Source organism: Lissotriton helveticus, chromosome 5_1 (assembly GCF_964261635.1).
Source record: "Lissotriton helveticus chromosome 5_1, aLisHel1.1, whole genome shotgun sequence".
In the NCBI taxonomy this organism is placed as follows: domain Eukaryota; kingdom Metazoa; phylum Chordata; class Amphibia; order Caudata; family Salamandridae; genus Lissotriton; species Lissotriton helveticus.
Window position 1 is genome coordinate 1309057427 of NC_136065.1, and position 144179 is coordinate 1309201605.

A 144179-nucleotide genomic window follows, 5' to 3' on the forward strand; every position below is an offset into this window, starting at 1 on the left:
GTCTCTGGAGCGTTGCAGTCAAGATCGGAAGCAAGGAAGTGCTGCAGTTAGGTAAGACAAATTAAATTTTTTAAACAGAGCTTGTGGGTGGATTACTTTATTGTAAGGAAAGAAAGCAGAAGGTAGTTAGATACATGTTAACACTAAGGGGTCGATTCCGATTTCGGCTGGAAAACATACCACCCGACATGGACCAGTCAATTTTTCCAACCGAACTGTACACACGCCTTATAAATAGCTGAGTACTCAGACGCGAACGATGCCACATAGCCAAGCCTCTACACGACCCGACCGACTCGGACGTGAATGATGCCACAGAACCAAGCCTCTACACGACCCGACAGACTCGGACGCTAACAATGCCACATAGCAAAGCTTCTGTACGACCCGACAGTCTCGGACTTGAACAATGCCATATAGCCAAGCCTCTACACGACCCGACAGACTCGGACGTGAACAATACCACATAGCCAAGCTTATACATGACCCAACAGACTCGGACGCGAACGATGCCACATAGCCAAGCTCCTAAACAACCTGACAGACTCGGACGTGAATGATGCCACATAGCCAAGCCTCTACACGACCCGCCAGACTCAGACGCGAACAATGCCACATAGCCAAGCTTCCATAGCCAAGCTTCTACACGACCTGACAGACTCGGACGCGAACTATGCCGCATAGCCAAACTTCTACACAACCCGACAAACTCAGACGTGAACGATGCCACATTGCCCAGTATGAATGGAACAGACTCATCCAAAACAATTTAAACAAGAACAAGCATCAGGTGCTGTCAAAACAACTTACAAAAAGTGTAAAAAAAATCATACAATGGAAACAGAAAAAAGACTACCAAAAAACGCACTGTCACCTCCAAAAAAAACCTATTTCAATTAATTAGACACACCCATAACCCAACCTATATAAAGGTAGCCAAAACTTACCAACACCATTTGCTACTACAACAGACATGCAAGCAAACCACACCACTAGACAGACAACTCATCTAGCCACCACAAACACACACATCTCATCCACCAAACAACCTCCACACAACTAGCACCAAAGAAACACAACTCCTCTCACCCTCACCTTCACACACACACACACACACAAACACACACGCACACATCTCCACCAACACCCATCACCATGCCCCCCAAGAAGAATCCACAGTTCTTAGCTGCTGAGTTGGAAGTGTTGATAGATGAAATCATCTGAGTAGAGCCACAGTTATTTGGCAGCTTGACCCAACAGACCTCCCAGTCCCAGAGAACCAAGATGTGGGAGAGGATTGTCAACAAGGTGAATGCCCATTCACCTACCTTGCGCACAAAGGAGGATATCCGGAACTGGTATTATGATGTTCACAGGAGGGTAAAGAGGCTCATTGCCAGAGAACATGCCCTGAGCAACCAGACTGGAAGTGGACATCATAAACCGGTGCATTTCACCACCTGGGAGGTGAAGGTGAGGGACCTCCTCCCACAGGAGGCCATAACTGGACTAGCTGGAATCCCAGAACTTGTTGAGTACATGTACAAATAGTTTAAATTCACCCCAAATACACAGCCACAGACACCACAGCAACACAACTTCAATGTAACATCGTACACACTGTCATGGAACCCTGGAACCTGCTGGCCCATTTGTCCTGGGTGGGAGGAGGAGGCGAAGTAATGACTACTGCCACCAGCATACACAAGTCCCCCTCGTCCCACAAGAACACACCTGTCACTATGCTGTCCCTGATTTTGGAATTGACAACTGGTTGGTCAATTCCAAAATGAATGCCCTTGTGAACCTGTATTTCATCATGCACTCACGCTCCACCATGGTTTCAAGATCCGGGAAGGGTGACACAGTGAAGTCAGATGTCTGAGGTTGACCTAATCCGAAAATTACAGCAATGTGAGCATGAACATACACACAATGTCATATTTTACCAAATAATACAGTGTTGTACTGTGACTAATCACAGTTCTCTGTCACTCCCCTTGTGATCAATTGTAACAAACACAACACACACACAATTAAGTATCAGCCATAGATTCTTAGGTCAACTAGCACATGCATTTAATGTACACAGACATGGACAAGGTATTACAACTTAGCAACAACACTACATACAGACAGCTTGTCACCAGGCACAACACTGTCACGGTGTGGACATTGTCAAGATGTGATGAATGACCTACATAACACAATGATCCCCTGGAACAGTGGAAAAGAATAGGAGGATGATGTGTGAGGTGGTCACTTATACTAGTCATGTCCCTCACATTCACTGCTATAGTTGCACTGTCAGCTAGGATCAGAATATGTGAAGTCTTGTCTTTTGTCTCTGTCCCATTTGACATGTGCTGAACTCCATCCACACAGGGCATACAGTATGCCACTATTCATACATACATTGTCTGAGTTGATGAGAGTGTATTTCATGTCCATGTGAGCCAACTCGTGATGAAGCAGGACTGACAGATTGCATGGCCAGAACAGTGTTGTACGACGTGGGTGACTATTGCATTCACGCGTCTGCCACATCCTGACCGAGCCGGACTGACAGATTGCATGCTTGATTCAATGCTGTTCGACGCGGGTGACTATTGCTTGGACGCGTCTGCCACATCCTGACCGAGCCGGACTGACAGATTGCATGCTTGATTCAATGCCGTTCGACGCAGATGAGTCTTCAAAATACGCGTCTGCTACATCCTGACCAAGCCGGTCACACTGAGTGCCTGCTGGTCATCATAGTGACAAACGCACATTTTGCATCGTGCATGATTCGCGTACGCTACGATTTGGTTTACTTTTTCACAAATGTATCAGATTCTAAACTGTCATGTTGCAGATATTTTGAACATTGCAGTAGGCGTGTCTGAGGCATCCTACCTCATGGATTGGACAAATTCATAGGATGCGAACGAGTCGGACCTATCGTTTTGGACGCATTGGACCGATTTTGCCTCTGCATCACAGATATAAGGCTGTCTCTTGCCCTGAGAGCTCACTTGCCTGCACTGATTGCACCATATAGACATCTCTGCTGCCACTGCTGCTGTGCCTATATCCTCTGGCTACAAGAATGGCAAGTATTGTGGAGAGGGCCACAGCCTTCACAGAGGAGGAGAACGAAGCCCTGCTGGACAGCCTCCTACCACGGTACAGCAAGCTGTATGGGAAACCAGGGGAGCAGGTGAGTGTGCAGTCCACATCCTCTCTCGTTGGACATCTTGTCTGACTAGCACTAATGGCATTGTGTGAAGCAGTGGCTAGCATGTTCATTCAGTAGTTTTCGCACCCAAAATGTGCAGGTACCTGCAGTGAGCAGGTACTGTGGTGTGAGAGTGCATTTTGAGACGGTCATACTACCCAGGCAATGTTTCCATATTGGTGATGCAGGACAAGTGTCCATCCACAAAGTTGAACTACTTGTGTACATCAGATGCCTTTGTGAAAGGCACATGTATATCCAACTGTGTGATGCACAAACATGTTGCGTGTCTGTAATTGGTTCTTTCATCTTGTCGTCCGTACAGGTTGATGCCCATCAGAAGCAGGACATCTGGCTGACTATTGCCCGGGCAGTAAGATCTGTGGGGGTCCACAGGCCTCGCATCCACAACTGCAAGAAGAGGTGGCAGGACCTATGTGGCTGGACCAGACGCATTGCTAGAGTCCAGCTGAAGCTGTCGCTTCCTTGCAGTAGGGGCGGACACCGGACCCTGACCTCCCACATGTGCCGGATTCTGCCAGTAGTCTTCCCTGACCTGGATGGGCTGTTGAAGGCCAGACAGCAGCAAGGAAGAGGTAAGTGCATGCCTTGTCTGTGAACTGTGTCTAACATGATCTTTGAATTCCTTCAGCCTGGTTACGCTACCGCAGTTTGTCTGTCTGCAAGAACTAGAATCATGTCCATTAATTCTGTAATGGCCCTTCCTCTTCTGATCCACTGGTGTGTCCCTTTCATTCAGTGACATGTCTCTACGGGGGGGGGCAGGCCTGCTGTTGTCCAAGGTTGTTGTGGGGGACCGCATCTGCTACCGGCAGAATGTATTTGCCTTCATGATTGGGGAATATTTTGACATGTGTATGCACATTGACAGATTTGTGACATGCACTATGTGTGGGCCATATGTATGTGTCCTAGTTGATGCTCTGCCTCACCATATGTGTCTGGGGTGTTTCCCAAACACACATGCAGCAGGTGTGACAAAATTGTGATCTCTGAAGTATGTCCATCATGTGTGTCACACATGTATGGACACATGCCTACTGTTCAGGCTAATCCCATGTTGCATAAGGCCCAGGTCAGTTATGCCCACCCCGGACATGGTGTACACTCAGTTCTCCTAATCATGTGTGTCCAAGTAAATGTTATGCATTGTGCAATGTGCAATCAGGTGTCAGCCTCTGTCTCATTGTGGAGTGGGCTAGCTTTTTAGACTCCTGAGGTGTCAAATATTTTTGGGTGGGCAGGCAGCTGACAAGTAGCTGTTGGATCTTCATGATGGGGTCAGACATCGGTGTGTAATTACTTGACTGTGCCTGATGGTGTGTCCAAAATTTAAGTGCAGGCAGCTATACTTAATTGTGATTAGACTGTGATGGGATCATGTTGACAGACTTGTGCTTGCTTTCACTCTACTGTGGCATTTGTATGACGTGGGGTCATCAGTAGCCTTAACATGTGGGTAGCAGTGGGCAACATGTGCACTTGACAGATGAAGGGCTTCTATTCCCCACAACTACATGATTGAGATACAGTTCAGACTGTTGGTTTTGTGATGCACTGTTCCAGTGACAGAAGGCAGGAATGATTGATTACCCAGACTGCCCTGTAGCATGTTGTTTCTTTCGCTAGTGTGTGACCTGCAGTGATGGAAGTTGTCCTGCATGCACTCAATTGTGGCATCGTTCAGCAAAACATGAGCACATAATGGTGTGTGGTGAAGGAAGCATATACATATGACTGACATTTACTTGGGCAATCCCTTTCCCTGACACATGTACAAAGTCAGTGGTAGGAGATGGTATATGTGTGCACTGACACATTTCCATCACAAATCCTGCAGTTCAGAGAACTGTGTATGTGGTGCATGTGTGCACAAATGAGTAGTGTCTGGCTACATGCACCAGACTGATGTCTCTATGGACATGTAGGATATGAGGGGCATGGTTTACTGGCAGACTGACATGTGTGTTTTACATATATGGGTCAGCACATTGGAGAGTTTACTGCAAATGATGCACAAATGTGCGCTGTAATGTGCTGTACTGACTGTGATGTGTATTGTCAGACAGATGTTTCTCTGTTTACCCTGTTACATTTTCAGTAATACATTTAGGTTCACTAGAGGAGACAGCTCCACAGACCATTAGGAACCATATCAACAGACTGGGTCCGCTGTTGAGGATTCGGAGGGACCCAGTGGCACGGAGGGTGAGGGGAGCCACACTGAGACCTCGGCTACATCCACCTTGGCTGAGGAACACCCAAGCTTATCAGTGATGAATCCCTTGTGGAGGCGGGTGCCAGCAGCCCACAGATAACACCTAGCATGTACGGCCCGGCCATCACCACCATCTTCACCCTCCGATCTGCTCCCATCACAGAAGTCCGTGGAGGTTCCCGTGTAAGGGAGCATGTCTCCTTTGTGCCCGGCCCGCACCCCCTGCCCCTATCTCCCCTTCTGCCCTGAGTATGGAGTCTGTGGACTTACTTACACAGATCCATGTAGGGCAAACATTAATGCTGAATGTCCTCCATTCTCACACCAATCTGCTGACCCAACTGGTGTCCTACATGGAGGGCATCTCAGCTAACATGTCTGCCCTACATCGGACCATTCAGTCCATGGCCTCCACGCAGACGGCAGCAGTGTCCCTCCTCCAACAGGTCCTTACCCCTGCTACCTCGCCACATCCACAGTCACCACTCCGCTGCCTGTCCAGCAGACACACACACCCGTACATGCACGCACACCCTCAGCCAGAAGCAGCACACAGAAACCCAAGCCAAAATCAAGATCTACAAGCACGCACACTCCAGGGACTGATGGCACACACACAAGGGATGGGTCACAGACACACATACAGGCATCCACAAGTACTCCGCATTGCTCAGATGCCTCTCCCTCCAACAGAGCTTCCCTTGCCTCACCTACTACCCCCACTTCCAAACAGCTCTTCCTCTGTGACCTTGGCCTCTTCCCCACAGACCCATCTGCTCCAACTTACAAGGGGAAGAGGAAGTCACCAAGCACAGGGGGGAGTACCCCTGCAAAATGGACACCCTCCCCCAGGCGCATGGACACTGAGGTCCCACCCGTAAGTCTCCCTGGACCAGGAAGGGAAAGACACCACCAAAGGTACAGACTTTCACCTCACACTCTCCATCCTGCAGCCCCCCGGATGCAAATACACAGGTTCGGATGCCAATCCTGATACCAGGTTCACCCAGACACCCATACCGCATCCCAAAGATTCTTAGGCCCTCGCCCCCTTCCACATGCACTTCCACCCCCACCTCACATGATCAGCCTGTTCCTGCCACTGGTGTGGAGGCCGTGTCTCCCCCCTCTGCCCTGCCCTGCCCACCTCATCTGAACCCCATTTCTCTACTCCTGATGTTGACACTGCAGTAAGATGCACATCACACCTGTCTGACCTGGGCCCTGCAGTTGGGGGCCCGTCCGCCACATCTGTCGTACACACTGCAGTGGTGCAGGAAGACACCACATCTGAGTTGTGCCCAGCTGTGGTAACAGCGCCCACTGTGTCAGACTCTTCCACTGCAGTTGCCGGTATCACTCCAGCACCCACTACACCTCCCCTGCCCCATTCTCCTGTCACCTGATCCTGTCCCTGCGGTGCCTGTGCTGCCACTAAGTAGGCCCCTCCAAGGTGCGAGATGTCCCTGGTCCACAGCAGTGCAGGCAATAAATGGGTGACAAGTTGTCACATGTCACCCATGTTGGACTCTTTGAAGGACTGGCCATTGGCCTTCTTGCATCGTGGCATGAACATTTAATAATATTTTTTAGTTGAATAAAGCCATTTTTTTATCCAGTGGTGTTGCATCTAAGGTACATGATGTTGATAATGTGGATCATGAACTTACTGTTGTAATGGTGTCTGTGCATCTGCACCACTGCACTGTTATGTTTTTTCCGGGCCATTGGCAGTATGTTTTTGGGAGGTTTTACCCTTGTGTCCCTCCGTCTCCTGGCTCATCAGCCTGCACATTCATCATGTTTGGAATGTCCCATTGCTGACATGGTATGGAACTTGATAACCTAACATCTACAGTCTCCACAGGATTCCTTAGTGGTGTGTCTGTTGGAGTAGACATGTGTGTATACATCATGACGCTCATTTTGCGCATTGTCTAACTGTACACTAGAGTCATTGTCAGGGATCATGGCCATTGCTTGTCTGCACATGGCAGAGGGTGTTCTTGTGATACGTGGATATATTTTCCTCACAAAAACAATGTTTGCATGTGACACAACCACTACATTGCCACAACATTGCTTGTGCAGTTTGGACTTAGAATCATTCATACTGTTTTGGAGATGCTGCAATTTCCATATACACAATGACCTTTTGGTCACTGTGGTGATGGGGGTTTAGACCCCATTGCCAGCCACAATGATCATAGGATGCTGGATTTGTAAACCCCACAATCACCTTCTGGTCACTGTACTGAAGGGGGGTTTAGACCCCATTGCCACAATGATCATAGGATGCTGGATTTGTGAACCCCCACAATCACCTTATGGTCACTGTAGTGATGGGGGTTTAGACCCATTACTACAATGATTATAGGATGCAGGATTTGTGATCCACACAATCACCTTCTGCTCACTGTAGTGAAGGGGGGTTTAGACCCCATTGCCACAATGATCATAGAATGCTGGATTTGTGAACCCCACAATCACCTTCTGGTCACTGTAGTGATGGGGGTTTTGACCCCATTACCACAATGATCATAGGATGCAGAATTTGTGAACCCCACAATCACCTTCTGGTCACTGTGGTGATGAGGGGTTTACACCCCATTGCCACAATGGCCATAGGAGGCTGGATTTGTGAACCCCACAATCACCTTCTGGTCACTGTAGTGAAGGGGGGTTTAGACCCCATTGCCACAGTGAGCAAAGGATGCTGGATTTGTGAACCCCACAATCACCTTTTGGTCACTGTAGTGATGGGGGGTTTAGACCCCATTACCACAATAATCATAGGATGCAGGATTTGTGAACCCCACAATCACCTCCTGGTCACTGCAGTGATATGGGGTTTAGACCCCATTGCCACAATGAACACGGGATGCAGGATTTTACTAGTGACACCCATTGACATTTTGGGCACACATGTGTTGTGAGTCACATTGTATGTTCACTGCCACAATCTGTGTTGTGATCATTTTTTATTTTTTTTGTCAAATCTTTTTATTTCATCCCCAGGACAGGGGGTTGCAGTGAATTGAGTCGTACACAGCGTTAAGCCTACAACCCAACAGGGCCGGCCGTGTTACTTCATGAAAAATGAAAACCGTTGCCAGTACATAAGCTCAAAGATATACACAGCGGTTTACCTACAACCCATAAGGGCCGGTCGCGTCACAGTTAATCAACAGAGTCTGTGAGGTCACTGCACAAGATAGTTAAAACTTCAGAACATCTGTAACCATTAAACCCAAGAGGTGGAACTAGAAGACCAAGAAGGTCAAAACTGGAGTGGAATAATAGAAAAGGGGACAGCAAGAGAAAGAAGACAGTAGGAGTAGAGGAAAGGTGTAGACGAAGGGAGAGAAGAGCCACTGGGTGTCCGGGGCGAGGGCCGAGAGGAGGGATGTAGGGGTACTGTGTCAGGCGCCAGGGCAATCGATGTCGCTACTAGTGCTCGGGCCTCACACATCCAAACCTCATGCCAGCAGCCTACCGGGGTCAGGAGGGACTACAGCATCTTCAACTAATCGCAGCGCCCGCAGCTTGGGGGGCATGTAACGCGCCTGCTCCGTGGTGCATAGATATTTCACCAGGGGTTGCCACACAGCTTTGTAGCGTACATCTCGGGCCTGCAGCCGGGCTGTGAGAAGTTCCACCGTCATGACATGCCAGAGACGTACAAACCACGCAGCAATGGGCGGAGCTTCTACCTTCTTCCAGTACAGTGCAATGAGCTGCCGAGCCGCACCCAGCATTTGAAGCGCCAACGCCCAGTCGCTCCGAGTAAGGGCCTTCAATCCTGCAGGTTTAATTCCCAGTAGTACCGTACAAGTGGCTTCAGGCAGAGGAAACCCCAGCACCCTCCTAATGTGGCTCAAGACCTCCTTCCAAAAGAGGGTCAGCAAGGGACATGTCCACCATATGTGCAGAAAATCCCCAGTCCCAGACCTACACCTCCAACACACAGGGGAAGAGTTTGGAAACATTCTATGTAGCCGCTGCGGCGTGTAATACCACTGGGTCATCATTTTGTAGGCATTCTCCTGTTGTGGAATACTACGATAAATCCGGGGTATGTCACGCCACAACCTGGACCACTGTCCTGGGGTGCTGCAGGATCCGATATAGTTTGGAGATCAGCCCCTTCGTCTCCGTAAAGGAGCGAGCCAATTGCTCAAACGGAGTAAAGGCGCGTGTGGCCGCGTGGTAGGTATCGTCTGTTAGCGCCCAGTGTTTCAGTTGAGCGTATTGCAATCTGGCTGCAATCGGCACCCCAAATTCCTCCCTGCAGTCCGCAAAAGTCTTAAGGGAGCCCCCGTCAAACAGATCCGTGAGCACCCTACAGTTGCCTTGTGGCCACTTATGAAAAGCCCCCGTTCGATGCGCTGGGGGGAAACTTGGGTTCCCTTCAATAGGGGTATGGGGCGAGGGGAAGGTTGTAAGGCCCTTACGGACTGCTATCCTGTCCCAAATCTCCAGCACTGTTTACATGGGCACCGCTAGGTATGCGCTCGGAGATCGCCCTGCCCTAGGTTTCCATGCCAGCTCCCATATGGTGCATCCAGTCACGGCCCTATCCATATGGAGCCACCCTTTCTCGCTTTCCGTGACACCCCACTCCACTACATACCGGAGGTGGGCGGCCCAGTAATATTCCACCAAGTTCGGGCAGGCCAACCCTCCCCTGTCCCTGGGCGCCAGCAGGAGGTCTTGCGAGAAGCAAGGTTTCTCCCCCCCCCCCAGATGAAGTTCGTCAGGTCTCGCTGAAGGCCTCTGATGCTCTGTAGCGGAATAGGAGTAGGCAGACATTGAAAGAGGTACAGGATTTTGGGCAGTATGGACATCTTGATGGCGTTAATTCTGCCCAGCCAGGATGGTACAAGCGGTCTCCAGCGCCCAGATCCTCTAGGATTGCGCGTCGAAGATCTTTCCAGTTGGCCGCCGTCCAGCCGTCCAACGAGGGGGTCAGCGTCAAGCCCAGATACCTGATGTGCTGGGTCGACCATCTATAGGGGGCTAATTGCTCCAAAGAGGGGATGTCCGGTTTCGGGATAGTGAGGCTGAGCACCCAGGACTTGCTATGATTGATTTTCAAGCCAGAGGCCCTCTCAAATAGGCACAACACAGCATGCACTGCCGGTAGGGATTCTCGGGGCCGTGTCAGCGCAAGGATAAGGTCCTCTGCAAAGAGCGCTACCTTGTTGTCCTGACCGCCCAGAGGAACAGGGTCCCTCCGTATCATATCCGCCAGGGGCTCAACTGCGAGGGCGAATAAGAGGGGCGAGAGCGGACAGCCTTGCCTGGTACCCCTTCCAATGTGGATCGGCTCCGAGAGCTGCCCGTTGACCCTTATCCTAGCCCGCGGGGCAACATACGGGCCATGATCCTGGCAATCATCTTCGGACCGAGCCCCACCCGGCGCAGCACCGCTCTGAGGAAGGACCAGTCTACGCGGTCAAACGCCTTCTCAGCGTCTAACGAGAGAAGGCAGGCAGGGATCTTCCAGTGATGAGCCTTCCCTACCAGGTGGGCGACCCTGCGGACGTTGTCCTCTCCCTGACGCCCGTCAATAAAGCCCACCTGATCAGGATCTATCAAGCCCGGCATGTGTGGGCCCATGCGCATCGCTAACAGCTTGGTGTAAATCTTAAAATCCGAGTTAAGAAGAGCAATCGGTCGGTATGACGCACACAGGGAGGGGTCTTTCCCAGGCTTCGGGATCAGGACAATTTCTGCCAGACCCATGTCATGGGACGTACCCAGCTCGTCGGTGAAGGAGTTAAACAGGCGCATGAGATAGGCGCCTAGCTGTGCCTGATACATGCGATAGAAGGAGAGTGGAAGCCCGTCAGGCCCCGGCGACTTCCCCAGGGGGAGCTTGCGGATTGCCACAGCTATCTCGTCCGGCAGGATCTGCCCCTCTAGTTCCTCAGCATGCTGCGGATGCAGTGTCGCACCCCCGTAGTGCCCTAGTACTTCCTCCACCAGTTCCAAAGGCGGTCGCTCTTCTGTGTACAATGCCGTATAGTAGTCCCGGAAAGCTCGACTATCAAGCCCACCCTGGTGTCATCACCTTTTGCCTCCCTACCGGGTATAAGGCTGAAGAAGTTTCCTTGGTTTCATCGTTCTCATCTTTGGAGAAGGATGTAGTTGGCATAAACTACATAGGAAAAAAGACCTTTCAGTTACCGTACCACGCTAGTATGGAGGTTGGCGTTCTAGTCTTTCTTATTGGAGCGGCCATTTCGTGCTCGCGCTTCTTGAGCGCTGCTCACTTCAACTGCCTTCGGTGAGGTAACGGTTGTATCCTGGAGAGTCTCCGCTGAGGCGTCTCCATTCTCGTAAGCGTCACCTTTTTTGGGTCTTCGTTTTGAAAGAAGAAGTGTTCTGAACTCGTCTCATCGTGCAAGGTAGCAGTGAGAGGTATTTTGGCGTTGTAGTGATACTCCTCCGGCATAACTATTTCCTCCGGAGTCGAGGTAAGACATTCCTGAGTCCGAATTCCCTTTCGGTCATTTCCTGTTTTCAGCGGCAGCAGCGGTCTTCAGTTCTGTATCCTTTTGAGCGCTTGAACTGTGAACATTGGTAGCGCTTAACATATCTTATTGTAATAGAAGTTTCATGTTGGGAACATTTTGCAGCAGTCCATGTTGCTTCCGTGTCAGTGCTGAATTTGTTGACACATTTCACCGCTGAGAATTGAAAGGCTTTTCAGTTCATTTGAAGTTTATCAAGCTGGGATTGCAATTGTCCTTTTCGAACTTAAAATATTGTTCAATAAAACTATGAACTCAGTAAATACGAGTCAGTTCTAATGAACAATTTGGAGAAGGCAAGCAGCGCAGTCTACAGTGACTACTAAACAATTTCCTGTGAGAAAATACCAGTTTGGAATGCAGCAAATCCAGGGTCCAGAGAAATAATACTTAAGAAGTTCCAGTTTCATCATCTATCTAATGACTGGCAGACCATTGTGGTAATGTCTAGGGGTATAATGTATGCGCATATAGTTTATATCCTTATTCATGATTAGTGGTTTGTGAATTGAACTTCTGCAGACCTACATCATCTTCTGGAATTGTGCTTCAACTATCTACATAGTCTGCATTTTACAATATCATACTACTGAGAGAGGCTAAATCCACACCCATTGCAGGTATTCCTGGTGTGGTATAAACTTGTGTTAAGAAACGCCAATGCTTGTGGGAATGTATTAATGTTGTGTTACTTCTTACAGGTTTCCAAAGCAGCAACAAAATCTTGGAAGGCACCAGGGTGTGGCAGTCTCTCTTGTTTGTTATCCACTTCCCCTTTCCCTTTCATTCCTGAGCTCAGAGTCTTCTGGGAGCAGGGGTGACGGGGAGTTGGGAAATTATCTTCTGAAGACCCTCTCCAGATCGTCCCCACAGAATACAGGAGTTCAGGTATAGTCCTCTTGACAGATTGAAGTGCCCACTAAGTGCCTTCTGTCTGGGCGAGATGGCTGAGGGTTGGGATGTCAAGGCTTTGACCTCCATTCTGGAAAGCATGCAAAAACAGCTGAGTGAGACTCAGGAAGAGATTAAGAAGTCCAATCTGGAGACTAGTTATTTACGTCAGAGATTGGATGAGATAGCCATTAGTCCCAATCCAAGTTTTGAAAGATCCAAGTTTCAGGGTTTTGCACCATCCTCGTCCTGATCAGAGTTAACAACTCAAGTGGTGCATGCTATGTCGCCCACTATTCCTTTGGCCCCACCTGAAAGATTTCAGGGAGATCCACATAAGGCCCAAATTTTCCTGACACAGTGCTCTTTTTGTGCAAACCAATTTTGTTTAAGGAGGATCAGTCCAAAGTGGCGTTTGGTCTGTCTTACCTGAGTGGGGATGATGCGGCATGGTCTTTACCCGTGGTATCAGCTGATGATCCGGTCCTCTACAAATTTGAAGACTTTAAAGCAGAATTTTTACGAATATTCGATAGAAGAACTATTTCGCAAACCACAAACAATGAATTGTTGGACTTAAAGCAGGGGAACAGAGAGCTGGTGGCATACATTGATCAGTTTAACAAACTCATTGTTGAAACTAATTGGCCCACGGCAAAGAGAGCAGCTATTTTCTATAGGGGACTGAAGGACGAGCTCAAGGATGGGCTGGCTCAAATTCCAAAGAGACCAACCGATGTGTCTGAATTAATTGACTTAGTGTTGCACATTGACCAACGACAATCAGAAAGGCGGAGCGAACGTCGCAAGGACTATCGGATGATTCCGCCCAGATTGGATCGTGCTCGGCCAGAAGCGAGTAAGAGCAATGAGGGGAGTCTTGTCGAGGAACCCATGCAGATAGGATCAGTACGGGGTCCACTCAGCAAGGAGGAGCGAGAAAAGAGGCGAGCTGGCAAGCTGTGTATGTATTGTGGTCAATCGGGCCATTTTGTTTGAGAATGTCCAAAGAAGCCAAAGCCGTCTGCGTGGGTAAAAGATCGGCTCCACCAGTAGACGGAGTTGCTCTGGTGGGAGCAGCACAAGAGTCAGCTACAAAATCACAGTCTCTAGCGAACACCTTACAATCTTCAGCTCCTCATCTCATTTTGTCCAGTAAAATTCAGTTTGGTGAGGCGGCTCATGAAAACATTTCCATCATGATTGATTCCGGAGCCACAGGCAATTTCTGCGACATCCAATTTGCTAAGTCGTTGGGAATTCATTTTGAAAAGAAGCTTAGACCAGAGCCAGTTCGGGCAGTGGATGGTACAAATCTGTCTTCTGGACCTATCGTGGCTGACACGGAAGTCATCACAGTATACGGTCCAGGAGATCATCAGAGTTTTGTCCGATTCAATTTAATTTAAGACTATGTCTTCTAGTTTAGCGGATAAAATTCAAATTATCTGCGCACTGGAAGTTCCTGAGATCCCTGAAGAATATCATGACTTGGCCGAGGTGTTTAATGAACAGGAGGCTCGAAAGTTGCCACCTCATCGGGCCTACGTTTGCCACATAGAATTGGAACCTGGTGCCTCTCTCCCATGCAGTCGCATTTATGCATTATCTGAACCGGATAATCTGCACTTAAAAGAGTACATTGAACAGAATTTAGCCAATGGTTTCATACGCCCATCTATGTCCCCAGTTTCTTCTCCTCTCTTTTTTATCCCTGAGAAGGATGGAACTTTAAGAACTTGTATTGATTATAGGGCGCTTAATCTGGTTACCAAGAAGAATCGCTATCCTTTGCCACTCATCTCAGAACTCTTGGACCAGGTGAAGGAGGCTCATATCTATACAAAACTAGACCTCAGAGGAGCTTATCATTTGGTTCGTATGGCTGAGGGGGAAGAATGGAAGACAGCGTTTCGCACCAGACTGGGATTATTTGAATATCAGGTGATGCCCTTTGGGCTCTATAATGCCCCTGCTGCGTTCCAGCACTTTGTGAATGATATTCTTCGCGAGTTCTTGGATCGCTTTGCAGTAGTCTACATAGACGATATTTAGATTTTTTACAACAGCCGGGAAGAACATGTGACCCATGTGCGAAACATTCTAGAAAGACTTCTTGAACATCACCTATATGTGAAGTTGGAAAAGTGTGTATTTCATTCATCCAAAGTAGAGTTTTTGGGTTTCATTCTATCTCCAGATGGGGTGTCAATGGATGACACCAAACTTCAAGCAATTAAGAATTGGCCAGCTCCCCGATCAGTAAAAGAGATACAAAGTTTTTTAGGATTTGCCAATTTCTACAGACGGTTCATTCATAATTTTTCAAGCAAAGTGAGTCCCATAACTAGGTTGCTGCAGAAGAATGAAAAGTTTATTTGGGAACCAGTTACTGAGGAAGCTTTTCAATCATTAAAAGAGGCGTTCACCACTGCACCCGTCCTTCAGCATCCGGATTTGAATGAACCCTTTTATGTGGAGGCCGACGCTTCAAATTTAGCTATTGGAGGAATTTTGTCTCAGAGACAAAAAGGCACTGGCCAGTTGCATCCGGTAGCCTATCATTCTCGTAAATTAACTCCAGCAGAGATAAATTATTCAATTGCCGACAAGGAACTATTGGCTGTGAAGGACACCTTCCAGGTCTGGCGGCATTATTTATTAGGTGCCAGGCATACTATTACGGTCTTCACAGATCATAGAAATCTGCAATTTCTGAAGTCTGCTCAAACTTTATCTCCTCGTCAATTAAGTTGGTCCCTCTTCTTTGCAGACTATGACTTTGTTCTCACTATAAGCCAGGAGCAGCAAATGCAAAAGCGGATGCCTTATCTCGGTTGGAGTTAGGAAGTGAAGCTGAGCACCAGGAGGAGCGTTATGTCATCCCAGAAGAAAAGATTGTGGCTATTTCTGTGGAGGATGACTTGGGCAACAGAATTTGTACAGAGTTTGCTCAACAGAAGTTTGAAAATTGGGATAAGGAAGGTCCAGATCGCGAGATAAAGGAAGGAAAACCTTACCAATCTGGAAAGATATTTGTTCCCAGTGAAGAACTCCGAGTCAAAGTTATACAGCAGTTTCATGATCATTTGTTGGCTGGTCACAAGGGAGTTGCTAAGACCTTGGAGTTGGTAAAGAGAGAATTCATTTGGCCGGGCATGGAAGCTCAGGTGAGGCAGTACATAGCCACTTGCGAGCAATGTGTCAAAGGAAAAATCATTAGACAGCTCCCACAGGGTTTACTTCAGCCGTTGCCGGTGGCCCCATCTCCTTGGCACACCATTTCAATGGATTTCATTGTAAAACTACCCTCCAGTCAGGGGAGCACAGTGATTTGGGTGGTGGTGGATCAGTTTACAAAGATGAGCCATTTCATTCCTTTAAAGTGCCTTCCTACTGCCCCTCAACTGGCCAATTTGTTTGTTCAGCATGTAGTAAGGCTTCATGGAATTCCCAAGATTGTGATCTCAGATCGTGGTCCACAATTTGTGTCTCGCTTTTGGAGATCCTTTTTGAAGGGGATGGGAGTTGATTCTCGTCTGTCCACCAGTTTTCATCCGGAAACGGATGGACAGACTGAGCGAGTAAACCAGGACCTGGAGCAATATCTCCGTCTGTATCTTATGGATCAGGAGGGCGAGTGGCCATCCTTACTTAGTACAGCGGAGTTTGCTTACAATAATTCCATTCACTCAGCCACTGGTTTCTCCCCCTTCTTTTTAAATTCTGGAAGGCATCCGAATATGATGGTGGGGAAGATTGAGGTTGAGGTTCCAGCTGCTCAAGAGGTTCTTTTAAGTTTACAACAATCCTATCAGTTGGCTTTTTCCAACCTTTCTAAGGCTAAGGCAAGTTATAAGAGGTCAGCTGATCGTAAGAGAAAGGAAAGTCCTCAGTTTGAATCTGGAGAGTTGGTTTGGATTTCCACTAAACACATGAGATTGCGTGGAAATAAAAAGTTCCAACCCAGGTTTGTGGGCCCTTTTCCCGTTGAAAAGATGGTGAACCCTGTTAGTGTGAGAGTCACTCTTCCAAGTTCCATGAAGATTCATCCTACTTTTCATGTTTCCTTGGTGAGAAAGAGTCCGCCGCATCTAAGGCAGGTTGCCCCTCCCGCTCCTGTTCTAGTTCAGTCCTCAGAAGAGTTTGAGGTCAAAAGAATTTTAGATTCTAAGTTGAAGAGAGGAAGATTGTTCTATTTGGTGGACTGGAAGGGTTACGGGCCTGAGGAGAGATCTTGGGAGCCTAGTAGTAATGTACATGCCCCCAGGCTAGTGGCAGCTTTTCACAAATCTTTCCCGCAGAAACCTGGAGAGGGGGCTTTGGTGGGGGGTACTGTCAAGCCCACCCTGGTGTCATCACCTTTTGCCTCCCTACCGGGTATAAGGCTGAAGAAGTTTCCTTGGTTTCATCGTTCTCATCTTTGGAGAAGGATGTAGTTGGCATAAACTACATAGGAAAAAAGACCTTTCAGTTACCGTGCCACGCTAGTATGGAGGTTGGCGTACTAGTCTTTCTTATTGGAGCGGCCATTCCGTGCTCGCGCTTCTTGAGCGCTGCGCACTTCAACTGCCTTCGGTGAGGTAACGGTTGTATCCTGGAGAGTCTCCGCTGAGGCGTCTCCATTCTCGTAAGCCGTCATCTTTTTTGGGTCTTCGTTTTGAAAGAAGAAGTGTTCTGAACTCGTCTCATCGTGCAAGGTAGCAGTGAGAGGTATTTTGGCGTTGTAGTGATACTCCTCCGGCATAACTATTTCCTCCGGAGTCGAGGTAAGACATTCCTGAGTCCAAATTCCCTTTCGGTCATTTCCTGTTTTCAGCGGCAGCAGCGGTCTTCAGTTCTGTATCCTTTTGAGCGCTTGAACTGTGAACATTGGTAGCGCTTAACATATCTTATCGTAATAGAAGTTTCATGTTGGGAACATTTTGCAGCAGTCCATGTTGGTTCCCGTGTCAGTGCTGAATTTGTTGACACATTTCACCGCTGAGAATTGAAAGGCTTTTCAGTTCATTTGAAGTTTATCAAGCTAGGATTGCAATTGTCCTTTTCGAACTTAAAATATTGTTCAATAAAACTATGAACTCAGTAAATACGAGTCAGTACTAATGAACAATTTGGAGAAGGCAAGCAGCGCAGTCTACAGTGACTACTAAACAATTTCCTGTGAGAAAATACCAGTTTGGAATGCAGCAAATCCAGGGTCCAGAGAAATAATACTTAAGAAGTTCCAGTTTCATCATCTATCTAATGACTGGCAGACCATTGTGGTAATGTCTAGGGGTATAATGTATGCGCATATAGTTTATATCCTTATTCATGATTAGTGGTTTGTGAATTGAACTTCTGCTGACCTACATCATCTTCTGGAATTGTGCTTCAACTATATACATAGTCTGCATTTTACAATATCATACTACTGAGAGAGGCTAAATCCACACCCATTGCAGGTATTCCTGGTGTGGTATAAACTTGTGTTAAGAAACGCCAATGCTTGTGGGAATGTATTAATGTTGTGTTACTTCTTACATGTTTCCAAAGCAGCAACAAAATCTTGGAAGGCACCAGGGTGTGGCAGTCTCTCTTGTTTGTTATCCACTTCCCATTTCCCTTTCATTCCTGAGCTCAGAGTCTTCTGGGAGCAGGGGTGACGGGGAGTTGGGAAATTATCTTCTGAAGACCCTCTCCAGATCATCCCCACAGAATACAGGAGTTCAGGTATAGTCCTCTTGACATCGATACTTATCCCCGGCTTTAACCACCCTGGTCCCGTCGGGCAATTGGACATTGGCTATATGGTCCTTCGCGCTCGGACCCTCAGCCTCCGCACCAGGAGCTTCCCCACTTTGTCCCCTCCCTCAAAATACCTCTGTTTCAGTGCCAAGAGGGAAGTCTCAGCCCTATTTGTGCGCATCAGCCTGAGCTGGCCACTAAGATTAGCCAAATGCCGTCTTGTGTGCCGAGTGGAATGGCCTTGATCCTGTGTTTCCGCCGTCCTCAAGTCTCCCACAAGTTTATCCTCCAGTGCGCGGACGTCCCGCGCCCACGCAATCGCAAGGGAGGTGATATGGCCCCGTATGGTAGCTTTGAAGGCGTCCCAAACCACCGGGAAGGGTGTTTCAGGAAGGTCGTTGTCCTCAAAGTAGGAGACAATCGCTCCCCTAATGTCCTCCACAGCTTCCGAGTCCCTCAGGATGCTCGGCGGTAGGTACCACCTCCGTTCCCGGGCAGGGCGCACCGCCGGATCCTGCAGCAATAACTCAACATGGGCGTGATCAGAGAGGGAGATATCGGACATGTCGACTTCCACCGTGTCGCAGAGGAGGTCCCTAGTGACAAACAGGTAGTCAATGCGAGAGTAGGATCTATGGACATGCGATTAGTACGAGTACCCTTGCCTATCCGGGGAAAAGTACCGCCAGGTGTCGAACAGCCCAAGGTCTGTCAACTGCTTGCACAGAGTCGCAGACATAGCCCCCGCGCCACTGGAGGAGTTCTCACTCCTGTCCACCTTAGGATTCCATACCAAGTTGAGGTCCCCGCCCACAATAAGGGATGAGCCGGTCTGCGGTACCTGCCCCCCTAGGAGGTCTCGAAGGTAACGGTCCTGCGCCTGATTAGGGGCATAGATATTGCACAGCGTGATGTGACGACGCCCAACGTCCACCTCCACACGTAGGAATCGTCCATCACCACCCCGGAAAGGCCTGCCACCCCCCTGCCTGATACCAGCCCTGCACAAAATTGCCACTCCCGCTGTCTTGGTGTCAGCTGCAGCCCAAAACTGAAGGGGATATTTAGGGTGAGCCATGCGCGCAGTATCAGCCTGCATGAGGTGCGTTTCTTGAAGAAAAATGATGTCAGGGTGTTGCCTTAAGAGATAATGCCAAAGCAGCTTACGCTTATTAGGTGAATTAAGGCCCTTTACGTTAAGCGTCAGGACCTTCAAAGGACTAGGAGCATTCACCGCCATATCTGATTCTGGGCGTCACCCAGCCACAATCGCACAGCACACATCCCATGCATCCCACGCGCACAATAGCTAGGTATCCGCAGCACCCCACCCCAGTCCAGCAATCGACGTTTCCACCCCGCACCCACCAGGAAGAAGAGAGAAACGAGAGCATAGGATAGTAGGAAATAGGAAAAGTAGAGGAGAGGAGAGAGATCAAAGAGCAGCCAGAAGGGCCACTCAGTTAGAGACAACAATGGCAGCCAACAGGGCCTTACTGTGCTGTCCCCGGTACAGAGCATCCTACACCCACAGGTTCGGACGCTCTCTGGGATGCAACTCCCTGAAGGACAGTCGGAGAAGGGGGGTCGTGACAGTCCTAGACAACCTGAATTCAGGGAGCTCCCACATGCACCCCGCCCCTCACCTCAGGAGCCAGGGCAGAATGTGAGACGGCACGATGCCCAGGAGCGGAGCCCCAGTATTAGAAAAAGGGAAGCGCTAGCGAGTCGCCAGTCAAGGTGTCAGGGAGCGCCCCACATGTCCCTCTTTGTCCCCCTCGAAGGACCGGATGTGAGCAATGATATCTTGTTTGGCCTGCGAGGGCGATCGCTCACCGTCAGACGGCAGGCGATGCTGTCGGCGTACAGTAGTCCATGAGGGTGCTGCGGCCTTCCTCTCTCGTCTATGAGATGGTGACGGGCTGGCCGGCGGAGTCGCCTGCAGTCGTATGAGTTGCGCCGCTTCTGTGTAGGTCCGTACGACCCTCCATTTGATTCCCACTGGAATATCAGAGCGAACGGGTGCCCCCATTGGTACGTGATGCCCATATTGAGCAACTTCTCAGTCACTGGTCGAAACGCTCGTCTCCTCTTCCGGGTGTTGGGCACCAGGTCTTGGAAGATCTGAATTTTGTGACCTCTGTATTGCAGGTCCGGATTATCTTGTGCGGCCTTCCAGATTGCCTCTTTCTCGGTGAAGAAATGGACCCGCACGATAATGTCCGGTAGGAGTCCCGATCTCCCCGGCGGAGCAGACACTCGGTGCGCCCGATCCAGCGCCGGTGGAGAAGCCTTCTCGTCCCCCCAGATCTCATGGAGGAGCTGCGTCACGTATCCCATGGCGTCCTCCCCCTCTTCCCCAAGAGGAATTCCCCGGATACGGAGGTTGTTGCGGCGGCTCCTATTCTCAAGGTCCTCCTGCTTCTCCTGAAGGTCAATATTCTGCTCTTCAAGGGCCGCCAGACGTTGCCAGAGATGTTCCTGATCCTCCGTGCGCGCATCCATCGTCCGCTCCAGCCCGTCCACACGGTCGCCAAACTCCGTGACCTCTTTCCGCATCTCCTTCACACACGTGTGCACTTCCGACCGCAGCGACCCAATCTCCATCTTCAATTCGGACATGAAGGTGGACATAAACGCCTGAGTGACCGGCTGAGACTCCTCCAGAGCTCGCGATGACCCATCACCGCCTGCGGCCGCCCCAGACTTACCCCACATCGCTACCACAGTGTTGTCCTTGGGGGCCGCAGACGATTCAGCCTTGTTGCCTTTGTTGTAGCGCGTCATTGCGAAGGACCACCGCCCGAGACCTAGGGCCACAGGCACTTCTCGCGGTTTCGTAGAAGCCCAATCTGGGCAGAGAGGGCCGCGTTGAGGACTACGCTGGGGTCTAGTTCAGCCCCACGCCTTCCACTGCTCACCAGTCCAGCAGTTCCTCCTCTCTATCAGCAAAGCCCCAACTGATTTCACAGGCACATTAGCGACACCTTCAGGGCCCGGAGGAGGCCCGGCCCCCAACCACCCCAGAGGAGAGAGCACCAGCCGCACCCCTCACAAGGGCAGCCGAGGCCCGCGTGCCAGCCACCAGATGGCCGTATTAAGCCAAAGTCACAAGCAATATCCCCTACAAGGGAGTCTTGGCAGTGGTTGTCACCCGCCTATGTCTGCCCCCGAGGCCCTGTCGCTACACCTCCAGGTGCTCCAGTGTCCAGCGCCCCAGGCTCCCCACCGGCCAGCCACCCACCTATAAGGCCAGAATCCTGCGAGCAGAGGGCAAGGGACAAGCAGGCGCTGAACACCTCCACTCAATCCCCGGTCCCACACCGCTCACCTCGCTGGTCGATGTCGCCTCAGGCCAAGCCCAGTGGTAAAGGCCTGGCCCCTCCGTAGTCGTCACTCGCCGCTGCAGGCCTCTCCACCGCAGTCTAGGGCCCCACGGAGCCACACACTCTGCAGGCCTCCCGGAAGTCCCTCGGCTTGCAGATCAACTGCCACTCCAGAGTCACCAGGCCCCACCAGCAGAGGCCCACTTCGCAGGGTAGCGAAACTGCGCCCTCAACAGCTGCCGCCAGCTCCCCAGATCACGCCACAGAATCGCCTCCGGCCTCCGCCAAAGTACAGGGGGGAGCGCCTTAATCACCACAGAGCCCCAGGTATGCAGGCTCGCACCACACGTGAGCAGGGTCGCGAAATGGCAGACCGCGATACTCGCTCCCGTTCCTGCACCACAGCAAAAGGTGCCAGACCTCAGGGCCAGGATCAGGCCACCGCCAGCTAGGAGGTTCCGCAGGCAGACGGTGCCGCAGGCAGTCCAGAGCCTCCGCTCCACTCGGCCGCTCAGAGGAGAGCTCCACTCCCCCCAGGCCTCCACTCCTCACCTGGTTCGTAAAATGGCGGGTCACGGCTCCGCCGACCCTCTCACTAGCCAGTCTCTCAGCTCCAGTCCGGAGGAACCGCCGCTCAGCCGAGTCACTCGGGGCAGTCTCACAGTCGCCACCTCCTCACCTCCACGACCTGCAGGGCGGGGAGGGAAGACGGACGGGCAGGCTCTCTCACCCCGGACCGACAGGGCAGGATCTCAGGCCGGAGCACCAGGCGCCGCTCCGCTCCGTATCGCAGGGCAAACGTCAGCAGAGACACTAGAGGCGCTGCAGCAGGAGTAACGCCTCTGCGATTAATCACTGGGCACACCACCCGCAGGAGGTCCCTCGAGTCGTCTCAACAGGCAGGGGCCAGCATAGTCTGGAGGCAGGAGAAATGGCGGGCTCCACTCCGAGCCTAGAGCAAACCCAGCCAGGCAGCTACCGCACCGCGGGGGGAGCTAGGACCTCTCCTCCCCGCCGCAGGGCCTCCACTCCGGGCCCCCACCTCCGGGTTGTACACCAGTGTCCGGCGGACCAGTCACTCGTCTCCTCGGCACTGGACAAGGCTCCGTTGCATAGGGCTCAAAATGGCGGCCGCGCCGTCCGGGCCGCCGCACCGTCTACGCTCGGAGATCTTAGGCGCTGCACAGAAGTCCGACCTCTCTGCCGATCACAGCCCAGGTATCGGCAAGGCACCGGCACCTCCTGCATGGCAGGTAACTGCCCTGGCTCCGCTTTAATGGCCTATGTATGCAGTGGGGCAGCGGGAGCTCCTCCGGAGCACGCCTCACCACATCGCTGGTCAAAACGTTGTGATCATTTTTAACATGCAAACATGCAATGTTCCGAAGATGGTTAAGGGGGTGGTTTGCGGAGTCACCTGATGTGTGTGTATCGTGGTGTTGATGGGCATCCTGCTGGGAGTGATAGGCATCCAACCCCCATGGGGTGGACAAGGCTGTGAGTAATAGGCATCCACCCCCCTATGGGGTGGACAAGGCTGGGAATGATAGGCATCCACCTCCCTGGCATCCACCCCCCTATGGAGTGTACATGGCTGGGAGTGATAGGCATCCACCTTCCTATGGGTGGGATATTGTTGTGTAGCATTTTAGAATCCAAGCGTAATTTACCGTTTCCTGCCCTTATGTAGCTATAATTCACATTGCCCTTATATGGGCATATAAATCATACCCATATTTAGACACAACCCTTCCAGTCCTAATACAGGCATGGCTACTTCCACTAGTTCCAAAAAGCCACAACGATTTCTTGGAAAACTCGGCTTCAGCTGTCAGGGACATCCCCTTGCTTGAATATTGATTTGTCCTAGAAATCATGGAGTTTTCAAAGAACTACCATTCCCTTGGGGTTCTTTGATGACGTTATTATGTCCGACTTTACGTCAAACTAGGCACCTTCAAGGTATAAATATGCCTACACTTGCCCTAGAAAACATGCGGTGGTTCGGAGCAGCTCGACTATCTACTTGCCCGACGCAGCTCGCTACAGCAAGTGCCGAAGGAAGCCGACCCTCCAGCTGACGCACTGACAGGGAGGTTGCCTTTCTCTCGCTGACAATCCAGCTCCAGTGTTTAAAAGCTCCCGTTGCGGGGTGTTGGGAAATCGAGTCCCGAGACAGAGATACCAGACCTCCTTCATTCTAAAACCAAGGTACGGAGCTGATTAGACCCTAAGAGAAATCTTAGTTAGATTCTTGGCAAAGAAAAACGAAACTTATGCTACACCTCACCTACTTCTTCCCTCGTACTAGACTTAGGTTAGATACATTGGGGTAGGCATATTTTAGAAGCACCAGTTGAGTACTTTTAGCCTTTGTAATTTATGTATGTATTTATCTATGGTCTAGGAACCATACAATGCTTTTACAGTATTATTTTATAATACTCTTCTTACTGTAAGCATTATACTTTGCAACAAGTATTACGATTATAACAGTTGACTTTACTTGCTTGAGAAAAAAGACTGTTCAATAAAACCCTTTTATTGAAAACGCCCGTCTCTCTATTTCTCTGCACCTCTGATGAAACGAAGCATGCACAATTGACTGAGTAAAAAATCTTTCTATTGTTTCCACGACTCTGACGATCAGTTCTATTCTTGGGGAAACAAAGTTGTCATGTTTATGCAGTTGTCAGAAACTAATCCCTTCTTGTGCATTCAAGAAAGTTTCTAGTGACTTCTGAGCTAGCTGGCACTCACAAGTAAGTTCAATATATTTGATAGAGACCCAGTCGAATCTATAGGATATATTATTCCAATGCGCAGAGCCTATTGGGAATATAGGAACTACACTACATGGCGCCCAATGTTTGGTAAGGCACTAATTTAACGCTAGATACTAGAGTAACTCAGTTGTGCTTTTCACAGAGACCCCTTTTTCCCATAGAATACTCCAATAGACCCCTGGAGTGGGTAAAAGGATAAAATATCCGCCATTACTGAGTAGGACGAAAATCCTATGTATTAGCTTTTGGTTTGATTCAACATTGAAGAATACAGTGTTCCAAATATTGTGCACCTTATCTTTGCTTCCTTGAAACTTGCTCTGCAAACTTTCAGTAAACAAAATGAGTGACCCCGAGAATGATGGAGCTGCAACTGCAAACTAACCAGGTTTAAACATTACAGGTTTCCAAGAAACCGACCCGGATGCTATAATCATCCCGGAAAACTTACGGAAAACCATTGCTATAAAGCTTATAACGAATGGCCTACCACCTAGAGGTGGTATGGTAATTTTTGTCATAGAGGCACACGAATATCGGCAGACAGAGGTATTCTATTCATGGATAATCTTCCCTGAAACAAATGCAGTATTGCATGGGTTTCACTTCTACAAAGTAGAGGATAATCCGACGGAATACATTCCTTTCTAGGACATTGGAATTCTACTAACTTACCAAGAGCATCAGCTCTGGTTTAAAGGCACCATACAACATCAAAATTACATTACCAGGCTCGGTCCACTAGGTAGACCAGGAGCAACATGGCCGGTACTAGCCAGCTATACACCACACCCTGACATTGAAGAAATGTCAGGTGCGGAACTATTAGTTCAACTAAAACAACTAATTAAAATACATGCACAATTGGTTCAATATGTCATGCGGACACTAACAGTTCAACCTCCTATAAGGATTCCACAACAAACCCCTCACCAGGGGAACACAATTAAAATAACACCACAGACTATACCATCAGTCATTGGTAAATTACCCGCAAAAAGGGAACAAATGCCATTCTGGATAGCTCAAAAAATTACTCAGATCGAGGCAGTATTTCCTGACAGTACACCTCATGAGAAACACTGAATCTTAACAATCTGTTTACCAATGGGGATCGCACCACACCTGGAGGACTGTGACACTTGGGGTACAGTCTTTGCTGCAATTAACACAAGAACACATGATGTTACGTCAATGGGGGTGAAACCAGACGTCCTGAAATAGATTTAAAATGAATACGGGGCAGAGCCTGCTTTAAATATGGGTATGAAATTACTGAAAGATTTCAAACAGGTCTCAGCTATAATATTAGCTAGTAATAACGGTGAAGCAGCATCCGTGGTGATCCGCCAAAAAATAAGGGAAATTGACATATCTGAGCAACCATATGAACTGGCCAGAATAATTGAAAAATCCTACGATGAACTAGGAAGAGATAGTTTGGGTGGAAAACCAGTTAAACCCCAACTAACAGAAAGTCCTGAAAATGTCTTTATTAAAAACACTCTCCCTACTCCTAAAAAGAAGTGGGAAAATACTAAACAAACTTCTAATGAGAAGCAATCTCAGCCCGAGGAAGGTCTCCTCAAAAGGAACCCTCTGAAAAGTGGTATAACCTCAGGAACGGGAATAATTTGAGAAAACCTGATAGATATCAAGATACTGATACACGTTCCTCTCGTACCTTTAAGACTTCCTCACATAAATTGGAAAGAAGAGGATGGTCAGAACACAAGGAAGAACGCGTGAAATCCAAAGACGATCAACACGTTCCAAAAAATAAGAAAAATCAATTCACCAAAAAGAAGGTAGCAGGTCTAAAAATCAGACATGCCAAGGATCTTGAGGACACGACTCAAGAACGGAATGTGGGCCCAGACAATGCTGCACAGCGCAGCAGGAGTCACCATAGCTCGCAAGACCTTGAAGGATCAGATGGTGACAGTAGACTTGAATGAGTACATTCAAGTTGAAACAGCCGACTCCAGGATTAGTGTACCCCATAAGTTATATGAAGTAACACTCCGAATGGAGGGGGACATAACTAGGAAAATAAGAGCACTCTTTTGGGAGAAGCTCTCTAAGGGTTATGACATTCTTCTAGCTGAAAAAGACTGGCCACCAAAATTTGTCAGGGAGTGCCCACACAGCGAAGATATCATTATGCCAGCCTTCTCCAATCATATTTCAATTCACTTAAAATACACCTATGCCAGGAAATGGGCTGTAGCCCAGGCTTCAGTATTATAAAAAAATCATGTGGGATGGGATGAGGATTCTCCTCACCACAAAATCTAGTTAAAATCCCAACCAACTGCCCAGAGGCAGTATCCAGTTCAGCAAGAAGCTGAAAAACAGGTCAAGGAGATCTTAGATCAACTTGAATACCAAGGGGTGATTAACACATTCACCTCATCAGTGAACAATCCTTTGTTTCCTGTCTCCAAACCAGACAATACATATCGTCTAGTTTTGGACTACAGACATTTAAATTCTTGTTGCAAAACCTTTGCAGTACAAAATGCACACAGTGCAGCACTAATGAATAACATTGTGCGTAAAAAATATAAAACTACATTAGATATTTCTAGCGGTTCTTCTGTCAAAACATTGCACCTGAAAGCAGGAACTTGAACGCTTTCTCAATCATGGGGACACAGCGTCACTTCTGTCGTCTCCCCCAGGGATTCAAGAACATTCCAGGGTTATTTTCAGTCAGAGTAACAGGGTTACTACAAACGGATGATGATGAGGCAGTATCTTATGTCGATGACATCTATCTAACAGACGATGATTTGGACAGGCACTTAAACAGAGTGAATATAATTATACTTGGATTCGCCTCTGAAGGGTATAAACTCAACTTTAAGAAATCAAGAATTGCCCACCTCAACGTTCTATTCTTGGGATACGAGTTATCAAGTGAAGGCAAACGCCTGGCAGCTAACTTTTTTATAAAAGTGTGCGCTGCTCCAACCTCTAAAAACGCTGAAAAACTTACAGTCAATTCTAGGTTTCCTGAATTTCGAAAGAACATACATTCTAAACTACGCAGAGAGGGTTAAACCTCTCTATGAACTAATCAAACCTGATTTTGAAACAACTAATTGGACTCAAAAACACACAGAAATTTTGTGTTCAGTGCAAACAGACATGTTAGCAACATCACATTTAATGACACGCGTAAACATACGCAACCTTGTAATCAGAATAATCCCAGGAAGATGCAGATTCATGTACTTAATCTTTAATGAAGGTGAAAAAGTACCAATTGCTTACAAATCACACTTGTACACACAAGCTGAAATGAAATTCACTTCAACAGAAAAAATTGTGACAGTGGTTCAAACTGCAGTAGCAAAAGAGAGAGCTCTCGCACAGTGTAAACGCATAATGGTTGTTACTCCTGTACCTGCCTTAGAAGTAGTGACAAAAGCAAGCATTCCTAATGCAAAGGCTTTATATCCAAGATGGATACAATGAGTTAACTCTATTGCTGCAACAGACGTTGAATACGTTTTTGACCCCTACTTGAAAACACAAGAATTTCTACAATACGAACAAGAATGTCCTCTGCCCACTGAGATTCTGCCTCTAGAACAATACGAATGTATAATTTATACAGACGGATCAGCACAGCCCACATTGGGGGTAAACAAGCTTGTAGTGCTGTGTGCACGATTGTTAAAGGTCGCTGGCGCGATGGTAAATTTCGACCTATGAAAACACAATCTCTCGGAGACTGTACAGCTCAGCGAGCTGAACTACAGGCTTTCAAGATGTGCGATTCGTATTACTGCGTTCAATCTTTCAATGAATACTTGCAGAACTGGGTTAAAAAAGGTTTCAACAATGCAAAAGGTGGCACAATCAAGCATAAGTTGATTTGGGAACAAGTAGTTCAATTACAGAATAGGCATGCACCCCCTATGGAGTGGACAAGGCTGGGAGTGATAGGCATCGACCCCCCTATGGGGTGGACAAGGCTGGGAGTGATAGGCATACACCTCCCTATGGGTGGGATGTGCTGGGAGTGATAGGCATCCACCCCCCTATGGAGTGGACAATACTCGGAGCGATAGGCATCCACCCCCCTATGGTGTGGACAAGGCTGGGAGTGATAGGCATACTTCCCCTATGGTGTGGACAATACTGGGAGCGATAGGCATCCACCCCCCTATGGGGTTGACAAGGCTGGGAGTGATAGGCATCCACCCCCCTATGGGGTGGGTGGACAATACTGGGTGTGATAGGAATCTACCCCCCTACGGTGTGGAGAAGGCTGGGGGTGGTAGGCATACACCCCCCTATGGGTGGGATATGCTGGGAGTGATAGTCATCCACCCCCTATGGTGTTTCCTTTCATATACTCATGACATTTGGGTGTGTGGTGGGTGTCTGATCTACCTTCAGCATCGCGCGCATCGGTAACAATGGGCGAACAGTATAGGGAAGACATGAGCGATTAGATACATGGCTGCTCCGTCTTGTACATGTTGATCCTGTTTTGGCACGACTCTGAGCTTTCATTCGCCTCATCGGAATTGTGATGCACTGGAGCCGGAGCCCTTTACGACGCGTATTGATTATGCATCATACTTGTGTATCCAGAAATTTTTCAGGATAAGCATACATACAACTCAATTTCTGTGTTTCCTGAGCCTGTTTGCTTCGGACATAGTGCACGAGTCGAAGCGGTGATTTGGTCGGATATTTGCCTGTTACACGCATCGTACTTGCCTGATCGTAGGAATGAAGCTATGGATACAAGTCGGTCGTAAGGTAAGCCTAAGGATATCATTGGGAAGGCATTTTTGGCGACATCGGAATCAACCCCTAAGATGTATATTTTTGTATGTTTTAGATTCTATTTTATTTCCCAAGTAGGTAGCTGTTGTAGGTCTATGTTGGAAGGATTGCTTTTTTTAAAATAATTTTGTGTGACGCTTTTTTTACATAAAGTATACTGTTTACATGGAAGTTTGGACAAGACAGATTACTTGAATCCTCTGTTGGATTCTGTGGACATGGTGGAATTTATTTTGTGGATTTTTTGTTTATGCAGAGTTTTTGGAGCATGAGAAACTTTTGTCTTTTGGATTTTGCTAATAGTTTTCAAGAATATGGATGGATTTAAATGTTATGGACAGTGGATTGCACCGATTAATTTGTTGTTGCGCTGTTTGCAAAAAAAACCTACAATTTCTGGACTTTTAGGGGTGATTACGTGTTTTTAGGTTACACAGTAAATTTTCCAGCAGTGATTTTGTTGGAAAATGTGGCCATGCCAATCTGTGTCTCCATTGATAATTTACAGGGATTATGGATTGCTTCATGGATTATGGAATTGGAACTTTGGATTTTTGAAGTGTAGAAGACTCTTGATAAAGGGTGGTTATTTACAAATCACCAAAAGTTGAGAAAGAAGACAGCCCCTTGAAAGGATCCTGACATTTCTTTAATTAAAAAATAATATTAAATATGGCAATCTAATTGTTTTTTTAAAGAATTGCAAAGCAGGCAAGTAAGATAGAACAGGTGTTAGTGTCAGTTAGAAATGTAGTATGTGTGCAATATTTTCTAGGTAGTCTGAAGCCACCATAAATGAACACTGTTGCATTTGTCCCAATAGTCACTCGGACATTTCTTTTGCTCTTTTGGAAATTTGTGTGTTCAGTCAATGATTCCTCTATTCTTATTTCTTGAACCTTTGCTCCTTCCTCAAAATTTCCAAGAAATTCTAAATGTTAGGGTGAGGTTTTCTGATTGATTTGTTGAAGGAATTGTGCCACCCTTCCATGGCATTATTAGTCTTTGCACCTCTCTCTAAGCAGGTCATATAACACTTCCACCATTTTACAAGAAACTGTGTATTCCTTCTGCAACCCAACCTGCTTAGATGGCCAATCCATGTGTCCTCAAAGTAAGGGTGCCAATTTTTCTTAGTTTTTTCCAAAATACTCTGATTCTGTAATTGATATGTAGTAGTCCTCTACACTTATGTACAAATCATACATCAGTTAGTTTCTGTAACTCATACTGCAGTTTACAACCTGAAATGTAATCCTCAACTAAGGATGTTTTTTTAATTTTCCTCCGATAGGCCTGTGAAAAGTGAAAAAAACATCCTTGACTTTGGGTATCGGGATACAATTTAGTTATGGTATTAAGCATGGGTAATTAAAAATAAAGTATTACTTTTCTAGGAAATTTTTTGAGTGTTTTAGATTTTATCATTGTTAAAATTCAGTGTATGTTGAGGTTTGCTTATTAGGGACTAACTGTACCCTAAAGGGACTACAGTGTTAGTAATAACCCTGGAAGGGTAACTACGCCCTGCCCGCGGAGTTTGCAGAGTTTTGCCTACTCTGCGGTCTGCTGCGAATGCGGAGTTGAGGCAAAACTACGGCCCCTCCACCCTCCGGAAGTTTAAAAATAATTAAAAAGCCACTTTCCTGCCGCGTCTTCCTCCTTGCAATGGCTGCTCTCTCCTGCCTCCTCCTCGCACTGAATAACCCCTACATGTACGTCTTGCAAATATGCCCAAGCAAGACGTACAACATAGGGGTTATTCAGTGCGAGGAGGAGGCAGGAGAAAGCAGCCATTGCCAGAAGGAGGCAGCCGAGGAAGACGCAGCAGGTAAGTGCCTTTTTAATTATTTTTAAATGCTTCGGGAGGGGGGGATGGTGCAGAGCAGGGCGTAGCTCCACTGAGTTTTTTTTAACTCTGTGAAACTACGCGGAGCACCACTCCGCAGACTCCACACAGGCTTAGTCATTAATGCTGGTGTGAATAGTGTATATTTGGGTGAATGGATGGGGTGTGGATTTAAAGGTCCCATCATTCATCTAAATATCACTAGTCTCCAATTTATCAAGGTTATGGGTGTGCTAAAGATTAGTATCCTTTTCTGAGGGTTTTTGTTGTCATGGAAATGATAGGTTTCATTAGTTAAAGGTTACATTCAGTTCAGGAGGAATGTTAATATCAGAGTACGATTGGGGTGTTACACGTTAGGGGAATTGTGGGCATATAACTTGTTACATGCATAGGAATGTCGTGGGATACCTCACTCAAAACTGTGCCAAAGGGTTCATTGGAGGTGGATGCAAGTACTTTCATTTGGTTTATGTTTTCTCTAACCTCGATCTCCATTGCAGAGGCTGAGTGGTTATGCTCTGTGGTCGTTTCAACAGTGTCTCCACGAGTAACCGCTCTGCCTGTGCAATGGGATGAGTAATACTGCACACAACTCTAATAACTCCTGGACTCCGTTAATCTCTTGTTACAATAAAGGTAGCCACGGTACTTTAGTAATCGATTGCCTCTGTTGGACTTGATGTTTGTTGCCTATCTTCCAGTTGTCAAATAGATTTTTTTCTGAAAAAATGAAGACAAAAGAAATAAAGGGACTTATTACAATATCGGGTGGAGTCGCCTCTTACCGACACCATCTCGGACTCAGGATCCGATGACCTCCGGTCGACGGTTCTGACCACCCGATTATGATATGGATACTCCCATTTCTCTATGGGAGTTTATGTAAGAGCCGTAAACTGGTCATAATACAGGCTCCTATAAAGAAATGGGTGTGAGTGTAAAACCCTGCACCCTATGGCAGGCACTGGGACGAGTAATACTGCACACAACTCTAATAACTCCTGGACTCCGTTAATCTCTTGTTACAATAAAGGTAGCCACTGTACTTTAGTAATCGATTGCCTCTGTTGGACTTGATGTTTGTTGCCTATCTTCCAGTTGTCAAATAGATTTTTTTCTGAAAAAATGAAGACAAAAGAAATAAAGGAACTTATTACGATATCGGGTGGAGTCGCCTCTTACCGACACCATCTCGGACTCAGGATCCGATGACCTCCGGTCGACGGTTCTGACCACCCGATTATGATATGGATACTCCCATTTTTCTATGGGAGTTTATGTAAGAGCCGTAAACTGGTCATAATACAGGCTCCTATAAAGAAATGGGTGTGAGTGTAAAACCCTGCACCCTATGGCAGGCACTCACAGTGCATGGATTTACAGAAGGTCATCCTAGTTACCCCCTCAGCCAACAACTGTAGACCGCAGACGCAAAAAGTCACTTTCCAACAGCCTTTTCATGTCAGAAGGGCCAGCGCGGAAAGGCTGTTGGAAACCGTCATTGTAATCCCAATGGCGGAAACGCCATCCATAGAGGATTACAGTGCTGTTCCGATCGGCTAGAAGACTCCGAGAGCCGGTCGGAATCACGTTGGAAGGACCGGCCTGTTCATACTCTGACCACCGACCTCGTAATTCGGCGGTCGGACCACAAACCGACCTTGCCAGTCCAAAAGGCTCCAACCGTGGTCAGAAAACTTTTGACTAACAGTCGGCGGCTTTCCGACCGACATCCTAATCGGCCCCTATGTGCTAGGGTGATTTGAAATTTTGTATTTGTTACAGCCTGTTAAAAATCTGGTTATTATTTCTTTGCCTATCTATTGACTCTTCTAAGAACATGTTGTTAATCTATTGCCCGACTCTGATTTTGCAAACTGTGATTGTGCACTGTGGTTTGTTGTTTATGCCTGTGAAAAGAAGGACAGGTATTTTTAATAGTTTATGTATTTGGCTTCAACTTAGTTAGGTTACTTTGTTTGATTGCTTGTCCATTTGGTGGTATAGGATTTACTCCAAGTGATATGGCTGACTTGTTTTTTTCTTTTCTGGGTGTTGTTGGGTAGGCCTGAAAGGTAAAGTTGACATTATCAGAGGTTACAAAATAATTGTTATGTTTAGAGCAGCCATTTTTTGCTAAATTTTATTTCCTTATTTTTTTAAAAATGATTGTTGATTGTCATTTTTTGGGACATTTTACCTCTGAAGGTCTTTTTTTTTGTTGAACAAGTGCTGGTGATTATGGATTGGTGTCCAGATGATGGTTTTGTTTGTAATGTTTGGATGTCTATTTTACTAGTCCAATGAAAAAAGTATAATAACTGTATTTTCTACTGTAAATGCATGACATTTCAAAAACCAACAACCGTCCAGCACCTGCCCCGAAGCAAGCACCCAGTGGAGTTAGAGTAGTTATTTTGGTCCCACAACTGATCAGCACCTTCCCTGAGGCAAGCACACGTTGGAGTTAGATTATTAATTTTTCCCCTTGCCACTGACCAGCACCTTCCTTAAGGCAAGCAACCGGTGGAGTTAGAATATTAATTTTGCCCCAACCACTGATCAGCACCTTTCCTGAGGTAAGCACGCGTCAGACATAGAAAAGTATTTTTACCCCGCAACACTAAAGAGCAGCCTATTTTTTTTGCCAAATGTGTGTTTCATTTTTAAAAATAATTGCTGTTTGTGATATTGTTTGGACATTTTACCTCTCAAGGTATTTTACTTGTTGAACACGTGCTGGTAATTATCATTTGCAGTCCAGAACATGGTTTTGATTGTAATTTGTGGATGGGTATTTTACTAGTCCTGTGGGAAAAAAAGTATAATTACTGTATGTTCAACTATAAATGCATTACATTTAAAAAATCAATAACTGTCCAGCACCTTCCGTTAGGCAAGCACCCGGTAGAGTTAGATGAGCAATTTTGCCCCACCCCTACACCACTGACCAGCACCTTCCCTGAGGCAAGCAGCCGGTGGAGTAAGAATAGTTATTTTGCCCACACCACTGGGCAGCACCTTCCTGTAGCAAGCACCCAGTGGACTCAGAATAGTAATTTTGCCCCCTACCACTGACCAGCTCCTTCCCTGAGGCTACCACCCAATGGAGTAAGAATAGTAATTTTGCCTCCACCACTGGCTGGCACCTTCCCTGAGGCAAGCACCGGCTGGAGTTACAATAGTGATTTTGACCCCAACCACTGACCACCACCTTCCCTGAGGCTACCACCCAATGGAGTAAGAATAGTAATTTTGCTTCCATCACTGGCTGGAACCTTCCCTGAGGCAAGCACCCAGTGGAGTTAGATCAGTATTTTTGCCCCCCACCATTGACTAGCACCTTTCCTGAGGCTACCACCCAGTGGAGTAAGAATAGTAATGTTGCCTCCACCACTGGCTGGCATCTTCCCTGAGGCAAGCACCCAGTGGAGTTGGATTAGTAATTTTGCCCCCCACCATTGACCAGCACCTTCCCTGAGACAAATTTTGGTGGAGTTAGTTTATTAATTTTGCCCACATCACTAACCAGCACCTTCCCTGAGGCAAGCACCCGGTAGAGTTAGAATATTAATTTTGCCCCCACCACTGACTAACACTTTACAAGAGGAAAACATTTGTAAAATATATTTTCAATTTTGTTTTTTGCCGGGGTATATTTTAGCATATACTCACAGACGTTTTCCTTCAGGTCATTTATTCCTATTCGAATACTGAATGTTTTAGTCCAAAATCTGTGTATTATTTATGTTACAATTAAATGTGTTTTGTGTTAAACTTTCACTTACTTCTGTCGATAGATGGCTGTGTTTGGAATCCAACCTGCCGGCTATCTCCTCCTACTCCAGCAGCGTGTGGTCACCTGGGAAGTCTGTGTACCACTGGGCACAAAATGGTGGTTGGCTTAATTTATACGTTTTTAGAGGTTATCGTTTTTTTAAAAGAAAATAATTTGAAATAGATTTTTCCATGTGATTCGGAACCTGACAGAATGTATTTTTATTATGTAGTGTGTAAAATGTGGGTATTTACGTTCCTTCTTAGGTCTCGTGCCTAGCGTTGCAGTGTGCAGCAATACTCGTTCAGCACGAGACCTCTTGTAAGGGGGTTTTGAAAGCTGACCACACGCACTTGCGTGTGATCAGGCTTTCGCCAGCAGGCATTGGCTTTTGCGTGTTTTTAAAAAAATAAAAGGCACGTGATTGGGCAAAGGGGAGTGCATGTCCCACCTTTGCAACGCTCATTCCTGTCTGTGTCCAGCACGTGCCGCAGCTCACGTTCGCCTCGCTGCCGCTTCCGTGCTCCCTCCCCCGCTCCTCTGTGGTGCGCGTGCACCACTAGTTTCCATTTGACATGGGAAGGTTCAGGGAAAGTTCAGCGCAGCTTCTCATTTCCAGGCCATCATGCACATCGTCTATTTCCTCCCTTCCTCCCCTCCTTTTCTAACGTGTTTGACCAGGCCCATCCACAGGGTGTGTGCAGTCTCATGACAATTTATCCCTCAATCTTCTCCTTTACTTGCCAGCAAGTGCTGGGAAATCGGCCCGTTGATGAGTTTAGCACCGGTGGATCAATGAGGCTCGGCAGCCTCAAAGCTCAGGCTCACGCGTGATCCTGGTCACCGCGGGGCCTGCGTAGTGTATGCCGAGCCACTGCCTAACCGCTGGAGATCGGTGCATCGCAAGCACACTGAGACACAAAGTGGTGCTCTTATACAAGGCACAGAAAGAGATGCGGTTGCGCTTATGCACAGAAAGATATGAACTCACACTGAGGCACAATAGTAGGTGGTCTCAAACCTGTACACAGAAATAGGTGCCTTCATACGTACACAGAAAGTGATGCTGTCACACGGCGATGCAGAAAGAGGTGCAGTCACACCTATACACCGATGGCCTGCACACATACCAACCCGGGAAGAGGACGCACCTACATACATGGACAGGAGCCCTTGCTAGTCTACACAAAGGCAATGCACTTAGGTAGGAGTGAAGTGCATATAGACTAATTCAGTCTGGGACTGGGTGCCTACATACGCACAAAGTCCTAAAAGGTAAGGTACGCACAGACGGCGACATTTGGTGAACACAGCCAAGGAGGGGTGAAAATACAGCCGGGGCGCTGCACAAAGGATGTTCTGTGCACACTGAAGTACGTTTACATTGGGTGTACTCAGACCTTCTAATAAAATGATGTAATTCAGACTTACACAGGCATGTTACACGCAGACATACACAGGCGGAAAGCAGACGGATATAAACAGGCAGGGGTCAGATGGACTTTCTTGGGTAGGGTGTACTTATACTACACCTATACAGACCGGTAAATAGCGAAATAGGGAGACATGATGGGCACAGATAAGCACGCATGTGTCTACCAGACTTACAAAGGCTAGGTTGCACAATACCCACTGTGTTAGGGTGCAACCATAGAATACTGATTCTAGCAAGGGTGCGGGCGCCTGCAGTGCTTAATTTGAGCCGGTGGCTTCTGGTGCTTGGCACCTGCACTTAATTATCAACACCAGTGCATGTGACAGCCTGACACGAGGGGGCGTTGTCTGGCTAAATTAGTGATGACAACAACAGGCAATTGTTAATTCAACATACATTAAACATGTGTATGAAGCCCCGCCCCGCGCCTGAACACAGACAGAGGCAGGGACGTGCTGCACCTCAGCACTGCTCGCAGACGGCCCTGGAATCTCATGCTCCTAGGGCATGCAGTCCTGCCGTCGCGCCCAGACGCGGCTCCACTTCTGTTCTCTGCAGTGACCCATACTAGAAGCCGAGCCCGCAGGGGAGTGTTCTCAGGCCTCATATCTGGCTCCGCTCTCCCGCCGCTGCTGCAGCTCTCAAGCAGTGTAATCATGTTGCACGCATGGGCCTCCCCCTTCTTGCTCCACCCAAGCAAACTCTCCCATTAGTCTCACCTTCACTGTAGATCCCCACCCATCTCTTCTCCTCCCTCTCTTTTCCACCTAGCACTCTCTCTCTCTCTACTGGTAACTTTTTTTACAACGTCCACCATTCTCCATTTTTCACTCAATAGTCTATGGGCCGCTATCTTTCTATTCATCTATGACAGACTGACTCTCTCTAATCGTCTCTGTTTCCCTTTTTCTGGTTCACGAAAGCCATCTCTGCCATTTTCTAAGTGCTTTTAGAAGCAAGCATTTGTAATGCAATAGGTCTCGCATTTACGCGAGTTTGAGCTATTGGCATTGTAAATGACAATGGCTTTTATTTATGTTTCAAAAACCAAAACATAAATAAAAGGCAACGTCATTTACAATAAAAATAGCTCAAACTCTCGCAAATGCGAGACCTATTGCATTGCAAATGCGTGTTAGAATGGCAGGTATTTTGTGTAGACCTTGGATGTACAGTCACAGTGGAAATAGAAGAAGGACACTAGTTTCTTTTGCATTGGAATGCTCCCTCCCGATGGTTTTGCCATTGACAGTGCAGTGTTTTTACAAAAATTGTCTTCATGTGTATTTCTATTAATCTACATCCCGAAATGTATTGCATTTTTTAAGTTTGCAATATATCAATATTTAGCAATTGAATTAATTTTTACAGTTTTGTTTTAGGGAGCATTAAAATTCATTTTACCTACGTTCAGTGATATGCATTGTGAAAGCATGTGTTGTATTGGCATGCGTGTTTATGTTATGCATTGTAATGAAACTTTTAATGTACCCTTATGGACCTGTGTTGTAATGGTTTGCATTCAAAAATTATGCATTGTAATGGTAGGTACATCATAAAGTATGTATTGTAAAGTCATATATTCTGTCATAAAGGCTCATCTCTGAAATATCAACTGACACAATATTTGTAATAATGTTTGTGCTGGTAAGTTGGCAGCCCAGCATTGTTTATTAGGTATATGATACAGAAAAACATCCAATATAGCTGAAGTAGTGCATTCAGTTTTACAATGATACAGATTTTAAGCAGTGGGATATGCTCCTTTTAAGGTTGACCCTAGTGCAGCGCGCATGCGCTGCACTAGGAAAACGACCTATTGGAATCACTCTGGATTTTTCACACACTTGTGAGTGTTTTTTTTTTAGCATTTTTTTATTGGGCTTTGTGTGCGTCTTTCTAAAAAGACAGCACACAATTGGGCACAGGCGGCTGCATGTCCCACCTTTCCCAGGAAATGTATCCGCCCTCGGCCTGCGGCTTGCGGTTACGAGCAGGGGCACCATCTGTTCGGGGTCATGTCACCATCTGTTTTTAATCACTGCGTTCACCGTGCTGCCGTGCTCACTCGCCCCTGCTTCTCTCTTGCACCATTCTCTCTTGCACCAATTACACACACACAGCCCTGCCAATGCTCTGTTATGCTGTTTCTCTGCGGGTTTCACTATACGTTATCTTTTGTTTTAGCCTTAAACAACAGTGACCTCACTAGGAACTATCATGTGTGAGTAGTTTACTTCTCGTTTTGTGCCAGAACCAGAAAACAGCAATATGCCTTTGCGAGCTCCTGGCTCCTTAGTTGCTTGAGCTCCATAAGCCTCTGAGGCCTCACTGCAGCAGCCGAGCCTCGGTGCTTGAGCACTCCCAGCCAAGCATGGGCCGTCAATGCCATTAGAGCGTGGAAGGCCAGTCCCATAGCATTGTGCGGATGACCCACAAAAACACTGGAATCAATATCTACTCACTACCGATACTGGTCTCCCTTACTCAGTTCTGCAATTATGAGACCCTTGACCGCGATCAGTTGTGCTCTGTATCCACACCCTGCCCCCCCTTCTCCAAATGTCACCCCCCCTTTTCATCTTGCCCACTCCAGCCCACTCGGGGACCTCCTCCACCCCATGCTCCTCACCATTACTATTTCTCTCCCCCATCTTGTGCCCTGGGTCTGAAAGCACTCTGACGTGAACTGCGGTCCAACACAGCAGCATTATTACAAATTTGAAAAAATAAGAACGTACAACTTGAGTTGCAATAGCCAAATTATCAGTTGTACATCTCATACAACTGTCTCGTGGTGCTTTTCGGATGCTGTTAATATTTTTAACCCATTCGCTGTCATGCTAGGTCCATTGCTGTTAATTTGTAGAAGGAGGAAGGCAGCAGATTCGTGTTTTGACAGTGGCGGCCGAGGCAGAGGTAGCTAGGCCTCTGCTTACACACACCATTCCCTTCTAACAGAGAAGAGCTTTTAAATGGCTCTTGGAGTCCTTCCTCGGCCCCCATCCCCAACTGCTCAGCAGGCACAGAGGAGGCTGCCCGTTCACACTTATTGCACATAAATACGCTGCAGTTGCCCATCTCACATGGCACATACAATAATATAGAACATAAATAAAAACTTATACCATCCCAAAAGCGAGACCTATTGGCTATGCCAATGCTTGTTTACATATAACATCCAACAAATAATACAGGATGATTATTAATAAATCACTATAAATGTATTGTACGCATGCAGCTTGCACACATTCTAGTATACACATACAAATGGGCTACTGCTGTGTGTTTGACAAATATTTACTCTATTTAAACTAGACATGCATCTGCTTTAGCAACTGTTGTGTATTTTATTAATCTTGCAATTATTTTAGGGTTATAAACTTTACTGATGTAATTCAGGTGATGTCATCAGGATCAAATATCATGTGAAATCACTTGCAGGGTAGACATCAGTCCCATTATCATGATGTCACTTCCTGTGATGTCATTAGGATTAAAAGGTGTTTGATGTACCTTTCTCTATCAATGCCGTTGTGATGAGTTGACGCCCATGCCTCCAATTCTTTGACTACCCAAGAAAGCACCCTGGCCGGATGGTAACACATGCGACTGCTCTCTTTTCTTGAAACACCAAAACAACACAAAACTATGGCCATACACCAAGTAGTAAAATAACACTTCTGAAGCTCAGTTTAATTGATATTGCCTCCGGTATTTAAGGGCCAAGATCCAAAGTGTGTGTCTGCAAAGTTAAACTTTTGAAAACCCACTACGAAAACAAACAAAAATAGAGGGCCCTACACATGATATGCAATACTCCTGTACAGCGAGATTAGATCGTTGTTACATCCTGAACGGTAGCTGGATTGCGCATACTACAGGCTTCTTTCTGAAATAAATAAAGGCGTCAGCAAATCATCGTTCCATATTCATCACCCCTCATCCGTGCCCTGCTCTAAGAATTAAAGAAACTGCTTTACTGCCAACGAAATTAAAAACCGCGGCGCAGTCATAACATTTATTTTTCAAGAGCAAGAAAGGCTTTTAGCAGTGCAAACAAATAAACACTTCTATTACTGAGTGGACAGTGACCACAAATAACACTTGCTACACGCTGATGCAGCATCTGATTACCCGTTTTTTCCTTTTCAAGATTACGTCAGAGCAGCTCTTACTTTGGGTAGTCATTACAATGATTTTTAAACACAGCCCTGTTCTGTAAATACGCATCTGTGGTAGTAATTTTGTTAGTGACAGCTGTAATGCATCTAAAGCTAGTAATAATATTTCAACAGGCATTAACCCAACAGGGTAGATTTGACCACTAGCTTTTTCTCCCTTTCTAATCTGTGTTATATAATTGTTCATTTTATGTGCCAAATACATCCCACGGAAGGAATTATTGAGGTGTGTCTGTGCACATGGTTTGGCACCCACTCATATCTCTTCCAGCATTAAGATTATTTTAATGCTTTTTATTTTTTTCACTAACCTTTAAAGTCAGGTTAACGCGCCCAACTGCATCATTCTGTGTCCTGAGTATTGCTTATATTAGAAGAGCATACAAAGACATTATGCACAACAGCGTGCTCAGAAATATGACCATTCATATTTTATCAGAATACCTGTGGTTTACCACAAAGCCCAGTGCGATTTTTCCCAGCAGTATTGCTTTTGTTTGCTTGAGTCTTTATCTGTCAGTTGTGTTCAGCGGTATGCAGTTAAGTGCATCCGTATAAAGTATGCGAGCTTTGGACTCTGTGGTTTAGTGCCGAGTCTGTCTGTGTTTGTTTTTTATGCCTGTGTGGTTTGGAGAGAGTACTTTTACTTGTCTTCTTGACATGGACGGATATATCGTAGGCAGTGATTGACTTGTTGTAATATGTAAAGTTCTCATGCTGGTGGGTAGTTCTAAAGTATTTATACCATTGTGTTCTGACTACGGCGTGGAATCCGAAGCTGATATGGGTGGGTAGTATGGCACCAGCACTAGGATACATATTTATTAAAGGTGCTGTCTACAGTTAGAGGGTAAACAATATTCATAAAGTACTTTTCGGAAACTGAGCTGTACTATAGCAAGGTACACAGTTTAAAAAACGGGTCAGAAACAATGAAAACACAATAAATATTGGTGATAGGCTTACTGTCTGATATAGTGAATTCATGGTTAATGCTCTGTCTGCCATTGTGTTTGGTTTTGCCCTCCAGTTAAGTGGCTGAAACATCCATCAAATTTGGAATTTTCCTCTAGGAAGTCAGAGCAGTGTTGTCTTTAGGATTTTTGGGGCCCCGGGCAGGAAATGTTTTGGGGCCCCTTGTTTGTAACAACTTTAAAATTTATTACGCAGGCTACTCGATGCCTCAAAGCAGCCAAATAAACTTTCGGAAACAGGGTTCACACAAAGCAGTTTCAATATGTATTTACAGTCCCCTCAAAATGCAACCAGGCAAAAAGAAATAGACTCAGAGGTAGCGGCAGACTTAAAGGAGAGAGGATGAGATATGGAAATACATAGAGGTGAGCTAGATAAAGTTAAATCTTACTTTCCTAGGGGCAGTCTTGGAAGGTCTTCCCCTAGCAAATTTCCAACTTTGGCCATGCCTTTAAACGTCTCTGAGTCAGAGGTTTCTCCATCAAAGTAGCTGTATAAAACAATGGGGAAGCCTCTTTGATGATGAAATAGTAGGCCAGTCAAGTGTTTCTCTGCTGATGCAATTTCCATCTAGGAAATAAAGGGACTTAAAAAGATCCCCCAAATTGGAGATACATTTTCTGGCCCCATATATCTTGCTTGCCTAACATGCAGGGAGGTATCCGAGTATGCTACGGGCACTCTACTTACCTTACAGTGAAAGTGTGCTCTTCTTCTTGTTGGTAACAATTCCAGAGATAGTGACGGATAAACCACTTCATTACAGGTAGGCATTCTGACATAACGTTTGATGCAGAACCAAAGTGGATTCCTAAAGAGGAAACTTAGCCAACATTTTACGATTTTTCTGTTGGCTCGTTTAAATCATGCTTTTAGTTTGTGATGTATTTGAGCTGGGTAGCAACAGAAAGTCCACCAATTTTTGAAGGGAGTGAAACATCTTCAATTAGACTGCTCTCATCTATATCTTTGCTATAGGACTTTGACTATCACACTACTCAAAGGTTACTATAAAGTACATAATTGATTGGGTAATTAGCTATAAAAAACAATGTCAACAGCTGTCAGTCTAGGGACTCTATATACTTAGTCACTGTTGACCACATCATGTTGACTACGCTGGGGTGTTGTGCTTTTATATACTCATTATGTCTTGCCTTCTATACAGCTTGTAGCTGTCTGTTTGGGAAGGACCTCTTGTGAACCACACCAAAACTAACAGTGGGATTGGAGCTCATCAACTCTGACTTGCACCTTAATTTTGGGGTATCATGTGATAAACATACCAACAGAATGGATCAGCAGCATAGTGATATACAGCAGGGGGACTCCTAGTTGCATGCCCAGCTGTTTCTGGGACATGCAGCAAGGTGTTTGTCCAGGTGTGTTAATATGTTGTTGCAAATTTCCAATTTCTCTTTGATTCCCTCCCACCCTGAATATGTTGGGCGCGTCTATTAACGAGCAGGAACAACTTGCCTTCATGGTGAGAACATGAATGGAATATCTGCACAATGGTGGTGGTGTAGGAAAAGGGAGTTCTCAGTTGAGAAACAGAGAGAAGGAAAACAAAAATGTACATTGAAACATAATTTTCCCACTGTAGAATTACACCCTGCCTATAACTCCCGAATGCAGAAATAGCAGATCTCACTTAATATTCCCAGTATGACATTTAGAAACTGTGATGTGCAGAGCCTTCTGGGTATTCCACTGAAAATGTTTGTGAATTTGGCAAACGTATACATTTACACCGTTTAGAGGGAGTATGTCTCTTCTTCGTGTTTGAATCAGGCCCTTGGTGACCTAATGGAGACCAGCCAATGATAGACATCTTTCTAATTAAAATCCAGAGAAACAACAGAGCAGCATATACACAATATCCAAACTGGCTTTACGAGTTAATTCACCAGTACACATGACTCTGTGATTTGATTCCATATGTTCAGGCATTATGGATGTGTGATTATGAATTGTTTTGTGCACAAAAAGGCAGACAGCATTGCTGCTGTCACATTTCTGTCACATCACAGGAACTGCTTTTGTACTTTGACAGCTTCTCTATTCACGTCCCTGTTATCGATGGATTTATCACACTGCTCTAAGACAGTGTTTGGATTTCTTTACAAAGTAGTGACAGCGAGGCATATAAGCAAGGGCAGAATTGCCGCTTTAGCAGCACTTTTTGCCACTAGAGTGGCAATATTTCTATCGCCCAATCAGCAAGCTGTCGTTAACAGTAGTTAGCGACAGCTTCCAGGCGATAGCGACCGGTTTGGGGCCCGCTTTGCATGTCAGCGATATTTATCGCTAATGACATGCAAAGTGGAAATCAGTCGCTAACACATATCGCCTATTAGCAACGCAGGCAAAGCAATAAAGAAAGTCGCGCTAAGCGTGATTATCACTAGAAATAACACTTGTTTAAAACCTGATGTACCCGATAAATATTGCAAGTTCTTTCTAATATGCCCCAACGTTCGGAATATTCTTGACCCGTAATGTAACTGTAATCATGGGAGAGGATGTAGCCTAACGGCTAGGGCGGTCAACCTAAAATCTGAGGAACCAGGTTAGAGTATCGGCAACGACGCTCAACATCCTGTGATTCTGGGTAAATCACTTAATCACCCTGTGCCTAACAAAAATGAATGTGCCCTTATGCAATGCAACTGGTGCTCATGTAAAACGCTCTGATACTCGATACCTTCGGGTTAAGTTTGTGCTATATGAAACTAAAACAATAAAAAATTACTATTGGATGACTTTATTGCAACTCTCATTTTACTGCTTCATTTTAAACGTTTTGCCTTCCTCTTGTTGTGTTTGTACCTTTCCTGAAGCATAGCTTCTTCACACTATCAGCGGTCTACATCCTTGAGCAGTCTTCTAGATTGTAAGTTTGCAGGCAACATCAAAATATCCATGGAGGCGCATTCTGACTACATCCGATTCATTTCCAACCACCATTCTGTCTCGAGGCTCCTCAGTTGCTTCTGCTGTCATACCCTTTGACCCAGTTGAAACCCATGGTACTCTTAGTATATTCTCAAGGCAGACCTTTCAGTAAACTGTTTCCACACCATTGCCTCAAAATACAATGCATACGGGTAGGGATTGGCATGGGGAAATGTTGCTCTCTAAGAAGATCTGTTCTTTGAATGAGAGTACTCAGTGAAATGTGAAATGCACAGATTGAGGGGGACCATGTGTAACTTTGCCACCCATCTTTAAGAGCTCTCAATATTGTTGGATAGACAGACCTGGGCATTGGAGAACATAGAATAAAGTATACAAGATTTCAAGATGATGCACCGGAACATTTCTGTTTGTTGTGTCTGATGATTGCAAGGCTTCATGCCATGGCTATGCAGGTCATACAGGCCTCTTTGCACAGTGATTTAATTTAATTTAATTTAATTGTGGGTTTATATAGCGCTAGAATCAACTCCCGGAGGAGTATCTCCGCGCTTCGACCGCTGGGGAACCCGTCCTGGCTCACCCTGAGAGATGGTCCCTAATGGGTATCTCTAAGGTGCGACCAAGCATCCCCGGCGGTCTGGGGGGCCGTTGTGAAGATGAGGCAAGCTAATGCCCAGAGTTGCCGAGTTTGGTCCCTGACTGGAGTAGGCACCGAGGCGAGAATTATCGAGCCCGCTGACCCTGGTCCACGACCCATTTGGCTCAAGGTGCAGGGCAACCGAGGCTCTTTTACCAAACTGGGGTTCAAAAACACTGCCAGGTCCCTCAACTACCCTTCTACTTTCAGTGCCAACCTGATCCTCTATCCAATGTGAGTCCACTGTTGCATTGCCAGAGATGCATGCAACTCCACCAACTCCGCCTTAGGGTGTGGACAGCAACTACCACCACCAAACAGATTTCACCCAGTCACTGCCGAATCCTCACACAAAACCCCTACCTTTTTGTTCATCCATAACACCAGAAAAAGTATAAGTAAAAATATAATTAATTTAGAATTTTGTGATGCCATTCTGTGGATTTAAATGCAATCCAAGCACGAGTTAGTTAATAGTACAAGTCAAATTTATTGTTTTATTTTGATAAATAATCCATAAAACCATTAAAATACAATGATGCTTAGCGCAAAAAACAACATAAGATGGCTGTAAGGCACAGAGAAGAATTTAAATTAATAAAAACATGTAATTTCTATTTCTGTAATTTGTTTAATCTAATCTACCAAACAGAATTTAAGAACTTCAAGACTGCAGAGGAACAAAAAGATAATTCAGTGCAGAATCACAATGCACAGGCATCCATTAACAATATTATATAGAGTGGTCTGAAGAAGAGGTCTGAGCTTCATCTCCTTATCCTGGCAGAAACAAACTCTGGAGTGGGGTAAGACATTGTTTCATTTCCTCAACACATTATTAAGTGGGAATACATTTGGTATTAATTTAGCAGGAAGTGCGTAAATGCAAGGAGAATACATGATCTCAAGAAAAGACTCGAGGCCCATACCTTGCGCCATGGTGTAAGGGTATCTACATTGTTGGCAGAATTGTTTTTGTGCAGGAAGGGAAACATACATCCACAAAACAATCCATGGAGGAGGGTTCCTCTTGATGTGCAGCACAAACATAAATAGAAAAAAACAAGAAGAAATAATTATATTTCTCCTCGTTATGCCTACCCTAGGGAGGCGTACAGTTTTGACCCATTCCCAGGTTTACAAATCCTTGTAAATCTGGGAATGCGCCAAAACCCATGGGTGTTGCGTGGGTACACCTACCACAACAAACATGTAACGTCTCCCTAATACAGTGTAAGGCAACACAGTGACATGCACTGCGGTGCCTTATACCGCAACTAAAAGGCTATGAAAAGTCAAGCAAAATGGCTTTGCAAGGCCTTGTAGACAAATGTGTGTGCAATCTGCGCCGTTAGAGTGTTATAAAAAGTGACACACCGGCAGCACAAGGAGCTTTTAAATAAGCCTCTGAATTTGTAAGGAATTGGATTATTAATTGTGGTGGATTGTAGACCACCACAAGCAATACAGTCACTAATCTCATAGGTCAAGTCAAAGGTTTCTGTAATTTATAACTAAGCTCAGTCCTAGGTAGCGGTGGCACAGTGGATTGAAAGAAAATGTGTAAAGCATTTAGACTACCAAAATAGTTTAAAAGTGAACTACACAACGAATGAAAAAATCCACTCCAAATCATAAAAAGAGAGAACAATGTAATAAGTAAAATGACATCAAAAGAACAAAAAACAAAATCCAGTAAGGGGAACTAGAGATACTTAATATTTAAAGATTTATCAAGGCAAAAGCACCAACATAAACAAAGAGGCCAGTGTAAGTTAATGGTTGCAGTAGAGCTGAACCAGAGTGCAATATCAGGCTGACCACGATGGAGCCCAGGTCGGATATAACAAGTGGATTTGACCCGGTGAAAGTTTTGAAATCAAAAGAATGAAAAAGTTTTGAACTTGCTTTTGAAAAAGGAACGTTGGCACTTTTTTTGAAGAAAAGTATTCACATTTTTTCTAATTCCCAGTGCAGAATCGTATTTTGTCACTTTTTGAGAAGAAAAGTCCTACCTTATCAGTCCGCAGATGAAATTGTAGCCGCCGCAGTGAAACTGAAAACCAGATACTTTAAGCAGGTTGGTCTTTAGTCTTTGATTAGGATAAAGCTGAAATCCATTCTGATGTAGTGGAACTGCCTCTTGCATAGTTTTTCTGGTGGGTCCTGCTGACGCTCTAGAGGAAAAGATTCAAAAGTTTCTAAACATTTTTCTGGTTAACCAACAACCTCAGACATGCACGTCTATTGCCCATAGGACCCCAAAGAAGGCACTTAGAGACTCTCATTGTGTCAGCCAAAGGCCAAAAGCGAGGTCCATTCAAGGTGCAGTTGCTGCTAGGTAAATTGGCAATTCAGAAAAAGACCTCTTCCATTTTGTTGTTTACATGAAGCCATAAGTGTGGTCAGCCAACTGTCCCTTGGAGTCCGCATCTTTGTCTTGGGTACAAGTAGGAGGAGGTCTGACCCTTCAGCTCTCCACTTTCTCAAACAATAAATGCAGTCCTTCCATTATTCCACAGTTCTAGAAAGTGTTCTGAGGATTGGGTTGCCATATTTATGCCTGTCACCATTTAGTGGTTGGGGGGACTCCTTTCCAGACCAATGGGGTAAACGTTTCAAGGGCAACTCTACCCACTTTTCTAGCAGTTTACTTATTCATAAAATCTAAGATGGCAAAACACTTCTTCACTTGTGCCATGTTTGTGTGACTACCCAGAGGCATGGCCAAAGTAATGAGCAGTCCCTTCCACTGTGGTCACTCGAAACCCAATCTGGGGTAGCTTTCTTCCCACTGGGTTTGGTGCTAGTCTCATTATAAGGACAAAGTGTCAGGCTTTCCAGCTGTGTATTAACATTTACTTGTGACAATGCAGGTCAATTTTAAGTTAATTAAGTTTGTGGGCCAGCTCCAACTGGTCTTCCAGCCAGGGGAAGAAAACACTTTCCATTTCTCAGGCCATTGTCCCTGTTATGGCAACTGTTTTCACACCTCATTATGGTCAAGTACCTATTTGACATCTGTTGGAGGGCTCATGCAGATTAGCCTCCAGTAGCTTGGGGCTGGGAAAGACACATTTCTGAAGGATACATTTCCTAAATATATAATAAAAATCCAACTTGACCATTGAAAAGGGCTTTTAATAAACATTAAAAAGAATGGTTGAATTATTTTTCAAGCTGGTCCCAAATTCAAGATACAGCTTTGGTTTTTAAACTGTACTCGAGTTATCTGAGAGGATAGCCAGGACCCTGCACAGTGAAAATAGCTGTTCGGGACTTGACACTTCAGGGACATGGTAACATTATATTTTTAGATGTCGCTCTTTTAAATACCATGCACCATAGTTGGTTGGCTACAAGGCCTGCAAAAGAGTGACTCATTACTTTTTACAAGCAAGGGGTTACCCCTGTTATTTTGACACGTAGGGTTGCAGGTTTAAACTACAGTAGTCAGGCTACAGTGGTAGGCCTGAAGCCATGTTTTCCTTATCACACTAGTGGATGGCACAATAAGTGTGGCATTTACTTTTCTATGCTATACGTGTATTTTCTGTACCTTAAAGTAAGGGCTTAAAAGAATGTTAAATAAGCACAGTAGCATTAGTCCAAAGAAATTAAAGTGACCCCACAAAATAGAGTTAATTCTCAGACCATTTGTTACAATAACCTTCTCAAGGCAACATATCTGTCTCAAGTATATGAAGTATCAAGGGAGAGCAGAATCCGAGAGCAGTCTAGATTGTAGCATTGTCTTTTTATGTGTTTAAACCCCGGGCAAAACCAATACCCTCTATTGAAAGAAGACCTGTCCAGGTATCTATGAATACTACTCCATCAGGTGCAGTCCAATGGTACATCAATAACAATAGAGGTTTTAGTTGTGCATGATAAGAAGCATCTACAATACCCAGCTCATTTTGCAGCTGCAGGGTAACAGTAGGTGGAGGGAGAGACAATAAAGACTTAAAAAACTTATTTTCAGTTGTGGTCAACATGTTGCTTCTCAGAGACCTCATAGTTTAGCCACTTATACTAAACTGCTAAGACACCTAGCATTATAAACTGTTAAGGTGGTTGAGAAAACACTGATTTTGTTCTGGTTATTAACAGTTCAGACCTACAGCAGTTGGATTTAATACACTTGTATATTTTTATCTGCTTAGCCCATTTGTCAAATGCAGCAAACCAACGCCCCAAATAGTTGATTTCTCCCAACTTGAGTGACAGCACCTCCTTTAAAACAGCATCTCTCTCTCTCTCAGTTTTTGCTTGGATCCTACATGCAATATTTTGCACTTAAAAACGCTCTGCCAGCAGAGTTTACGGAGTTTTACTTACCCCGCATTTCGTTGCAAACGCGGCGTTTAGGCAAAACTCCGACACCGTGGCGGAGCGAAGTTAGCTGGCCCCTCCACCCTCCCAAAGTAATTAGAACGTAAATAAAAATGCACTAACCTGCCGTAGTTGCCTCCTCCTTACCATTGCTGCTCTTCTTCCTCGTCACCCTTCTTCTTTGATAACCCCTAGGTTGTACGTCTTGCACAAAAGTGCCTTTTTATTTACATTATAATTACCTTGGGAGGGGGAAGGGAGCGGAGCAGAGTTCCACAGAGTTTTTTTTCCAAATCCGTGGCTCTCCGTGTAGAGGCACTACGCCTGCTCCGCCCGGGGTTAATCTAAATTTACTAAAAAAAAAATGTTATTCAGCTAGGAGCAACACATGTCAATTTTCTGTGCAGGCACAGAAAACTGCATTGTTCTCATATAAAAGGAGAGAAACCTTTATCTCTTCCTAATCTAGGCATACCAAACCTATGGCCGCATATACAAAGCCTTTTTGAAGTCTCAAAAGGGCCAATTCACAATATCGGCACGTTTGCAAATGCAAAAAGGAAGTTTGACATGTACCAAATCCAAACAGCAATTCGGTAACATGCTAAAAAGAAAAGGGGCAAGAATTCGGCATTCGCAAACTACTTTCACTATGCAAAAATCCTTGGTGAAGCTCCTATTCTGACCATGGGGGGCACATGTCAAAGAATATCAATGTAATAGTCTAACAAACCCAGTCAAGCATGATCAAACTTCAATGCTTTCATAACATTAGTCAACTCGGTCTGTTCATAAAAGCAAAGGCGATTTTTAGGTTGAGAAATGAAATTGGAATGGTCTCATGTTCAAGGTAAATTTATTTCATAAAATTGGAGTGCAGCTAAAATGCTTTATCTATAGTTTACAAACTCTTGCAACGTCCAGGCTTTGTATTAGTAAATATCATGTGCTCAGCAGCAGTCTTGAAGTCTCTGCAAGACTCCTCTTCTTAAAAAAACTAGCAAGTCAGTCCAGGAGAGATATGGGGTGATACAGTATCTGTGTCACACCACATATATATGGGAATTATTTTCACTCTCCTTCATGACTCTGGTACACTGCCAGATCACAGATAACCGTAGAGTATTCCAGAATTTCACTGTTGATTTTACCCTCCCCAGTACCCTACTTATACTTGAAGCCTCAAACTCTGCCACTCCATGTGCAATTTTGATCCCAAATTACCAGACACCCTTTGTCTCCCAGAGAAGGCACAGCTGAGGTATATCCTGTACCTGCTTTTCACCCATTTCTCCTACTAGGAACAGCTTAGACTTGGTACAATTAACATTTAACCCAGATATTTCACCAAATGTTGTGAGTACAGCCAGCTTAATGGGGACTGAGTACATTGGCAGGAGCAGATAAACCAAGGTGTAATCAGCATATAAGGAGACCATGTGGGTGGTCTTCCCTATCTGTATTCCCCACCTTTGCAACACAGAGAGCAGCCCCCATGCGAGGGGCTCAATTTCCAGTGTGAAAAGCAGGGGCAATAATGGACAACCCTGCCTGGTCCAGTGATACAAGGAAATGCGCAGTGACACCATCCACCTACTCTCACTCTCACAACTGGGGGGCTACATAACCGCTGCACCCATTTAATGTACCTCTCACCTATACCCACTTTCCGCAAGACCTGCCACAAAAATTCCTATGACAAAGAGTCAAATGCTTGTTCAATATCAAGCAGCGCTAGTGTGTACGGGCCATCCTCCAGAATGTGGGTGTGCATGACCAAAGACAGCATCCTTAAGTTACATAGAGGGCCTGATTCACAAAAGTAATCTGAGACAAAATCCTAACTTTATGACTTTTGGTATTCACAAAAGGCATTTAGTAGTAGTAAAGTTAGGATTCCTAACTTTACTACTAATAAACTGAGAATAATTTTAACTTTATGACTTTCGGTATTCAAAAAAGGCATTTAGTAGTAGTAAAGTTAGGAATCTAAACTTTACTACTACTTTGGTAAGAACTGAGCCCTTTTTAGGGCTTGCCTACTTAGGGCGCGTGCACTGCATAGGCAAAAAGATCTTTAGCAATCGCTTCGACTTTTCAGCCAAAAATATGCACGCGTTCCATTGCCTTCAATGGCAACGCATGCACGTTTGGCGATTCACTTGCAGGAGCATGCGGCGCCATATGGTAGCAATTATCGCTCCTGGTGCTGCTCGCACTCGCACGTGAAACGCTTTTACTTTCGCCGACACTTTTTTAAAATTTACTTTTAGTGCGCGCGAGCTTCCCTCGCTCAATTCCTTGATGCGTTGTGAAAATGCTTCTTCGGTTTTTTAAAACAATTAGATTTGATTTGAGTTCTCCCGATGCGGTGTGCAAATACTGAACAATAAACTTCACGTAGAAAAGCGGTTTGTAAATGCTATTGCACTAACTCCCGATGCGGTCTTGAAATTCTTTGTTGCACTGCCTAACTATAGTAAACATTCTACTATTGGCATGGAGAATGGCAAACTGAATAATGTCATGGTTAGAAACGTCCTATTAGTGTTTAATTTGTAAACAAATTAAGGGCCCCATTAGTCCGCCCGCCATCCCGACGTAAAACGAGACCGCCCACCATAAGGGTGGCGGGCCCGTGGGGGCCATTAGGATGCGCCCGCTATACTGGTGGGCGCATTCCGCATTTTTAACATTACATCGCACCGCCCGTCGCTATGCTAAAAATGCACATTGCGCACTTCACTGCACAACGTGACAGGCACCGTGTGGTGCCTGCCACGTTGTACAGTGAAGTGCAGGGGGGTACCATAGGTACCCCCATGTGCACCCCCCACTCCCCTGGAGTCCCTGGGGGCCCGCAACGGGCCCCCACAAGACATTCCAGCATGCCTTTTTGTGGCAGAAACGCCGCCACGGTAAAGCATGTTCTCACCCACATCCTAATATGGATGGCGGTGTCTAGCAGACAACGAATAACTGTGGGTCTAATAATCAACTCAGGACATGATATGTATGGCTGGCTATGTGTCTGCTAATACTATTTGAATAGGAGACAGACTGGACAGTTAACCACTGTGAAAAATGTCCATCAGTTACTCGTTTCTAGTCGCCCAGTACATCATCTGGTCTACTCCACAGTAGTTTGACCACCACTCTATCCCCACAGGTATATAGGAGATAAGTAGTGTAAGAGATGTCTGGTAGGTGTTTTTTGTTCGTAACTGAGAGCAGTGCATAAATAATAAGTGAAAGAGAAATATATAAAGTGTAAGATTGGATAGTGCATACTATATTCACTTTATTCTGGGGTCATGCACCTCCAATATTAAAAACAACAATAGTGCAAGAAAGTCAGGTGGTTCAAACAAATACCTTCTGACTGGGTGATCTGGTCGACATGTTTCTGCGGACTGCGGTCATTTACTATACCTGCCGCTTCCTCAGGACCCATAAACTTAATTGCTACTGCTTATGTGATTTAAATAATAAGTGAAAAGGACATTCGTGAACAGAAAAAAGTGTCACCTGTACACTTCCATTTTCCTCCTTTAAGTGTCCGGTTGTAATTAGGCCAGCATATCCACATGAGATGAGATATAGAAAAATAATAATAATAACACCTTCGTTAGTAAGGGCTACACAAGAGACATTACTGAAATCAAATTAGTACCACATCATGGTCAAATGACCCTGTTTTTAAATTTCATTGTATGCGTAATCAATGCCTCACCTTAATTTGCAAGGGGAATAGCCTCACCTCACCTGGCAAACAGCTCAGGAAAATGAAGCACCGCTCTGTGGTACAGAGAATATACAAAAGTCAAAGTTAAAAAACCCGTGTCAGGTAAAGCCAGTGCAGAGTCACAGCCTGTGGGATGCTAAACAGCACATCCACAGGGGTCAAGTTTCTTAACATTCTTAATGGTTTAGCAAATATAATTCGATGGCGTCAGGTATGACATTTATATCAAAACGTCTGCTCGATAGCCAAGTTGTGTATTTATGGCCATCATGATGCATCATATATATTGCAAAATATATATTGCCATTAATCCTGAACGATCTACTCATGAATTAAAGTTATCGCCTTCAGGCTTCTGTTTTGAATTTTAGTATCAAAGGCTTAGCTCGTAGGTGTTGAAACCAAGCCAACAATGAACCAACTATCTTAACACATGCCCGCGCGCGCTCACTCTGTTAGAAGACCCTTCGTTTTCAACTGCAATCATCGCATCATGTAAGTAAGGAGTTAATCAGGATTTCTCCTGCACCCTTACCTCTCCGTCGGTACTTCAGACAGCCGGCCGGGCTGTTTGGGGAGGTGCCGCGGGGGAGGACAAACACTTCCTTATTGTTTTCTGCGCGCTCATGATTGGTCAGACGCGCGACTACTGGAACTACACAAGCCTCTGGGAAAGGTAGTCTCAACCGCGCGGTCAACCGCGCGACTGTTAAAACTACACCCGTCTCTGGGAAATGTAGTATAAAACACGCTTAGCATCTTCGCAAGAGTCAAGAATGTTTGGACTACACTCGCTCATGGGAATGGTAGTCCATGGTGTACCGAGCGTGTCTATTCTAAAATTTGGGCCTGATAGAAATCGTACGTGCTCTTAAGGAAACTGTTACTCCGGTATAAGTATTGATAGGGTACTATTGGTGAAAGCTTAACAGATGTTGAGGAATATGTTCAAGGACATTTCATATGCCTCTTTACAAATATCGCCGCGGACATTATTAAGACACAGAAAGGTTCATGGCATTGTAAAATTAAAGTAGCTGTTATTACAGATCTTAATCAATATGGTTAGTTATTCTTGGAATCATTTAGTGGGATTACTCCACTTAATCGTCAGGATACTAACAGGTTGGCCGTTCAAATGTACGCCAGATCAAATTCAAGCCATTTCACCGTTCATGAAATCTTTATGAGAAATCGTAAGGTGATACTTCTACAGTGTCATCCATGGGATGTCTTCGTTCAGCCCCAATTTGTCACAATTAAGTTTATACACTCATTTCTGCTCAATTTTAAACAGGTGTTTGGATATGTCTGTGATGTGCATGGGGATGTTAGGTTGTTCTAATACAGTCCATTCGAACTCCGTAGGTTTGTGCCCTACTTGGATGTAGTGATTCGTCAACCTTGTTGCTTGTTTTTTGCACCTTATTGTGCTCTTATGTTCCGAAATCCTCGTTCTGATCTTTCGGGTGGTCATTCCGACATATCTCAGTGAGCACGGACAGGTGATGAGATAAATCAGATTGCTACTATTGCAGTTTGTGAACCGCTTCTGTTCCCAGGGACGGTTAGTTCCTATATCGATTGATGTGGTATGTTTAGTCTGCGGACACGCGGCGCAGTTGCCACATGGATGATGTCCTGTCACTGGGGGCATGTTCCATATTGTGCCCACTTGATGGATCTCCTTAGGTGGGGGTCTGGTGTGTATCAACTTATCTCTTAAGCTAGTTGCTCTTTTGAAAGCAAAAAGCGGTTGTGCCAGAGAATCTTTACCGGTGTTCAAGATCCTCCAGTGCTTCCGGACTATGCGTTGGATTGCATTAGATCTTGTGCTGAAAGTGTTCACGAATGTCAGCCTTTCGTTCTTTTCTTTAGAGACCGGTGGTTCCAGTAGAGCTTCCCTGTTATTGTTCGCTGCTCTCTTCATTGAGCGCTTGATAAGTTTCTTAGGATAGCTCCGTTCAGCAAGTTTCGAAGCCAGATCTTCGGAATGTTTTATCGAATCTTCTTTGGTGGTACAATTCCGCTGTACACGCAGAAACTGTCCATACGGTAAGTTGTCGCGTAAGGACTTGGGATGGCAACTGGTGTACTGTAATAAGGAATTGCGGGCCATGGGCTTTCTATATAGTTCCGATTTGAGGCCCTGTGGTGTCGCAGTGATCAACAAGTCCAGGAATGCCAAAGAGTGTTTACTGCTTTCCAGTGTAAAGCGTAGGAAACTATTCCGATTATTCAGCCAACCGTGGAACGCGCGGAGAGAAGATTCATCTCCACGCCAAATCACCAAGATGTCATCGATGTATCTTTTCCATGAGCGTATCGATGTTAGAAACGGATTTTCAATATTCAGAACATGGTCTTGTTCGAACTTGTGCATATAAAGGTTCGCCAGGCTCGGCGCGAAAACGCTGCCCATGCTCGTCCCAGATATCTGTAGGTAGCACTGGCCCTCAAATTCGAAAACATTTTCTTTCATAGCTATAGTAGCCAGATTCATGATCAGTGAAATCGGTGTTATTGAATCCAAAGTTTGTTCACTTAACAGAGTTTCAATCGTCTCTAGAGTTTCATTCTGAGGGATGGAGGTATAAAGTGACTCAACGTCAAAGGATACCAAATGATCTGTCAAAATATTGAAATCAAGATCAGGAAGAAGTCGGAGTAAATCCTTCGTGTCCTGAAGATAAGTGGGCATCAATTTGACCATTGGTCTCAAGAAGACGTCAACGAACGTCGATAGGGGTTCTAGTATCGACCCGATCCCTGAGATTATTGGCCTGCCAGGCGGCGGTCTAATTGCCTTGTGGATCTTTGGCAGGACATAGAAGTACGGTTTGACCGGATGTGGAGTAGTCAGGTAGGCTGCTTCTTTGGTAGTAATCCAGCCCTCTGCCAGTGCCTCTTCTACGATGTGCCCAATAGTTGTTGTTAGTCTTGGCGTGGGGTCTTCTGTCAAGGGTTGGTAAGAACGTGTGTCTCCCAGTTGGCGTAGACACTCCTCTCTGTAGGTAGTAGTATCCATTAGTACCGTAGCTCCACCTTTATCGGCTGATTTAATCGTGATCGAACGATCATTTGCCAGTTCTTTCAGAGCCTCTTGTTCAGGTTTGGAAATATTCACATAAGGATTGTGCGGCTGTTTAAATAGTTCTTGCACATCATATTGTACAGCTTCCTCGAAGGTAACTACCTTCGCAGGGACCATTGCCGTTAAAGGGCTGAACGTTGAAGGTTTTTTAAGGCCCGTGTTCTGGGGGTAGGTATCGGCTTGGTCAGCTTTGGAGAAAAAGAAGTGGAGTCTCACTTTCCGAAAAAATTTGGACATCTCGATCTGTGTCGAAAAGGGATCGCCTGCATTCGTCCCCACAAAACCGAGGCCTCTGTTCAGTACCTTCTTTTCTAGTGGTGTTAGACTCCGCGAGCTAAGATTCACTACGAGGCTGGTCCGGTGCTCTGACCTGCTTGTTCCTGCGGGATCTGCCTGCCGCTCCGGAGACCCATTCCCTGTTGTGGGACATTCCATTGTACTTGTCCTTGTCCTTGTGCGGTCCGGCGTCTTCCGCGCGACCTCCCTCTGCCATACCCTAAAAAAGGCATGTTCTGGCCTGGATAATACGGTCCGGGTCCAAAAGGTCCCATCTGTTGCGGGAACTGTGGTGGTCCTTGCATCCATGGATTGGGGGGCCACCAAGGATTGAACTGGCCCTGGTTGTAATTCTGTGCTCCTCTTTGTTTCCACTGGCCTCTTCCTCTCTTATTCATTGTTGGATTGCTTTGATTGGAAGAGTCAGAATCAGTCGAGTTATCAGATGAGGATGTCCCATTGGTGGAACCTCCTGTTCTTCCACTACGATTGAATGGCGTTGGGACGTAGTTTGCACTTGTATAAAGATAGACTTTCTCTTTAGAGAATTTTTCTAAGTCCTTTTTGCATTTTTCAAGTTTGGAAAATAGGATATTATTTTTAAAATCCTTATCTGTTTTGTTGTTTTCATCCTGTTGTTTGGTAAATAGTTTACCAGATATGGTAGTTTTTATTTGGCCTTCTAGTATTTGGATCTCTATCATCATTTTGTCTGCAGCTTTCTTCGCAGTCTTTATTATTAAGACCAACCAGTCTCTCGTGCATTTCCATGCAATGAGGTACCAATCTCTTATAAAATCAGGATCATCAAGGAAAAGCCTCGGCGAATTAATGACAATTAGCCACGTTGGTGCACCGTTCCCTCTGAGGTATTCAGCCATGGTAATTCCATGGATACATGTGCGAGAGTGACTTTTTTTCAGAGACAGAATCTTAGGCCAACCATCCTGACTAGTATCCTGAGGCTTGGATAGATTATCCAGCATGCTAGGGTTATCGTCTAGTATTGACTGTATTTCAGCTTCGTCAAAAGCTAGGCCTAGGTTAGATGCCATTGTTGTCAGAGAGAGTAAAGACAACTCAGAAGACAAGAAAAACAAGGTGCTCTGCTTGTACACCCGACACAGATAATCAAAAAAAGGCTAAGTATCCACGACCCCACTTTGGAGGTGGACAGTGATAGTTTTATCACTTATTAGAAAATACGAACCCGCAGCCTCAGCTGCACTGGAACTACAATGAACAAACAATTATTTGAGGGTTCGAGGGAAGTTTTTTAAGACCAAGCACAGTTATAACCCCCCACGCAAGTTATAAAAACAACGAATAACTGTGGGTCTAATAATCAACTCAGGACATGATATGTATGGCTGGCTATGTGTCTGCTAATACTATTTGAATAGGAGACAGACTGGACAGTTAACCACTGTGAAAAATGTCCATCAGTTACTCGTTTCTAGTCGCCCAGTACATCATCTGGTCTACTCCACAGTAGTTTGACCACCACTCTATCCCCACAGGTATATAGGAGATAAGTAGTGTAAGAGATGTCTGGTAGGTGTTTTTTGTTCGTAACTGAGAGCAGTGCATAAATAATAAGTGAAAGAGAAATATATAAAGTGTAAGATTGGATAGTGCATACTATATTCACTTTATTCTGGGGTCATGCACCTCCAATATTAAAAGCAACAATAGTGCAAGAAAGTCAGGTGGTTCAAACAAATACCTTCTGACTGGGTGATCTGGTCGACATGTTTCTGCGGACTGCGGTCATTTACTATACCTGCCGCTTCCTCAGGACCCATAAACTTAATTGCTACTGCTTATGTGATTTAAATAATAAGTGAAAAGGACATTCGTGAACAGAAAAAAGTGTCACCTGTACACTTCCATTTTCCTCCTTTAAGTGTCCGGTTGTAATTAGGCCAGCATATCCACATGAGATGAGATATAGAAAAATAATAATAATAACACCTTCGTTAGTAAGGGCTACACAAGAGACATTACTGAAATCAAATTAGTACCACATCATGGTCAAATGACCCTGTTTTTAAATTTCATTGTATGCGTAATCAATGCCTCACCTTAATTTGCAAGGGGAATAGCCTCACCTCACCTGGCAAACAGCTCAGGAAAATGAAGCACCGCTCTGTGGTACAGAGAATATACAAAAGTCAAAGTTAAAAAACCCGTGTCAGGTAAAGCCAGTGCAGAGTCACAGCCTGTAGAATGCTAAACAGCACATCCACAGGGGTCAAGTTTCTTAACATTCTTAATGGTTTAGCAAATATAATTCTATGGCGTCAGGTATGACATTTATATCAAAACGTCTGCTCGATAGCCAAGTTGTGTATTTATGGCCATCATGATGCATCATATATATTGCAAAATATATATTGCCATTAATCCTGAACGATCTACTCATGAATTAAAGTTATCGCCTTCAGGCTTCTGTTTTGAATTTTAGTATCAAAGGCTTAGCTCGTAGGTGTTGAAACCAAGCCAACAATGAACCAACTATCTTAATACATGCCCGCGCGCGCTCACTCTGTTAGAAGACCCTTCGTTTTCAACTGCAATCATCGCATCATGTAAGTAAGGAGTTAATCAGGATTTCTCCTGCACCCTTACCTCTCCGTCGGTACTTCAGACAGCCGGCCGGGCTGTTTGGGGAGGTGCCGCGGAGGAGGACAAACACTTCCTTATTGTTTTCTGCGCGCTCATGATTGGTCAGACGCGCGACTACTGGAACTACACAAGCCTCTGGGAAAGGTAGTCTCAACCGCGCGGTCAACCGCGCGACTGTTAAAACTACACCCGTCTCTGGGAAATGTAGTATAAAACACACTTAGCATCTTCGCAAGAGTCAAGAATGTTTGGACTACACTCGCTCATGGGAATGGTAGTCCATGGTGTACCGAGCGTGTCTATTCTAAAATTTGGGCCTGATAGAAATCGTACGTGCTCTTAAGGAAACTGTTACTCCGGTATAAGTATTGATAGGGTACTATTGGTGAAAGCTTAACAGATGTTGAGGAATATGTTCAAGGACATTTCATATGCCTCTTTACAAATATCGCCGCGGACATTATTAAGAGACAGAAAGGTTCATGGCATTGTAAAATTAAAGTAGCTGTTATTACAGATCTTAATCAATATGGTTAGTTATTCTTGGAATCATTTAGTGGGATTACTCCACTTAATCGTCAGGATACTAACAGGTTGGCCGGTCAAATGTACGCCAGATCATATTCAAGCCATTTCACCGTTCATGAAATCTTTATGAGAAATCGTAAGGTGATACTTCTACAGTGTCATCCATGGGATGTCTTCGTTCAGCCCCAATTTGTCACAATTAAGTTTATACACCCATTTCTGCTCAATTTTAAACAGGTGTTTGGATATGTCTGTGATGTGCATGGGGATGTTAGGTTGTTCTAATACAGTCCATTCGAACTCCGTAGGTTTGTGCCCTACTTGGATGTAGTGATTCGTCAACCTTGTTGCTTGTTTTTTGCACCTTATTGTGCTCTTATGTTCCGAAATCCTCGTTCTGATCTTTCGGGTGGTCATTCCGACATATCTCAGTGAGCACGGACAGGTGATGAGATGAATTAGATTGCTACTATTGCAGTTTGTGAACCGCTTCTGTTCCCAGGGACGGTTAGTTCCTATATCGATTGATGTGGTATGTTTAGTCTGCGGACACGCGGCGCAGTTGCCACATGGATGATGTCCTGTCACTGGTGGCATGTTCCATATTGTGCCCACTTGATGGATCTCCTTAGGTGGGGGTCTGGTGTGTATCAACTTATCTCTTAAGCTAGTTGCTCTTTTGAAAGCAAAAAGCGGTTGTGCCAGAGAATCTTTACCGGTGTTCAAGATCCTCCAGTGCTTCCGGACTATGCGTTGGATTGCATTAGATCGTGTGCTGAAAGTGTTCACGAATGTCAGCCTTTCATTCTTTTCTTTAGAGACAGGTGGTTCCAGTAGAGCTTCCCTGTTATTCTTCGAGGAAGCTGTACAATATGATGTGCAAGAACTATTTAAACAGCCGCACAATCCTTATGTGAATATTTCCAAACCTGAACAAGAGGCTCTGAAAGAACTGGCAAATGATCGTTCGATCACGATTAAATCAGCCGATAAAGGTGGAGCTACGGTACTAATGGATACTACTACCTACAGAGAGGAGTGTCTACACCAACTGGGAGACACACGTTCTTACCAACCCTTGACAGAAGACCCCACGCCAAGACTAACAACAACTATTGGGCACATCGTAGAAGAGGCACTGGCAGAGGGCTGGATTACTACCAAAGAAGCAGCCTACCTGACTACTCCACATCCGGTCAAACCGTACTTCTATGTCCTGCCAAAGATCCACAAGGCAATTAGACCGCCGCCTGGCAGGCCAATAATCTCAGGGATCGGGTCGATACTAGAACCCCTATCGACGTTCGTTGACGTCTTCTTGAGACCAATGGTCAAATTGATGCCCACTTATCTTCAGGACACGAAGGATTTACTCCGACTTCTTCCTGATCTTGATTTCAATATTTTGACAGTTCATTTGGTATCCTTTGACGTTGAGTCACTTTATACCTCCATCCCTCTGAATGAAACTCTAGAGACGATTGAAACTCTGTTAAGTGAACAAACTTTGGATTCAATAACACCGATTTCACTGATCATGAATCTGGCTACTATAGCTATGAAAGAATTTTTTTTCGAATTTGAGGGCCAGTGCTACCTACAGATATCTGGGACGAGCATGGGCAGCGTTTTCGCGCCGAGCCTGGCGAACCTTTATATGCACAAGTTCGAACAAGACCATGTTCTGAATATTGAAAATCCGTTTCTAACATCGATACGCTCATGGAAAAGATACATCGATGACATCTTGATGATTTGGCTGTGGAGATGAATCTTCTCTCCGCGCGTTCCACGGTTGGCTGAATAATCGGAATAGTTTCCTACGCTTTACACTGGAAAGCAGTAAACACTCTTTGGCATTCCTGGACTTGTTGATCACTGCGACACCACAGGGCCTCAAATCGGAACTATATAGAAAGCCCATGGCCCGCAATTCCTTATTACAGTACACCAGTTGCCATCCCAAGTCCTTCCGCGACAACTTACCGTATGGACAGTTTCTGCGTGTACAGCGGAATTGTACCACCAAAGAAGATTCGATAAAACATTCCGAAGATCTGGCTTCGAAACTTGCTGAACGGAGCTATCCTAAGAAACTTATCAAGCGCTCAATGAAGAGAGCAGCGAACAATAACAGGGAAGCTCTACTGGAACCACCGGTCTCTAAAGAAAAGAACGAAAGGCTGACATTCGTGAACACTTTCAGCACAAGATCTAATGCAATCCAACGCATAGTCCGGAAGCACTGGAGGATCTTGAACACCGGTAAAGATTCTCTGGCACAACCGCTTTTTGCTTTCAAAAGAGCAACTAGCTTAAGAGATAAGTTGATACACACCAGACCCCCACCTAAGGAGATCCATCAAGTGGGCACAATATGGAACATGCCACCAGTGACAGGACATCATCCATGTGGCAACTTCGCCGCGTGTCCGCAGACTAAACATACCACATCAATCGATATAGGAACTAACCGTCCCTGGGAACAGAAGCGGTTCACAAACTGCAATAGTAGCAATCTGATTTATCTCATCACCTGTCCGTGCTCACTGAGATATGTCGGAATGACCACCCGAAAGATCAGAACGAGGATTTCGGAACATAAGAGCACAATAAGGTGCAAAAAACAAGCAACAAGGTTGACGAATCACTACATCCAAGTAGGGCACAAACCTACGGAGTTCGAATGGACTGTATTAGAACAACCTAACATCCCCATGCACATCACAGACATATCCAAACACCTGTTTAAAATTGAGCAGAAATGGGTGTATAAACTTAATTGTGACAAATTGGGGCTGAACGAAGACATCCCATGGATGACACTGTAGAAGTATCACCTTACGATTTCTCATAAAGATTTCATGAACGGTGAAATGGCTTGAATATGATCTGGCGTACATTTGACCGGCCAACCTGTTAGTATCCTGACGATTAAGTGGAGTAATCCCACTAAATGATTCCAAGAATAACTAACCATATTGATTAAGATCTGTAATAACAGCTACTTTAATTTTACAATGCCATGAACCTTTCTGTCTCTTAATAATGTCCGCGGCGATATTTGTAAAGAGGCATATGAAATGTCCTTGAACATATTCCTCAACATCTGTTAAGCTTTCACCAATAGTACCCTATCAATACTTATACCGGAGTAACAGTTTCCTTAAGAGCACCTACGATTTCTATCAGGCCCAAATTTTAGAATAGACACGCTCGGTACACCATGGACTACCATTCCCATGAGCGAGTGTAGTCCAAACATTCTTGACTCTTGCGAAGATGCTAAGCGTGTTTTATGCTACATTTCCCAGAGACGGGTGTAGTTTTAACAGTCGCGCGGTTGACCGCGCGGTTGAGACTACCTTTCCCAGAGGCTTGTGTAATTCCAGTAGTCGCGCGTCTGACCAATCATGAGCGCGCAGAAAACAATAAGGAAGTGTTTGTCCTCCCCCGCGGCACCTCCCCAAACAGCCCGGCCGGCTGTCTGAAGTACCGACGGAGAGGTAAGGGTGCAGGAGAAATCCTGATTAACTCCTTACTTACATGATGCGATGATTGCAGTTGAAAACGAAGGGTCTTCTAACAGAGTGAGCACGCGCGGGCATGTATTAAGATAGTTGGTTCATTGTTGGCTTGGTTTCAACACCTACGAGCTAAGCCTTTGATACTAAAATTCAAAACAGAAGCCTGAAGGCGATAACTTTAATTCATGAGTAGATCGTTCAGGATTAATGGCAATATATATTTTGCAATATATATGATGCATCATGATGGCCATAAATACACAACTTGGCTATCGAGCAGACGTTTTGATATAAATGTCATACCTGATGCCATAGAATTATATTTGCTAAACCATTAAGAATGTTAAGAAACTTGACCCCTGTGGATGTGCTGTTTAGCATCCCACAGGCTGTGACTCTGCACTGGCTTTACCTGACACGGGTTTTTTAACTTTGACTTTTGTATATTCTCTGTACCACAGAGCGGTGCTTCATTTTCCTGAGCTGTTTGCCAGGTGAGGTGAGGCTATTCCCCTTGCAAATTAAGGTGAGGCATTGATTACGCATACAATGAAATTTAAAAACAGGGTCATTTGACCATGATGTGGTACTAATTTGATTTCAGTAATGTCTCTTGTGTAGCCCTTACTAACGAAGGTGTTATTATTATTATTTTTCTATATCTCATCTCATGTGGATATGCTGGCCTAATTACAACCGGACACTTAAAGGAGGAAAATGGAAGTGTACAGGTGACACTTTTTTCTGTTCACGAATGTCCTTTTCACTTATTATTTAAATCACATAAGCAGTAGCAATTAAGTTTATGGGTCCTGAGGAAGCGGCAGGTATAGTAAATGACCGCAGTCCTCAGAAACATGTCGACCAGATCACCCAGTCAGAAGGTATTTGTTTGAACCACCTGACTTTCTTGCACTATTGTTGTTTTTAATATTGGAGGTGCATGACCCCAGAATAAAGTGAATATAGTATGCACTATCCAATCTTACACTTTATATATTTCTCTTTCACTTATTATTTATGCACTGCTCTCAGTTACGAACAAAAAACACCTACCAGACATCTCTTACACTACTTATCTCCTATATACCTGTGGGGATAGAGTGGTGGTCAAACTACTGTGGAGTAGACCAGATGATGTACTGGGCGACTAGAAACGAGTAACTGATGGACATTTTTCACAGTGGTTAACTGTCCAGTCTGTCTCCTATTCAAATAGTATTAGCAGACACATAGCCAGCCATACATATCATGTCCTGAGTTGATTATTAGACCCACAGTTATTCGTTGTTTTTATAACTTGCGTGGGGGGTTATAACTATGCTTGGTCTTAAAAAACTTCCCTCGAACCCTCAAATAATTGTTTGTTCATTGTGGTGTCTAGCAGACACCACCACCATATGAAAGTTCACCAGGCTGAAAAGCGGCGGATAGTCATAGTAATATGGCGGGGGAAATGGGTGGCGGGCGGCGAAGGATGTAGGGCGGATCGCCACCGCCTGCATAGCGGTGGCGATCCGCCAGTCATCCTAATGGGGCCTTAAGTGCGGTGGATCATATTATTTTGCAGTTTTAAGGTGCACTTTTATTTCCTTCTTCTAACAAACAGCATGAAATTTGTGTAAACAAAAAGCGGGTGTGGTTTTAAAAAGAAAAGGCTAACGTACCATCTTGGAACCCACATTGCTGTATCTTATTTTGCTTATATTTTCCCAACTACATGTGTACCTGCGCACAAAGCACACTTAATCACCAATTGCCATTTATAAACATTTTGGCACGTTTTTAAACGCGAATGTTTCACTCAGATATTTCACGGTCTATGTGAGATTTATAAAATCTTCAGTAAATGTTGAAAAACGTGTAACAGTGTGTTTAAATTCTGATTTTACTTTCTAGATGCAACCTACAGTTGGTTTCGGTACTTGGGCATCCTGCTGTTTCTTTTTCTAAAGTTACCGATTTGCATTTCACACATGTTGCTGACGGAAAGATTTCGATCCCAGACAATTAACTCTTCTTGGTTTCCTTGAGTCCTTGGTTTCTGTGATTTTTAACACTATGGCAGGCTTTCAGGCTCCGTTACTTTCTAGAAAACCAATGTCAATAATGAAGGATTTATTAATTCAGCTACATAAGCGAGCGTTAAAACTATGGTTTTTGGTAACAAAGTGCAAACCGTATTGCAATTTTCAATGTTTATGGGTAAATTTAACATTTTGCACAAATGTGCCTTCAGCGGCCTTCTTACTGCTTTTTTTGTATCCAAATTGCTTTTGGAGCTCTTTTTTGGCTTAATCTTTAAACAGCATTTATTTTCTGTGGCTACTGCTTCAAAAGTTCTGGCTTCTTTTAGATTTCATTGGTTTTCTCCCGAGGTGGTGTGCAAATAGTGAACAACAAACCTCACATGGAAATGCGCTTTGCAAATGCATTTTTCGTTTTTATTTCTCTTCTCATGTTGCGGTGTAAAAATTCTGAACAATTAACTACAATTAACTTTCCATGACAAAAATGCTAACCCTCCATGCGGTCTGAAAATGCTTTGTTGCTAATAAAGTTTTTAGGCCAATTAGATTGCTAGTTACTTTATCGAACAATAAACCGTATTAAAGGATTCTGGGGCAGATTTATGAAGGCCTTGCGCCGCCGGTGCGTCAAATGCTTGTGCGTTACTTTTGTTTATAAATGCTCCTTGATGTCTGGTGTACTCTGGGGCTTTATGCTTTATCTTTCGGTAGGTTCAAATGCTCTATAAATCATTAGAATGCATTTTCTTCTTTTATGCCTCAAGGCACAGGAGTAGGGTGGCCTATGGCTTTGCGCAGCAACACATTCGAGTTATGCTGGCATACAACATCCAGTGTATTATTGAAAATAAGCTCAAAAATCTCCTGTGATTCTGGGCAAATCACTTAATCTCCCCGTGCCTAAAAATGAAAGTGTGTGTCCTCATGTGAAAAAAACGTAACTTGTGCTATGTAAAGCGCTCTGATACCTGATTCGGTTCGGGTCTAGTTCGCGCCAAAAAAAAAAAAAGGCAAAACCAGTGCCTGGAATTTTTTCCAACATAGCTTAGCTTTAATTGAGGAAATATATCAAGTAGATTTTATTGTACATCAAAGTATCGTCCCGTAAGGAACTATTTTCCGTGGTCTGGTAATAGGCAAGATTTTCCACGTATTTTCATCCCCTCAGTTAGCTAATGTAGCGTTAAAACGATGTGTTTTTCGTTGCTTCTAAATATCTACTTTTTGACACTTGGTTCCATTTTCTTAAATGCCTAACAAACAAACATTAGCATAGCCAATAGGTCTCACCTTTGGGACCTTATAAGTGCTTAGCCATGCAACAGTTGATGTTGTTGCACCAAGGACATTGTGCTGCATTACTAAATACTTATAAGGTCCCAAAAGTGAGACCTATTGGCTATGCTAATGCTTGTTTTATTTAGTCCTGATGAACGCTTCGGACCCATTGGGCCATGAAGGCAAAAACATGGCAATCACTACGGTGAGGGGACAATATTTTCCACAATTTCACAGTGTTTGTAAATTTAGCACCATATAGCTACCTCCCCCTACTAAATGTAATTTGGTAACTGTACTGGTTTTTAACTCCACTCACTTTCAAGGGCCCCCTTTAGCTTTAGAAGTGCCTCCCTATCTCCAGGTGACTGCCCGCCCACTCCCAAACGGAGTGTCTAGAGGGCGAGGACTGCTGATGATGAAGCATGGCACCTGGTGGTTTGTGAGGACAGTCCTTCACTTTTTGTGAGATGCCAGCACTCTCACTTAATACTTAAAAGAGCTTTTCGGTCATAATCTTATGAGCAGCTTCTGTTGTGTACTCATATTAGGTTGGAGGCTAGCTCGCTCCAAGTGCCCCGCGCCTCTAGTTCCCTCCCCTAGGACTCTCCTGGGTTAGTGTGTTTCATGCCTCCCATTACCTCCCTCAGTGTGCTTGTCATTGGGGGTTTGGTGTCAACCCTTGAGGGGAGACAGTCCAAGTTACCATCCAGCACAGTTCATATCACCAGCCAACTTTACCTCGGGCCAACGTGTTCAGTGGCCTCACCCAACACTGATCCAAAGAAGTCAGAATTATCCACATTAGGGGCATACACTTTCACCAAACATATGTCTCTACCATTCATACACCATCCTCCCCCACTCATGTAGTGTACCAGTCACTTCATCCATGTATTATAGAACCAACTTCATACAACAATATACCCCAAATCCCTCAACAATAACAGCTTGTAAATCCCCCCACCCATAGGCAGTGATGCCGCAAAACACTGGTCCCGAACATCCAGGCCAACACTTAACTCCCACCGCCCCATCCCCCCTTTGAAGCTGAGACCTCAACTATCTCTAACCACATCAAACTGAGGGTCTAGGGGTGGCAAGGCCAGAGGCACTCAAACCACCCCTAGGAGACTACAGCCCTCTGTGACCTCTCTCCAGTGAAATTCTGTCAACCACATGTATCAAGCAAAGGAAGAAATAGGAAATCAGTGAACAGCAACCAATACCCCCCATTTCAGAATACTTTCAAAAGTAAGTCGGATTAGCACTGCCCAACACAGTCTCCATCAACACAGGAAACAGAATTGCAAAGGAAATATTCACTCCAGTCCAGATTTGTACAATCGCGCTGATAAACACGGACCTCCCTGTGGGCCCTAAACGATTCACAAGTATCTGGCACACAGTTGGAGTTCTCTAAAGTGCCATTGGGGCAGACCGGGATTTTCCCAGTTTGTCAGGCATCTTACTGTGCATAGGAATTCACTGTATGTCTGTGTGATCTTGTTGTCCATCAGCTGCCACAGCTACCAACTGTTCTGCTCTTTGAGGATGGCTTCCATGGAACTCCGCCCAGCATATCAAGCCAATCATTTACCTCCTCAAGGGTGACATAAAATACACTTTACCCTCATATTGTACCCTCAGCTTCACAGAGAACATATTGCTTGCTTACTTTGCCACTGGGTTCAAGATAGCCTAGCTGATACGGTATAATACCCAGAAACCGGTCCCAGGATGCTGGTTTCAGGTCCAGGGAGGGCCTGGCCTGGCAGTTCGGGCTCGACTGTTCCCATGAGGAGCATGGTCATGACTGATTTGCATATGTCTGGGTATGAACCAGGTGGTGAATTGAGCTAAAGAACGATGATGTATTAAACCCAGATCTGTGACGGGGGTGAATGTCTGAAAAGTTTCCGAGCTATGTCCATCATCTCTTTGTGTATACCGTAATCTTTAGCCAGGTTTGATTTTGGAAACAATCTAAACTACTGGTACTTATATTATGCTAACTCATTTGACAACTTGACTATGTTGGCCAAGCAAAATTGAGCATACTCTTCCAACTATTAAAAGCTTATTTAGCATACAAAAGTATTTTTTTTATTGTGTCCACATAACTGAAAATGACTATGTCCGTGACCTTTTAGGCCACATTTACATGTAGGAATGCTCTATTTACTAGCATTGTCAGCTGGACCATATAACTGAGTATGCCTGGCCACAATGGCCAGGGTACCCTCTTCATGATCTCCTGCTCTTCTGGGGTGTAGCTAGGTGCTCTGTCACTAGATCTCTCAGGTCTGATAACCTACCAGTATAACAATATGGCAACAGCAATGGAGATGTTGTTGGCAAGCCAGTTATGGCATGGTAAGAGGAGCTTTCAAAAATCTTAGTTGAATAAACCAACATGAACTATTTTCAAGACTGAATGCTGCATGGCAGACAATTTACATCTGGCAATCTAAAAGTTAATTACTGACGAGGCTCATCCATGGAATGGGGATTGTACTTCATAAATGAAGACCATCTACCACCTTTAGTGAGCAAGTAGGTCAATCATTATGGTGCTTCTACCATGTTTTTGATTTATTGTACAAATACATCCGGCATCCACCATGTTTGTCCATCATATTTGGTGGTCTTGTACGAGATGATGCCATTCATTTACATCATAAACAGAAAACACAAAAAAGTAGTGGACCCACCATGGCATATGATGGAAGACTACACAACGGATTACACAATGGACGGCATATGACATGATCAAAGACAGACAGGAACACTGCTCATAATGTATTCTGTCACCGACACATATATAATCTGAGAGGGATACATTAGGTTGTCCTCAATGGTGTGTAAATGAATAAATGTGATACAAAAGAAATTATAATTACCCATTTAATAATATGTCAATGTTTATACATTTTAATTATTAAAATGAAAGTAAAAATGTTTTAATAAATATTGTTTAAACTACCTAAAAATTGAAATAAAGTCACAGACATATTAACAGGTGGAATTAAATAGATTTTTTTAAATTTAAAAATATATTAATAAATGTTTTATCATATATATATCATGCTTTAAATGTGTGGTACATTCCTATTTTGAAAGTATTTTTATATAAATGTAATTATAATGGAGATATATAGCATCCTCCTCAGCAACGGAGAAGGAATACATAGGATATCTCAAGGAACATCATTAGGAAATACAGATTAGAGTTACAACACATTAGTAGCTTTGGAAACATTTTTTAAACCTGATCTTATTTCAGATATTATTTTTCAACCATAATCTCACCGCTAGTTAAGATCCCTGCAGTGATACACTTTTTTGCAACTAGTTTATTTCAAGATACTATTGCTGAGCTATGCTTCTGCATTTGGAAAAAAATGTTGACTTCCCTATTGATGCCACAATTATTATTGACATCAAGACTAAGTTCTATGTTTTAGGAGACATTATGCATGTGGTTAGAGCTAATTACGGTACACATGTAGCCTTGGCTCCACCTCAAGACTGGGAGCAGGTATATACAACCAACAGCATTTTCATTTAGTCCATGTAGAGAAGGTATGATCTGCAGACAGCCTCATTATAAACATCTGTGAAAGGTTTCCCGGAACATACAACGCAGTGGTCCTTCACAACAGCAGTGTACCTTGACAGGTGGAATCCCTAGCACAAAGAAGAGCATAGATTATTAGTAAGATGACACACAATATTTTTTTTAATATGCTTTGAATGAGTTTTGCTAATCTAATGATTGATACATTTATTGATTTCAGTGTATCAAGCCTATTCATGTTGAACATTAAGAATCTAACACCAGGGGCGGTCCATTATAATGAAACAAATGTCTATACCAGAAGGCTAGTGCAACAAACTTTTGGCCGCCTAAATGTCCACATCAGATGTCTAGATAAGGCTAGTGGTATTTCTGGGCAAGGTCTATAAAAATGTGGTGCTTGCTTTATGCTGCAAAACATTACCCTATGGAGAAACACTAACCACCAATGTTCTCTCTACTTATTCTTCCCCATGTGCTGCAGTGTAATGTTTACATGCACACTTCTCTTAGCCGGGAGCGCAACTGAGTGATGTGATGTCCAACTAGGCAGGTGAACCAGCTACTGCATAAAAGTAGGTATAGATGAAGGGAGCACCCCCCTTTGCAGACTTCTCCTTTCCATTCACCTAAGATATCAGTTTTTTAAAGTGTGCATTTTAAAGCACATTTTCCCACTGATATTGACTTTAATGTCAAAAGTTTAGAAACTGTTGAGATGGATAGCTCACAAAATCATCCAGTAATTCAGTCATATTCTCTGCACACAAAACATCACTCCTCAAGCACAAAGTAAAAGCCAGGTAATAGTCTAAAGTATTACCCCTAGAAACAAAAATAAATGTGCAAGAGGAAAGATTCCATTTGAGAAGGTATCACAGCAAAAATATCAATATCAATGATCAAATGTATATGCCAGGTGTTAGACCTGTCTGGCCTTTTGCGTAGTCCCTCCAATTTATTATTTATTTTGTCCCCTTTTTGCCCCTCATACCTTTAATAATTTTTGTGTCCACTAACTTTTTCTAGGTGTTGGTCGGGGGATAGGTGTTCTTTTCCCCCCTCATAGTTTTTCACCTCAGGCCTAGAGGCCTGTTCTGACAGGAAAATAGTTGGAGCCACAAAATGGTGGCTACCAACTGCCCTAACTGCCAAACCCAGAACCTGCCCCATAGAGTAGAATAGGGCGTTCCAGAACCTTCTGGTCCCTTCTGGACTTCTGAGGGTCAGCCTATAAAAGGCGGAATGCAGCCATTTTGTCTAACCAGAGAGAGTCAGCTGGAGGACAGGCTATCTTGGAAGGTGGGGGGAGGCTAGTGAAAGGGTTGACCTCCTGGACTTGGAAGCAGCCTAATTGATTCACTTCTCTACTCCTCCTTTGGGATCCTTGTCTTGTCCCCGCTGTGTATGGTTAAGGGAGACCCTGGGCGCCTGACTAACCCCTAGCTTTAAGGAATATTGGGGTGTAAAAAGGAGAAGGAGACTGCAGCGCTGCGGAGCGCAGTCCTCTGCCCAGTTGGAGAGACTTTGGAGGAGCGTGCCCCCCCCTGTCCCCAGCCTTTGTCCTGTGACTGGTAACTGCTCAAGAACTGTTAGCAGCTCCCCAGGGGCTGGTGTGTGCCAGAGGGTTCTGGTCACCCCTCCTTTCTCTTTGTCCTTCCCATTTAGCTACCTGCCCTCTCACCTGCGATTGCTGTCAGGCGTTCGCCTCATCCTCTTGAGGCGCGGGAGGAAGGTGACGTGGACGTCGCGAGAGAGCTGCCGGACTCGCAGCCCTCACCCTGGTAGTGTGTTCAATCCTTCCTGCTGAGGAGGGAAGACGGCGCCCGGAGGCTGCAGTGACTCTGGGGCGGAAGAGCTACAGAGCCGCTAATCCCCGCGCAGGCCCCGTGAGCAGACCGCAGTGTGTAGAGAGGGGCGGCGCTTCGACGGTACCGCTTATCTCTGTGCATGCCCCGGGGTGCAGTCGCCCTACAAACTACAGAGGCTACTCCTGAGTGGCCTGGCTGGCGAGGAAGGGAGGCGACGCTGGTGTGCAAGAGATCGGCGGTGAGCTCCAGCTACCTTCGACTTCCCACAACTGCAGAAGCTAATACCCACAACGAGTCACAAGTAAGGTGGGAATCTGGGTTGGTGAAGGACCGGATCATAGTACTGGAAGATCCAACAGTTAGGAGTTCCCCACACAAGTCTCTAGTGTGGACCCGAGGGGCAGAGTTGACTAATTGAGGACATTGAGACTGGGAATTCACCCAATGTACTCAAGCACTGCACAGGAAAGCCTCATTGGTCATTAGGGCAGGGCGAGTTGTCAAGTCAGTAACCCTAGCAATACTGTGGAGTGTGATGCCTGATTTCCTTTGCAGGGGGGGTCAAGGAAAGAAACAAGTGAAGTAACCATTCAACAATTGTTATTAGAAGAGGCATCTACTAATGTGGTGTTGAAGTACCTTTGGTTTGACGGAAGTAATAAGTCACTCATACAGCACACGGGTGGTAACATACAGCTTGTGTAATTCTTATACTTCTCGCTGGGTGTGCGCTCTTGTTGTGATTAAAGGTTTAGACACTGTGATGAAGCTAAAACCAGTAAAGTGGAGTTTAATGTAAAAGAATGTGCTGTTGAAGCTGAGTATTGATATGATTTAACAATTTCGATAGTAATGTGATTTATGTCCTGACAAGCTGTAATGAATTAAGTTGTGATTCTGAAAACAAAAGAGCAGAGATATTATTATTTTTTTATAAACCAGCTCATATTTTCCCATATTTTGGTGTAGTGTCATTTTTGTGTGTTATTGCGTGGATTTACTGCTGGGTGGTTTGCAACCTTCACACTTGTGCTTCTGGAATTTATGTCTTACCCTAGGCCAGGCTACCCTAGGTGACCTGACATCCCAGGTTCCAACAGATTGGTGTCTAGCGGTGGGATCCTGACTGTGGTTGCAGCTATTCAGTAGTAATTGAACGTAATACACTAGCCTACACCAGGAGTTTTCTCCTAGCGGCCCTCCTAATTTGTCCTTTTGTTTTTCCAAATTTGTTCCTGGTGGTGGGGTGGAGGTGGCTTTAGGTTGCCCTTGCAACTCTAATTTCCTTGTGTGTATAACTTGGTATTTCCTGTTGTAAAATGGAGTTTGCACTAGAAAACTTAGATACCTATTCTGTGGCTCAGCTGAAAGATTTCTGCCAGAAAATGGGGGTATTTTTTAAGCATGGTGCCAAGAAGGGGGAACTCCAGACCAGTCTCAGGGCTTGGGTGGAGGCACACAAAGAAGGGAAGGAGGAGGATGAAGGGGCAGACCGGGACACGGTTGTGGAGATAGAGGGATTATTCCACTCTGAGGGGGAAAACCTACTCCCAGGACCAGTGTCCTACTCCAGCAAGGGCAGTAGCGCCTCTGGGGGAAGCTTAACTGAAGCCGAGCTTACTGACAGGAGGGAAAAAAGGCAATTGAGATAGGAGTTGGCTAAGCTGGAGCAGGAGAAAGAGGAGCGGAGGATGGCTCACGAGTTCAGGTTGAAAGAGTTGGAACTCCAGGCCCTGCAACGGGGGCCCTCTCCTGTAATAAATGGTGGCAGCGAATCCAAAGAGACAGCCAGGGAGTCCAGACCCTATTTGCCAAAAGACCGTATTGCTAGCTTTAGTCAGGGAGATGACATAGCCAAATGGTTGGCTGCCTATGAGGTCTCCTTAAGAGCCCCTGGGGTGCAGGAGAAGCACTGGGGGGTGGTTTGTATAAGTACATGCCTCCTACTGGTCGGGACACCTTGCTGGCCCTGGAACCAGGGGAGCAAACCAACTACCCCACCATGAAGCTAGCATTAGTAAGGAAGTTTGGGCTTACCCCAGAAAGGTATCGCCAGAAGTTCAGGGGGAGCCACAAGTTAAGCACCCAGAACTGGGTGGACTTCCTTGATTACGCACGTAAGGCATTGGAGGGCTGGGTCAAGGGCAGTGAGGTGAAGGATTATGAGGGGTTGTATGATCTATTTTTGAAAGAGCACCTCCTCGAGAAATGTTTTCCCGAGCTGCGCCAACACCTGGTGGACAGCAAGCTGACCAATCCCCGGAAGCTTGCAGAGGAGGCGGACATCTGGGCAAGTACCCGGGTGTCCTCAAAGGGGACTGGAGGGGATTCCCAAAAGGCCGGACAGGGTGCCCCCCAGAAGAAGGAGGGGGGAGATAAAAAGAGGGAGTTCACTAAAGGTCCCCAAAACAATTTCCAAGGGAAGGGAACAGGTTTCACCCCTAGTGCAAACCCGCCCAGAAACCCTAATCCTGGCCAAAGCCAGCAGCCAAGGGTTCTCCACTGCTTTGAGTGTGGTGGTGTTGGACATTATAAGGGAGATGTCAGATGCCCAAAGAGACCACCCCCTCCCACCGGAGGAAAACCACCGGGAGTAGCTAGTGTAGCGCTCGGGGAGGGGTTGCCCTTAGATAAGGGGGGTGAGTGGGCGGGTGTCACCTTAGTGTCCCTGGGAGAATGGGAGATGGTCCCAAAGATCCAGGTGCCCCCAAATACTGTTAAGTATGGGCAATGGGTCACCATCAATGGCCAGAGAGGGGAGGCTCTGAGAGATACAGGAGCCAGTATGACTATGGTAAGAAGTCAACTGGTATCTCCAGAGCAGGTGGTTCCCCATGTACTCCACCCCGCCGCGATGGCTGACGGCAGAATGGGCCACTATCCAGTGGCTGAGGTTCCCTTTGAGTGGGAAGGGGTTGCAGGTTCACTTCGAGTTGCCGTAAGCCCTGCCGTGCCAGTTGATTGTCTGCTGGGGAATGACATGGAGCACAACACTTGGAGAGAGGTGGAACACCGGACGCACTCCGCGATGCTGGGTACACCTGACTGGGCCTGTGTGAGCACAAGGTCTGCGACTGCCCGGAGAGGGAGTTCACCTGGGTTGGAGCCTGGAACAATGGCCCAACCCGCTGCCAAAAAGGGACAGATCCGAAGACAGGAAGAGCCTGCTTCGGCTTCCGCACCCCATGTGACGGATCGGCCACCTGCAGTGGTGGACCAGGAGTCTGTGAAGGGGGAAGTAGACTCTCTGGAGGATTTACCCATCCCTGCTGAGTGGCATGTGGAGGGAGGACCTACCAGAGAGGAATTCTGTAAGGGGCAGAGGGAGTGCCCTACCCTTGAGGGACTGAGGCGTCAGGCTGAAGCCCAGGCAGCAGGTGATGTTACGGGATACTACCATATTTACTGGGAGGATAGACTCCTCTACAGTGAACCCAAGGTACCCTTACCTGGCTCATCAAGGGCCTTGGTAGTCCCGCAACAATACCAAGCCTTTCTGCTGGAATTGGCTCATGCTATACCCTTGGCAGGACACTTAGGTCAGGACAAGACCTTTGCTCGGCTTGTCCTCCACTTTTATTGGCCTCAGATGAAAGTGGCGTCCAACACTTACTGTCGGACATGTGTATCCTGCCAGGCCAGTGGGAAAACAGGGGTGAAGCTGAAAGCTCCCCTGGAACCACTTCCAGTCGTTAGCACCCCCTTTGAAAAGGTGGGCATCGACATTGTAGGGCCATTGGATCCACCAACAACAGCTGGTCACAGGTTTATCCTGGTTCTGGTGGATCATGCCACACGGTATCCAGAGGCCATTCCTCTGAGGACTGTTACTGCACCTGTGGTGGCTAGGGCCCTGATGGGGATCTTTACCCGAGTGGGATTCCCCAAGGAAGTTGTGTCCGACAGGGGCACCAACTTTCTGTCAGCTTACATGCGGGCGATGTGGAAGGAGTGTGGAGTGACTTACCGGTTCACCACTCCTTATCACCCCCAGTTGAATGGACTGGTAGAGAGGTTCAATAAGACCCTGAAGGGCATGATAAGAAGTCTGCCTGAGAGCCTACGGAGGAAATGGGACGTCCTCCTGCCCTGTTTGCTGTTTTCTTACCGAGAAGTGCCGCAGAAGGGAGTGGGCTTCAGCCCTTTTGAACTGTTGTACGGGCACCCTGTGCGTGGACCTCTCAGCCTGGTGAAGGATGGATGGGAAAAGTCTCCCAGAAAGCCTCCTCAGGATGTGGTGAGCTACATGCTGGCCTTCCGGAGCCAAATGGCCAAGTTGTGGAAGCAAGCTTCTGACAACTTGGAGGCCAGCCAGGCAGTAATGAAGGAATGGTACGATCACAATGCTCACCCGGTGGAATTGGAGCCTGGCCAGAAAGTGTGGGTGATGGAACCTGGAGAGCTAAGTGCCCTTCAGGATCGTTGGACAGGCCCATTTGAGGTGTTGGAAAAGAAGGGTAAGGCCACTTACTTGGTGGATCTTAAGACCCCTCGACAGCCCCTACGGGTGCTGCATGCCAATCGCCTCAAACCCTACCATGAGAGGCCAGAGGTCATCCTGATGATGGTGACTGATGGTGCAGAGGAAGCAGAAAGCGAGCCCCTCCCTGATCTCTTCTTGTCTCAAGAGAAGGATGGGTCGGTGGAGGGAGTGATTCTCTCCCCATCCCTAACTCCTGAGCAGCGAGAGGATTGCCGCCAGGTATTGGAGCAGTACTCTTCGTTGTTCTCCCTTGTCCCGGGAAGAACCCACCTGTGTACCCATGATGTGGACACAGGAGACAGCCCACCAGGGAAATCAAAGACCTACCGGCTGTCAGACAAGGTGAAGGCTAGCATCCATGGAGAGGTTGCCAAGATGCTAGAGCTAGGAGTGATAGAACCTTCCAACAGCCCTTGGTCCAGTCCGGTGGTGATAGTGCCAAAAGCCGCTCCACCGGGCACCACGCCAGAACTGAGGTTCTGTGTGGATTACCGGGGACTGAACTCAGTTACAAAGACTGATGCTCATCCGATCCCTAGGGCGGATGAATTAATTGACCGGCTAGGAGCTGCCCAATATCTAAGTACCTTTGACCTCACTTCAGGGTACTGGCAGATCACCTTGACAGATGGAGCAAAGGAAAGGTCAGCCTTCTCCACGCCTGAGGGACACTTCCAATTTTGTGTGATGCCTTTTGGGCTCAAAAATGCCCCTGCCACATTTCAGCGGCTGGTGAACCAGGTCCTCTCTGGAATGGAGAGTTTCTCTGCTGCTTACCTGGATGACATTGCTGTCTTCAGTAGCAGTTGGGAGGACCATTTGCAACATTTGCAAGCAGTTCTCCAGACCCTGAAACAAGCTGGATTGACCATCAAAGCCAGCAAATGCCAGATTGGGCAGGGGTCGGTTGTGTACCTTGGACACTTGGTGGGTAGGGGGTCAGTGCAGCCCCTGCAGGCAAAGATTGAGGCAATCATGGCCTGGAAACCCCCCAAGACCCAGACTGAGGTCCGAGCTTTCCTGGGCCTCACAGGCTACTACCGTCGCTTTGTGAAGGGATATGGCACTATCGTAGCACCCCTCACAGAGCTCACCTCAAAGAAACAACCTCGACGGGTAGTTTGGACGAAAGCTTGTCAGCAAGCTTTTGAGAAACTGAAGCAGGCAATGTGTGCAGCACCGGTCCTGAGGGCCCCAGATTTTTCCAAGGAGTTCATTGTCCAGACAGATGCATCAGAACATGGCATTGGGGCAGTGTTATCGCAACTAAATGAAGAGGGCCTGGATCAGCCTGTGGTCTTCTTATCCAGGAGACTGCTTCCCCGGGAACAGAAGTGGAGTGCAATTGAGAGGGAAGCTTTTGCGGTGGTGTGGGCTCTGAAGAAGCTGCGGCCATACCTGTTTGGCTCGCACTTCCTGGTTCAGACTGACCACCGACCTCTTCGTTGGCTAATGCAGATGAAGGGGGAGAATCCCAAGCTGTTGAGGTGGTCCATCTCCCTACAGGGAATGGACTTCCGGGTGGAACATCGGCCCGGAGTGGACCACGCCAATGCAGACGGTCTCTCCAGGTATTTCCGCCTTAGTGATGAGGACTCCCAAGGGGTTGGGTAGTTCTCCCCACTTTCAGCTGGGGGGGACGTGTGTTAGACCTGTCTGGCCTTTTGCGTAGTCCCTCCAATTTATTATTTATTTTGTCCCCTTTTTGCCCCTCATACCTTTAATAGTTTTTGTTTCCACTAACTTTTTCTAGGTGTTGGTCAAGGGGATAGGTGTTCTTTTCCCCCCTCATAGTTTTTCACCTCAGGCCTAGAGGCCTGTTCTGACAGGAAAATAGTTGGAGCCACAAAATGGTGGCTACCAACTGCCCTAACTGCCAAACCCAGAACCTGCCCCATAGAGTAGAATAGGGCGTTCCAGAACCTTCTGGTCCCTTCTGGACTTCTGAGGGTCAGCCTATAAAAGGCGGAATGCTGGTCAGCCATTTTGTCTAACCAGAGAGAGTCAGCTGGAGGACAGGCTATCTTGGAAGGTGGGGGGAGGCTAGTGAAAGGGTTGTCCTCCTGGACTTGGAAGCAGCCTAATTGATTCACTTCTCTACTCCTCCTTTGGGATCCTTGTCTTGTCCCCGCTGTGTATGGTTAAGGGAGACCCTGGGCGCCTGACTAACCCCTAGCTTTAAGGAATATTGGGGTGTAAAAAGGAGAAGGAGACTGCAGCGCTGCGGAGCGCAGTCCTCTGCCCAGTTGGAGAGACTTTGGAGGAGCGTGCCCCCCCTGTCCCCAGCCTTTGTCCTGTGACTGGTAACTGCTCAAGAACTGTTAGCAGCTCCCCAGGGGCTGGTGTGTGCCAGAGGGTTCTGGTCACCCCTCCTTTCTCTTTGTCCTTCCCATTTAGCTACCTGCCCTCTCACCTGCGATTGCTGTCAGGCGTTCGCCTCATCCTCTTGAGGCGCGGGAGGAAGGTGACGTGGACGTCGCGAGAGAGCTGCCGGACTCGCAGCCCTCACCCTGGTAGTGTAACCGGGGGTGTTCAATCCTTCCTGCTGAGGAGGGAAGAGGGCGCCCGGAGGCTGCAGTGACTCTGGGGCGGAAGAGCTACAGAGCCGACAAACCCCGCGCAGGCCCCGTGAGGAGACCGCAGTGTGTAGAGAGGGGCGGCGCTTCGACGGTACCGCTTATCTCTGCGCATGCCTCGGGGTGCAGTCGCCCTACAAACTACAGAGGCTTCCTGACGAGGGATCGGCGGGACCAGAAAGCTCCCAACGACGAGATCAGGCCAGCGCGACCTCTCCCCAGCACGGGCCCTACTCCTGAGTGGCCTGGCTGGCGAGGAAGGGAGGCGGCGCTGGTGTGCAAGAGATCGGCGGTGAGCTCCAGCTACCTTCGACTTCCCACAACTGCAGAAGCTAATACCCACAACGAGTCACAAGTAAGGTGGGAATCTGGGTTGGTGAAGGACCGGATCATAGTACTGGAAGATCCAACAGTTAGGAGTTCCCCACACAAGTCTCTAGTGTGGACCCGAGGGGCAGAGTTGACTAATTGAGGACATTGAGACTGGGAATTCACCCAATGTACTCAAGCACTGCACAGGAAAGCCTCATTGGTCATTAGGGCAGGGCGAGTTGTCAAGTCAGTAACCCTAGCAATACTGTGGAGTGTGATGCCTGATTTCCTTTGCAGGGGGGTCAAGGAAAGAAACAAGTGAAGTAACCATTCAACAATTGTTATTAGAATAGGCATCTACTAATGTGGTGTTGAAGTACCTTTGGTTTGACGGAAGTAATAAGTCACTCATACAGCACACGGGTGGTAACATACAGCTTGTGTAATTCTTATACTTCTCGCTGGGTGTGCGCTCTTGTTGTGATTAAAGGTTTAGACACTGTGATGAAGCCAAAACCAGTAAAGTGGAGTTTAATGTAAAAGAATGTGCTGTTGAAGCTGAGTATTGATATGATTTAACAATTTCGATAGTAATGTGATTTATGTCCTGACAAGCTGTAATGAATTAAGTTGTGATTCTGAAAACAAAAGAGCAGAGATATTATTTTTTTTTATAAACCAGCTCATATTTTCCCATATTTTGGTGTAGTGTCATTTTTGTGTGTTATTGCGTGGATTTACTGCTGGGTGGTTTGCAACCTTCACACTTGTGCCTCTGGAATTTATGTCTTACCCTAGGCCAGGCTACCCTAGGTGACCTGACATCCCAGGTTCCAACACCAGGCAAACATTTAACCTCTCATATCTAGTGTCAGGATATGTAATACTATCAAAATATGCCCCTCAATAATCTCTAACACCGAAAAAGGCAACCAAAGGTCTCGGCCGACAGAGCATACAGCTGTCGTATATTGGCACATTACAAACAATACCTGGATCACCACAGACTATTCTTATTTTCTTTAAGTGTTATTTAAGTAAAGTGCATAATGAGGTAAATTGGGATCAATTGGGTATATATATATATTCACAGAAAAACCACAGGTTTCCCTGATGTTATTGTTAGAAATTGGCATTTAAAAAACATTAGAAATTCCTTGAAAAAAACATAGGTGAGTGATGTAATATGTGACATCATCAGCAGTGCATTGCGGGGGCGCGAGTTATAGTTAGCGCAACTAGCTATAACGGCCGAATTTCTCTGGTTTTGTACCAGTGAAATGTCCAACTAACTATAACGTCCCAGAAACCTATGGTGTTTTCAGTGAATTTCTAAGGTTTTTTAGATGCTAATTTCTAACTATAATGTCCCGGAAACCAATGTTTTTTTAAGTGAATTTCAAAGGTTTTTTAAATGATAATTTCTAACTATAACATCCCTGAAACCTATGTTTTTTTAGTGAATTTCAAAGGTTTTTAAATGCTAATTTCTAACTATAACGCCCCTGTAACCTATGGTTTTTTCAGTGAATTTCTAAGGGTTTTTAAATGCTAATTTCTAACTATGCCTACATAGGCAGGGCATGTGCAGAAAGAAGAAGAAAGGTGCAGGAAGAAGCAAGAGATATGCAGAAAGAACCATCAATCATCAAAGAGGCCTTGTTGCAAAGTCATCCTGTGCCAAGGGCACCACCAGCTTTTTGCTGACTGGTACTGGATGAGTGTGTGGGTAATGCCTGGTTCTTTGCATGAGTGCATGGTTAGTGCCTGAGTGATTGCATGAGTGCATGGGTAATGCCTGGGTAATTTTATAACTGCATGAGTAGTGCCTGCATGATTGCATGAGTATAAATGTGGTCTGTGGTGATTTTTTAAGTGCTTGGATATTGGTGGAAGGTTTGCATGAGTGCATGGGTAGTGCCAGGGGATTGGAGGAATGCATGGGTAATACCTGGGTGATTGCATGAGTGCATGGGTACTGCCTGAGTGATTGGAAGAGTGCATGGGTAGTGCCTGAGTGATTTAAAAAATGCTTAGTTACTGCTTGGGTGATTGCATGAGTGCAGAAGTAATGTATGTGTGATTGGAAGACTGCATGGGTAATGCTTGATTGATTGTATTAGTTTATGACTGGGTGATTGTGCCTGGGTGATTGCATGAGTGCATGAGTAGTGCCTGGAAGATTGGAGGAGTACAAGCATAGTGCATGGTGAATTTTGTAAGTGCATCCTAGTGACTGAGTGATTACAGGTGTGCACGGGTAGTACATGGGTGATTGGAGCAGTGAATGAATAGTGCCTGGGTTACTCCATGAGTCGATGAGTATTGCCTGGATGATTGCAAGAGTGCATGGGTAGTGCCTGGGTGATCTAAAAATGCTTAGTTACTGCTTAGGTGATTGCATGAGTGCAGAGGTAATGGATGTGTGATTGGGAGACTGCATGGGTAATGCTTGATTGAGTGTATGAGTTTATGAGTATTGCCTGGATGACTGCATGAGTGGATGGGTTGGGTAGCTCCTGGATAATTGTATGAGTGCAAGGGTAGTGTATGGTGATTTTATACATGTTTCAGTATTGGTAGAGTGTTTGGATAACTGTATGGCTAGTAGTTGGGTGATTGGAGGAGAGCATGGGTAGTGCACAGGTGAATAGAGCACTGTATCAGTAGTCCCTGAGATATTACATCAGTGCATGAATAGTGCCTGTCTGAGTTATTTTGTAATGCCTGGGTGTTTTTGTAAGTGCATGGGTATAGCTTGAGTGATTTTGTAAGTACATGGGTAATACCTGGGTGATTGATTGAGTTCATGGGTAATACTTGGATGATTGCATGAGTGTATGAGTAGTGCCTGAGTGATTGCATTAATGCATGGGTAGTGCCTGAATGATTGCATGAGTGCATAGGTAATGCCTGGGTGATTGCATAAGTGCATGACTAATGCCAGGGTGATTGGAGAAGTGCATATTTACTGGCTGGTTAATTGAGGAGTGAATGAGCAGTGTCTGGGTGATTAGAAGAATACATGGGTAGTGCCTGGTTGATTGGAGCAGTGCATGAGTAGTCCCTGGGTGATTGCATGAGTTCATGGGTAATACCTGGATGATTGCATGGGTAGATGAGTAGTGCCTGAGTGTTCAGAGGAGTGCATGGGTAGTGTTTGGGTGATTTTGTAACTGCTTGGTTATTGTCTCGGTGATTGAATGAGTATGGAGGCAATGTATAGAAGATTGGACGAATCCATGAGTAATACTTGACTGATTGCATTAATTTATGGGTAATGTCTGGAAGTTTGGATGAGTGCATGGGTTGTGTCAAGGTGATTGCAAGAGTGGAAGAGTAGTGTGTGATGATTGTATAAGTGCTTGGGTATTGGTGGAATGCTTGGATAAGTCTATGGTTATTAGCTGGTTGATTTCAGGAGTGCATGGGTTAATGCAGCAGTGCATAGGTAGTGCCTGTGTAATTGTATCAGTGGATGAGTAGTGCCTGAGTGATTAGAAGAGTGCTTTCGTAGTGCCTTGTTAATGTTGTAAGTGCATGTGTAATGCTTGGGTGATTGCATGAGTTTATGGGTAATACCTGGGTGATTGCATGAGTGTATAAGTAGTATCTGGGTATTTGCATGAATGCATGGGTACTGCCTGGGTGATTGGAGGAGTGCATGGGTACTGCCTTGGTGATTTTAAAAGTGCTTGGGTAGTTGCAAAGTGATTGCATGAGTGCTTGGATAGTAACTGGGTGATTGGAGGATTGCATGGGTACTGCATGGGTGATTGCATGAGTGCATGGGTAATGTCTGGGTGATTGGAAGACTACATTGCTAAAGCTTGACTGATTGCATTAGTTTATGCGTAATGCCTGGATTATTGTATGAGTGCATGGTTAGTATCTGGGTGATTGCAGGAGTGCATGATTACTGCCTGGGTCATTAGAGGAGTGCAAGGATAGTGCATGGAGATTTTATAACTGCATGAGTATTCACAGAGTGATTGGATAAATGCATAGCTGTTGATTGGTAGTTGAGCGCTAGAACAAATGGTCTCTGCAGCAAGCTCTATTCACACTCAGCTGTCCGTCCATGTGGGCTTGTGCCTTAGCATCATTACACTTGCTGGTTTGTGTGTTGTGTGTTATAAAACAGAAACAGCATATTCCCTAACAAATCTGTTTCACAGCACGCCCAAAGAACAAGTGGTAATGATTAAGTGCCCATGTGCGCACTGGTAGGCCCATGCGCAAAATTAAGAGTAGTTTAAAGTCTAAAATTGTCAAACTGATGGAGCAGCATGGTTGTCTGTTCATAAAAGATGAAAGGCTGAGCACTGGAACATGTGGTCTCTGCAGCAGGCTCTCTTCACACTGAGCTGTCCGTCCATGTGGACTTGGGCCTTAGCATCATTACACTCGCTGCTTTGTGTGTTGTGTGTTATAAAAGAGAAACAGCATATTATTATTATTATTATTTTTGACATTTGTTGAGCGCACGGCTACCCCCAATGGGGGTGTCCCGGCACTGAGGATTGCGAGCAGATGGGGGGAAAATTAGCAGCCAGAGAATAGGAAGGTCTTTAATTTGCCCCTGAATTGAGATTCGATATTCCCTAACGAGTCTGTTACACAGCACCCCCAAAGAGCAAGTGCTAATAATTAAGTGCCCATGTGCACACTGGTAGAACCTGGCGCAAATTAAGCAGTAGTTTAAAGTCTAAAATTGCCAAACTGATGTAGCGGCATGGTTGCCTGATCCTAAAAGATGAAAGGCTGAGCGGTAGAACACATGGTCTCTGCAGCAGGCCCTCTTCACACTGAGCTGTTCGTCCATGTGGGCTTGTGCCTTAGCATTATCACACTCACCGGTTTGTGTGTTGTGTGTTATAAAGCAGAAACTGCACATTCCCAAACAAGTCTGTTTTTTTTTTGTCCTCATTTACCTCAGAAAATTATAATGTCAATTTTTTCAGCCCTTTTACTCAAAAGAGATGCTGACCACTGACGGGTTTCCTGCAATGGGCATATTCCTTCCTGTAGTTATCTCTTGCAGTGTGAACATATACCAGCAGCTGCTTAAAATTCGTAGTGTGGGGGAGGAAAACCTTTAGCAGTCCAAAGTAAATTGCCGGTGTAATCATTGGACATAGTAAAGATCTTATAGCCCCAGAACCCTTCAAATCTTACGCCAGCCCATCCGTGTTATCCATCCGTGCTAACAACAGATTCCAGAAATCTTTCTTGTTAGATTCTTTTCCTAATATATCCATCTCGGACATATACACAAGGGATTCCATCCATTCAGAGTGCTGTGGCGGTGTACTGCTCACCCATTTACAACAAATCTCTCTTCTTGCGAGCAGGATTGCATAGAACAGCAAATTTCTGATGGAACCCATAAAATCGTCCACCACTCCAAAGATAACCAATGAAAGGCTTACCTTTATTTGCTGTCCCAAAATACCTGACATTGAAGTTTCCACTTTATCACAGAATCCTCTGATTGCGGGGCATTGATTAAACATGTTCACATCCGTTGCTTTATCCAATCCACATTTACCACAGCTGGTTCGGGTCCCGTTCCCCATCTTTGATAGCTTTTCGGGTGATATTTATGCCCTGTGAAGCGACGAAAAAAGGTGGTTCCTTTTTAAAAAAGCAGGTTTGACAGTGAGGGAAAGTGTGCACATAGACACTTGCCAAATATTCTGCAAATGCTCCCTCTGCAAGTACTTTCCCCACAGTTCCTAAGCCAGCGTAAACTCTCCGTCCATACTATCCAGAAGGTGCCAGTACCAGATTGCTTCTTCCTTGTTTCCAGAAGGTTTTGTTACCAGTTGCTCTTCTAAAATGTTACCATCACCGAGTGTCCATTTTCTACTTTGTTCCCAGCTTTTTAATTGTAGATATTTGAACTTTGAGAGGGTGCCCTTGGTCAGGCCATTAAGATCTTGCCAGGGTAGCATATTTCTTTACCTGGTCAGATCCCCCCCAATCCAAATGAGTCTGTTAAACAGCATGTCCAAAGAGCAAGTGCTAATGATTAAGTGCCCATGTGCTCACTGGTAGACCCCGGTGCAAATTAAGCAGTAGTTTAAAGTCTAAAATTGCCAAACTGATGTAGCAGCATGGTTGCCTGCTCCTAAATGATGAAAGGCTGAGCGCTAGAACATGTGGTATCTGCAGCAGGCTCTCTTCACACTGGGCTGTCCGCCCATGTGGGCTTGTACCTTAGCATCATTACACTCACCGGTTTGTGCGTTATAAAGAAAACAGCATATTCCCTAACAAGCCTGTTACACAGCACCCCCATAGAGCCAATGATTAAGTGCCCATGTGCCCACTTGTAGGCCCCGGCACAAATTAAGCAGTAGTTTAAATCTTAAAATTTTAAACTGATGTAGCAGCATCTTTGATTTTAGAGGTGGGCCGCGTGGCCCCCCTTCTCAGGCCACTATTGGTCCCGGTGACCCCATCCCCCGGGGCCCAGCCATTTAAAAAAAAAAGGGGGGAGAAGGGTCATGTGGCCCCCTCCTAGGCCACTTCTGGCCCCAGGGGTCCTATCCGCGGGGGGAGCTCCAATGCCCCCACGGTCCCAGCCGGCTCCCTGCCTCCTGCGGGAGCCAGCATTGCTTTTGCAAAAGGGGAGCTGCTAACATGCAGCTCCCCTTGTGCAAAAGCAATTCTGCATCGGTTTTTTGGAAGCAAGAACAGGTTTCCTGCTCTCGATTCCAAAAACCGATGCAGAGTTTGCTATGAAAGGGCGGGAGCCATGTTCCTACCATGTCAAAGCACGCGGCAATATCCCGGGTGTGGGCACCCTGGGACATTGCAGGTACTGGCCCTGGGTATGGCGGTCTCAGGGCCATCAAGGGCTCCTGGAGGGGCCACATGTTTCTCAAGCCCTGGATCCCTGTCTTTAAATATAGAGTGCCGGGGGCTGCGTGCTCTCGTGAATAAACTAGAAAGCCCCGCCCCGGGGAGGTGGTGGTTCCCGGGGCTGCGGGCACCCCTCCTACATAAATCAAATTACCCCCGGGACCTGGCCACCCAGGCTCTTTTAAAAACAAAGCACGGGAGTCCGCGCTTCGTTTTTAAAATATTCTGATGGATTTGCGCACTGGCGCGACCCCGCCTGAATTTAAAAAATATATATTTTTGTGGCCTGGGGGTCCCATGTGGGCGCTGCAAAGTGTGTAGCAACAGCTGTAATGTGAAAAAATATTCTGTCCCAACAGGCAAAACTAAAACCATACGCAAGTTTAGAACATGCACCACAGACTTTGTTATTCATGTGTTGATCTGTATATGTGGTCTGCGCTATGTGGGGAGCACCATCTTCCTGGTCAAAAAGCGTATTTTGGAACATCTGCCCGCTGTTAGGAACAAAGATTTGACTTATGCAGTGGCCAATCATTGCGAGATAGAGCATAAAAATGTCCCTGACATCAGTTCTAAATTGTCTTATTTTGGCATTGACAGGATCCCAGTCCCAGCTCGTGGAGGAGATCGGGAGCATAGTTTACGACGCCTGGAATCTGAGTACATTATTCGCCCACAAAGCAAGATCGCAGGCAGCCTTAACCATGAGGAGGACCTCCATATACACCTAGGATAGAGAAGATCCCTGACGACTCCGTTGCCCTACCATGTTTTGGGACACAGTGAGATTATGACAAATTTTTCTTATTCCCTACTTGCTTCTGAGATTTTCAGTAATTGCCATGTTCTGTATCTCCTCAGTTTCCACTACTGGTCTTCTCCCCCGTTTACGAACTGAAACCTAGATTATAACTGTCAGATATCCACACACTGTCCACCTTTTTGTTTTTAACATGACCCAGAAAAAGTCCACGGTTCCCTGTGTTTTTTTTTTTCATTTTGCAAGAACCCTCTTTACCCTTGGCAGTTTTAGGAGGTTGTTTTTGCATGCACCGCAACAGATGTCACTTCACACGCACTGCATAGAAGTAGCCTTTAAGGCTGTAGTTCAGTTCACGCTCTGTACCTGGCCTTTATTCATTATTATTTTATATTCTCGTTTGGCCCATTTTAAGTGTCGCATCACTGAGACTTAGGCACTCGCCACGTAACCATCGTAGCGACAGGCTTGACTTGTGGCCATACTGTGACTTAGGCAGGTGCTTTCCTCTATTTAATAGGTACACCTTAAGGACACTTGTCTTGGTTCCTATCCCATAGGTGCTAGCTGGGTACAAAGGGTTAAACAGCATTAACTAGCAGATGCTATGAACTTCATTTGCTGTGCATCCATTTAGAATCCCAGCTGACTCGGGGTGGCAGCGCGAGCAAGGGCGTGCAATTATTTGCTTTACTGATGTATACACCATGTTATTTTACATTGTATATTGTATTATAATGCGTGTCAACATGAATTGAGCTGACTTTAATGGCTTTCTGCTTTGCAATATAATTGAAGTCTGTGTTCTAAAGCACCTAGGGTCCGATTCACAGAACTAATCTGAGACAAAATCCTAAACTTACTACTTTTGGTATTCAGAGAAGGCATTTAGTAGTAGTAAAGTTAGTAGTTTGTCTCAAGTTAGTATTTTGTCTTAAGTTAGTATTTTGTCTTAAATTAGTATTTTGTCTTAAATTAGGATTTTGTCTTAATCTAGGATTTTGTCTTAAGACCAAAACTTAAGACACAATCCTAAAGACAAAATCCTAATTTAAGACAACATTCTAACTTGAGACAAAATCCTAACTTGAGACAAAATGCTAACGTAAGACAAAATCCGAACTATGACTATGCCATTGATGTTTTCATACCTTACATAGTGCAGCAGCTTGATGGCTTGAGAAGAGTGTACATTGTCTGGGGCAGGTATGGCTAAAGGCAGCATCAAATACTCTGTCAGAGAGAAAAGAAGAAAAGGAAAGCGAAGATTCCAGGACAGTGGCAAACTTCTTGTGTGATGAAGACAACAAACAGAACTTGTTCACGGTCCTGGCCCAGAAGATTGAGAGCAGTAATCTTCCCACTGGCAAGGAAGTAGTGACAACATATGGAGACAGCATTCTGGTAAGAGGCAGCAGCCTATCCATGCCAGCCTGTAACCAAGAAGAGGCAAATACAAGACAGGTCTTTTTATGTACAACATACCTGGCAAAAAGGCTCTGTATCTGGTTTAGGCTGCACTGTGGACACCGATGTCATAGTATTTCTGACAAGAAAAGTTCACCAGCAACAAGACTTGTGTCACAAGGCCAATATCTGGGTAGCATTTGGGAAAGAATACCCTAGCCTTGCTGGTGTTTCACAACTTCACTGGCGGTGACACTGGCTCAGCATTCCTTGGAAATGGGAAGAAATCAGGATGAATGGTCTGGAAATCTTACCCGGAAGGTACAGCAGCCTTCACCAACATTGTCAGGAACCATTCATAGTAGTGGACATTCAGAGTGACAGCTTTCGAATTGTTGAACGCTTCACCATAATCTTGTATCAGAGAACAAGCCAACTTGAGTCAGTAAATGAAGTCGCAGAGAAATGTTTTGCAAAACAAGGCAATGGAAGCCATCCCACCAACACCAACTGTTCTTGAACAAGTCCTATCTTTTATTTTGGTTCTACTGATTCCAACTACACTGGGGGAAATTGGTGTAATCAGTGATTACATGCCGTCAAAAGGCAAAAATCAGACAAGAGCTACCCAACCAGCAAAACCCAGAGGATGTTAAGGCAGCACGAAATGTCATCCCTTACAGGAATGGGAGGAGATGGTAGCTTTATATGCACATGGAACTTCTCTCGCAAGCAGCACATAATGTACTAAAAACAAACCCAGGGCATCCCTGTTAAAAACCATGCAGCTATCAGTGGATGCCTTATGGTACCAATCAAACCAAATAGATATACAGATCTCCCTACTCTATACACTAGCAGCCTTTGTTGCTGGCATTGATGAAAAATTGGGTGACCTCAACAACCTCATCAAGTGAGCCCTGCTTGACTCAATATCCACAAACAAATTTCTCTTGTGCTCCAGTCCTGGAGAAGTTAACCTCCCTTCCTGCAATGCCTGGTGACCTACTCAGGGACATCAAACAAACCACCAAGTCGGCACCAGCGGGACAGTTATTATTCCCTGATTTTATTCTGGAATCTCAAGAGTCAATAGAAACGACTACATCCAACTATCTCAATGAGGGAGGAATCAACACCAAAACCCTCAATTCAATTACCCAAAATACCCAATCCCTAAGGAGAGACCAAAGTCTCAACTTAATCAATCAATCAATAAAGAGACCGCCGAAATTAGACCCGGAATTAACTCTTCAAGCATCTTCAATGCTGTAGGGCAACACATTGAGGCTCAAATGCGACACACGCAATGGAGGAAAGATCGGAATGAAAATATCTGCCTTCATAACCAGGTCATTGACTATCCTATCTTTTGCACAGCAAAAAGGATGTACAATGATAAAGATCAGGTAACATCATCACACCCTCATGACCTATTGGTAGGAGGAAATCAGCCTAATAAGAGTTGATCTAAGGAGGCACCGGGGCTGACACATACCATTGATAATAAAACAATCAAATACTCTCCTTTGATCATTGATGATGTTAAAAGCTTCCCTATCCAAATTTTATGTTAGAAAATGTATTTATTTGCAGCCCGGTTGGACCAACCATACAGGTAAAGTGCAAGTGTAAATCTGACAATGATCAGTAACAGAAACAATCTCTGGCACATTGGAACCTAGAATCACATTGAAAGGACACCCTACCACATGCAAGGTAGCATTCGTCAGAACAACATACAATCTTAAAGAGACATGCTACAAATAGAAATACAGTAGATGTAACTGATGATCTGATGGATGTCGTAGAAGTGCAGCTACAACAGCATCTGGCAACCTCTAACAATGCATTACTCATCTGGGAGCTATTTACAAACAGGCTAGTCGAAAATATGCTACTCCAGTAAGCATGGAGGACCATAAACGAAGCAACAGATGACAGGGGCTTATCCCCGTGGAGCTAAACAAACAACTAAAGGTTATAAAAAAAGGGCTGTAAATAGAGCAATTAGAGCCCTTTATGAAAGGCCTGGGGATTCCCAATTACAGCAAACGCTGAAGAAGCAGAAATCTTCACTAAAGAAATTGAACTGGGCTATAAAAAGGCAGCAGGATGACGCATTATAGACAAAACGACTCTGTGATGTAAAGAATAACTACAACATGCGTTTCTGGGAAGTAACATGTAAACTGCTGTATCCTTCTCAAGGAGGGAGCAAGTGGTTTCTGTTAGAGGACATTTGGGCAAAATTCATGCCCTTACCACTTCAGCCTTCACCAGGCAGGAAGCCAGAATTCTAAAGGAATACTCATAACAGTCCAAAGCTAGAATGATTCAAGGGCAGCATACCCAATGCCTACCTTGCTACTCCGAACAGTAGGTCAATTCAGAATACATCTCTGACTATTGATGGGTTAATTATATGGCAAATATCAAAGGGCAGGATGGAGGGGGCCCCTGGTCCAAACAATATCCCCCCCCCCCGCTTTTTAAGCATGATTCAGTCAACTATGTAGAAAAGCTTGTACATGCCTTCAATCAAATCCGCACCGAAGGAATTTTACTGGCTTTGTGGAGAGGGTCCATAATGTCACCTATCTTTAATGAGAGGGGACAAATCATCTGCTATAAATTTCCACCTTGTAGCACTTATTGACAGTGAAGCCAAACACTTTGCAGGCACCCCCTGAAGGAGTTAACAACATGAATCTCAGAGAACGTCATAATTTCTCTAAGTCAGACAGGCTCTTTGAAATGAACCCGTACTACAACTAACATAATGGCCCTATCACTTCTGATTGATGAATTAGGCTGGCACGCCACTTGTGCTTCATCGATTATAGGACAGTCTTCAACCATATCAGCTGAGGTAAATTATGGCACAAATTGGAAATTAGGAACATCTCAAGGGCTCTCCTGGCCCAACTAATATTACAACTCACTGGCTCACATCTCTACAGACAAGTTCCAGCCACCAAAGCCCTGAAGCAGGGGTGCGTAATTGCACCCACCCAGTTCAATTTGTTCCAAGCTGACCTAACACTGAGGAAAAACATCAATGACTCCCACGCCCCAAACTAGGTGGTATGGCACTTTCCAGCCTTTTGTAGGCCGAAGATTTGGTTCTAATAAGTCACACCAATTTCGGGCCGCAATGCCTATTCATCATTGTGCAGGGGTGCTCCAGAGACAAAGGCCTGGCTATTAACTCAGAAAAAACTAAATCGATGACAATCAACAATGCAAGGAGAAGGTCTCCGAGCTGGTATCTGGATGGAAAGCTGCTTGATTTAATAGGCGAATACAAATACCTTGGAGTCATCATTGACAAAGACGACTTACTCATTTCTAAAATGAAGGCCATGAGGAGGAAAGGAAATGCACTGGCCATTACCTTTAAGAAATTAAAAAAGGAATTAGCTGGCCTTACCCTGATGCCAATTCGTTGAATAGTCCAAGCAAAGCTCCTGCCCACCATAGCCTATGGGTGTGAGGCTTTTGCAAGGTCTTGTTAGATGGTTATGATCAAGCTTCAGTTGTCTTTCTGAGTAATCCTGGTATGGCTATTGGTCAAGGATTGAATGCATAAGATACCTTTGATGGAGTGGTACATGACAATCCAATCACCCTAGAAATACCCAATTCCCCCATGGCTATGTTGTTAAAATACATTTAAAATATTTCTTACTCCAACCACCCACAAACTTATACTTTCAATATCCTGGTTATTATAAAGCGTTTGTTTTTATGTAGTAAATCTATGGGCAGCTGATTTTACTTAAATCCCTTGAGAAAAAGCCTACCAAACCAGTCTTTAACAACCTGACAAAAATGGAGAGATTAGCTATCCAGAATCTGGGAAATGATAGCTCAATTGTCATCAAACAAGCTGACAAAGGGGGAGCTACCGTGATTCAAAACATCACAGACTACGATTCTGAATGTAAACGCCAACTTGCCAACGTAAGGCACTACAGGCCATTGACATCTGATCCCACTCCGAGACTTACCACTGCCATCACAAGTCTAGTCATGGAAGGTGAGACCAATGAGTGGATCTCAAGAAACGAGGCTGATTTCCTAATCACAAAGGACCCAGTTGTCCCTTATTTCTACACCCTCCCCAAGATACACAAGGGTACCACACCGGTCCCTGGGAGACCAATAGTGTCCGGTATTGGGTCACTACTTGAGCCCCTATCCAAATTTTGTGACGTATTTTTACAACCGCTCATGAGAAAAATACCATCCTTTATTCAAGATACTAGGGATGTGCTTCGCCTCATTGAATCAATTGACGGCAGAGAGAATGTAGACCTCCTCCTAACTCTAGATGTGGAGGCTCTATATACGAATATTCCACAGCAGGCCACCCTGGACGCTGTTGAGCTCACCCTCCGGTCAGAGAACTGGTGCTCGCCCACGCCCATCTCTTTCATAATGGCATGTGCCAGTGTAGCACTAACTGAAAACTTTTTCCAATATGGGTCCCAGCTTTACCATCAAATACAGGGGACTTCTATGGGCTCGACCTTTGCTCCCAGCCTGGCATGTATCTACATGGCCACCTTTGAAAACCTCCACATCTATTCAAACAATAATCCCTATAGCCAGAACATCACAATGTGGCGCAGATATATTGATGATGTTCTGGTTCTATGGCATGGGAACCGGGAGAGCTGTGAAGCCTTCTGTTCCTGGATTAACCAACAAAACCAGTTTCTCAAATTTACAGCCACTATCTCAGACATTAAGATACCCTTCCTAGATCTCACAATCAGCCTCAATCAGGAGGGACTCAGTACCTCTCTGTACAGGAAAGAGACTGATAGGAACAGTTTATTGCTCTTCGGGAGCCACCACCCCAGATCCCTACGAGAGAATCTCCCATTTGGGCAGTTCCTGAGAATCCGGAGAAACTGCTCAGCTACCTCTGACTACAAGAAAGAGTCCATAACGCTTCAACATAAATTGCAAGACAGAGGCTATCCCGCCAGACTTATCTACAATTCACGCAAAAGAGCGCTCAACAATCCTAGAGAGGCTCTCTTGGAGTCACACCCGAAAGAGCCTGATGAGGTCATTACCTGTGTTACTTGTTACACACAGAATTCTACTGGTATGAAAAGAACAATTAACAAACACTGGGGTTTACTAAATACAGGGGATTTAGAAATACCACGCCCCCGCTTTGCCTTCAAGCGTACGGCCAACTTAAAAGACTCCCTGATCCACACACGCCCCAAAAAGCAAATGACTGCCACCCAGAGTACTCTGTGGAAGTTGCCACCAGTGGTGGGTCATTACCCTTGCGGTGGGTGCATTGTATGTCAACAAACAACACAATGTAAAGAGATAAAACTCTCAGACAATTTTACCTGGCGCCTTAACAAACACACCAACTGTAACAGCTCAAGATGCATTTATCTTTTGACCTGTCCTTGCGACAAACATTATATAGGCATGACGATGAGATCAGTCAAACTAAGGATCATGGAACACAAGAGCAACATTCGTTGCTCCAAAACCCATACCAGACTGTACGAGCATTATGCACTACATGGCCACAAAGCTGATAACATTAAATGGGTGGTCCTTGAATCCCATACATCGATTACCCATCAAGCACTGTTCAGGATTGAACAACGATGGATACATCGCCTTCAGTTGGACGTCCAGGGCCTCAATGATTCCGTGGCCTGGACATCACTAGCGAGATAACTCCTTATAGATCTCCTGGAGTCTCTCCCCTAACCACCGTTACCTTGATCAGCTCACCTCCTGTAGGCCGTTTGGGTTTTTCATGTGCATGTTTACTTAGAAGCCCCTGATAGCCACCCAGTGGCTCTATACCATGGCCGATACCACACTCTGTATTCACTTACATACAGATCCCTGTTCAGTCCTTCACAATTTTTTCTTACTGAGACACTACTTTAGTCTTGGTTAAGACTTACACCGTCATCATTGACCGTCACCAGACTGTGTCCAGTTCCCTCACCCTTAGCTTTTCCTTGAGAAACTATTACCATGTGAGCCAGCCTACCATCACTGAATCACACTCATTTTGGCAACGGTGATATTGGTCCCTATGGCTAAACTTCTGCTAACGCAATATCACCCGTTGACAACCCCCAATATGTAGACTATTGGATCATACCACCTCAACAATGCCAATGTGACAGCTAGTCGACCCGGCCTGCTGGTTCTCTCGTCCACGTTAGTGACTAATTATCTATTACAAATTTTGAACTGCCGGTTATCAACATTAACTTTAAATAATTTTAAATGATTTAATTTTTTCCTATTAGTATATTCAGAATAGTTTCGACACTAACATTAGTAGTCCCCTGTGGCCTTTTTTGCCAGACAGTTCAAGCTTTCCACTATCTATCCTTAGGTTTTTACCCCATTCTAAGATGGCCGCCACATTAGGGGCACTTTTCCACCACCCAGACACGTTATGCTCCTTCGCCCTGACGCACTGATGTGACGGGGCTCACGTGGGACACGCCCACCGACGGGGCGTCACTCGGCGGAGTCGCGGACCACAGCTTTAAAGACATGGTGTCTCCGCCGGTACAACACCAGCTGTTCCGCGCTACCGGCAGGAGCGCTTCGTGGTGTGGGTAGGTTTCCGCCCTGGCAGTTCCTCACCTCAGGTAAGCGTTGGAGCATAGCCATGCCCATCCCAGGAGTGGATTTGGTGATTTGAGGGTTGGTTCACTGAAGGGAGATACTGGCCAGTTCCCTCGGCGCAGCTCTGACACGCGGTCTTTGGCACGCTGTATGCCTCTTGATTGGTTTGCCGTTCCAGGGTCTGGAGGATTGCCCAGCGCCTGGAATTCTGTGACCGTCACACTGACGGCCACTGATCCTCTTTTACACCCGTGTGGGGCCGGTGATCCATACAGCCTTGTGGCGCTTCCAACACAGGACACTCATGCGTCTAGGGCTGACTCCAGGGCCCCAGAGGGGGACTGAATCAGTTCTCTTTGGGTCTTCCATCCACATTTTTGCCGTCCTCGTACTGGTCAGGGGGTCCCTATACCATCTTGACCTTTCTTGCCACCATTCTTGTTATGAACAAACCCGGTGGGGTGCCTGTATGTGTTTCTCTCTTACAGGTATTTCACCACACGAACTGCCCCACGGGAACAGACTGCGGGGCCCCTTAGGGTTGTTCTTAGGGTAAGCACTTATCCAGTCATCATTATATGTGATGTTGTACTTTTTTAGCCTTCTTTTTAGCTTTCCTTTTCTTTTAAGTCGTTATTTCTTACTTTAGATTGTATGCATTGTCTTCGCAGTGTTAGCCTGCAGTCACACTTCCTGAATAACTCTTGAGTGGTCTCACTAATAACCTATGTGCCCATTACTGTGTGATTGAAGTGCCACACTGTAAACCGATGCTAGATGGTGTATGGAGTATTTGTTTGGAACCTAGTTATTGAAGGATAATGTAAACTACACTTTTAGTTTACAACCCTTCCCCTTGTCTCTTTTAGGTTCCCCTCCAGAGCAAGACCTGCTGGCTTGCTCCCTGATTGACCCAATGAGGTTGTATTCAGAATCTTTATTAATTTTCATTGTTTATTTTCACCGTGTAGTACCCAACACTTGAGGTCCTGAAGAATTGCCACATAGGCATGAAACATGTCGACCTTCTTAGAGGGTTGAGCAAGTTCACTGTAGTCTATACAGTCCCTTCCTCCCCTCCCACCCTTTTAAACTAGGGAGCCAGCCACCCCAAATAAAGTTTATTGTGGACTGACTCACCTCATTTTAACCTCACCTTTTCCCTCACGACTACACTTACACCAGACCCCTCACACGCACGCAAAAATTGGCTGGAACAGAAGATCTCCAACAAAGAGCGCCTACGGCGCCCGTCAGACATTGCAGCGCCAGTCTGACGAGGAGCAGGAGACCAATGATGAAGCATGACACCTAGGTTTCTGGGTGTGTGAGGTCCCCTAGTTCCAACAAGGGAACACCTTGTTCCCTGCCTCTCTCCCATCTCCATACACCTCGTTCCTTTCCTTTCCTTTCTTCAAGTCTGGGGAACTAAGTATTTATTTGGTTACACAGCTGATTTTAACCCCTTACCAAATTAGAAATGTATACCGTAAGAGATTGGGAATTTTTGTGTGATGTCATAAATTCTAATGAGACATAAGTGTCATGCAATCCATCCTTAAGGGTTACTGCCCTCCATTTCCTTCCTGGACTCAAAAGCTGTCCATAGTGGATGTAATCATTTCTTGACCATGCACAGGTGCTTGCTTACACGCTATGGGGGATTTGTATTGATTGAATAAGTGACCTGCAGATTAACAAATGGCATGCAGTTAATACAATGTGAGTCAGCCTATTTCTCACTCATTCTTCTTTAGCCAACCTGCTAAGTGAATGATTAGTAGATGAGTACATATAATCATAGACGCATTGACACATTTATGGCAGTCCCGCCCTCACCTTGGCCAATATTCTTTTTTAGGTGTGTTACTGCAATATTTTAATAATAGATAGAGATCAAGGCTGCAAGTACTAGCAAGCATTATGTTAGTGACAAAAAGGTTATTGGTGTGCCTGATGACATTGTAACCTTAGAGGGGAACTGTGACACTATCCCCATTTGTATGTCTCACATGGGCACACAGGCAGAGGGGCTATCCTCTGTGTTGCCCTGGTTCTCACGTCCCAGCAAACCTTCAGCTTAGGGTTCATGCTCTTGCAGAGTCATTGTGTTATCTTGAAATACGAGACGTAGAGAAGGGAGTATACCAGACAAATATCCAGGGTGAACAGTGGACGGTGTGTGAGTATGAGGGCCTGAGAAAATCCAGGGCATGTGAGAGCAGAAAGAGGAGAGAGCAGTGTGTGAGCATTAACTGAAATCTGAAAAGTTACTTTGCAATTAAAATGAGTGTTTATAACTATTTTATAATGAAACACATTGCATTCTGTTCACGTGTGGATATGAAGAACACGCTTCCTTCTTTTTATTTTTGAGATTTGCTTGCTGTAGAAAAAAATTAAAATGGTACAAGCTTACCAGAAGGCAGACCCACTGGTTTTGCCAAAACTTGTTTTAATAGTGGTGTTATCAGATTCTTTTAAGGTCATTACGGATTGAAATTTGCTTGTTTTTTTTTTTTTACAAACTGAGGGGCAGATTTACAAGGCCCTTGCGCCATTTTCGCGTCACTTTTCCCATGTTAAAAATGACGCAAAAGTGGCGCAAGGGGCTTGTAAATGACGTATTGCTTTTATTTCAATATTTTGCTCTCAAAGTAAACATGGAGCTCATTGCTCGCGCATATGCCACATTCACGTTGCTAGCAGCATACATTGTGTTAATCAAAAACCACATCAGCATCAATAGTGAATTTGTTTTTATTACTATAATAATGTCAATGATGCAGAGAAGCAGTGAAAATACTTTAAAATAGTATGTAAATAACTTTCATTTAATCATGGAGGCTCTACTTACTTACTTACAGTGGGTGTAATTTTGGGCTTTCCCAGCAAATTACGTGACAGGGATTCTGCTCATAGCCTGTGACTCATCACAACTGCGTCTGTCAGTGCTATTACTCATTCAAGGCCTTCTTCCCCTGTGTACTCACCGCTGCCTCCCCTGCCCAGCGTTTGTTCTGTGCAGACGTGATGACTGCTGCCGGTCATTAAAAAGAAGCCAATAAATATTTGTAGAAAAGTTTCAACTTGCGCACAGCACTTTTCCAATAACACCTCGAGAAGGCAGCAGCTGAACAATACAGCTGTTAAAAAGCAAATGAAAAGCCCATTCAAACGGCTGTTTACACAGTTGAGGAAACTGCTGGGAAATTCAAAATGTAACAGAGTAGCTGTAGGTGTATTAATGATGCACAGTCTACAGTTTACCTAATTACTAATTAAATGTCGTTTTAGTGACCATGATTCCCGGCAAACCCCTTCACTCTTGCGGTTCCTGGATTACATAAATGCAGCCATTTTAGAATATTTCCATGATCAACAATGTATAAATGTAATAAGAGTGGAGTTTTGTATTATACTCACTTTATTCAAAATTAAGCACTAAGGGGCAGATTTATGAAGGCCTTGCGCCACGTTTACGCCGCTGTTGCGTCACGCAAGGCGGCGTAAACGTGGGGCATCCCTACGAACGATTTACAACGTGACGCATCTAGGCAGATGCGTCACGTTGTAAAGCCCTGCGCCGCTTGTGGGCGTTCCGGCGCAGGGTGGGCGTTCCGGGGCAGGTGCGCCTCGCAAAAGTGGCTGAGTGAAATCTATAAGATTTCACTCAGTCACTTTCAGGCCAATGCTGCGTCAAAAGCCTGCGCCTGCTTGAAGCAGGCGTAGGTCTTGATGCAGCATTGGTCAGATAGGGCACCCCTGATCCTTGCTGGAGCTGCGTCGCACTTGCGACGCAACTCCAGCAATGCGCCGCCTTTACGGCACAGATGCGTCACGCATCTGTGCCGTTTTTGCCCCATGGTGCGCCGCATTGTAAATGCGGCGCACCATGGGTGGCGGAGCTGTGGCGCACTGTGGCGCACATTAACTGGCGCATCCCTGGGGATGCGCCAGTTAACAGAAATCTGCCCCTAAGGGGCAGATTTATGAGGCCCTTGCGCCACGTTTACGCCGCTGTTGCGTCACGCAAGGCGGCGTAAACGTGGCGCATCCCTACGAACGATTTACAACGTGACGCATCTAGGCAGATGCGTCACGTTGTAAAGCCCTGCGCCGCTTGTGGGCGTTCCGGCGCAGGGTGGGCGTTCCGGGGCAGGTGCGCCTCGCAAAAGTGGCTGAGTGAAATCTATAAGATTTCACTCAGTCACTTTCAGGCCAATGCTGCGTCAAAAGCCTGCGCCTGCTTGAAGCAGGCGTAGGTCTTGATGCAGCATTGGTCAGATAGGGCACCCCCGAGCCTTGCTGGAGCTGCGTCGCGCTTGCGACGCAACTCCAGCAATGCGCCGCCTTTACGGCACAGATGCGTCACGCATCTGTGCCGTTTTTGCCCCATGGTGCGCCGCATTGTAAATGCGGCGCACCATGGGTGGCGGAGCTGTGGCGCACTGTGGCGCACATTAACTGGCGCATCCCTGGGGATGCGCCAGTTAACATAAATCTGCCCCTAAGAATTTGTAACGCTTTTGGGATGCCTGACGCCCACTGACAAATGCGATGATGTCATATTTTAGGAGGAACTCAGAAGGTCCAAATACGGCTCCAGAGCTCGAATTGAATATGTATGTACTAGCACCAGCCCTCTCAAAAGAGGAGCGAGATTTAACTACACCATATTTCATTCTTCCAGTCATATAGTTATCCAAATAGCTGAATAAAGTAAATTGTTATTGGTTTTAAACATGACCCTTTTCAGTGGCTAAAGTAAGTGTAGCAGGTAAGTACGCAAACGAAGTGTAAATTCGTGAAGAAAAGCTTTAATGTTGTTCAGGTGCTGCACAGCAGCCGGCGTAGACATCAAAAGAAAACCAGTAACTTAACGGTGCTCAATTTATACTCGCTGACATTCTATATTCTGAAATAGAATGCCCACAGCCAGAACATCATGACGTGAGCAAGCTGACAGGAAAGGAATAAGAAAGAGACCACTACATCAACCTCCTCCTCATAAGCAAACAGAAAAAGAAAAGAAGAAAAACGAGGAGAGTAAAAGAAAAGAGAAATGAGACCAAGAAAATGAAAAGGAGAAAGAAAAGAAAACAGAGAAACAGGGTAAAACATAAGAATAAGTAAAGAAACTAACAATATCTGGCAGGAACAAAATGTTGTCTATTACTCCTCCGCAAACTGGCGGTATTTCCAGAAGGAGATACATCAGCTTCTTCTCTCCGTTCACAATGCAACTTATTGCTAACACAACTTCCAGTTGATACATTTCACCAATGTTTGTAAGCCTGACAGCATTACCACAAACTTTGTTCACCACCAAAGGATCAGTGAACTTCACATCACCCTTCCTGCTGTGTACAGGGATCTTCACACGTACCACATCATCAACAACAATTGAATGGGAAATAGATCTTTTCCTGGCATCAAAATACACTTTTTGTCGAGATTGAGCTTGAGAAACATTATCTCTCACAAGACCATCCATATCAGTCACAGAGTCCAACTTCACCCACTTAGACATCCAACCGGTACACACCTTTGAACGCGGTTTTCGCATACGCAAAAGCTCATATGGAGACACTTTGATAGAGGAGTGGGGTGTGGTACGATAGAACCACAGCATGGCCCTTACAGCATTCTGGACATTGCACTTACTTGCCAAAGCCCACTGCACAAAGTTGTTAAGCACCCTATTCATACATTCAACCAAACCATTCAGTTGTGGGTGATAGAGAGAACTTCTGGAATGAGATATTCCCCCTTGCTTCAAAAACAATTCAAATTCTTGACTGACGAATTGTACACCATTATCACTCACAATGGTTGATGAAAATCCATCATGCAGAAACAGATCTTTAAGAAAGTCAATCACATTCTTTGAGTTGGGATCACTAATGAAACACACAATTAGAATAGTAATCAATGGCAACAATTGCAAACCTTGAAGAAACCGGAACAACATTGAAAGGACCAACCAGATCAATGCCAATCTTTTCCCAATGCCTAGTGGGTAATTCAATAGGTTGTAGGGGAGGAGTTCTGAGATTAAAACTTTTCTCAGCACTGGAACACGCCACACATTTACCCACAAACACGTCCACATCCTTGTCCATTTGAGGCCACCAAAAATATTCCAGCAACCTTCTTTTTGTGAGTGTTTTGCCCAGATGCCCTTCATGTGCACCCTTGACCAACCTTGTTCTAAGCACATCTTGGGGAACCAACCTGTCACCCCGCACCAACAAACCATCCTCCACAGAAAGTTCCAATGAGACTTTGACAAAAGTCTGTAGAGCGTATGGTGCATTTTTTTTTCTCGGTCAACCATCCTTGACACAGTGGACCACTTTGCAGAGCAAGACATCTTTTGAAAGTTTGTCTCTCCATTCTTTTTCACTCACAGCACACATGTCATTCAAAACCTGACTCACAAAAAAACAGTCATCCTCATCATCCTCATCAACTTCACCATCTTCTTCTACTGGGAACCTGGAAAAATAATCAGCCCTTCCAATCTTGTTTCCAGGAATGTACAAAACCTCAAAATCAATCTGAAGGAGCTTGGTGAATAAGCAAGCAATTCTTGGAGTATGTTCCTTAAACCTATCCTCCGTGAGGATTGAAACAAGAGGACTGTGATCTGTGCGTAGTTGAAAATGTCTGCCCCAAATGTAAGGATTGAACTTTCTGACAGCCCACCAACAAGTCCAAAGCTCTCTCGAGATCACAGCAAATTTCAATTCCATACCCCGTGATACTCTGGAGGCATGACCCAATGTGTGCTCAGAACCATTGGTACTCTGGGTAAGAATGGGTCCCAGTCTGAATCACTTGCATCTACGGGGATAGTGCACATTGCATTGGGGTCAAAGGGTTTGAGAACATTTGGCCACACCAATTGAGCTTTGATCCATTCAAACACCTCCTGACAATGGTCATCTCAAACAAAAAAAGCATTCCTTTTGAGCATGTTGGTCAAAGGTTGAACTCTGGCAGCATAGTCTGGTACAAACCGTGAATAGAACTCACAGTGCCCAACAAATGACTTGAGACCGACCATGTTCTTTGGAGCCGGACTGTCAACAATAGCTTTGACAAGACCAGGTCTAGGCTCAACACCATGCTCTGATAGAAAAAAAAACAAGTATTCCACATTCTGCACTTTAAACACACTTTTTTCCTTCTTCAAGACAACACGCTTTCCTGCAAGACATCAAGTACACAATACAAGGTTTCTTCATGAGATTCGCTAGATTCACCATAAATCAAGACATCATCTTGGACGATAACAACACCTTTCATACCCTTAAGCATTGATGACATAATCCTCTGAAACACTGCAGCCACATAGTCCAACCCAAAGGACATGCAGCAGTATTGGAACGAACCATTAGGGGATAGATTAAGCAAACTAGAAGCTTAGAGCCCTACCTAGACGTGAACCAGGTACCACGAGATAGGACTCTGTATATTCAGTTTAGGTTTTGCACGCTCCCTGTTAATACCCTAATGGCAAAGTGGCACACAGCTGAGAACACAACAGTTGCCCCTGCTGCGGAGCCCCGGTTGAGTGTGTTGCTCATGTCTTGTTTGCATGCCCTGCTTACAACAAAGCAAGGATCAAATGGTTAAAACCAATATGCAGTGACATGGGCACCCACGATCACCGGTTTGCTCTGCGCATTTTAAAATCTGACCTCAATGTTTTATGCTCATGTGGAGTGGCCACGTTTTTTAAGTCAAGCTTGGTTAGTTAGAATCAAAGCCCTACGTGGTATGACTTCAATGTAGGCAATTGTGACTCTAGCGGCAGTTAAAAAAGCTGTGTTACATAATAGGTGCTAAAACCACAGATCACATTAGGTTGCTCTATAATTTTTGAAAACCGCTTATGATGGATACAGCATTAGCACTTTATGTACTGATTACTGTGATGGACTATGCCCCTTTTATCTTTCTTTTTTTTATTCTTATTATAACTATTTAGTACCTGGGGTGGAAGGAACGCGTAGAAAGTGACATGTACATATTCTGTTTAGACTAATGTTTTTAGAGAAACTTGTTTTATGCTTTGTATTTTAACCCCTTCGACGCTCATGACGAGCTGGGCTCGTCATGCAGTAGCCTCCTGCTACGCTCATGACGAGCCCAGCTCGTCATGAATAATGGTGATCATGTTTTCCCAGCACAGGGGAAAAATCCCCATAGCATTCAAAAGGTTAACACGCTGCCAATAATGTCATGCCAAGATATTTTTTAAACAAAATTTTGTATCTAAAGACCTTTTTTATCACTGAACATATATTATTTTATTGTATAAATGTCAAATAATGCTTTTATGATACATGTTGTTGAATAAAGCTATTTGAACTGAACTGAACGGATACAAAAGCAGTGAGGTGCCTGGAAGCAGGATCCAAAACCACCTGGTGGTAAGCTGACGCTAAATCTAGCTTGCTGAACCACTTGGAGCCACTGATCATTGACAACATGTCAGAAATCTTATGGAGAGGATGAGAATCCTCCCAAATACTCTTGTTGAGACTGCGCAAGTCCACGCATACACGAAGTTCGCCAATCTTCTTATAAGCGACAACCAAAGGAGCAAGCCAAAGAGAAGATTATATCGGCTCTATTATTCCCTTCTGATACAAACTATTAACCTCCAGTTCCAACTGGTTCCTAACACTGAACGATACATTCCTAAATATGTGTTTGACAGGTATTGTGTCATCCTTAACTCTGATTACATGTGAAAAACCTTTTATCTGACCCAGTTCCCCGTCAAAAACAGAGAGATAGTGTTCTGTCAAATTATCAATGAAGTCGTCAGACCGAATAATAGATACTTGTTCTTTTGTACCAGGTCTGAGCACCATTTTGAACAACCCCTGATGAAACCATCCAAGGATTGACAACCCCTTGATCGCTACATGTACTTTACCATGTATTCTTTTCCCCCTGAACTCCAGGATGTCCTCAAAGTAACCAGCTAGCTCAATTCTCCTCCCTTCGTAAGAAACAGGAGACCTATCCGGTGGTTTTAAAGAACTAGAACTACAAACCTCACAAAATAATTCATGGGTTATCATTGTTATCCTTGTCCCAGAATTAACCAATAAACACACACTCTTGCCACCAATGTCAATATCCACATATGGATCCACACAGTCTGAGAAGTCACTTTCAGTGACCTGCATCTCACCAACGACAATGACCATATCTCTCAAATCATCCTGGATGCCACTGTAACTGTCATCAGCACATTCTGCTACAGACACATTTGCTACAGAAGAAGACAAAGGAACCTGCCTTCCATCAGGAATGTACGAGGTACCCTGTTTTCCACTTTGGCAAATTTTAGCAAAATGCCCTAACCTACCACACCCTCTGCAAACAACATTTCTTGCGGGACAAGGTCATCCTGATTTAAAATGAGAAAGGTTCCCACAATGATAAAAAATATTAGTCTGCTTGAAAAACTTGTTATCAGCACGTGGTGCTACGCTGTTCTTGACATCCTTTGACTTAACCATAGGCACAGTTTCACTTGTTGTGATCTTCTCATCCAACTCTTTGATCGAAACCTTCGAAAGTTCAATACTTTTCCCCGTGCGTATGGTCTCTTCTAGAGAAGGATTGCCCATGGATAGCAACTTTTGTTGAATATTCTTGTCTAAGCATTTACAAATATACTGGTCTCTTATCAATTGTTCAGTGAAAACCTCAAACTGACAGTCTGCACTCAACTTCCTCAAAGCAGAAATACATGTTTCAACATCCTCTCCTTGCCTTTGTTCACATTTGAATGTTTTTGGCCTAACAACAACCAGACTTGGCTGTATATCAAAGCATAGTTCTAATTTCTTAACAGCCTCAACAAACTCATCAATCTCTTCTGCATTTTGAGTATGTACTAAGGGAGGCAAATGCTTATAAACAGACCTCCCTTCGAAGCCCAGAGAATGAAGGAGAAAACCTTTTTTTCTCTCAGCCCTGTGGCGTGATGCACCAATCTAGGTAATAAAAGCATTGTACCAATTCTTCCATGTAATTGGTGGATTGCCTGAAACTTCTAAGAAAGGTGGAGGTGGAGATACAGATTGCATTGTAATAAACCACAAGACAGCTATGCAGTAATAAGAGCACAATGTTATGTGGTAAAAAAAAATTGTAAACAAAATATAGCACAATTATAACTTTCCTTTCTCTTAAACAGTACTTGAAATGCAATCTCAACAAAAACTACAGGGCCTGTTAACATAGATGATGTGTGCAGCCGTTAAATAAAAATACATAAAAGCATATCTATTTGAAACACTAGAAGTACGTGTCACCGTTATTCAAATGCATGTATGTACATGGCACTGGAATTGTTATTAAAACACCAACACATATGGTGCACCCGTCACCGTATACACAGACTACGTGTAAGCTAGAGAAACAGCTGACAGACGTGCTTGGTGGGCGCGCCACCGTATCACAGACAACGTGTAATGATGATCAAATGTAGACTGAAACATTTGGGTGTGCATGTCACCTATGTCACAAATGTATGCTGTTCGAAATTGATAGATACTGGGCCTGAAATGCGTAAACCACGACACACTAACTTTGACACGAAAGGCGTGCTTGTCGCTGTATGTGCAGTGCCTGAATTATTAAATGAAAACAAACCGCTTATTCCTCCTAGAGTATTCCGCCTCTTTCGCCGAACGATCTTGTAACTGGATCCCAGTATTTTCAATAAAGTTTTCTTTGCCACATCCAAAATGCCTGTTGAGTCCTGCAACACGACAAATGCAGACTTCAAGTCCGCCACCACTAAAATGGCTACCACGCTGTAAATTACAACACGTAGATAAAAAGTACTTCCAAAATGGCGCTAAGTTGCTTGTAACAACTAGCGCGTTGACTGCACAGGTTCTATCACAAGTACATCAACCATACTGTTTCTCACTTTGCCGGTGCCGCTTTTTTTAAGATAAAAATTTGCCAACATTATGAATCTGCTCATATGCACAACCCCCTTCACCAGTCCTCATCGAGTAGACGTTCTGGAAATACGTCTCTACTTCTGAAGACTGGACAGCGGGGTAAATCCGAGGTGGATAGCTGTGGGTTCTGCAGTCACCTGAAAATTGTCACCAACAATAATGTAGCAGGTAAGTACCTAAACGAAAATGTAAATTCATGTAGAAAAGCTTTAATGTTGATCAGGTTCTGCGCAGCAGCTGACGTGGACATTAATCCAGTAACTTAACGGTGCTCAATTTAAACTCGCTGACATTCTATATTCTAAAATAGAATGCTCATAGCCGCATAAGCAAGCTGACTGGAAAGAAGTAAGAGACAGACCACTACAGTAAGTCATCTAAAACTTCCCTTATTCACATTAGGAATCCGATTGTGATCACGTTAGGTATTTTGCTCCTTACCAGAGAAGAGCCTGTAAAAAGTGAGACTGAGTCCCAAACAACATCACATATTTACTCCTTTAAAGGTCCTCCTAATTTTGTAGCAAATATCTGACTTTATGTGGAAGTCTTAAAGGTTTCAAGGTGCTGTTCCAGAAAAGTACCACAATACTAGGTTCTCAAGAGTACTAATGGAAAGACTAACTCCTTATGTACTACTACGGAAAGCCATTTCTGCATCAATAAATGTGCTTGGTGTTTATTTATGCATATTTAAATGTGTTTCATTAGTGCAATTTCATGCAGTTTTTTCCACAGGGAAAATATTTTACACATGGAAAATCTATTCCCATTAATTGCTGCCAAATTTTAGAATGTTCCCTTTCCCTTTCTATCCTAGATTTGGATTTATTTTTACCCTTGAATGGTTTAAATCACCAGCATTTTCCTGAGGCAAAATTGGGCTATTAAATAGTTAGTGAATATCTACAAATTCTCTACTGCATCCAGGAGCTCTGGTCCATAATCCACAATCAACTTCTCTCTAAGGTGTCCAGTCTGACTAAAAGGTCTTCTGGCTTTTTCAATCCAAGCAATCTTTCCAGGCCCCTTCATTATTGAGACCTTCAAAGAATGAAAATCTGACATCTCACAAAGGACTCACCTATTCAGAACAAGTTTTGTTAGATCCAGAGAAGAACTCCTTTGGCGGCTCACTCACTAAGATACCTTCTTCTTGCATATCCACAGTTTAGAGATGCTTGTAGGTTCCTATACCATCCAGTCTTTTACAAACAAAAGAGTAAGTTGCACCATTCTTCTGCGAATGGACAATCTGACAACAGTCAGATATCTAAACCATTTCAGGGGAAGAAGTCCTAGGTTCTGGCAGATCTCGCCAAACATCTTTGGGGTTATTGTTTACAGTTATATTTCAGTCAGAGCAGCTTATCTCCCAGGGAATTTAAACATTGTAGCAGACTATTCCAGACACCTTTAGATTCAAGCAATTAGCAACTGCACCCTTCAGTAATCAATCATCTTTCGTCCATCTTCTGCAGCATGTCAATAGATCTTTTTGCCGCTAGTCTTAATTCCCAACGTCTCTCTTTTTTCAGTTGGAGACCAGACCCTCAAGATTTGGCTAAGGGTGCTTTCCTTCAATCATGTATTTTAAGAAACAATGGTTCCTGTGGAATATATACTTAGGGGCAGATTTATGAAGGCCTTGCGCCGCCGGTGCGTCATTTTTAACATGGGAAAAAGTGACGCACCGGCGCGCAAGGCCTTCATAAATCTGCCCCTTAGTATTGATTAAGACAGAAAAGGCGAAAATTGCATTTGGCCAGGGTTTTCAGTAGATGTCAAAGAGAAAGCAATACACATACACTGATTCGGTATTATCTAGAGTTGTATTCGAAAGTAAATTACCAATTTTTACAAAACATATAAGAAAAATATTTACATGTGTGTATAGTGTCCCAAGTGAAACTTGAACCTAAATAACATGAGTGACTTTTTGTGACAATATTTACAAGGTTTCAAGGTGTTTTCGTTCTTGAAAGCGACCAATGTTACATGTTTTTCAATTACATAGTATCTATATAATAATAGAATACAGTTTAAATGGTTTGCTTTTCCTCTTTCTGTCGACGGCGTTTCGACCCTATTCTGGGTGTAGGGTCTCTTCAGGACCTACAATGTTGGGGACATCTGATTGTAGAATTGCTAAGGTGCAATATACTGATTTATAACCCGTGTAGAAGCGAAATAAAGATACTCACTAGGAGACCCAGCCGGGTTCCCTAGTAAGGGTGTAGATTTTAGCAATCCTAAATTATATTATTCAGTAGCTCAGTGTTCTGTAGCAGGGGTCGATTTCAGCAGCTGCTGATAATGGTCCAGTATGCGGGCGCTCCCTTGCAATGTGAACCGCAATCCGTTAATTTCTTTTAACCGGAGTAAGGGGATCCGACCGCATCCGTCGGTCTTTCCAGGTTCAATAACCTAGTGAGTAGGTTTCCCTTGTTTTTCCTTTCCACCTTCCTTCAATCATGGCCACAGACTCTTCTCTATAGATTTCCCCTTTTCTTTGACTTGCTTGAGTTATGGCTCAGACACGCAGACAGCACTGTTCTCTGGTCCTAATAACTCCTTTTTGGCAAGTACAACCTTGGTATCCAACTCTCTTGGAGAGGGCTTCGGACTACTACGTTTGTAGTCCTCATTTTCCCTATTTATTGTTCAACCCTTAGGGTCATCAGCACCGCATGCTTCTAGAAGGCACACTTTTTCTGATCGCCTGGAGGATTTCAGGACATCCCGGAGCACCCCAGGAATTTCGGAAGAAGCTATCAAACTCATTCAACAATCTTGGACTCCTGGCACTTCGAGCGTTTACATGGCAGCCTGGCTTGCCTGGTCTAGCTGGTGTAGGGACAAGAATTCAGATTCTTTTTCAGTGGATGTAACTCCAGTAGTTACCTTCCTAGCCTCGTTAGCTTCTCAGAGCAAACCCTATTGTGCAAGTAGGTGGTGGGTGATTAGGTGGTAGACCCATTGAAGAACATTCTTTGATTTGTCGACTTCTAAAGGGAGTAATATATATTAACCCGCCGATTCCTAAAGTTAATACAATGTAGGATGCCAATTTGATGTTCAAATAGTTTATTGAATGGCAAGACAATATATCTAACTCTCTCAAACAACTTTCTAAAATGTTAACAATGCTTTTATGTCTAATTTCATTAAAATGTGTTTCAGATGTTAGAGCATTAGATGTATCTTTTTTTCCATTACTCTCCTCTTGAAGTTTCCTTTCAGGATCACAGATGTACCAAAACCAACTTATCTATGATTCACCATCCTTTTATCCCTACTCAACCCAAGTTGTATGTTGGAACTATTTAAAAACCTATGAAATACGCACTGCAGATTTTAGATCTCCCACTTCTAATCATTGCTCATTTCTTTTTGAAAACCCCATAAGCCTGTTTCCTCTTCCACCTTGGCACGTTGGGTCAAATGGATAATGTCCTTAGCTGGAATTAACATTGATTCCTTTGGTGCCCATTCAGTCAGAGGATCCTTGGCTTCTTGGGCTTTCTGGGCAGGTGCTAGTTTACATGACATTCTCAAACCAACAGATTGGTCCAATGTAAATACTTTTAGAACGTTTTATTGTAAACTAATTTCACATGTTTCTAATTCTGTTATTGCAATACTTCGAACATGCATAATATGAGCCTCCGGTCTTGTATTATTATTAAGGCACAGAGGGGAGTATTATCCCACCACTGTTTTATTAACCCTCCCTGGTATCTTTTTCTGCAGTGCCAGTTCCTTCCTCCAACGTTGCTTGCTGCTAATCTGACTGGATTACTTGTTCAACTGCAGGATACAAAGAATCTCCATGGCTCATTCTACCTGTGTCGATTATATGCTCCTCGCCTCCTTTCAGACTGCTTTGCAGACTTGTTCACGATGTACCTACCTTTTATTCAGTTCTTTTGATTATTTCTATACCTCTTGAATAACTCACTACAAGAAAAGAGGATTTGTTGCTCTCAGTCAAGATAGTTATTGGGTTACTCAACATCCTAATGTTTGTTCCTATTGTGATGTGTTTGTTTTTTCTGGGAAATGCAGTTCTAGCTTGACTGCTGTTTAAATAAAGTAAGAAAAGAGGGCATAGTACTCACCTCCATGTCTTTAATAAAATCCAGTCTTTCTGGCACCAAGGATAGGAAAATCTCAGTTAGGGAGGTTGATAAAAATATGTTTCGCAAATTGGTTACCAGAGACAAAAGAGCCCAAATGTAGCAGAAATATCACCCAAATATCGCCCAAGTATAGCCCAATTACAGAAGTGTCTAAAACACTTAATTTGTTTGTAGTTTTATACAGTGCAGACTTGACCCGAAGGTATTGGAATGAATTATATGAGTGATGTAGTGTAAATGTTATCTTTCATTTGTAGGGGTGCATCATAATCACAAGTATTCCGCACCCACGTATATTCCTTTATTGTATTAACGTGGGGCAGTAGAACGTGAACCGTAATAATGTGAATTGTGGTGTATTCGGGAAATGTTCATATAAACGTGAAGAAGTTAACGTTGAATTCATACGTGTATAACAGAAGACATTAACATGCAGAAACTGTGTATGTTGCAGACAATTATTCACGTATTTGATGTGCTTATGTACTGTGATAATATAGAAGTGCTTAGTAAAACGTGTTCATTTGTATGTAGTTTCATATGGCCTTTGTGCTATTTCTTATGTTGCCTGATTTCTGTAGGCCTGAAATGCATTTTCCCTAGAAGCTCTCGCATTAGATTTAATAGTTGTATTTCATGTGCTTGTTGGATTTGTTCTTTCTCACTTTTCTGTTGCAGGTAGAAGAATCATTCTTGTTAGCTAGAATAATGTCTTTGTTTTAGGAGTTAGGCTCAGGGAGAAGAGGATACATTGAGTGCTGGTACTGAAAACGGAGAACTGTATGTACTTTCTCAGCGGAGCAAGCCTGGAAATCAAGGTCATCTCGCCAAGCCCTGGGAGCATTTCTGCCTAATAGAAAATCACCTACAAGGAGGTTGCTTGACTGGATGGTGTAATGTTGCAATGCATCTTGAGATACTACTTGTGCTATTGTGGTATCGAAGTTAGGGAAAGTGTCTTGGGGCTTATGTCTTGCCTTGAGAGGGAGAGCATCATAGAACGAGCTCTGTAGCTTTATGCTACTTGACTTATCTGATGTGAAGAGACTTCTTAGGAAGACTTCACTCGCTGACACCTTAAGGATTTTGCCATGGGAAATGCTATGTAGGGAAGTCATGCTAGAGCTAGTGTAGGGACAGACCAATGCCGTGCTCAGCCCTGCAATTCACGCACCAAAGACGCTGGAAACTACATGCAGCAAGGCTACGTAGATTAACTTCTGAAGCCGAGCCAAGCTGGCCGACTGAGAGAGAGGGTGCTAACTTCGATATACAAATAAAGACGCCGGGAACCATACGCAGCCGGCTCACAATAACTGTCACCAAAACAGGAGGAAATATTTGTTTTTAAACGTGACAAAGCTGCTGATCTCAGAATATCATCTTTGGAGAACCTATCAACTCTCACTTTACCCTGGGATCCATTCCGGTGTAATCTGCCTCATATTGGCTTTTATTCCGATACCAAGTGTTGGTATTTATAGAAATATGATGGTACAGTCCTGAGGAAGACACAGTTGTGTCGAAACGCGTAGACAGGAAACCATCTTTTTATTGTAATATATATGTACCTACTCATGTCTAAATTCACGCATATGGTATAATGCTGGAATATTTTATCATGTATCGATACAAATGTACTTAAAATCTTTTTTTATTATTGAATCATGTTTTATAATAGAAATTAAAATCCACTTAATGTGCAAAAACGTTTTTTCTGATTATTTTCCCAAAAACTTTTTTTTGAGTTAATGTCACTGCTCATGTCCTAGTGTTCGATTGAGGATTTGCCTGGGTATTTTACTCACATATACGGGACAGACCAATGCGTTATACCCATCAACTCCCAATGAAGGGCAATCTCAATATTGGCTCAGTCATCTTTTGTTACCTGATTCTCAAATTGGTTATCTTGTGCATTTTGCACCACCTTAACTTAATTCGTAGATTTTTCTTCGTATTAGTTCCTATGTACTTCTAAACTCTCACGTTGAGGTGCCTGTATGTCTAGCTATTCTTGGCTTTGTAATAAACTAACTAAATCTAATTTGGAGTCTTAGGAGTCATAGTAAATTGGAACTGATATTATTAACTGGCTAAAGATTTCTCTCCCCTCCATACTTTCATACTGAGAAAACGAACCAAAGGCCTAAGGTTCCAGAGCAGATCTAGAACGTGGAATCGGCTGCTTCATGAGCATCAGTTACATTACACAAGGACGCCTTCATTTTGGTTTTAGGCATGGGCAGATTAAGTGCTTTGTCCAGAATCACAGGATGTCAAGCTGATGCCAAAACTCGAACTTGGTTCCCCAGTTTCAAAGTCTGCCGCTCTGGCCTTAACGCCACATTTTTTCCCCTAAGCGTAACATATAATCAAGTAATCAACTGGATAAAAAACATCAAGATAGCAAATAATTTAAAACTGCTTTGTCGCTATTTGGAAACTCGGAAAATGTGTCTTCATTTTAATTTTTTCGAGAATTAACCATAATTTCTATGGGAATATGACCCTCTCATTTTTATAAATTCAAAAGGAAAAGCTGTAGGTATTACAGTTTTGATTGCTTAAAGATGACGTCAGGTTTGCCACACTTTTGTGATAAACATAGAATGTTCGCAATCTAGTTGTTCATTAGAATACTGTGGGGAGGCCGGGATCAGGGGCACAGACTTGAATAATTAAGGGCAATGAGGAGGGTGCAGAGGCAACAAGTCGACTACGCTGGGCAGGCGAGAGGGTAAGTGACAGCACAACGGACCATGGAGGGCAGGGGAAAAGGAGCAGGTACAAAAAAACAACCATGCAGGATAGGCAAAAGAGGCTGTGGTAAAATAACAGACCATTGAGGGCAAAAGGAAGAGGCAATGGCAGTATAACCATACATGCCAACAAACTCGATTTGGGCAGGAGACTTCCAATGTTTTCAAGTTCAAAAGTACTTTATTTTACCTGTCTTCTGCTTAAAATCTCCTCTTTTTAAATGTAAGTCATTGGGCAAAATCAATTCCCCAGGTTTGTTTCCAGAATCTCCCTCTTACCAAGTTTAAAATGTTGGCAAGTAAGGTACATTGAATAATGGAAGCCAGGAGTAATTAGGTAGGGACATGTGCTCAGAAAACAGAGGGTAGGAGAGAGATGGGCAGGGGCACCAAATTGACCTTACAGGACAGGCATCAGGAGTTACAGCAGCATAATACACCACACAGGGAAAGTGGGATGGCAGTGCAGCACAATGGACAATGGAAAGCTATAGGAAGGGGACAGGGCTATGCACATGGACAACAGAGAGCAGAGGGGAAAAGGCAAGCAAGCTGACCATACCAGACAGACAGGAGGGACAGTTGCAGCATAATGGTCCATGAAGCGCAGGAGGGAGGGGGCAGGGGCATGACAATGGACCAGACAAGAAAGCGGATAGGGGCCTGCAGATGGAAAATAGAGGCAGGGGTCATGGGGGCAAGGCAAGAGCAGCAACCTGACCAGCGTGGGCAAGCGGGATGGGCACTGGAAGCACAATACACAATGGAGGGCAAGAGTAAAACTATAATGGCATACACACAGACAATGGAGGGAAGGTGGATGTCGGGGCAGCAAGCTGACCACACAGGGCAGGTGAGAGGGGCGGTGGCAGCACAGACAACCATCCAAGGCAAGCGGGAGGGTTAGAGAAGGCTCAACAGCCCTGTTGGGCAAGAGAGAGGGGGCAGGGGCATGCACAAAGGACCATGGAGGGCAGAAGGGAGGGGTAGGGGCGTGACACAGACAGGAGAGGGCAGGGCCGAGGGCTTCACAACTATCCACAAAGGCAGGCAGGGGGAGCTGTAGCAGCACAACAGAGCATGGAGGGCAGAAGGGAGCGGCAGCAGAATGGCTCATGGAGGACAGGAGGGAGGGGATAGGGGCATGGAACGTGGACAGGCAGGGTGGAGGTGGTAGGGCAGGCGGCAGGCATCTGACCATGCTAGGCAGGCGGGTGGGGCAGATCCAGTTCAACAGAACACTCAGAGTAGATAGGATGGTTAGTGCCAGGCCAATGGAACATGGTGGGCAACATGGACAGAGCAGTGGCATGCACACAGATATCAGAGTGCGGGGGAAAGGAGGGTAGGGGCAGCATGCTAAGCACAGAGGCAAAGCAGAAGGTCAATGATGGAGCCTGAAACTGGGCAATGGAGGGCATGAGTTGGCGAAGACAGCAAGCTAAATGGAGGGCAGTTGCGACACATTGCAACACATTGGACCAGGCAGGGCAGGAGGAAGGGGGCTGGTGCCTGTACTCGGACAACCGAGGATGGGGCATTAAGCTAACTGTTCAGGGCAGGTGGGAAAGGTAGTGGCAGAACAATAGCCACACACGGCTGAAATGAGGGAGGAGGGGTGTGGACTTGGACAATAGATGGCAAGGAGGAAGGGGCCAAGAGCAGCAAGCTTGGGTGGGGGCAGCACAATACCTGGCCAGGCCCGACATCCAACCCCCCCAAACATGCATTGCAATGAGCATCTTACTTAATGAAAAACAAGGTTAGAATCATTTCAAGTAACTATAACACATGCCCTATGGTAAGTATAACATGCACCCTCACCATGCACTGCTATTTCCCAGATATTACGTCAATCACTCATAGCATCTCCTATTGTATCACTGAAAGTATCACTATAACATTTGCAGTAAAATTATTGATGAGAAAGCTGTGAATTGCGAGGGTGGGAGTTATAGTTACCTTAGGGCACAAGTTATAGTTACTTTCATTCATTCTAAACTTTATTTCGGTTTGTTTATGAACCATAAAAGTACAACAAGGAGAAAAAAGAAACACATTTTAAGCAATGAAATAATACACATGTTACATCCCAGTTCATATACATAGTCCATAAGTTTCCATTTGGTTGTGGAGTCCCGTTAAGATATTTAAACAATAAATTATATATTAACAGATTAAAAGGTTAAAATACAATAGAAACCCAAAGTTTTCCTGGGAGAGTTATCTAACAACAAACCAGGAGGCTTTGTTACTTCCGAAGCATTCTCCGTCTTGTTAACCACATAGAAAACAAGAACTTAGCAATGGCTGTAACTATCAGTGCATTGGTATCGGATTTTAAAATTCTAAAAAACTCTACATAATTCCTAACTCCCAGGTTCACACATAGCTGTATAATCCATTTCTTTCTACTGTTGCAGTAGGCAGGACAGAACAAGATTACATGCATTAAGGTCTCGTTAGGGTTTTCGCAACCTGGGCAGGGGCGAGCTGGACCCTCTTTCCATTTGTCTGTGTATGAGTGCAGAGGCAGTGTGCCGTATCTAAACTGTAGATACAGCTTCTTTGCTAGAACCGGTTCAATCATATCTAGTTCCTTCTCAAAGCTGTAAACGTTCTTAAGATCTAAGAAACTATCGGTAAGACTGGAGGGCCTGGCTGATTGGAGAGCTTCCTGTAGATTATGGTGTTTTATGGTCTCAGCCAGGGTTTGTCTCGAGATAGCTTGGCATGCGGCCTCCGGATTGGACCACAGGTTCTCCATGCCAATCCTGGTCGCCTGCCCCCTTATGAATGATAACCACTGTATCCTGCCTACACCCTGGCAGGCCATCACGGTCTTCAGTTCTTCTCTATAGCTCTCAAGCTCCGGGACACTCCACAATCTTCGCCAATAGAGAAGTGGGCGAGAGGCAATTGCTTCTGCAATTGGCCTCAAGTTTAGATCCAGCCTTAGTGGAATTAGCGGTGTGTTTTTTGGTAGAGAAAGCAACTGTCTAATGAAGTTATTCTCAGTAACACCGATCTCAATTGCTGGTCGGTGCCCCCAGAGTTCCGCCCCGTAGAGAGTGGAAGATCTGGCTTGAACTTTATATATTTCTAGCGGTGCACTCACTAGTTTATGCACGCAAGTTTTTTGCACTCTTAAGATTCCCCCCCCGGACTGTGAAAGCCCTAAATTAGCCTTAGACATTTGGGTATCCCACCCCATTTTGTCGTTCAGCGTCAAACCTAGGTAGACAAAGTTATTTACCCTTTCCAGGGGTCGTCCATCCATTTTCGGGTGAGGGCAATTAATTGTGCTGGCGTTAAACACCATGTACTTTGTTTTATCTATGTTAATCACCAGATTCCTTTTCTTACAGAATTCAGTAAATTGGTCTAACACCCGCTGCATCCCCATTGGTGTTTTTGAAAGCAGCAGGGTGTCGTCCGCATACATTAGTGCAGGAAATTTACCGCCAGCTAAATTGGGGGCATCAATATTATTTGCGCTGGTCAAATAATCTATAAGGCCATTTAAAAAGAGGGAAATAGAGTAGGGGCAAGTACACACCCCTGCCTGACTCCATTCTCGATTGGGAATGCTCTAGTCAGCTGACCAGATTTACCATAGCGTACCTTCGCAAAGGTTCCTTCATGGAGTCTTTTAAATTGATGGCACAGGTAAGGAGGGATCCCCATATTGGTTAGTATACTCCACAGTTGGTTCCTATCCACCATGTCAAAGGCGGATTTGAGGTCCACAAACGTTAGGTACAGGCTGCCCCCATCCAGGACCACATGCTTCCAGTAGAGTACCTGGAGCCGTAGTAGTTGGTCAATGGTCGATGTTTTGGCTCTAAACCCTGCTTGCAGGTGGGAGAGAATATTGTTCTCTATAATCCAATCCTGCAAGCGTTGTAAAAGGAGTCTGGCATAGATTTTTTGTGTGACATCAATAAGGCTAATTGGCCTATAATTTGATGGTACCAGCGGAGAGCCCTTTTTATAAACCGGAATGATTTCGGCCCCCAGCCAAGTGCTAGGGAGTTCTTGTCCGTCCAAAATGGCGTTAAATAGGACAGTCAAGTAAGGGACCCATATCTTCAGCTCATCTCTGTATAGATCACCAGGAATCCTATCCAACCCAGGGGCCTTATTAGGTTTCAGTGCTAGTACCGCTAGTGTCACTTCCGACAAAGTAAATAGAGGAGGGTGCCAACTTGGATCCAACCTCAGGGGAAAACTTGATAAGTCAATAGTTAGGGAAGCGGGACTAGAATAAAGATCTCTAAAGTAAGCACACCAAGCTTCCTCAGCGATGTTAGGGTCGTTCTTGGACTTGCCCTCTACCTTTCCAGTGTGGACCAGATTCCAAAAGGATCGGGCATCTTTCGCAATTAATGCCTGTTTGATTGCATGCCATCTCTCAGTTTCCCATTCAGATTTTGCATGGAACAGGAGATCCTTATAAGCCTTCCTTGCAATCATAATGGAAGTCCTACTGCCTGTTTTAAAAGCGGATACTAAAGTAGTTTTCGCCCTCCTACATGACTGGTTATACCAGGGATTAGGGTCCCGTGGCTGCCGTTGGCTCTGGTTGGAGGGTTTGTAGAAGCTGCCCGCCAAGGCCGTCATTAATTCTTTATGGATTTCTAACATTTTAGCGCCTTCCGCAAAATTTGGGACACTCTCGTACAGTGCTGACAACCGCTCTAGCTGAGGAATTACACTTTTGTACATCGAAGCCAGATTTTCTGGTGAAGTCTTAATAGAGGCCCAGCGGATTCTTTTACCACCCTGTATAATCCTAATATTGCTAGAAACCGTGTCAGCCTCTTGTTGCACCCCCTCAGGATGTGGCAGATCCAGCTCCACCACCAAAGGGTTATGATCACTTTCCGAGCGATCGTGTACGTGGAAGTTACGGATCAGTGGCCATAAAGACAAACTAGCCATAAAATAATCAATTATTGATGAATGGCCCATTCCATTATAAGTACACTTTCCTGGACTATCCCCCGGAAAGCGACCATTGCATGCTCTAAGTGAAAATGTATACGTCAAGGATGTGAGCTGCATAACCATAGGTGACGAGGATTTAGTTTGATAGACATTAGGAAATGGAATCTGGCAGGCGTCATCCTCATCTGACGATATCTGAATAACCCCCCCAAGTGGCTCGTAGTGGCAGTTGAAGTCTCCCCCTATTAACACCTTAGTCTCGCTAGGGAGGCTGTTCAGTAGATTAGTTAAGGACTCTAGAGTTTGTGATGTCCCTCCCCCACGAACAGGGCGTAAGTAGATATTAATAATTGCCAATTTGGGTGTGTTTGGGCGAGCTAAAAGAATACATAATATGTCGCGGCTATTAGTATTGATCCTTTTAACCGAGAACCCAAGATGGACACCCACCCATATGGTCAGGCCACCAGATGGCCTGCCTCTAGCACCCTTTATGGCAAGTTCAGCGTGAGTAACAAACCCTATTCTATGGTGGGTGGTCATAGCCCATGTTTCTTGAAATATACAGATACCATAAGTATCCACAAAATCACACCAATCAGTGCTGTCTAGTTTTGTAGCCAAACCCGCCACATTCCATGATAGGGCCGCTAGGTGTCTACTTTGTCGGGTCGGTGGATCAATTAGCTGATTGGAAAATGTAGCAGATTCTACGATTGGGTCACCTGCTTCAGGGCTCATCTGTCCCTTAGATGTGTCGTGGCGAGATGTGGGGAGTTTGGCCTCGTGTGATATGGAGGGGGCAATAGTAGATTGGGAGAATGTAAACGTCAACCTAATCCCACTCTGAGTGTCCTCCCAGGCTGGCTCCCCTTTACCCACCCTTGAACTAGTTAGAGGAGGAATGATGGAGGCGGGAAGTCAATCACAGCCTTCGAAGCAGGAAAGGACACCATATCTGTTAGAAGTTTCCAGCGGGGTAAAAGGGATCAAATGCTCCATACTCCTGTTCCCATACAAGTAGTCCAACCCCCCTGAAAGCATACTGCGGCCACTAGCAGGGACTATATTCCACCCCGAAGTGTTCCCAGTAGGCAGGGGCCTGAGCGGATGGCCCGTGTGACTGGTATAGGGAGGCATATACGCATTCTTGTTGCGGTGAGGATCGGCTAGCCCTCCGGGGAAAAGAAGGGGAGTCACATGCGATCTTGGATAAAAATAGGTTAGATCGTATGGGACTATAGCAGTATTCAAATTCCCCGAGGACCCTGTTAGTATACATCTGACTGCCTCTGGGTTACTAAAATTTGTTACTACAATATCTCCCTTTAGGTTTTTTTCCCTGCTGCCCAACCAAGGGAGGCGCCTGACGTGGACTATCTCCCCATCGATGTAATATGGGAGTGGTCTGTTTTGTCCTAGCCAGTGCAGAATCTTGTTTTTTAGCTGGGGATGCCCCTCCCTTTTGCCTGCCTCTAGAGTAGGGACTCCTCTGAGTACAACTACGAATGAAACAGCCTCGGGGGGTAGTTCAACATTGTGACCCTGTGTTTTATCATTAATGAGCAAGCTCGACCTTCCCCTTCCCAGTTGCTGATTCGTGATACTGGGGTTTTCACCACCCTTCTGAGGTTCTCTTGCAGCCTGGGCTATAGATTTTACCGCTGTTGCCACAGGAGCCTGGGCATGCTGAGATACCGAATTTTTCCGTTGGATATTACTAGGGGGCTTGTTAACTGTATTATTATCCTTACTGGAGCTCTTGGGAGAACCTACAGTTCTCAATTTGTTATTACCAGAAGGTTTGTTGGCTCCAATATTGCCACTATTAGGACCATTAAAGGCAACCAGGGTAGGAACAAGGACAGTTGGAGTCTGAGGTAGAGTTGTCGGCAAAGTGGTGGGCCTTGAGATGGTCGTAGAAGGCCCTGTCCCAACTTTATCAGCAAACAATGCCTCTAGACTACCAAGTCGATGTTCCACCCTCTTTAAAATATCCAATATAGGGAGCATAAACGACCTAAGTAGCTGCTCTGCGGAGTTCCACGGGGTATCAGAGAATGAAAAAACTTCTTGACATGGGGGGGAAACTACCCCAGTTTCCCTTGCTAAATTGGTAGCAGATAATATAGCATTTGTGTCTAGGGTTGGTATTGCTGGTGACACTATATCAGATGGTACAGGGGCCTTAGTTATAGTTGGACCAGTGGTCTTGCTTTTCAGGGATTTGCCGAACTCGGAGTGGCTAAGCTTACCCCTCTGGGGAGCACCCAACCCCCTCCTCCTTTTGGATGGTGGTGGGCCAAGGGCTTTGGTCGTGTGTAGTATCTTGCCCGTCCTTTTAGGCAACTCCCTAGCTGGAGCACAAGGCACATTTTCTACATCTAGTCCTGTGCAAGGAGCGCATGAAGACAACACATTAGGTGAAGGGTCGATGGATGCTGTGCCAGGGAGCGGTGGAGTGTCTCTGAGGAGTAGGGGAAATTTATCCATGGACAGTGGATCTTCGGTATAAGTATCGATGGTATTATTCGGCAGAGCAGATGTAGGCGCCAAATCAGTCAATGATCTATTTTTCAGAGACTCAATAGAGCGGCGACGTTCAATCCTACGCTCAGTCAGCAAGTCATCCTTGTCCAGATCCACAGAGGCCCTGGTGAAGTAATTCTCTAATGTTCCTTTACTGCCCCCCACAGTGCTAGATTTATCACAGTTTGTAGCCATAATATTGTGTACCTACCTTCCACTTATAATTGAAGGCGTAAAGGGGGTGGCCCGTCCCGTCCTCGGGCGTCCCCGGACGGCCACAGACGGCCCGCCCTTTGCCCGTGCTTCGCTCGGCGTCCCGCGAGACGGCCCAGCGGCAAAACCTATAGGGGTAGGGCGGCCGGGGGCGGGGCACGCAGGGGGCGCTGACCGGATGCTACTTGGTCACGCAGGGACTCCTGGTAGAGTGAGTCCCTGCAGCGCAACACCCCTGCAGCCTCTCAGCCCTCGGCGGGGATCTTCCCAGGCAGACAGGCACCAACGCTGGATCGTCGTACAGCGCAGCGGCTCCCGCGAAGCGGGAGCGGCAAGGAGTGGAGTTGGCAGAGGAGCCGGCAATAACACCGGCAAAGCAGCAGCAATTTCAGCGGGTCCCCGGGAAGTATAGCAGTTACTTGAAATAACTCTAACTATGAAATCTGAATTTCGTGCGTGTAAAATCTGAACCTAACTATAACATCCAGAAAATAAATATATATATATATATATATATATATATATATATATATATATATATATATATATATATGTATATATATATATATATATATATATATATATATATATATATATATATATATATATATATATATATATATATTCACTGAAAAAACCATAGGTTTCACACATGTTATAGTTAGCTGGACATTTCACTCATATAAAACCATTGAAATTTCCCCATTATAGTTAGTTCAGCTAACTATAACTCGTGCACCCGCAATGCACTGCTGATGACATCACATATTACATCACTCATGACATGGTCAGTGACATCACTCATGACATCACTGATGACATCTCAAATGACATCACTGATGACATCACTGATGACATCATCCAGTGAATGTGTGTCTTTCTGAAAAATAAATATTTTTTTATATATGTATATCTAAAGGTCAATGGAAGAATAAATGGGTAAATAAGTGTCTAAATGGATGATTATTTTGTAAAAATGATTGCATAACTGACTTATTAAGTGTATCTTAGTGAATACATGTATTAGCGAGTAATGTTTAAATATTTAAATATCTGTATCCGTGTCTCACTTTGTCTATAAGTGGCTGCATGGGTTGGTGAGTAGCTACATGAGTGTCTATATGGGTTATTAGTTGGTTTTTTGAGTATCAGTATGAGTGTCTGTATGGTTCGGTGAGGGATATTACTTAGCGCATAGATGTATGAATGACTGACTCACTGTTTGTATGTGTTTTGAAGACAGCATGTGTGCAGGACTGTATGGGTAGATGAGTGTGTGCATGGGTGTTAGTGAGTGAATGACTGTCTCAATAGTGTCTTTATGAGTAACTACATATGTTTTATTCTACTATATGTGAGTATTTTTGTATATAAGTGATCATATGTGGGAGTGAGAGATTGGAAGAGTTCCTGTATAAATAAGTATGTGTTTCTATAAGTGATTGTTTAAGAGAGTAAGTATGTGTACGTTTCTGTAAAAGTAAGTGTAGTGGTGTGTGTATAGCTGTATATGCAAATAAATGGATGTTTCATAGTTTATTTGCATGTGTGAGTATGTGTGTGAATAACTCTATGGATGAGTGTCGGTGTGTAACAGGATGTATAGGTGTATGAGTACATATGATGAGTGAGTACATGTATGAGTGACTATATAGAACTGTTGGTGAATGAGCGGATGTGTATGTAGATGGTGGAATTACTGAACAGGTTGTTGTAACTGGTATTGGTATCTCCATTTTTTTGAAAATTGTAGTTTCTATTTTTGAATGTGTGTATCAAAGGGTATATTACGCTGAGAGGAGGTCTGCCACTCTTTCACAAGGATGATGTCATCAGTGATGTCAATTGAGATGTCATCAGTGATGTCATGAGTGATGTCACTGACCATGTCATGAGTGATGTAATATGTGACGTCATCAGCAGTACATTGCGGGCGCGCGAGTTGTAGTTAGCTGAACTAACTATAACGGGGGAATTTCAATAGTTTTGTATGAGTGAAATGTCCAGCTAACTATGCAACCCCTGAAACCTATGTTTTTTTCAGTGAATTCCTAGGGTTTTTAAATGCTAATTCCTAACTATAACATACCTGAAACCTATGGTTTTTTTCAGTGAATTTCAAAGGTTTTTTAAATGCTAATTTATAATTATAATGTTCATTAAGCTTATCTGTTTTTTTGTTTCTTTTTTAATTATCATCCCATTCTCAACCTAGTAAAAACTGCAAATATCACCACTCTTCCATTGATTCATCCAGCCAACAAAATCGCCACAAACCAGAACCACAACTAACGCTAATGATATACAAAGTAGGTGTTCCCGTTGAAAAAAAACATGAAAACACCATTTCCCCATATTTTCAACAACCAGCTAAATCAGCAATGCTACCTAAAAACAGGCGATAGCCCCACTTAACAGTAACAAATTAACATCAACATTTAACTTGTATAAGAAGGTCGACTATCTACTGCATGAATTAAACCCAACTCACACCCATATCTAAAGACGAATATGTGGTAGAGGTACTAATCATGCAGCTCTGACACCCAACAAAGCCACAACACCCAGCGCCATCACCACCAGAACCTCCCCCTCGGACCACTCCCCCCCTACTACCTGAGAGGCAGTGCAAAACAGGACAACGGACCTTCCCAAAATACCATATCCCCTCAACCGCACAATAGCTGAATGTTCAGAGATGTGGCAACCAACTATGACTATGTGCAAGGGAGACAACTCGCATGTCAACAATAATTCACACAAATCCAAGTGTACCGGTGATATGCTGTACACAACTCACTATACCAACAACAAAACTTTCCATGTGGAGATATAGTATTGATATGTGTAGTGTACTGCACAGTGGACGCAACCATATTATCTCAGACACTGGGGAATATCTCGGTCATGTAGCTGTGTTGTCCTCCCCCCTTGAAGCGGAAGCGGAGTGGGCTGGTCCAACGTACACAACTCCAGTGTAAGAGTATAAATACACAGGCCACGCCCTGGGCGTGGTTCACTTGTGCGAAGACAAAAGACTCTGCCAGAGTGATGGCCCTCACCCTGCCACATGGCTGCCGCCATGACCGCGGGCCTCCTCGACAGAGGCCCACTGCGAACTCAGCACCACAGCACCGCAGACTTATGTCTGTATCGACTACTGCCTTCGATCCACACTGCAGACAGCAGGGTTCACAACTTGAATTCAGATTTGGATCTATACTACGGACAGCATTGAATTTAGCCTTGATTTATTTAAAGCAGAGACAATTGTACTCTATGTCCTCAGATTTTGTTAAAGGATGTGACAAAAAGCATTCCTCGATGTCCGTGTTGACTACTGCCTTCGATATACACTATGGACAGCAGGGTTCACAACTTGAATTCAGCTTTGGATCTACACTATGGACAGCATTGAAATCAGCCTTGATTTATTTAATGCAGAGACAATTGTGCTCTATGTCCTCAGATTTTGTTAAAGGATATGACAAAAAGCATTTGTCGATGTCTGTGCTGACTACTGACTTCAATCTACACTGCGGACAGCAAGGCTCACGATTCAGGTGGAATGGCGATTGCACATGACATATTCCAGTAGGCAAAAGACATTGTACCAGTGCGGCCCACCCGGACCACGCATCATCGCAGGGTGTGCACACGCTCTTCTTTAGGTACCACTAACTCACTGCACCACAAGTCATCGCCACGTGGCCTTAATAAGGTACAATTTTTTTGACAGAAGACATTGCTCCCAGTGAGGCCCCCCGGACCACGAATCATCGCAGGGTGCGCACACGCTGAGGTACCACTAACAAAGTGCACCATGAATCATCGCCACGTGGCCCTATTAAGGCAGAATTCACTAGGCAAAAACATTGCTCCCAGTGCAGCCTGCCCAGATCATGCATCATCGCAGGCTCCACACAAGCTAGTCGCTTCAGGTGCCAGGTGCCACTAACTCAGTGCACCACTAATCATCGCTGGCTGCACACACGCTAAATTGCAAATACTGTGCAGCTCTACTCAACGCCACATGGCCGAGGGCCCTTGCTAACCGCTGCCTCCTGCCTACACTGCGGTCATCAGGGCTCACAATTAAATTGACTCTTCATTCATTAATTACAGAGTGCAGTACAAAACTAAGTATAACGTCCCTCAAACCTACACAATATTCTTTTAGTATCCTTGCTTCAAGAACTTGTTTTATATCAGTTATAGGTTTAGTACAATAACCAAATTCATCTTGCAAGTCCAAACGAACACTGAATGGCAGTTTACACTGCAGCCAGCACAGCTCAAAATTTGAACTATAATGTCCCTGAAACCTACATATTTCGACAATGTAAGTTATTGCTACTCACCCTAAGTAATTGAAAACCCCAACAGAACCAATTTTTACCTTAAAAAAGTCAAGTCAGCATAGTCCTTCCTTAGCTAAGACAGTATTATAATGTCCTGTTGCGGTAATACCATCAGATTCTGTGTGCCTCTTCTCACTTCTTGAGTGGGGACCAATACTTTTTATTTGAGGGAGATATAAACACCGATCATCCATTGTCTGTTTGACAATCTTATGTAATATTTGGCCTCTGTTACATATGGTGGTTCAAGCTCATAAATAGACACTACAAAATGGCGCCAGTTATCCGTACAGGCATAGTCCTGTTTCCATTAAGATGACTACAATGGTCTGCCGTCTACCTGATTACGTAATTTTTCGTGCCGTTTTTGTATTCGAGTAAGGGGCTATTTATAGCTCACAGAGTTCGCGGCAAGTTAGCGTACTTTGATTGAAGAAACGTGGGGCATCTTGTGAAGACATCCGTAATCTGAGAAGCAGGTGAGTGCGGAATGTAAACAGGAATATTTGGGGGAATATTATGGTCTATAACCATTGTTCTATTGGGCTATTCACTTCGGTTTAAATCACAATTGGATAAAGGCAAGAGGTATAGGGCCCAGAACTTAAAGAAAGAAACAATGAGACGAGGTGTGTTGGAAACTTAGTTGCGAACATTTGTCCCGGCAAGTTAATTTGAGGTCGGGTTACTATATATAAAAAATCTAGAAAATATACTGTCCTCGTGATAAGTAATTTGCCTTTGTTACCGTGCAGTATACCATACGGTGGGCAAATACAGGACATATGGTAACCAGGGTATATCTGAGGGGCACATCTTCCAAAATAGTGAGCATATCACAGTGCCGGTCTTTATAAGAACTAGATCAGGCAATAATATGGAAACCGCAGATACCCTTTTCGATAAGGAATTACAACGGATTGCCTTTCTCTTTTTGGTAGAGCGCACTAGTTGTGTAACAACTACAAAATTTTAACAGATACAATTTGAAAATTCGACTGAGGAAAACAAATCGATGGAAGATAACGAAAAAGGTCTCCTTCTGTATTGCCTCTCCACAACCTCTAGGTTAGTATTTATGGCAGTAAGTGGTAAAACTGTGCTACTTTGGATATGGTAGTTTAGTTCTCTAAATCCATTCTCAGAGCCTTGCTGTGACAGTGTAATGTTCTTTTTTTAGAAACTGCTTGGCCTCTTCGCGCATTGGTCTCTAGGATTAATACATATTGAATCACGCACTTGCTAACGGTATTGCCTTGGGTGAGAATACTAGGGTATGAAGTGTAAAAAAGTTTTGTCCATAAATCCCTAAAAAGGTACTAACTATTAATGATATAATTTGTTCTCTGCACAAAGAGAGTGGCAGTATTTGTCAAGAAAAAGAGAAGATGCCTTCTCTGTTAAAGAGAGTATATGTGCTGTAAAGCTGCAATTTGTCCATATTCCATAAATCCTTAGACCCTCTGAGTAATCATGAGGATTTGGTTGATAAAGAGCAATTGGACCTTGCACAATTGAAATGGATTTTTTAAGGTGATAGGGTCTATCATATCTCTTCTTTTAGGATACAGTTGATCACTAGAACATGGTGGTAGTTATTTTTAATATTGGTGGCTGGTACTCTGCAGTTTTTCTATGTTCACATTTTCCTACTACTGGTCACATTATGGCATGCTTAATAAATGTTGGTATGAATTACTTTTTTGGGCTCCCATTGGTGAGTAGTGGGAGCAGAAAAATTGTGAGGTTGGTTTTTGATTTGCAGCCTCAAATATGTTTTCATGTTTGGTCCAATCAACAACGTATGAGTTTAAAAACTAGTGCTTACAACAGTGACTCTTTTGTATGTAATTTTAGGTCCCCTAGTTGCTGTGAAATTGATGTGGGTATCTGGAAAGGTCCTGATGAAGGTGGCCTAATTACTCTTCATATACCACCGAAACGCGCGTCGACCTTATGCTCAGCCTTGTACTCTAAACATAAAAATAAATCTGGTGGTGGAGGTTCTCCTTGTCACACATAACCTCTGCCTTGTTCAGATGATGGTTGCATGAATTTTTTGTATACATTTTCATAATCAGTTTTTTTCTACTTGAATAAAAAAAATATATATATAGAAAGAAAAAAGAAAATTAAAAGTGAAATGTTATAAAGTATATAAAGTAATGAAATAATAAAAGTAATGAAAAGGTAAATGTTAAATGTCACAGTTGTGATTATATGCATGAGATAGCTCAAGAGAGAATAAGTCTTTGACATAAGGAATAGATAGGCTATGAGGGAGCATATTTAGTGACCCCATTCCCTGGACCCATATTTGAATGAAAGGACACCTCCTCAAACATTTAAAGGGTAGGCCCTGTACAGCCCAGTGGGTAGGGTGCAGTGTATTTAAAAAGTAGGACATGTAATTTTAAGTTTTACATGTTGTGGTAGTTAAAAGCCCTTAAATTAATGTTTAACTAGTGCAAGACCTACCTCTCCAATAGGATAACATTAGAGTTACCTTATTACATTTAATAGACTGTAATTTCAAAATGGGAACAGTTAATGAGTTCATGTTGGGTCTCTTTGGAATTGTAATTAAAAAATCCTCTCTAAGGGTAAAGGCGGATTTTAAATGACAATCTTGAATATCCCACTATTAGATAGTTCAGTAGTAGTGGAACCTTGTCAGGTCCCAACACAGGATTCACTGCCAAGAGAAACTTCCCATTCAAATAAATTCCCCATTTTTTTTCTTTTTAATCCAATTGATTTTCAAGTCTCAGTACGTAATCCGTACTTATCCAATAGTAATTCAAATTCTCTGTTCCATGTTCAATGAATGCCTATCCAGGCCTTTCATTAACAACACCTGGGGATTCTGCTTTTAGTCATCATGTCTGCACTGTATTGTCTCTTTCATATGATAGAGCAAGAAACAAGGATTATGGGGCCAGATGTATGACCTTTTTTTACGGTCACAACAGGGAAATTAGCCCGTTTGCGACTGCACAATTTGTCTGCCCATGTACAAACCCTATTTTGTGAGCCGGTAACCTATTACCGACTCGCAAAATAGGGTTTTAGACTCGCTATTAAGAAGGGGCATGCCAAGAGTGTCCCTTCCTAATAGTGACCCGCACTTCAATGTACAATTGTTTTGCGACATCAATTGCGGTTGCAAAAAACTCACAGTTTACCACCTACTTAAAGTAGGTGGTAAGCCACTTGCAAACGGGAAAGGGTCCCAAGGGGACCCCTTCGCCTTTGTGAATGGATGCGAAAATAGTTTTTTAAGAGCAGGCAGTGGTCCCACAGAAACGTTTCATTTTTCTTTTTTAAATGCATCCCGTTTTCCTTTGAGGAAAACGGGCTGCATTTAAAACAAGCATTTGCAAAGCAATCGGTCTCGCCTTTGGGACCTTATCTGTATTTAGCTATGCAGCACATTAGCCTGGGTGCTGAAACATCTACTGTTCTTTAACATGGAGGGAAAGTAAGCACCAAACTGCATGGCACGTCAGGTATGGGAACACTTGGAGAGAAATATTGCCTTTCAGCTGGGAATGGTATAGTCCAAAGCTCTGTTTTTAAAATAAAAGCAGGGCCTTCGGTGGTCATATCACTGAAAATAAAAGATTTGAAAAAAATATTATTGTCTACGGGTGCTTGTGGAAGACAGGTTCTAAGGACTGGAATCTAGAGAATGCTAAAGTGATTCTGGTATTTTACTGACCTCTGCAGATCGCTTTCTATCAAGAAAGTTAAATAGAGGCAGTTGCCAGAAAAATTGAAAAAAGAAGGTCCCTCAGTAGTAAGCAATTCTGTTTTTTATTGAACTCTGCTGGTCGTTTTCTATCAAGAGAGTTAAATAGAGGCAATTGAACAGGAAAAAAGTCCCTAAGGGGAAGCAGACAAGTCCTAGAGCTTATCTTCAGAGCCCACACAGTACATACACATTTAAGTATATACTAAACTATATACTAAAGTATATATACTAAAGTATATACTAAACTATATACAAAAGGTCTTGAATGCTGAACCTAAAAAAAGCGACTTTATTTAAAAAGCAGTCACAGACATGGTGGACTGCTGATCCCAGCAGGCCACCATCCCTGGGAGTGCCAGCCATTCCCAATGGGGTCGCAAATTGCACCTGCCTCATGAATATTAATTAGGCATGCAATTTGCGACCCCATTAGGAATCACAAACAGTGTCTCAGACACTGTTGTAAATTACATTTTGCGAGTCACAAAACGAAGCAATTTGCGACTCGCAAATTGTAAGGGTCTTACATCTGGCCCTAAGTGGTTTGTGGGAATAGTGATGGTGTGACCATGTATTATAAGTATTGAAATACCCTTTGCTAGAAGGTAAAAGGATATTGCAAGTCACCTTGGAGTTTATGACCTTATAAAGGAAATTTGGATTCTGGTACGTTCCTCTAAATGGTCACTGAACTCCGCAGTGACTTGCAATATCCTTTTAATATACAGCAAAGGGTACGTTATAGTAGCGGCTGGCAGGAAACTGTGGTGGAGGGGCAGGGGTTGCTGGGGGAGAGAAATTAAAAAATAAACACTTACCTTTTTGCCGGCCGCTGCCTCTCCTCCATCTTATTCAGCTTCCTTCTTCCTGCAGCCGATCACAACGCTGCATTGCAGCTTTGTGATTGGCTCGAGCGTCACTCAGATGGGGACTGGCAGGCTTTGCATGTTCTTCACTGGGATGTGTAATGCAGCCTGGTCGGGAACATGCAAAGTGTGCATGACTGTTTGGTCGGTCCAAGAGGGCCAGCCAAACGGTCATGTGCACTTAGGGAGTGTGCAGACTTCTCCTACCCTTGTGACATCAGCCCCTCCCGCCCTAACCTAGCTCCGCAGCTACAATCAATTCAATGATAATAACGACGTGATTATCATTTTATTTGTGCTGCCCTGCTCTGAGATCAGTGGGGTGACACTCCTCGGCGTTAGAGCAGGAGCCACCCCTGGTACTTTATCCCATATGAAATTATGAAAGTAGCGATGAAAATCACAATAAAAAAATAACTAAAGTATGTGCAAATCCTGCGACAGACATCTAATACGCAATGGACAGCTTTTTCCTTTATGAGGAACTCCTGCACAATCAGGTTGAGGCAACGGACAACACTGAACTTCTAAATGTATTTACCACTTCACATGGCACAGATAATCTCACTAGCATTGCCAGTGCCAACGAACAACTTGAAAAGCAGTACTGATGGCAGACACCTACTTATAAATGCCTTCGAAAGTGACTTAATGTGGAAAAATTGTCTGTAGCTTGATGACTTCTCAATGACTTCTCCATGTCTGTTTTGAGATGTACTGCGTGCACAATACACTCGTTTAGTGCTCCAGCACCCAAACTTAGCATCTGGCTTTGCAGCTTTGGCACAATGAGTGTTCAAAAATAGGTCTAGCTTAAAACGTAATTTTGAACAAACGGTAACAGCGAATTACAGAGACCCCTCTCCTTCCACTAAAGAAAAGAGGAGGGCCAGAGCCAGCATTTTAGTCAGCATCCCACGGGATAAACAAACCAGTCTAAGAATTTAATGGTATAGGGGTTCCTTGCTGAACACAGCCGTGATATTGATTTGCATTTTTAGATCTCGCTGAGTTGCCTCCGTCTAAGTGCAGGTGTGGTGCTTTGGGATGACTGATATTCTTTTCTTTGTACGAGCAAGAAACATTTGATGCTTCTGATGCTGAATGAAGGCTTTGAGCAGCAGGCCTTGTTGTCCTGTTATCTGGAACTGGGTGGCCTTGTTGTGCACCACAATCATCATTATCATCATCATCATCACACTATCGAGTCATACCGGAAGCAGCCATCTTCAATAGGTGTTCAGTGCATTTAATTGCAAGATTATTTCTCAAATGGCTCGATGGGCCATTTGAGATATGGTATAACACAGCCAGGGCGGCTGCTTTATAGCACTTTTATTATCATTCTATTGCCTGTTGTCAGTGTTGCCTGTTCCTTGTTGTCCACCCCCACCTGCCATAAGAGAAAAACGCACTATATTGTAGCCAGTGCTGGCCACTTCACAGTGTTTTTTTTCAAACTTTTAGCCAAGCTGCACCTCTTCCTGCTGAACAACATGGCATAAAGACATTGGAAAAAGCCAGTAGGTCTTCCATATGCGAGATGTATTGGTGTTTCCAATTCTTCTTTATAGTTCCAGGCAAGAACTTGTTTTCGGGCGCAATTGGTGGGATGCGATGGTGGTTGGTCAAGGATTTGTTTTTATGATTTGAAGAAGAAAGGGGCAGGTGCTGGTTTTGCAGTAGTCAGAATAGTTGGGATTTTCGCTCTCCTTTGTTCCAATCTTAGTGGCATTCTCAACAATGACACATTCAGATCACTCACTGTGATGATTATAAACTTGAAAGTCTCCTTTTTATGTACCCTCAATGGAGGCACTTATAGGAGTGCTCCTTGTTCTTCTGAAGGGTGCTTTTGGAGACAATTTTGACAAAGCAAGCACAACAGCGTGATGTGATCCTACCTCAGGTATGTCTCACTCTCAGCCATGATCGTCGTCACCCCAGCACTGAGAGGAAGAGGATTTTCGTGAATGATAACAGCAGGGTCAGAACTGCTTATTGCTATTGATCCATTGACCTTTAACCCTGAGTGCTTCATGTGGAGTGATTCGTTTTCTCTGTAGCATTTCAGCAGCCTTTGAACATGCAGTAGTCTATTTTAAGGCAGTTTTACTTGGCCTTCCAAGATCCATTGCACTGCCTGTTCCTAATATACCTATCAGGTGTAAACATTTACCTTCAGAAAGTAAATGTTAGATTTGGGAGCCTCTAGTTGACACAGGTAGGTACTTGTGACAAATGGGACCCTTGCCTCTAGACAGGATAAGGGGATTACACTCATAAAATAACCCCTGCCCACCCCCTTGGTGGCTTGGCACGAGCAGACAGGCTTATCTCAGAGGCAGTGTGTAAAGCATTTGTGACTACATACAGTAACCCAGTGACATCACTACAGATGGAGACCACACAAGGTTTTTATATAAAAAATAAGTATACTTTATATAGAGTTACCACAAGACTATAAACAACAAAAATACACAATACTATTACTTTAAAATGGTAGATTTAGCTTAGTTAAGTTCAGTTCTTAAGGTGCGACACTTCGTGTAAATGTACTTTACGATGCGTTGCGCTTCCACGACAAGCAATGTCGCAGCAAGGAAAATGCGGCAAAATTCAAGTACAATAAAATAAAGACGTGAAGATCTTCCAGATGCGGCACCCTTCTCCGGAGATGCAAGAAGTTCTCGGATCGATGCGTGGACTGCAGCGGTGACACCCTTGTTCAGCGATGCGACGGCAACAGCTCCAACTGCGACACTCTTCTCCCACAATCCGTGAAGCTTCCGTGCAATGCGACAACTACAGCAGCAATATCTACGATGCGACGGCAGCAGCGCTGACGGCGGCGCGCTTCTTGGTGCAGTGCAACAGTTCCAGTGGCGACACCATTGCTCAGAAGAGCGACGGCAGGCTCAGCGACGGTGACACGCTTCTACCTTGTTGCAAGACTATTCTCTCGATGCGGTGCAGTGCGACAACTCGAGCGGCGACACCCTTGTTCAGAAGTGTGACGGCAGGCAGCAGCGACACGCTTCCTCTTTGTTGCAGCACGCTTCTCTGGATGCGGCGCAGTGCAACAACTCCAGCGGCGACACTCTAGTTCAGTTGTGCGACGGCAGCAGCAGCGACGGCGACATGCTTCGATCTCGTTGCGTCACTCTTCCAGCTCCTTGGAATACACAGTAACTCAGAAGGCCCAGATCAGCAGCAGGCACTTCCACAAGAACTATGGGGAGCTGGGGGGTGAAGTCTGTTGTCTCTGAGACTTCAGCAGGAGGCAAGATCCTTCACAAGTTGAAAGCAAAGTACACAAAAGTTCCTTTCTCCTTCCTTTGGCAGGCACAGCCCTATTCAAGGTGCAGGTGCAACTCCTCCCTCCCATCCAGATGCAGATCTCTCTATTCACCATTGGGCTGCCTCATCCTGTCTCTTGGAATCCCCCAGCCCTGTCACTCCTCACAAAACCAGACAAGGAATACACAACCTAGTAGAGGCAGTTTTGAAAGTTTAGACAAGCACATATCTACTTTCTAAAAGTGGTATTTGCAAACACAGAATGTTAAAACTACCTTCACTAAAAGATGCATTTTATCATTCTGAGTTCAGGCATACTGAACTCAAATTTCTACCATGTTCTCTGAGACAGTTAGGATTATAAAATGTAATAATTCTAACAGCCCATTCTGGCCTATTGAGAACAGGTAGCCTTGCAATAGTGAAAAACGAAAATGGCTGTAATTCACTATTAGGACATGCCACTCACACCAGGGCATGTCCTACCTTATACTTACAATGCACCCTGCCCTTGGGCCTACTATAGGGGTGACTGATAAGAAGAAAAGGGAAGGTTTAGGGCCTGGCAAGTGGGTGCAATTGCCCAGTCAGCATGACAGTACCAGACTGCACACAGACTCTGCAACGGCAGACCTTAGACACATTTTACAAGGCTCCTTCTGTGGGTGGCACAACCAGTGCTGCAGGCCCACCAGCAGCATTTGGATATACATGCCATGGGCACACTCACTACACTGTACTAGGGTCTGACAAGTAAACCAAATAGCCAAACATGTAAACACTGATTAATACATCAATTTACAATAGGGAGCACTTGCACTGTGGCACTGGACAGCAGTGGCACAGTGCCCAAAGCATCTAACACCAGCACAAAAATACATGAGGCAACAGCAAAAAATGGAAGGGAGACCCACGCCAATGGTGCCAGGTCTAACAGTAAATAATAAGGACATTCTATATTTTGTATTTCCAGTTGAATGTGATGTCAGATATTGCTGTCTTTTAGAGCAAACATTATGATTATTTGGGGATTTGGGTAATGACCACTTTGAATGAAGATTTTCTTGTAGCACAAATAATGAAGTAATGCCTGAGGCGTTGCAGTGCTACCTTCAGCGGCATTTCCACTGACTGTTTTGCCTTGACAGCAGTGGTGGCTGCATACGTATGGGGGTGGGGAGAATTGCATAAAAAATACAAAAAAAACTTCTTGGCAGCTGCCGCCTCTGCCGCACCCTCTACTCCGTCCTCACTCTGCAATGCCGGAAGCACCCAGGATCCCAGCCTTTCCCAGCCAATCACAACGCGGCATGAGAAATGTCGTGATTGGACTCAGAAGCCTGTTTTGCCACTCAGGCAGTACCAGAAAGCCTTGGCATGTTCTACACGGTACTGAATATGCTAAGTGCGCTTGATTGTTTGGCCAGCCCCAGAGTTTGGGCCAAACAATAATGTGCACTTTGGGAGTGCAAAAACCACTCCTCACTGTGCTCATCCGTGCCCTGCCCCATACTGGCTTCAATCCATCGCAGAAAAATAAAATGATAATAACGGCTTGTCATTATCATTTTTTTACACTGCTCCAATTGCAGTGGGCGGCGCTCCTCCGCCTTAGCAGCGGAGCTGCCTTTGCTTGATAGGAAGGTTTTCTCTGCGATGCCTTATTTTACAGGAAGTGGCATTTTTCTGTATGGGAAGGTATATATGACTTCATACTTCAAAGAATACCAATAATAAGTAGGAGTGTATAAAGTCCTCCTTATGTGAGATCCCGATCATTAGCCTCCTGCTACATCTTGGAGTTTCTCAATCTTTTTGTGAATGCTAGGTGGCACTTAAAATGTATGTGCTGCTATCTCAGGAGGTAATTTGAAAAACGTTTTCCTCAAAACTTTTTAACCAGACGGATGTTTCTAAACATTTTGGTTTCAAATGTCGTGTGACCTTTTACTATTTACAGCTATTGTCTGACCCCTTTATTTTTTCTGTGGCATCCTTTCTTTTAGCTGCTCTAAAAAAGAGACCTTCAATCTGGGGATCCAATCAATCGTAATATGAACTTAATCAAGCATGAATTTTTATTTTTAATTTGAAGTTGTATAGCTATTGTATCTTAAAAAATATTGTACTGTAATGATGTGGAATGTTTTTACCTCTTATCCTTTTATATATGTAGCATACTTTTATGCCTTCATCATGTCGGCAAAATAAAGTTATTCTGGCTGAGATCCCGATCATTAGCCTCCTCCTACGTCTTGGAGTTTCTCAATCTTCTTGTGAATGCTAGGTGGCACTTAAAATGTATGTGCTGCTATCTCAGGAGGTAATTTGAAAGACGTTTTCCTCAAAACTTTTTAACTGACTGATGTTTCTAAATATTTTTGGTACAACTTAGAAAGGCTTGCAAAAATCCCTATGTTTTTGTGAAAACAAACATTTGTATCTTATTTTATTTATTTATTTTTATTTATTTTCAAAGTTTTATATAGCGCTGGCAAGACCCGGAGGTATCAGAGCGCTTTACATGAGGATCAGCGAGTTACAGGATACATAGTTATATCAGTTGAATCAGCGAGTTACATGTTACATAGTTACATCAATTTGAAGAGATTCACACGTGGAGGAGCAGGGGGAGGGAAGGAGACACGAACAGGGAGACAAGGAAAAACCATGTCAGATGACCGGCTGGGTAGGTGACGGCCAAGGGGCCAGACTCCTCTATAGCTGTATAGGACAGCTCCACCGGGCATCGGCCAAGGTTGCTCGGGCTCTGCGGTAGGTAAAAACAGTTTAGGGGTCCGCGCAGGGGGTGTTATCATAGTTCCATCAAAGGGGGAGGGTAAGAGACACAAACGTGGAGACAAGGAAAATACAATGTCAGATGACCGGCTGGGTAGGTGACGGCCAATGGGCCAGACTCCTCTATAGCTGCATAGGACAGCTCCACCGGGCATTGGTGTAAGACTTATGGGATGTTCATAAGAGAAAGAGCTGCAAGTTTGCACTCCGCTAATACCTACACAAAATGGTATTTGGTCATGCTGGGGTCATTTGTTGAACTGTGAGTTAGAGTATTTTGGGGCTATTCACAAAGGTAACTTACACATATGAGTAATTTACATGTGTAATTTACTCTTACACTTTTGAGTAACTTTACAAACACCCATATCTATCTTTCACTTACCCCTGCATTGTAAGTCACTCATTATATATCTACCCCTCCAAAATGCCTTGCAGTACACATCCTAAAAATTAGTTTTACTACTTTTCGACAACCAGATTGATTGCTGGGGCAGAAGTCATTGTAACCGTAGCGGGGCAGCAGTTATAATGTCGCCACCTACACAGAAAGGTATGTCCCTAGTCTAACAAGAAGTCTAACACAATATAAAGTATTGTTGTGACTAGGCTTGCCACCCTCCTCACTTGTTGATGGTTAAGTATTATCAACCAGCTCAATGTCCCCAGTACCTGAAGATGAAGAATTCAGCTGATGAATATCCAGTTTTGTGTCAAAATCGGAACACAGTACTTTAAATAATTTTGTGTTACAAATAAAGAATAAAGTTAGTTCCATATGAGACTAAGTCAACATAGGTTATTAATGGTGAACCTAGGCTGGAAGTGGTCCTTCTCACTTTCAGCTCCAACAAAGGTCTTAGAATTAGATGGGAACGGGGGGGGCGTGGCTAGCGCCCGACGAGGATGATGGCTTCTCCGTAGCTCTCTCTGAGAGGCGCGGATGACGGGAGGCCCGGCGTGATTCCTGCACGCATTAGCTGCATTGAACTTGAAGAGAAGACGTCGGAATGTGAGGGGCGATAGTAGAAACCCTCGTTGACCCTGCTGTTGTCGTCTAAGAGGCTCTTTCGGCATAAGTGAGTGCAGCGCTCCTCAGAAAGATTGCGCCCGCCATTTTGTATTACCGCCGACGGAGCCTTCCTCCTAGCGGTTTTGATTTGTGGCGTGACTGTGCTTTCTCTCGCTTGCCCTCGATAATGCGCCTCACCATCCATGCTATATTTGCCTCAAATTTCACGCATTGTCAAGTTTAGCGCTTTGGATGCTTTCTCCATGCAGCACTACGACGACGTTCTCCTCAGCGCTATTGTCATCTCGGCTCATGCTTCATCGTGCTTCAGCGCTTTCTGAATAATAGCGCTATATATTCTGGCCTTTCTTCAAGAATAATGTCATTTAGCTCCCTCGTGTATTCTTCACAACTCTCTGACTAATTCCTTTCTTGACATTATTGCATATTGGAACTCATGTGCCACCTACTGCTCACAGGTGGTCTTACACTTTTGTTCAAATACTCAGTGACATGAATGCTTTTCCCTCATCGAAGTCTGCAGTTTTAATACTATTATTCACCTCATGCTCTGTACTGCATTTCTTTCTCATGAGTAGTCTATATGTGCAAATTCATTTGCCTTTACTATTATATGCCTGTACATAGGACGCATGCTGATATTATGTACTTTTAGGCTTGATGACGCATTACTCAAATATGTTTAAACTGTTTCCCTAACTTATTTGTAGTGCTTTGCTCTTGCTTACTTTAACTAGTCTACGTCAATTTGTTTTCATACTCTTCATATGTTTAACCTATATCTTTTCTATATGGGAAGATTACATAAAGACCTGCGCAAACCCTCCGCCACTGTTAAGAAGGTCCTACGGGATCCCGTTAACAGTGTTTAGCGATGGAGGACTTACCTGACGCTGTTTCTACAAAGACTTCGTTACCTTCCACTTGATTATTGCCTGTCACCAAAACAGGTACAATCAAAAGACTAAAACAAACTCCTCCTTCACCTCCTTCTCAGACAACTTCTACTACTACTATTGACTTACTCTTGGATGAAATAAGGGCCCTACGTCCCTTTATTGAAGAGACCAAAACTACAATGCAGCAACTTTCCGACAAATGGCTATCTGTAGATGAACGGATTACTACACTTGAGCAAAACGTTGCATCAATGGAATCCTCTGTTTCCAAGGTAGATCCAATATGTGCACAAGTTTCAATTTTACACAAGCAGATCGAAAATTTGGAAAATAGAAGTAGGCGGAACAACCTACGTCTTTATGGCCTTGAGGAAGGACAGGAAGGGTCTGACCCCATTACTTACTTCAAATCCTTTCTACCTAAGCTCCTCCATTTGCCAGAAGGTACTAATCTTAATATACAAAGGGCGCACCGTTTAGGCTCAATTAGAGGCGCATCTTCTTCTGTTGCTTCAATGAGGAAACCACGAGGTGTGATTATGTACTTCCTCGAGTATACTGACCTACTCATAGTTTTATCTGCAGCAAGAGCTATGAATCGCGTCATATGGTTTGGTCACCCCTTATTCTTTTCACAGGATTATGCTAAATCAACAGCTGATCGACGTAAGGACTGGGAGTTCTTGTCTCTTCGACCTCAGTTACGTTCTTTGGGAGCACAGTATGGATTGTTTCACCCTTGCCTTTTTAAGGTCACCATTAATAACAAGACTACCACTTATGATGACCCTTTGAAGCTGAAAGGTTTTCTTTATTCGTATTCTGCTGAGACGATGGAAACTGCTTCAGCCTCAACCTCTAAGTAATCTTCTGCCACTGCATTGGTGTTGCCTCTCTGTTCTGTAGTTAATATTTGATGGTTATGCATGTTACACAGTATATATGGTATGAATAGTGTTTCTTGATATGTTAAATCTCTTGTTCTCTTTTTTACGCAGATGTTTTCGTTTTTTCCGGCTCTTCTGGTTCCTTCCCTGTGTTCGTGAGATCCGCTGGGTCTCTCCCTTCCTTCGTCTCCCCGTTTGAGCTGTGGCTGCGTCGCCATTCTTCACGTGGCCTTCACCCTTCCATCCTCTGCCTTGTCTTGTTCCAGATGTTATGTAAGTTTCCTGTCTTTCCCTTCTTCCTAGTGTTTTTTACCATTTGCTTCTTGTTCTCTTTTTGGTTTTCTGCTCACCTGCTCTCCTTTTCTCATACCCTTTCTTACTTCAATACCCTGAATCTCTTAATTGTACGTCCCCCCTCCTTTGGTGTTATTTTTGTCTCTCTACATATGTCCCTTAGGACATTCATCTTCTTCTTCTCTTTTCACTACCGCTCTTCCTTATTGCTTGACAGTTTTCCTTCCTTTTCACTTTCATATTTGCGTACAAGTCATAACCTCTTTATTCTCAGGATGTAGACATTTCTGCTTTTTCTTTCCTCTTTTTCTATTATGCCTGAACTTTCTTCTTGTTTTTACTTTATTATCTCTTTTTGTACATTCTTATGATCTCACCACTTTTTTCTCTCTTTTTCCTTTCTCTGTTACTACCTTTTCTTTATTTCCTTTTTACTCTTTCTTCTTCATGAGTCTTTCTCTTACTCTTGTATACGTTATACTCTATTGCATATTCTTTCTCCATTATCTTTGCATCTATCACAATTTCATTACCTTAATGCATATGCTATGTCCTTGAATCTAATTTCTTGGAATGTTAAGGGTATCAACTCCCCAATTAAGCGTCAACGCATTTTATCTCATCTAGCCAAATTGAATGTTGACATTGCGTTTCTTCAGGAGACCCACCTCTCTGACACGAGTCTGCTAAGCTTAAGAGGGGTTGGGTAGGTGATGTTTTTTATTCTCAAGGTGATGGTAAATGCAACGGTGTTGCAATTTTAAGTCGCAGGTCTCTCCCTTTCACTGTTATTTCCCAAGATTCTGATACTAACGGCCGATGGATACATGTCAGACTATCACTTAGAGGTGTTCCAATCTCCCTCCTTAATGTCTATGGCCCCACTAATGGTGAACCCCTATTTTGGGCAGAATTCTCTCCACAAATCACCCATTTTATGGATGACAATTTCATCCTTGCGGGAGACTGCAATCAACCTTTTGATCCATTTATAGATAGGAAATCTGATGCCACCTATATCCCTACTAAATCGCACAAACTTTTTACTCAAGCTATCTCCCAACATAAGCTTGTTGACTCTTGGCGACTCTGCAACCCGACCTTGCAGGAATATACCTTTTACTCCCCATACCATCGCTCACAATCATGGATCGATTACATTTTTGTTTCCCATGATCTTGCCCAAACACTTCATTCAGCGGAAATTGGTCCGATTTTGCTCTCCGATCATGCCCCTGTCATAGTCAGCCTTGATGTGCTTCCTAAAGTTGATGGACCCAGGAGATGGCGTTTTAACAATGCTCTCCTCTTAGATCCCAAATTCTCCACATCATTCATCGCCTTTTTTGATGAATTTTTTCAGATTAACGATATTCCGCCCATTTCAAAACACACAGTCTGGGACGCTTTCAAAGCGGCTGCACGCGACTTCATTATTACTTATGTCGCAAAGAAACGTAAGACTGCTCGCCAATTCACTAAAACCCTTCTTCTTGACATTAAGCAATTGGAACACGCCTATTTCACCTCACATTCTAATGATAGTCTGACAACTTTGGTCGCTGCCAAGCTTAAATTTAATGAAAAGTCTACTGAAGATGCCTCCTTATATTTACTCAAGTCAAGTGCTAAGTTTTATGGTGGTAAGAACAAAGCCGGGAAAATCCTTGTAAATTACCTGAAGGTCAAACACAACAAGATGACTATTGAATCCGTATATGATGCCGATGCACACTTACAACACAAAGATGCCGACGTTCTTGCTACATTCTCCCGCTTCTACGAGTCCCTATACACATCTGACACCCAACCATCTCCCCATTCTCTTTCACAATTCTTCTCTACTATTCAACCTCCTGCTCATTTCCCTCTTGACCTCTCCTCTTTGGAGACTGACATCTCACAGAAAGAGCTGCTCGACGCACTTCAGCGTCTTAAACTTAATAAAGCCCCAGGTCCAGATGGTTTCACCGTTGAGTTTTACCTTCATTTCTCCAAATTATTGCTTCCAAAGCTACATTCTCTTCTCCACTCCTTTGCTGATTTAGGTGCCTCCTCGGGGTCCTTTTCGGATGCACACATCTGTCTCATACCCAAACCCAGAAAAGACGTGCAATATTGCAAGAATTACAGACCCATATCCCTTGTTAATATTGACTATAAAATTTACGCCAAAACATTAGCGTTGAGGCTGGATCATCTACTTCCTGATTTATTAGGAGAAGAACAAGCAGGCTTTGTTAAAGGCCGATACATCACTGACAACACAAGGCTTTTATTTAACATATTGTCAAAATCATCCCACCTCCAGCACTCCCTCGCGGCTATTGCCTTAGATGCCGAAAAGGCTTTCGACAGGGTTGAATGGCCTTACCTCTTCCACACTCTCGGATGATTTGGGTTTGGCCCTAAATTTATTTCCCTAATCTCACTATTATATACTCACCCGAGGGCTGCAGTTTATGCTAATAGTCAAATTTCTCCTTACTTTGACCTTGGTAGAGGAGTTCGCCAAGGTTGCCCTCTCTCACCCTTTCTTTTCAATCTTGCTTTAGAACCTTTCTTGTCCAGATTACGCCAGAACCCCGACATTCATGGATTCCAGACAGCAGATTCCTCCATTAAGCTAGCTGCTTATGCAGATGATATTTTGCTCTTTAGTTCGAATCCCACAGTCTCCATCCCTGCTTTCTTGGGGGAAGTGCAGCAGTATTCCTCAATCTCTGGCTATAAGCTTAATATTGATAAATGTGAGATCCTTCCCTTGACAAAATTCACTTTTAAACCTGACTTTAGCGCCTCCAGTTTTACCTGGAGCTCTTCCCACATTAAGTATTTAGGTTTATACATTACTCCTTCCATCCCTGACACTGTTTCCCTCTGCCTTACTAAATGCACTCAGAAAATATCCGACCTCACTGCCAGATGGCATCCTCTTTACCTCTCTTGGTGGGGTCGTTTAGACACCATTAAGATGATGCTTTCACCCATTGTTTTATATACACTCTCCAATATCCCCGTTTCTATCCCAGCCAAATTTTTCAAGAAAATTAACTCGGTCTTATCCTCCTTTTATGGCATAACAAAAAGCCCAGAATGTCCCTTGCTAGGTTCATTCGCCCTACCTCTGAAGGAGGAGTTAATTTTCCGGACTTCTCGACCTATCATAAAGCTTTTCTGTTACGACAAGCGTCCTTTTGGTTACAAGATCCTGATTCCCCTTGCCCTTTATGGGCCAAGATTGAACGCCTCTTCCTCTCCCCTTTCTCCTTTGCTGAATATATCTCCTTTTCACGCAAACCCTCTTTGATTCCTACTCTCATTCATAAATTCACTGTCAAACTTCTTTTGTCCTCTAATCCCCCCCCGCCTGCGACTATTGTCGATTTCCTTTCGTCCACTATTTGGCACAATAAATACCTCTTAATCCGAGGTAAACCCTTTTACTGGAAATCTTGGAGATCCAAGGGGTTGCTTTGGGTTTCGCAGCTTTTCTCACAATCCACTTTCCTGTCTTTCCGCACCCTTTGTTCCACCTTTGATTTACCCTCCTCCTTTGCTCCCAAATATCTTCTCCTTAGAGAAGCGGTCATGGAGGTTCATACAAGACTCTTGCAAACCACTCCTCCTCTTGTTCACCTAACCCCACTCTCCCACTTCATTCTATCCTACAAGCTCTTCCCAAAGCTTCTGTTATTTACAAGCACCTTCATTCACATATACTCCCCAGACCTAAATCTAAGGTGAAGGAGCAATGGGAAACTGATTTCTCCACATCATGGCCTATATCTCTGTGGGACAAGATTTGGACAAAAGTTCGCAAAACCTCTAGTACGGCATCATTGACGCAATCTATGTTTTTCATATATAACCGACTGCTTCAAACTCCCTCTACCCTCCACAAGCGATTCCCTACCACCCTAGATGTATGTTGGTCTTGTTCCTCACCTAACGCTACTTTATTTCACATGTTATTCTTATGTAATAATGTACATGCTTTTTGGTTACGGGTTTGGGCACAAATTAATATTATCTTTCACACATGTATCCCCTTTTCTCCCATCCACATCTTTTTGGGAAGTCTCTCTCCTTGTTGGGAGGTGACTGATCTTTATGTTCGTATTGTTGATCTACTACTGGTTGTAGCATTTCAGCAAATTACTATTAATTGGAAGTCCTCCTCTACCATTACTTTTCAAGCTTGGTGGTATAATGTCTGTCATAATCATAGGCTTGATACTGCTTTTGTTTTTCCTGCCCAGATGGCAGCTAAACGCACAGACTTATGGCTTCCTGTTACTATGTATTTAGATACTTGTACGACTCGCTCTTTTCGTTTATGTCCTGCTCAACAAGAAGTTTCTAAACCTCCTTGATACCCTTTTTTATCCCACTTTCTTTGTTCACATAATTATTTAAATATCCTCAGTTGCATTTATTTTTACTGTGTTATTGCTGTATCTCTTCTTTTTACCCTTATTGCTCATGAGAGTTTATTGTTATTTCTACATCCTCATAATGTACATTGCTTTTTCTTTTATGTTTTCCCTTCTTTTCTCCCCCTTTCTTCCCCCACAATTGTTCTTATTTCATTGTATTTGTATTTATGCTTCTTATTTCAATTAATAAACCTTCATTGAACTAAAAAATAAAAAAAATAAAAAAAAAAATTAGATGGGAACATGTTGACTTGAAAAGGTTTGTGGAAAATGTGGTATCTGAAAACTTTCATGTAGTGCATAAATGTCTGTTACATGATAGTGCCCCTTCCTCTATTAATGAAGGCTTTGGCATAGTTTTGGGACAATTGCCCAAACGTTAACTGTAAAACGCATCTTAATCACTCCTTTTTCCATGAAAGGTTTAATGCAACCTGCTCAAAATCACATAAGTAACTGAAGGCAGCCCTAAATACCTACCCAGGAATAGGGAAACCATTATTGCAGTACTTAAAATATATAAAGACACTTTGAAGCTCAAGAAGCTGGACTTAGAATTGAGGCATGCCTGATTCTTAGCAGCTCGGAACTTGAGGGACCTCAGGCAATTGTGGAGAGGTCATTAATTGACCTGCATTTAAAGAAGGGCCTCTCTCTGACATAGAATGTCTGATACCGGTGGGGTCCTGGGTAGCACTACACGCAAATATTTAATTCTCCTGATCTGCCTTACA